Genomic DNA, 144179 nt, shown 5'->3' with positions numbered 1-144179 from the left:
ATCAATATCAGGACAGAAGAAATGAGTGAATGAAAAATATGCAATAAATTAACAGCATATTAGGGGGTGATTAGGATGCAAAGGGGGATTTAAAAATCCATTCTTTCATTTCACAGCTTTCTCATAATGGCTATCTAAATGTGTGTTTTTTAGCTCTCTGGGGTGTGCTGCATGTGTTGATATATGAGATTTGAGAGCAGAGGGGACGATAAATAATGAATAACAACTTTAAAGGGGACATACCATGAAAATCTTACTTTTTCTGTGTTTAAGTGCTATAACCCAGGAAACATGAAAAAGGACAATCCAGTAACTTAGTTTTGGCAAGCCTTTCTCTGCAAGCATGTGAAAAAATGAGCTGTTCAGATTTCGCTTCCCTTGTGACGTAGGAAAGGGATCTTATTATAATATTACCGTCCCTTAATCTGCACGTTTCCACCCACGGTGCCACCATTTTGTTTTCGCAAGCGAAAACGGTGTACCAGTTCTAACGCCATGGCAAAAGTTTGAGCAAAGCACTGTTTCTATCATTGACTGCACAGACGAGCACTGAACACTATTTAGAGTCTCGTTAGCTTGAGTTGACCCTGGCAAGCTCTATTGCTAAAAAAGGAGCATTTATTCCTGAGTCTCTCCATCAGTGTCGACTCCGGTTTGAACAATGTAAGGCTGAACACCGTTACTGACAATCCTCATTTTGGCTGCGTGAGATTCTCCAGCTTTGTTGTTGTTGAGCAACCGAAGCACAAGCTGTTAAAGCTCCGCCCTCTTCTGGAAAGGGGGCCGGGAGCAGCAGCTCATTTGCATTTAAAGGGACACACACAAAAACAGCGTGTTTTTGCTCACACCCAAATGGGGCAAATTTGACAAGCTATAATAAATGATCTGTGGGGTATTTTGAGCTGAAACTTCACAGACACATTCTGGGGACACCAGAGACTTATATTACATCTTGTGAAAGGGTCATAATAGGTCCCCCTTTAATTTCAGTCAGTGTTCAGTCACACAAAGTTATTGTATGACTTCGGAATATGTGGAATATTGAAGTGCACATGTTGTTTTACTTATGTGGTGTTCCTTTTCTCTCTCTCTCTCCAGAGCCTGACTCACTGTCTACTACCCTGCTGGGAAAAGAAAAAACAGCATGAACCAGCATGAATTCCATTTTTGTCCAGGCTGGTTTATGCTGGTGGACCAGCGTAGTCATGATTTTGTCAAGCAAAAAAAAAAAAAAAAAAAAAAAAAAGGGAAGAGAAACTATGGGAGCAAAACATCTGTCCTACACAGTAAAATCGGCAGTGTTAATTAGGCAGTGTTACTCTACATTTACTCTTAAGGAGTTAACTTAACAACAAATAGTGAAAGATACCCTCTAGTGTTGGTGAAAATTATCAGTGTTAATTCTGCCTCGTTAACTTTACTCTGTTAAGCTCCGCCCCTCAAGCTAACGTCAAGGATTTGAACAGAAGTTTCTCGTCGTCGTTGCAACCGCCATTTTCTTTCACCTCGCACCAAAAGGTAAGCTCTTTTAAGTAACGTATTAAAACATCACTTTTGAATAAATGTGCTAATATTACAGCATAGGTTGTAATTTGATGAACTTTGTGTAATTTGGTAGGTTCAAACTCCGAATAGAACTTGCAACTTCGCAGTATGGTGGAGAATTTTATTTTCGTCAGAGTGTGGTAATGATAAATCTTAAATTATGTCAATGATCGTATTTAATTTGTATTTCTGTTGTAGTTAGCTTTATTTTCTGTTAATTTGTATATTGTTATTTATAAACGTCGAATTATCCAGCGTCACAGTGGAGCATTAACAGTTAGCTGCTAAGTTTTTCATTAACGTTAGACAGTAGAAATTGCAATGTTCGTATTCAAAGACTTACTTAAAAGTGATGACTATGCAAACCATTGCAACAATTTCAGTACCTAACCTTTTTCTACTGCCATGTGTGTAAAACTAGGTCACCTAACGTAAGGCCTACAGAACATGCTGGTTAAGGTGAAACTTGGGGATGCCCAGAAATTTGTTAAAATAACCGAGCTGAGCCGGAAGGAGTTTTTGTCTGCTGGTAAGGAAAAAAAAAAACTTTTTAACTTTTACTATTTTATTTTAGTTTTAAAAATTATATTTCCATTACTTTTTTGTTATTTGGTCATTTTATTTAAATATATATATATTCAGGGCTCGACAGTGCAAGCGTTTCAGTTGCATTTGTGACTGAAAATAGTTGTGTGCGAACTCTAAAATTTATTTTGGAGCACCTGTACGAATAAAAAAATCCCTGCGATCAGTTTTCTTGAATGTAATATCATAAAATGTCTTCAATACCTTAAATGGCATAACAAATGTCTTAATAGTCATTTTAAGGCTTCTTATATTTTGGGAATGGAAAGATAAGCCATAAATCGCGATACTGCCTAATGTGAATATTAAACTTCTAAAGGCTATTTGATTTCATTAAATAAATGTGAGCGCTGAACGTTTAAAAGCCTGAACGCGGCGCTGTTGTGCGTTCGACATGCTCGCGCAGCATTAATTCTTAATCAGTGACGCACATTTATGCCAAGCGATTGCTTATGAACAAATGCTGATCAATTATGACAATGTTCACGTCACAGTGTTTATATTGTAATATGTTGTATACGGTTGTAAGAATGCATATTTTATCTCCCTCTGAATTTGATTGAGCAGCCTGCAGTAATAAAGCATAAACATTTCAAAATAAGAGTCCCGGTGTATTTCATGCTTGTTTATAAATAAAAGTTAGGCAGTTTGTCCAGTTTCCACGCGGTTATTATGTGGAACGATATGAGGGTGAGTAATTAACGACAGAATTTTCATTTTTGTGTGAACTAACCCTTTACGTTTCATTAACCTGATGTACCAAACTAAAACTGAAATAAAAATTAACAAAAACTAATAAATGACAAAAACAACAAAATTATTAAAACTTCTATCTAAAATTAAAATGAAAGCTTCAAAGCAGAAATAGTTAGTTTTACCCCTAAAGTTTCTAAATGCAACTGAGAAGCACAGGTGCTCCTAGGGGAAAAAAGTAAGCGTCAAGCCCTGTATATACTGTCACTGGTAACTCTGAACATCAGAGCAAATGCAAAAAGTAACTGATCAACATTTTAATATGTAATGCCTTTTCTCATTAATTTGCATATCTTTTTCCAGCTTTTTTAAAGTTCGGTGTCCCAACTGTACCCGAGAATGTGATGGTTGTTGATGAATCAGGGACGGAGGTGGATGATGATGTTTTTGAGGATGTAGTTAAAGATCCATCAGTTGGCGTTCTCACCATAAAACATGGTGCAGGTTTGTATTTATTACATTACTTGCTAGAAATTTTCTTAGTGCTTATTTTTTAGTATTGTGAAGATTTTTTTCCACCCTTTATGGAACTAGACTTGGAATCTGCCTCTCCACATGCCTCCCCACAAGCCTCTCCTGTGCAGTTAAATCGGTCTTCATCTGTTGACTCCACTGATTCACAGGACACGGTGATTATTGAAGAAAGCTCTTCAAGTAAAAGAATGAGGCTAGATCATGAAGCTAAAAAGGTGAGCATCAAATTGTTATTTATTGGGGGAAAAAAAGATATAATTCATCAATCTTAAAAAAAAAAAAACATATTTAAACAAAAATTAAGGTAATTCTTTGTTCTTAAAATGCCATATTCATGCTTTGTTTTGTTTGTTAGTTATTTCTTTCTTTTTTTTTTTTTTTTAATTATGAAGTTGGTGGAATCCATTCTTGTCCAGAAACCTGGTGGGGAGCGTGTAATAAATGAATACAACCGAACTAAAACTTTGGGGGATGAAACGAGAAGGAAAATGGTGAACATCCTGGCAGCTGACATGACAGAAAAGAATGGGTAATCTGCATATAATTAACTGGTGTATATATGATCTCTCACTGTAGTTCTATCATCTTTTGCTTTTTGAACCTGGGCTAAAGATGGGTGGTTTTTTTTTTTTTTTTTTTTTTTTTTTTTTTAAATAATTATACAGTACATCACCACCACGGCAGGTTAAAGAAAAATACGCCAGAGGAATTGTGGCTTTGTTCCCTTACCTCAGTGACCCCTTCTCTAAAAATGGCTATGTAAGTATCACACTATTTTTGAATTTTATTTCTATGTTGACATGTCTTAAATGTTGATCACACACCCATAATACAGGTGGTGAATTTTGCTATTGATTTAACACTTTTTTTTTTTTTTTTTTTTTTTCTGTATTTTTGTTATTCAAGGAGCATTACTATGACGGTGAGAGTGGCACTGGGTACTTGGCATGGAGAATCAAAACTATACAGAGAGGCTTGGCTAAAGAACGACGAGCATCATTTGAAGGTACAAAATGAAATTCAGAAATCGTCTGTTTTATTTATTCTTTTTTTTCTTTTTCTTTTTTCTTTTTTTTTTTTTCTTCATAGCTCATTGTGCCATATTTCACAGCAGTTTTGTTGCTACTGAGTTGCCTTAAAGGGATAGTTTACCCAAAAATGAAAATTTGATGTTTATCTGCTTACCCCCAGGGCATCCAAGATGTAGGTGACTTTGTTTCTTCAGTAGAACACAAATGATGATTTTTAACTCCAACTGTTGCCGTCTGTCGCTCAAATAATGCATTGAAATGGTAACACAATCTGTAAGAGTCAAACACGACAGACAAATCCAAATTAAACCCTGCGGCTCGTGATGACACATTGATGTCCTAAGACGCGAAACGATTGGTATGTGCGAGAAACCGAACAGTATTTATATAATTTTTTTTTACCTCTAATACACCACTATGTCCAACTGTGTTCAGCATCCGGTTAGTGAGGTCAAAAGATGCGTTCCGATGACGGAAGTGATCTCTCGTGCTTTGCTTCAATGAGTGAGAGACATCACTTCTGCTGTCAGAGCGCGATCAGACCTCACTAAGCGAATGCTGAACGCAGTTGGACATAGTGGTGTTTTAGAGGTAAAAAATTATATAAATACTGTTCGGTTTCTTGCACAAACCGATCGTTTCGTGTCTTAGGACATCAATGTGTCGTCACAAGCCGCAGAGTTTAATTTGGATTTGTCAGTGCATGTTTGTTTGACTCTTATAGATCCCATTGACATGTATTATACGACTGACAGGCGGCAACGGTTGGAGTTAAAAATCATCATTTTTGTTCTACTGAAGAAACAAAGTCACCTACATCTTGGATGCCCTGGGGGTAAGCAGATAAACATCAAATTTTCATTTTTGGGTGAACTATCCCTTTAACTGTGGCATTTTATTTATAAAAAGATGAGCTTCCTTTTTTTTTTTTTTTAAAGTATTAACTCTATATGGCATTCTCTAAGCAGTTTTGAAGCTAGCAAGATGCTTTATTCATCAGGACAAGAATCATCTTCTGAGGGGATGTCTGGTGGACCAACTGTAAGACGGGAGTCAGAGTTTACTCCAGAGATTGTCTTGAGTGAAGATGAATGCAAGGAAGCAATTGCATTCATGAAACATTCTGCTGATGAGGACACAGTCAAGAAGAAGATGAAATTGACATTTGACTATCGCCGCAAATTGGTTCTGGACCCTATGCAGTCAAGCGATATATTGACAGTCTTTCCACGTTTCAAAGACGTTAAAGGCTTGGTAAAGTGTTTTATGATCATATTTTTAAGGATTTAAAAAAAAATGCATTGCTGTTGTCTAAAATAAGTTTGTTCAATGCTTGCAGGGGTTTATATTTAATAATGATTCCTTTTCTTAGATTGAGCAAGACTTTGTTCTGATGTTTGGAGAAGGAGTGTCAGGCAAGCTACTGGAGAAGTGGACGACTGCATTCAAGAAAAAAGTGATTCAGCAGTCCAGAAAGCTTCCAACCACCAGTGATGTAGAAGAACTCCTGCTAGCAGCTCAATTTCCTGATGACTCAGAAGAGGGTGTTAATTTTGGTAAGATGTTTCAGATTAATTTAATATTACTAATTTTAATAATGTTTGTGTAATATTTTAAGGAACATAAGGGGGAAATGTTTAGTTCCCAATAATTTTTTTCATATTATTTATTTAGTTTCAGTTTTCATTATTGACGTTTTCCTAACATATACTGTCTAAACAGTTTGGGACTCTGACTTCTCTTCTATACTACTGCTGTTGCATCTGATCCCACCTTCTGCCCAAGGCCGAAAGAGACCAGGAAAGGTGTCTGCCTCTCAAGCAGAGAAACATCTTGTTGTCTTTAAGAAGGTTTGTGTTTTTTTTTTTTTTTTTTTTTTTTTTTTTTTTTTCCGTTGTAAGTTTCTATTGTTTAACATATCAGTGATGGTTTTGTACAATTTGCTTTGTCTTCTCAGAGTGGAACAAACATTGAGGAGCATCTTCGAGACATCACTGCTAGTGCTCAGCCCTATCTCCTGGCCGTGGGACCTCAGAAGAATTCAGTTCACCAGTTCTTCATCGTTCTTGATCAGCATGCCATTCCATGCAAGTCAACTTCTTCTCTTGGTGCCTTTGACGAACTGTTTAAGGCACACTTTGTGTTTGGCACATCTTACAATACTATGCTACACAACATGTACACTTTCATTCAGACCACTGTGTACAACATAGATGTTGGCAAAGTGAAAGAGAGTCCTCGTGTTGCTGAGGTCAGAGCAAGGCTGCTTAGCTAGGTCCCTTAAGATTTTCTGTCCTCATGAAGTGTTTTGTTTGTCAGGCTGAGTTAAATGGTTCAAAAATACTTCTTAGGCACTTCAGATTAGTTCATGGTTTAGTTCCTGGAAAGAATCTTCACCTTAAGTGCATAGAGTCAGGTTGTGGTTCTGTGTTTGGTACTTTTTCAGGTTTTCGGAAACATCTGCACACAAAACATGCTGATCAAAATGTCAGTGAGCAGAATTTTGACACCATTGATAGCCAGGAGACTGCCAAGGCAGATGGACAAAGTAATGCTGAAATACTTGATCAGATTGGCAGTGCCGGAGAGGTGGCCACAACATCTGAATTGTTAAAGTCAAATAAGAGCACTTTCGATATGTGTGCATCTGCTGTTGCACAACTAAAAGTTGCTGGTTTAAGTCAGTCTGCTATAAGTGGTTTTGTTTCATCTATGGAAGAAATGGTTTTTGAGATTCATAGTCAGGCCCAGGATGCAGCTTTGCTCTGTCTGTCTCCACAGGACACTGCTACTAAAAGAAAGATAGAAAATTCATTTCAAAACTTGGAAAATCCATTTACTATGTTAAATTCTGAAGCCAAACGAAAGAGACTCTTTACGGAAAAATGGGGAATTGTTGAACCAAGCGAAATAGTGCTTGGCACAAGATTTGACAGCAGGAGAAATAAAACCACAGGTTTGTTTGATCAAGTTGTTGTAACTGATAAATTTGCTTATATTCCCATTTTAGAAACACTAAAGGCAATTTTACAAAATCCGCTACTTACTGATTTGTTTAAACCCAGGCATGTTCCAAAGGAAGGCATTTATGTTGACTTAAGTGATGCGGCATATTTTAAAAGTAATCCCCTATTTTATACAGAAAATGATGCCTTACAAATTCAGTTATTTTATGACGATTTTGAGACCGCTAATCCTTTGGGATCCAAAAAAGGTATACACAAATTAGGTGCAATCTATTTTACATTAAGGAATTTCCCCCCAGTTTTTAACTCCTCATTGGTGAATATTCATTTATGTGCCCTCTTTCATGCACAGGATATTAGGCGCTATGGTTTTAATTCTATACTTGAGCCTCTAGTAAATGATTTGAAAGTACTTGAGATTGAAGGGGTTAAGAATCCAGTGTCTGGAAGTTGTATTAGGGGTACAGTTATTCAAGTCACTGGGGATAATCTTGGCTTGCACAGCTTGTTTGGGTTTCTTGAGTCATTTGGGGCTCGATATAGCTGTCGTTTCTGTCTTCTTGAGAAACATCATTTTCAGTCGGTGTTCTGTGAAGACAGCCCTGAGGTTGTATTAAGAACAGCTGAGATGCATGCTTTGCACTGTGAAACTTTAAAAACTGATTGTACACTACCTCATGTTTATGGTGTCAAACGTACATGTTTGTTGAATTCACTCAAGTATTTCAACACAGCCAACAATTTCGCTGTGGATATAATGCACGACATTCTAGAAGGAGTTGCTCAGCTAGAGGTAAAACTTGTTCTGCAGTACATTCAGCATAATTTTCTGAGCACTGATGATCTTGCTGGTAGGGTACATGCTTTTGACTATGGTTACAATCAGCAGAGGAACCGTCCTCCAATGGTCAAATTGTTTGATGGAAGCAACGATTTGGGTTTAAATGCCATCCAATCTTGGTGCTTGTTGCGCAACATGCCCCTATTATTTGGTGATTTAGTGCAAAGAGATGATAAACACTGGCATCTTCTGATTTTACTTTTGCAAATTGTTAATATCGTATTTTCACCAGTCTTAACAGAGGGCATGACCATTTATCTTAAACATTTAATAATTGAACATCACCAGCTATTCAAAAACTTGTTTCCTGAAAGAAGTCTTTTGCCAAAGCATCATATAATGATCCATTACCCACAGTGTATAAGAAAAATTGGACCAATTCTGCACATGTGGTGTATGCGTTATGAAGCTAAACATAAATTTTTTAAAACACAATTAAAAAGTTTCAAAAACATCACCAAAACACTAGCCAAAAAGCACCAATTTTGTACTTCGATGCACTGGGAGTCTTTTAGCCAGTACAGATTGTCTTTTGGCCCAGGGAAGATGGTAGAACTCGGTGAACTTAAAGGTGGCCAAGAAATTGCTTCCAAATTAGGAGTGGTAATGTCAGATGTTGTCTATTCTGTAAAGTGGCTCAAACACCATGGCACAGAGTATCGCCCTGACTTTATTATCTGTACAGAAGTAGCATGTGAGATGCCAGTGTTTTGTAAGATCAAGACTATTGCTGTGAAAGATGAAAATGTGCTGTTGTGTGGAACACTGATGGAAACTGTATGTTTTGATGACCATTACTATGCTTTTACAGTCAGACTGCATCCAAACAGAGTTTTTAAGGTAGTGAATGTTAATGAGCTGTGTTATTTCAAACCATTTGATCTTCAGATGAAATATGGTACAACAGATTCTGCACTGCATGTAGTGCCATATTGCCATTTAATGCAGACATGATGTATTTTTGTGTATTTGAATGTTTCCTGAGCCTGACTCTTGTTTTAATAAATGTTTTAAATGTGACATTGTTAATGTTGTTTTCTTTGTTTTGAAAACATGTTTTAAGAGTTCATTTGACATTGTAGAAGAGTAATTGTTTTACTGTACTTGGACTACAAAGAGAAATACTGACACTTATTAACCTGTTGCAACACCAAATGGGTTTTAAAAATTTTACTCTGAGAGAATTTTTCAATATTAAAGTTGTAAATAAACTCTACATTAGTGAAATATTAACACCAAATAAGAGTTAATTTCCCCTTAGTGTTAAACTGAGGTAACACTGTTCAGTGTCAACCAGTGTTAAATTTTTACTCAAAATAGAGTTAATTTTACTCTGAAAATTTAACACTATGACAAGAGTAAATTAAATATTAACACCTAATAAGAGTTAATTTCCCCTTAGTGTTAAATCATAGTAACACCAAACAGAGTTAATTTCCCCTTAGTGTTAAACTGAGATAACACTGTTCAGTGTTGACCAGTGTTAAATTGTTACTCAAAATAGAGTTAATTTTACTCTGAAAATTTAACACTATGACAAGAGTAAATTAATCACCAATTCTGAGTGGGACCAAATACACTCGGACCCAGTGTTAAATTTAACTCTTAAAGAGTTAATTTAACACTGCAAAATTTACTGTGTAGTGTTTGACAGAAGAAAGAAAATAAAGCATTTTTGAATGTCATGAAGGTAAGTAAATATTTTGCCAAACTGCAAGTTCAATAGAAAATTCACCTACACACCTGCTAGTTATTAATCTCTTGACTTCCCCAATGCAAACAAACCTCATGGAAATTGCTTTAATCCTTAGTCAGGCTCACACAGGTGATTGCATCTCTGCGGTGCTGCTGGAGGCTTGTGTCTTAAGAGACCTGCCTTTGATTACATGTAAACAGCTCCTCATCAGTCTGCAGTACATGAGCCCTCTTGACTCCTCGGAGCTCACGCTCACCACTGGTGGGCTTTTATTCACATGTTGCTAGGATACACAACTTTCAGATGAATTACAATCATTGCGGAGCATGTGCCATTCTTAAAATCTGCCCTATAAAAACACACAATGGACAAAATATTTAAAGTATAGATGCATTTTTAAAATGCTATCAAAGTTTTGGGAGGTTTAATGTAAATCAATAGCAAAACTATTCATTATTAATTTATATACAGTCGTTATAACATTATAAACATTAATATCACTAATCTGTCCATTTATATAAGCTTTTCTGAGTGTTTTCCACAGATTGCGCAGCTTCAAAATTTATGCTTTTGAGTCAATCATAAAATTTGTCCTCTAGGGTCATGTTAAGTCATATAAAATGGCATAAATATTAGCATACAAACTCTGATACATATATTTTCAAAAGCAATTTATTCCTGTGATCAAAGCTGAATTTTCAGCATCATTACTCCAGTCTTCAGTGTCACATGATCCTTCAGAAATCATTCTAATATGATGATTTGCTGCTCAAGAAATATTTCTAATTATCATCAGTGTTAAAAACAGTTGTGCTGCTTCATATTTTTGTGGAAACTGATACATTATTTTCAGGATTATTTGATGAATAGAAGATGTCTTTATTTTAAATAACATTATAAATGTATTTACTGACACTTTTGATCTATTAATGCATCCTAGCTGAATAAAAGTATTAATTTAAAGCAAAAATGGTAGGGTGTATTGGACATGACAAAATCCTTTAAACTGAAAAAGTATTGTAGGGAATGTAGCTCTCTGGTGCATGAATTATTTACATCAAAACAAAAACATAATTGCTCCCCATCTTTTTCCCCACAATGAAAGATGTATTTTGACAATGGTACACATTTCTCCATCGACAGAGAATAACAGTAAATATTTCTGAGGTTAAAGCATCACACTATTTTCATCAGCCATGTTGAATCATGTTCTTATAAATAATGAACAAACACAAAGACATATAAAGAGGGCAGACATATTGTATTATGAGTACAAGTCAAAGGTTGTGATGGTGAGGATCTGACTTTTAAGATCTGTCAACCAGCATCAGAATATTTTATAAAGTATTTTATAAAACCTGAACACGTTAGAGGACTGTAAGCTCTGAATGAAATGTGTTGAGATTGTGTTTTGAAATGTGTTTGTTCTGCTGTATTGTTTGATCAAATATTTCTGTGTGCAGTTTCAGATAGCAAAATAAAATAATAATATCGTTCACCGCATATCCCAGTGCCAGATACATGCCGTGACTGAACAAAGAGACACTTGAGAATCATGGGAAGAGAAATAAGAGTTTATGATTCCACTAAATAAATAAAACTGGGCAGGGACCACTGTAGAAAGACTGGATTCATAGTAGATACTGAAGGCACATATCACAGCCAGAAAACATAGTTTTCTAACAAAAATACATCTAGGACATGTACTTTCCCCCTGCACCTTAAAAGTGTTAATGTTTCTTAACAGTCTCTTTTCATCTACATGTGTTGAGAATCAATGATATCCAAGTACTTTGCTTCAATGATCTTCGGCAACAAGTAGTTCCTGCAAAGAAAACATGTTACCACCTCATATAATGTTATGGTGAAAAAAAAACAAAAACAAATTTTTCTGTTGAAACACATGCAGCATGCCTTTTACCTCAAAATATCACCAAGTGTGCAGTGTCTGTCTAGATGTTACACACACGAATATATTAAAGGGGAGCTATTATGCAATATTATACTGAGGACATCGTCTCATCGTCTTAAGTACGTTTGCACCAATCATTTTGTGGCTGTGACTGTTAAAAATTCCTAGTTAAAAATTGCCCATAAACGCCCTTTCTGACATTTTTGGTGCATGAGATTGTCCTGTTTTGTTGTTGTTGGTATCCCAGAGCATGAGCTCTTGAAGCTCCGCCCATTTCTAAAAATGGGGCCGGGAGCAGCAGCTCATTTGCATTTAAAGGGACACACTCAAAATGGTGCGTTTTTTCTCACACCCAGAAAGTGGCCATTTTAACATGCTACAATAAATGATCTATTTTGAGCTGAAACTTCACAGACACTCTGGGGACACTAGAGACTTATATTACATCTTGTAAAAAAAAGGGGCATAATAGGTCCCCTTTAAACAGCAGGCATGATCACTCAAACCTCTGATATAAAGGATATGGCATACCTTATTGGGATGAGCATGATCATGACTAAAGGGAAGATCATCTTCATGTAGGGCAGAGGGTACATCCCAAACGCACACAGGATGATCAGCTGAACAATCTGCAGGCCTGTGAAATAATGCACCTTCCTCTGCGGCACTCTGCGGATGTAGTGAGTGGGTGGATACGACGTCTTGGGAACAGAGATTGAGATTAGTATGAGAATGATCAGTGACAGATTTGTATTATTTATTTTTAATATTAGTCAACATATGATTTAATACACATTTTATGATCTAACTAGGCATGATTTCCAGCAAAAAGCTATTTGTCTGTCCATGCTGAACACAAAACTGCTGCACGGCGCGACACAAACACAAACAAAAAAATATCTGATGTTATGAGGAATAGAATTTTAAACCAATGAGATTTAACCGTGGCCAGTGTTTGATGCCTGATGCGTCTTGTTAGGATAAAAAAAATACATCACAAAATACATCACATATCTGTTGGTAATGGCATTTCATGTTGACTTTAAATGTGTAAATCTACCACATGGTAGAATGGCCTTGGACTCAAAAACAACCTAGGATGTATACCCTTCACAAACAGTCCCTCACTACACTAGCTGTATAGTGATAGATATTGATTTTCACTGTGGTTGTACATTTCAAAGGCAGCACTATTAAATTATGCAATAAATGAAGTATCATTGATAATACTGAGTGATCTAGAGACTTGGATTGAGATCAGCTTGTGTTTGATACTCAAAGGAACCTGTATGGTTTTAAATAAACTAAGTCACTGGGGCGTGTTTTGCTTGTATTATGTGTATTTATTGACATAATTAACTTGACCTGTACTGGATGGTGCTCTTAATAGATAGATTACATGTAGATGAGTGTAATCTAACAGTGAATTTAGCTGACAAAGTCAATATAGTGGAATAAAAACAACACCTAGGGCCCTATCATACACCCGGCGCAATGCGACGGCAGGTGCAACGCAAGTGTTTTTTGCTAGTTTCAGCCTGACACAGTTATCATTTTCACGTCCAGCATCATGTTGTTTAAATAGCAAATGCACTCGCGCCCATCTGTTCACTCATGGGTGTGCTGGTCTGAAAACGAGGTGTGTTCAGGTGCATTGTTGGCGTGTTGCTATTTTGAGGAACTGAAAACGACTGCGCCATTGACCAACTGAAACCTGCTCTAAAGTCAATGGCGCGGTATTTATTTGTTGTTATTTAAAGGGTGTGTTAGTAATATGCACCTATAGGCAGGTGCACAACACACACACAGGGACACGCAGCAGCACACAAACATGGCAAATATTAAAAATAAAAGGATTACAATGTAAAAGATTATTATTGTGTACATAAAGATAAAAATGCCTACTTGTCATAATGGATAGTCATTGCATGTATCAGAATTACCTATTTGCAGTAATGACGAACGAAATTGGCTAATTATTTGATCAATCATGACAATACACACACGTATTTAAACTGACTCATCAGGTTGAGGGTGTCTATATTCCGCCATGTAAACAGTGAATCCGCCATGGTGCGAGCGCACCTGGTTTTTAAAGGGAATGGGAGATGAGACTCTGATTGGTTTATTGCACGTTACGCCCAAAACACACCCATGACTCATTAAGAGACTAGGTACAACCCTTTTGGACACCGACCATTTTTTCTGTCGTTAAACTAGCAAAAGTGCATTCTGACATTTGGAAGAATGTTTGTAACCAAGTAGATCTCGCCCCCCATTGACTACCATAGTATTTTTTTTCCTACTATGGTAGTCAATGGGGGGCAAGATCTGCTTGGTATATCTTTATCGTTATCTTTATAGTTATCATTCTTGGTGTGAACGTGGCGTAAGGCTCTCACTTGTTCTTTAAGCAGAAGGGCCATTCGGTCACACATCTGGTTTCCATCAATAGACGTAAGAGCGATGTACAGGAAGAGGCCGTAGAGAACAGGTTTCGGTATCCACTGCAGAGGCACTGGCAGCAAAAACACTGACAAACCAATTAGGATGTTTGCAGCCAGAGATGTAAGTCGTGTCTCCTTCACGCTGACTATCCTGCAGGTACACACACAAGTCTTGTTAATCACACTCGCTAACTCGTATGCCTCATGCATGTTTAAACATCATCTGCGAGTATCGTGTTCTCTAAGTGTGTTTGTAGGTGGTTGCTATCACGTTTCATAGAGGTGGCCCCCCTCCACTCGCTGTTCCACCCGCGCCAGCTGACGCACATGCAGCGTGGAGTGTGGGAAAGCCGCGTGCATCCATGGTAACCCCAGCACCGACATCAGGATGTTGATAAACCCAGAGAGCATCAGGTCCCAGTGGTACGCCGTTCCCTTTAGCAGTCTGAAACACAAGCACGCACACCAAAAGAGATCATATGCCGCCTCTCAGCGCCCCACGACTGTCTACACTCAACTGACACTGTGAATGATGGCTCACTGATCTTGGGGGAAAAAAGTAAACCAATGGAATGCTAGCAAACTGAGAAGAATGAAAACAAACTTTCAATGTTTTACTGAGAGAGACAAATATGACACTACTGATGGAAATGTTTTGATTTTCTGGATGAATACCTGTTCTCTGGGGCATTGGTGAGGGACACCACAATATTCTGGTCAATGAAGATAAGCAAGGCGAGGAGAAAGCCAAGACCGCATGCACTTAATACGTTCATCCCTGTCAGCTGATTAAAAGGCGCCACTTTGAATACAGTTCCATTCTGGTAGTTGAATACTGGAACTGTGAATCAACATATTGGAAGAATCAAATGGATAGTTCACCAAACTAATGATCATTACTCTCTCTTTACAATAGCTCACAAAACACATTCAAACCTGTCACCTCAAAATACATTATGAATGGTTTGATGTCAATGGTAGCTGATCATGATGTCCTGCTGCGACATGTCTTGAGGTGTCAGGTTTGAATCAAAGACTGTATAATACCCAAGACAGGAATGAATGGGAGAAAACGCAACATCTAACATGGCGGCTGCAGTAATGGAAGTCCCGCCTTTTAAATAAAAGAGCCAATTGCCAATTGGTCAAGTCATTGCGTCACTGCAGCAACTGTTTTGACGTTTCATTGGTCAGACCAACTTGAAATATACCCATTTTAGCTATCTTTAGCTAAGAAAAAACAGTTATAAGACAGTTCATGTATTGTAAATTTGTTGCTGTTTTAAAATAGGTTATTTAAATGCAAGTATAGCCAATCTGATCACACAGGAAAACATAAATATTTTATGAGGTGGCCATTTTGTATGATGTGAAACGTATGAAAATGTGCAATTCGTACCAATTCATATGAACTAGCCACCAATTCGCCAAACTTATAATAATTACTAATTGCCATGAGATTTTTGTTATGGCAAGCAGTTTTTGAGATTTCATTACTTAATTCAAGTACATAGGAGATTGTCTTGCATGCCCAAAATAGCTGCCTGGGAGGCGTTACAAATATGGCCGCCAAGTGAACTGACTTTGAGACTTTGTTTGGATGTGCGGAATAGATTTGAGAGCTATAGTTTAGGGTATGATTATCAATAAATGATTTAATTTTCAAACAATGTCTTCAAAAGTCTACTAAAATAGCACATTTGTCATATGAACTACTTTTATGTTGTTCATTTTTGGAACTTGACGGCCCCAATTTCCATTGAATTTTCTGGTAAATAGTTCCTTATTATCCAGGTTTGATGACAAAATGTCATGTTTAGTTGAATATTTAAGTTCTGATGGGTTGCAAAATTAATCGTAATTGATTTTTCGATTTTGGTTTCCAACGAATATGAAAACAATATAGTTTTTCTTATTGTATTGCTGACTGTTTATTGTCTTCTTTAACTGTTTTGAGGACCTTTACTTACATTAGTTAATCTAGTTTTAGTTTTTGCTGAAGTATCAATAATTGCAACATTTCAAATTACTCATATCATAAAATAAGTCTTTGATCATATCACCCACCAATAATCGTGTTAAATAATCAGGATTTTAATATTGACCAAAATAATCATGATTATGATTTTTGCTATTATCAAGCAGCCCTATTACATTCAGCATTATTACAGGATGAAATTACACTTAACCTGGAGTCTAATACCGATAATGATGATATAAGCAAAAAATGTTCACAACATGATCATTTGTAGGTGATTGTTTTGACATGAAGGCTCACGCTGAATGTCAGTGAAGAGGTAGGAGCCCACAAAGGAGAAGATGACCACAGAGATCGGCAATGCACAGTCTGACACCACCTCCCTGACTTTAGCATGCAGGAATGGGCTGGAAAGAAACCAGAAATTAGAAAATGCAAAAACACTCACATCAGCAACTTTTTTGTGAATATAAGTATTTTTTTTTTTTTTTAAATCAAGTAGGTTAGAACAGATGACCAAGCATTAGCTGCTAATGATGATTACAGTTAACCATCCTATAATTACCTTCTCTTGATGAGGAACAGGACATAGCCCAGCCACAATGTTCCCAGCATGAGCAGTAGGCAGAGAATAGGGCGCTCCCTGGTGCACAGAACCAGTGTTGCAGGCAGTGAGACGCCTCCATTCTCTGTTCCGTTCACTGTCTGATGAAGCATTACACCCAGACGACGCAGATCCTCTGTGCTTCCATTGACTAGTATAAGGCCATGATAATATTTATGAAATACTGAGAGAAAATAGAGATATAGTGGTAAGCAATAGAACTGAGTGAATTAATACATTTTTTTTCTAATTCAGATCTTAAAGGGGTCATGAACTGTGCTGTTTTATTGTTTTATAATGTTTCCTGGGGTGCACTTATAATGTTAGAATGCATTTTACATCAAAAAATTGTCATAATTTAAAAATAAAAGGCATTTTTCCTACCCTGATTTTAGCTCTCTGATTTGAACGCTCTGTTTTAAGGGGCGTGTCTGCTGTGAGACTTCAGTGTAAACGCCCACTGCTGTGATTGGCTGATATCTTTCCATTTGAAATAGCTAAGTAAACTCGATGTAACTAAGAGATCTGTTGAATAAAACAGGAGTTTTGGTGCGAGTCCAGAACTCAGTCACTGATAAACTCGCGCTGTTTGATTGACAGCTTCAGCGATTGCAAAGGGAGCGTTCTTTAATTGCTTTCTATATATAACTTAATCACTGTTTAAATAATTTATTTTCATCCTACTAGAGTTGTCCGACTTTCGGTACCAGTCGGTACTGAAATGATAAAAATGTGATGCTTTGAGCACTGTTGAGCAGATTTGTAAACACTTCTGATTTGCCTTTGTGTTCATGTGCTCATCAGATATGTCTGTGATTGGCTACAATGATCAATGCACTGGAAGTGTTTGAATTTGAAAGTGTTTTGAAAGCAGGCATCTATCAGCGGATAGACGTCTGCTTTCAAACGCTCCAGTGTGTAACTGTGTAAGAGTTCGGTGAAGAGCGTCACCAAAGAGTATAGAACCCAAGAGGCGAAACTCTGATGCTTTTTGGGTAACAGCCACTAGGTGGCGCTTCGGTAGCGCGGCAGCCATTTTGGGGTGAAAATGCCAACTGGACAACAGAATCCATCACATCTTATGCACCCAAAATCAGCGAATCTCATAGCCAAATCAGAAGCACAATAGAAAATTTCTCAAATTAAGTCATCAGTAAATTTTATGACACCTACAGTAAAGTTGTGTTGTCTTATATATATTTTATGTTATCAGTTGTGGAATCCAACCATTACACATATGAGGTAACGTAGTTAGCCTACTTTATTGAGTATTTCCATTTTATGCAACTTTACATATTTACTATTAATAGAAAATTAATAAATTAATAATTAATAAAATTAAGATCATCATGTTTGTAGCGTGATCACAGGGGATTAAAATGTACAATATATATTTCAGACCTAGTGGAGTAATAGCTAATAGTAAATTACTCCACTAGGTCTGAAATACATATTGTACGTTTTAATCCCCTGGATCACCCTACAAACATGATGATCTTATAGAACATGATGCATTGCTATGTCTGTTATCCCATAATTCCCGTTTTTTTTGTTTACATAGTCTTGCTTTAACGGACATTAATATAAGACAACACTGTTGACTGGTGCATTAGTGCAGACACACTTTCATTATGCTGCAGTTTTTTTGGTATAGCGGTATTTCAAAGAAATTTAAAAATAATAGGAATATAGGAAAATTAGTTTTTTAAAAGTTGAAAAAAGGGTAACTTTTTTAAAACTATTGATGGTGTTTAAGATAATATTATGTATTTGTAAGAGAGGTTCACTGTCATTCTACAAGGTCGAGTAGAAATGATATATATCCTTGTAGGTTTAAGAGTAAAATGGGAAAAAAATCGTTTTTATTTACTAGCTCTGTTGCTTGGAATAAATTACCAAGGTGTATCCAAGAGGTACAAGTTGAGAGTATTTTTAGGAAGGAAGTTAAAAAATGGTTGTTTTATCATTGATGTTTGAAGTTTGTGTTTGTTGAGTTTCTGAACGTGATGTGAATTGCACTCCATTAATGATTTGTTCGTCCATTCTTTAAGATACCGAGGACCACAATGGAAATAAGCCGAAGGCTTTTTTTGTGTATTTTATCCTCGACAGTTTTGAAATGTGTATGAACTAGTCTTTTTTCTGACTTTTTTGTATTATGTTTTAAATTTTGTCAAATAAAACAAACAAACACTGCAAAAACTGTCAAGCTGTTATATATTTATTGTCCAACATTCCCAATTTTCTTGATGCATGTCCTTAATTTAATTTCATATGTTGGTATTAATTCAGTGTTTATAATGCTACTTGAACTTTAAAGAATTTTAACCCAAACTGACTGGGTTTCTAGAAAGCAAAGGTTTTGTGAAAGAAAGTCGAAGACTTAAACACAAAGTCTGTAAAATAAACTGTTAAAAGGATTTGATGATCACTAGTGATTGTATGTTATTCTGTGTTGTCATCATTCAGGTTGGATTTCAGCTTTAACATACTTTTTTTTTTAAACAAAGCAGCTGATATTGCCATAGAAACTAGTGGACTGCCGACTCGCTTTCACCCCAAAATGGCGGAAGCGTAGGGCTGCTGCTGGGCGCCGGTGTTGCAATGGAACGTTCTATTGGCGTCACTGATGACTATTTACAATGTTTTTGAAGCATTGATAATTGAAGCCAATCACAGACATATCAGATGAGTGCATGAACACAATTAAGCATGAGGGAAACAATGACAGAATGTTCATTTTTGGGTGAATTATCGCTTTAAAGCATACCACATGTAAATAATAATTTTCTGAAAATACATAGACACTGTTATTCTCTCCCAACCTCACTGCCTTCCCTGTTAAATCTTCATTAGTGATTTATGTCTGAGATATTACAAGCCACGACACTGCTCTGGTCTGAATAGTTCCAGCAACGTTCAGAGCTCTGAACTTACTGTTTATGGTGCCTTTCAAAGCGTCGCCCACAAAGGCAATGGAGATGAACAAAGCGATCACTTCTTCTGTGGAACTGAGAGGACACACAGGACAGAGTGAACAACTGATCTTCCCTTTTATCAAAACAACCGAGCACAAATCAAGACATAACAAGTAAATCGAGGCACGCCACGAACAGAGATTACCACACACGACAGGAGAGCACAGATTTATGATGTTTATGCAACAGAAAGAGGCCATAGCAGAAGTGTCTGAGTTATATCAGAATGTAGCGTCTGCCTGAAGAGATTTTATACATCAGTGAAAGAAAACTACTGTTACATTATCTTAAGAAAATGAGCGAGATGCTTGTTTGTGTAAAATTCTCCACCACAATCCTAGGTGTTTGCCAGTGTTGCTACAGTGTTATGGGTGATTACTAGCTGGTTGGTACTAGCATTGTTCTCTCTATAATATTCTGAATTTGATATCACGATATGGCTTCTGACCCTCAGTCTATGGGACTTTCCCCTTCTGCCACGCTAAAAAAAGTAAATCTGATTGCTTACTAAGGCCTGTTTACATCTGCTATTAAGATGTGTTTTGGTCAATTGGTTCACAAGTAGACGAGGGAGACACATTCACAGCCTAAGAACAAGCACCACTCTTCAGCACAGTGGTTACCACAAAATTCAAAAGCATTCCAGAAAAGAAGATATTTTGAGAATCTCTTCTAAATGTCCAACATAACTGAATGTTAAACACGTAAAACATGTCTTTCCTTTACTGAAAAACACATGAAATAACACTTACTCTCCCAATGCAGTCCCCTGCAAAGCAAGTTATGTTAACAAAAATATTCATGTAGTCTCAACACAAATGGATTAAGTAAACTTCAGTTTTAAATATATTAGATGGATTAAACACAATGAAATTAAGTTGCGACAAAATGTTGTTGCATTAGCTCACTTTAATGTGTGTACTTCTCAGGTTGGAAAATTATGGAAGCTTATTTCCGCCACTGAATAAAAACTAAAAAAGTTTTTTTTAAAAATACTTTTTTCTCAGAATTGTGATATAAACTCGAAATTGCGAGATATAAACAAGCAATTGCGAGAAATAAAGTCAGAATTGCAAGATATAAACACAATTGCAAGTTAAAAAGTCATAATTGCAAGATATAAACAAGGAATTGAGAAAAAGTCATAATTGCAAAATATAAACAAAGAATTGTGAGAAATCAAGTCAAAATTGCAAAATATAAACACAATTGTGTTTATATTTTATATTCAAAAGTCAAAATTGCGAGATATAAACAATTGCGAGAAATAAAGTCAAAATTGCGAGAAATAAAGTCAAAATTGCGAGATATAAACACAATTGTGAGATATAAAGTCAAAATTGCGAGATATAAACAAAGAATTGTGAGAAATAAAGTCAGAATTGTGAGATATAAATACAATTGCGAGATATAAAGTCAAAATTGCGAGATATAAACAATTGCGAGAAATAAAGTCAAAATTGCGAGAAATAAAGTCAAAATTGCGAGATATAAACAAAGAATTGTGAGAAATAAAGTCAGAATTGTGAGATATAAACACAATTGCGAGATATAAAGTCAAAATTGCGAGATATAAACAATTGCGAGATATAAAGTCAAAATTGCGAGATATAAAGTCAAAATTGCGAGATATAAACACAATTGTGAGATATAAAGTCAAAATTGCGAGATATAAACAAAGAATTGTGAGAAATAAAGTCAGAATTGTGAGATATAAACACAATTGTGAGAAATAAAGTCAAAATTGTGAGATATAAACAATTGCGAGAAATAAAGTCAAAATTGCAAAAATAAAGTCAAAATTGCGAGATATAAACAAAGAATTGTAAGAAATAAAGTCAGAATTGTGAGAAATAAAGTGAGAATTGTGAGATATAAAGTCAGAGTTGCGAGATATAAACACAGTTGCAAGTTATAAAGTCGAAATTGCGAGATATAAACGCAATTGCAAGTTATAAAGTCAGAATTGCAAGATATAAACTTGCAATTCTAAAAAAATAAGTCAGAATTGTGAGATAATAAGTTGCAATTATCTTTTAGATTGTTTTATTCTGTGACAGAAACAAGCTTCTATAGAAAGTACAGAATTCAGTATAATTTTTTTTTTTTTTTTTTTTTTTAAATCACATCACTGGTAGATATACACATGGTACTTCTCCACTGACCGTTTAAAGAGCTTCATAAACAGGCTGACATTGAAGATGCCTCCCAGTATGAGGAACAAACTGTTCCAAAGGCCAATGCAGGCATAAAATGCAGGGAAATCGAGGTCATAGTCATCACAGATGCCTCTGATCACTGCAGTACACAAACAAAAGAGAGAAAACAACTGTATAGTGCTCTGAGAGAGACTGTGCAGTTAACCTTCATTTCTTTACAAGAGAGATTCAGTACCGCTGATGAAGATGGCTAGAGGTGCTGTGGTGAGAGGGATGACCAGCGGAGACCCAGCACAAAGAGAGTAAATCACTCCTCCAATGCTCTGACCAATTATAGTCTTCTGTACATCTGCAGAAAGTCAAATAAACCATCAGGAACACATGAACACAAAACTGGAACTCCTTTCTGGTCAAGCTGGATTTGGAACATGGTAGCTGGTGTGACCAAGATGGTCTACCACTGAAGTCCAGCTGGCAAATAATGACCATAAATGGCTTAGTCATAGACTTTTGACTACAGACCTATCTCTCCTCGCGTGCTCTCGTCATTCAGAGAGCCAAACGCAATGGCTGGCAGCAGGATAGCGATGTAGAGGAAGATGGCCGTGGTGGTGTACTTCAGCAAAGATCTGTTAGAGCCCAGAATACCTGGATAGAAACCACACAGCAGCAAACACCTCAGCCTGAGCAAGAGAGAGTTCTGTTATTTTTAGTAAAAGTGAAGTCAAGCACGGCCTTGGGGAAAAATGAGACTCGCCATCTGTGAAGTCGGACAGGTACAATGGAAGCCTGCGGCACAGGTCTTCATAAATACCACGACCTGCTCTGAGGAAATCTTTTACCTGGGTACAATAGGAGATTTGGAGGAGAAACATTATGTTGATTAATGTTTTTTTTAATAAATAAACATTTAACAGAACTATGCAATGAAATAAAAAATAAAGGTAATTGCGACTTTGTATTTCACAATTCAGATTTTTTTCTCAGAATCGCAAGATATAAATTTACAATTGCGAGTTATAAAGTGAGAATTGCGAGATATGAAGTCAGAATTGTGAGTTATAAAGTTATAAAGTCAGAATTGAGATATAAAGTATCAAATATAAAGTATGACTTTATAACTCGCAATTCTGACTTTATATCTCGCAATTCTGACTTTATAACTTGCAATTCTGACTTTATTTCTCGCAATTCTGACTTTATAACTTGCAATTCTGACTTTATATCTCGCAATTCTGACTATAAATCGCAATTCTGACTTTATATCACACAATTCTGACTTTATAACTTGCAATTCTGACTTTATAACTCGCAATTCTGACTTTATATCACACAATTCTGACTTTATAACTCGCAATTCTGACTATAACTCGCAATTCTGACTTTATATTTCACAATTCTGACTTTATATCTCGCAATTCTGACTTTATAACTCACAATTCTGACTATAACTCGCAATTCTGACTTTATATCACACAATTCTGACTTTATAACTTGCAATTCTGACTTTATAACTCGCAATTCTGACTTTATATCACACAATTCTGACTTTATAACTCGCAATTCTGACTATAACTCGCAATTCTGACTTTATATTTCACAATTCTGACTTTATATCTCGCAATTCTGACTTTATAACTCACAATTCTGACTATAACTCGCAATTCTGACTTTATATTTCACAATTCTGACTTTATATCTCGCAATTCTGACTTTATAACTCACAATTCTGACTATAACTCGCAATTCTGACTTTATATTTCACAATTCTGACTTTATAACTCACAATTCTGACTATAACTCGCAATTCTGACTTTATATCTCGCAATTCTGACTATAACCCGCAATTCTGACTTTATATCACACAATTCTGACTTTATAACTCGCAATTCTGACTGTATAATTCATAATTGAGAGTTTAAATCTCACAATTCTGACTTTAGTTAAAATGTTTTTTTTAGTTAAAATAGTTTTTACTCTAATGAACTGAATAACAGTTAAACAGATTATTTCAAGAACTGTCATATCTCTGAGGTGGAACAGACAGAAATCACCACTATAAAGGTAAACATTTAACATGTCTAACATGTCTAATAGCTCCCACTGCAAAAAACACTGGATTTGTGTCCCTAATGCTTTTCACCAAAGTGGACCACATTCAATGAATATTCGTTAATATTTTCTGTGCTATAGTTATTAATCACTTGGACGAGTCTCAGAAAAGCTCTTCAAATGAATCTGCAGTGCGGCTGTTGGACGATAGGGTGTTTTGAGGTTGGTGGAGGGACACACATACACCCATCAGTGTGGAGAAGTTTTTATGTGGTCAAGGTTCAGCATAATCTGAAGGTGGACTGTACATGTGGGGAACGCACTTAATGACCCACAGAGAAAACTGAACATCAAGTTAACAGGCAGACTGAGCAGATAATTGGTTGGTGGAGCCATTTACATGCCCTGAGCCTCTCTCGGCTTCAGACCTTGAGTGGTTTGTTGCTGTGTGGGTCGGTCTGTTCCTCCACCGAGGGTTTCTGGATGACAGTGGAGAGCCACTGCCTTTGAATCACCAGCTCCTGCTTGAAGTCCTCCTGGGTCTTAGTTTCCAGGAGTTTCTGCCTAAACGAGATGTCTGAGAACAAGGTGGCAAATGTGCGACCCAGCTCTATGGCAGTCTTTGTACTTTTCTGCACAGTAAGAAAGAGGAAAAATAAAAGGAAACTTAAATAGCATATCATCTGAGATGAGAGAAGTAACACTACAGATGTAAAAAAAAAAAAGACTCCAAGTGTAAAAATGAACACGGCTGCAAATTAGTAGACATGTTTGGAGGTTATGACTGGAAGGTGAAAGGAATGGCTTACTGTTCGAGGCGGTGCCAGGATGAGGATAACATAGCGGACTTCACAGCAGTTTACACCCCAGTTCTGCGGCCGCTCCAGACGGGTAATGCAAACACAGCGTCTCTGAAGACTCTTCACGTTACAGCTGAATAAAGAAGGCCACACACTGTACATTAGCCATATATTTAAAGTGCCCCCTATTATGCTTTTTTTGGATATTACCTTTCATGCAGTGTGTAATATCTGACCAATCAGAGCAGAGTAGACCAATCACAAAGTACGTAAATGTATTAATACTGCAACATATAATAGGCTAGGCTAAAAATATAACACTGAAAAAGATATTAGATATTTACAGTATGCTTTAGAAATAAAGTGCTACATACAGCACACAGAGCCAGGACTGCTGGTAGCGAACTCCAGTGGCTGTCGCCGTCACACCCTGAATGGTCTCGGTCAAAAGGTGAACTTGAAAAGACACAGAAAGAGAAAGAAACTGTAAAACCCATTCCCTGTTGTTAAGGACAGCGGGTCTTCCATTAACCACATTCTCAGAGGGGTTGCCCTGGATTTCTGGATTGCTAGACTAGATGACCTGTGGCACGTGGGGCGAGGAGCCCGCTGCTCACCATTGGCATCCTGTCCTCCGGCATCTGTGAACAGAGCACTCATGACCTCCTCCGCATTGCAGCTGCCCTGCCCGTCCGTGGCCACATGGTCCAGCATTCTGCGCAGTACTTCATCCAGGGAGGCCGCCTTCTCGTCCAGCAGGATGCTGACCTGAGCCAAGAACCCATCCAGATCCCGGTGAGCTCTCACCTCCTCCTGAAAATTCATCAGCTTCACATACTGAAAGAAGATAGAGCAGTTTAAGGTTGTTTGGCAATGAAGCCACAAATTATCCTTTAGATTCATTTCTTTTTTTTAATCAATCAGTTAAACCAGTTAACAAAGCATTTGCATTATGCATTTGGCAATGCTTTTATTCAAAGACATGACATTGAAGCACAGCAGTGCATTTTGGTAACGCTTTATAATAAGATCTCATTTGCTAACATTACTTAATGTATTAACTAATATCAACTAACAACGAGCAATACATTTGCTACAGTGTTAATTAATCTTTGTTAATAAAAGTGCATGTCCATGTAAGCTCACAGTGCATTAATATTAACAAATGCAACTTTTGATTTTAATAATGAATTAGTAAATGTTGAAATTAACTAAGATTAATAAATGCTGTAGAAGTGCAGTTCATGATAACTAATGTTAACTAATGAAACATTATTGTAAAGTGTTACCTGCATTTGTATGTTTGTAACATTACTAAATAGTTATCTTAGTTTAATTACTAATGAGTGATTCTGAATCAGTGAATCAAATAAATCGTTTTGAATAAAAACGAAGCAATTAACTGAAATAAATTACACATTCTCAATGCTTTTGTTTGTGGCTTTCATGCAAAGCTATAAATATGTGCAGATCTGGGTGTTAGTGAACAGTATTACAACATTATATATTATAGTAATGTAAAAAAAAAAAGTTTTAAAATGATGATTAATTTTAAAATAATTATTTTTCATATCATTTTCATATCAATCATTTTTTTCCACCAAGACTGCATTTTTTGTTGTTGATGTTGTTAAAAAATACAGTAAAAACAGTAAAATTGAGAAATATTTTATAATTTAAAATAATGGTTTTTTGGGATGCACTGATATGAAAATTTTGGCCGATACCGATAACCGATAATTCTTTATATTTGAAAGCTGCTAACTGATATATTGGCCTAAAAATCTAAATCAAAATTTTTATATAATTTTTAAGAGCCTGATTATAAAAACAAAAGTCTCACCATTAAAATCTATGTCCCAAGCACACAATTATAATGTTCTCATTATAATATTATGTAGCCTATATGACAAACTTGAGCTGCACATGTTGCACTTAACTGTATTTTCCTTCCATTTAACTGTATCATATTTCAAGCAATTCAAAATCAGAATGGCGGATAGTGCACATCTGAAGTGTCTCAGCTGAAGGAAATCCATCCATTATTTATCGGCTTTAATATATCGGCCATATGTTCTTATCGTGTTGATAACGATAACATTAAAAATGAACAAATATCGGCCAGTAACGATATGGTAGCCGATATATCGTGCATCCCTAATGGTTTTCTAATAGTATTCCTGTAATCAAAGCTAGGGATGCAGCGATATGAACATTTTGGCCGATACGATAGCCGATAATTCTCTCTATTTGAAAGCCGATAACCGATATATTGGCCGATAAATCTAAATCAAAGTTTTTATATAATTTTTGAGAGCCTGATAACAAAAACAAAAGTCTCACCATTAAAAGCCATGTCCCAAACACACAATTATAATAATGTTATATTATATCATTATAATATTATGTAGCCTATATGACAGATTTGCGCTGCACATGTTGTACTTACAGTAACTGTATTTTCCTTTTTGAAGTGATTTCAATCATATTTCAAGCAATTCAAAACCATCATGGTGGATAGTGCTAATCTGAAGTGTCTCAGCTGAAGGAAATCCATCCAATATTTATCGGCTTTAATATACCGGCCAAATTTTCTTATCGAGCCGATAACGATAACATTAAAAATTAACATATATCGCCGATATCGATATTATGGCCCATATATCATGCATCCATAATGGTTTTCTAATGGTATTCCTGTGATCAAAGCTAGAGATGCACCGATATGAACATTTTGGTCGATACTGAGAACTGATAATTCTTTATATTTGAAAGCCGATAACCGACATATGGGCCGATAAATTTAAATCAAAATTTTTATATAATTTTTCTGATTAAGCCTGATTAAGCCTGACAAAAGTCTAACCATTGAAGTGTCTCAGGTGAAGGAAATAATCCATTATTTATCGGCTTTAATATATCAGCCAAATTTTCTTATCTGGCCAATAACAATAACATTAAAAATGAACATATATCGGCTGATACCGATATGGTGGCCAATATATCGTGCATCCCTAATCAAAGCTGAATTTTCAGCATCATTACTCCAGTCTTCAGTGTCACATGATCCTTCAGAAATCATTCTAATATGCTGATTTGGATTAATTATTCCAAAATTTTGAAATTAGTGCACATTTAGTGAATTCCACCAATTTAGATCATAAAAAAGAGAAAAATGCTCTTATGTGCTTCAAATTGAGCTGTGAGACTTTCTAGTCATAAACATCAATTAAACAACAGATTTAAATTATAAAACAGCTTTAGTAAGAATGGCTTACTCTTCTTGATGTATGTAGAAGGCCAAATCCTGAAACATCAGTATCTATTCATAGGTAGAAAGGAGAGGAGAAGGGAAAAAATGATAAATTGTTAAAACCCTTGTGCTGTTACATGGATGTATGAGTTTGAAGGACAGACCACTGAGCCAGGCCTCCCAGAAGACATGTTTTCCTTCATTATCTTGAATCCTCTGTATTATGTCTCCTTGGTTATAAATAGTCAAAGAGTCTCCAAGTCTGCAGAAGTGCATTGTGGTCCCTGAACCCTGACACCGCAGTCACTTAGGAATGAGACCTGGCACAGCCTGCTTCCCCAATGCCGCAAACACATCAGCCAAAACATGAAAACAATACTGATTGTTTTTAAGGCGGAAAGTGAACACAGAGAATTTTTGATGGGTGTTCACAATGTGGAGGAGGTAGAGCTGCTGCTGACGGCTGATACTACTGGGATCCGTCTATACCTCAGGCTACAATCACAATGATTTTTTGAGATTTTTGAAGTAGTCTCAAAGAGAATCTCATCTAACCCACCCACACACCCAAGAACATCATATCTGAACCGCACCACACAGATCTAAACAAACGCTCAGATGCATCACACGCTCTGACCTGAGATGGTCGTCTGAATGGGCGTCTCATAGTGACTGCTGTCTGTCGGGATCGCGAGTGTGTCTTGTTTCCTCTGGCTCTCTTCTCTGCAGTCCTCTGTTTCGGCATCTCGCAGCTCTGAGACATCAACATGTCACAATAGAGCTCCTTAAGTAGGCCTTTTCTTAGCTTTAAGATGATTATTATAATCTCATTTCCCTGCCTAACTCAGTCTGACGTGACCTTTTACATGAAATATAGCACAATGAATTTTGTATAGAGGCTGAGGTGTTCACTTCCTGTTCAATGAATCATGCTCATTTTCATCTCAAGCATAGAGATATTTATTTAACGCTATTTATGGTATGTGACTGCAGATCCATCGCCCTCAAAAATATATGCACCATCTGTTAAAGCTACAGAATACTAATAAAAACCTGCCCAAAACCAGGCACACGGAGCAATATAACCATAGCCGCCCCAATAAATACCTTCTTTGCATGGAAGAGTATAATCATGACATGAGGTAAACTACATGATATTCTGAGGGATAAACCGAGTTTGTGCAGGCTGCAGCTGTTTGTTTTATAGTTGGGGTGATACGCTGTGAAGTCTGTTTACTCACAGTCTCTGGTTTTGATGGTATTTACTCAATGTGATATGGTGAATTTGAGCAGGTTGTTTTTTATATATAATTTTGCTTATATGATCAAGACATGCTCTTACAGTATTTAACACATCAGACCGCCCCAATCTCACCTTCAGCCCTCCTCAACCTGTTTTGTACACCACACTTAATTTGAAAAAGATGCAGAGGAACGGATAAAGATTTATAATGTTTAGTTCTCACCCGTCCCTTGGAAGAGGTGGCCATTTCTTATCTGCCCAGATGGAGTGTCTGTGGAGGAAAGAGATCTCAATTGAGCTTTCATCTTCATTCAAGATGGATGGATGGATGGATGGGTTGATGGGTGGATGGATGGATGGATGGATGGATGGATGGATGGATGGATGGGTGGGTGGATGGATAAATGGGTGGGTGGATGGATGGATGGATGGATGGATTAATGGGTGGGTGGATGGATGGATAAATGGGTGAATGGATGGGTGAATGGATGGATGGATGGATGGATGGATGCATAGATGGATGGATGGATGGATGGATGGATGGATTAATGGGTGGGTGGATGGATGGATAAATGGGTGAATGGATGGATGGATGGATGGATGGATGGATGGATGGCTGAATGGATGGATGGATGGATGGATGGACGGATGGGTGAATGGATGGATAGGTGGATGGGTGAATGGATGGATGGTGGATGGATGGATGGATGGATGGATTGATGGGTGGATGGATAGATGGATTGATGGGTGGGTGGATGGATAAATGTGTGGATGGATGGATGGATGGATAAAAGTATATGTCCAGGTCATACTTTTCCCCAAAATCAAGGGAGATTTTTTTTTTTTTTTTTTGCCTAAACAAAATTAAAGTCAGCATGAAACAGAAATTACGAATGTCTTTCTTTCTAATTGTGATGCGTATGCAAGTGAAACAGCTTCTCCAACAAGAAAAAATGTAGGGTGGGGCTTGATTTTGTCCATTTGGGAAGTGATTGGATCATTGTCATTTGCTAATTGCTCATGTGAGTTTGCAGCAGATAGCAAATTAAAGACTAAAGATTACAAAAAGACATGATTTTTTAAAAATAATGACATACGCAAATGAATCATTTACAATGAACTGCAATATTCCATAAAAAATAAGAATTCTTAATTTTAATTTGATGGTGACTAAGCCTATTTATAAAATATAATACTTTTTTGCACTGTGACTTTTATTTATAACAATTAAGCACCCCCAGTCCCCAGTTCTCATTACATTATTGCATAAATCTGTAATTTAAAAATTAAAATCTGTGGCATGGACTCCACTAGACCCCTGAAGGTGTGCTGTGGTATCTGTAGATGTTAGCAGCAGATCCTTTGAGTCCTGTAAGTTGTGAGGTGGAGCCTCCATGGATCGGACTTGTTTGTTCAGCACATCCCACAGATGCTCGATTGGATTGAGATCTGGGGAATTTGGAGGCCAAGTCAACACCTCAAACTCATTGTTGTGCTCCTCAAACCATTCCTGAACCATTATTGCTTTGTGGCAGGGCGCATTATCCTGCTGAAAGAGGCCACAGCCACCAGGGAATACCGTTTCCACGAAAGGGTGTACATGGTCTGCAACAACGCTTAGGTAGGTGGTATGTGTCAAAGTAACATCCACATGGATGGAAGGACCCAAGGTTTCCCAGCAGAACATTGCCCAAAGCATCACACTGCCTCCACCGGCTTGCCTTCTTCCCATAGTTCATCCAACCATGAGCCTTGGCTGCCCATGACCCTGTCGCCGGTTCACCACTGTTCCCTCCTTGGACCACTTTTGATAGATACTGACCACTGCAGACCGGGAACACCCCACAAGAGCTGCAGTTTTGAGATGCTCTGACCCAGTCATCTAACCCTCACAATTAGGCCCTTGTCAAACTCGCTCAATATATATTGCGTTATTTTCTGTGGCTGCAGAGTGCAGATGCTGTGGATAGAGCTTAAGTTGTGTTGAACACAGAACATTGCTTTAAGGGATCTATTAAGGGCTCTCAGAAATGGTTTTGTCACGGACAGTGTGTACGTCCAGCCATTACAGGACTCGTGTGGCCTGAGGGCTGATGGGGTCCTGAAGTAAGAATAGAAATGACAGTCTTTCCTCTAATCCCAAATGTCACATGACCAGACTGTACAGCAAACCAATCCACCAGGGAGGAATTTCCATTCTCAGACACACTCTCAAAAGATTTTGCAGTAGACATAATTATTTATTTATTATTTAGCAAGCGTTTCCGTAGGAACAAATGATATTTTCTCACGAAGATATAACTGAATCAATTTGTCCAAGCCAGCAGGGTTGCAAGAGCAGCGATCTGCCCTAAGGCTCAAAACGCTACAGTGTTTTGAGGACCATATACTGTTGTAACAAAGCAAGTTGTCTGCTAAATTAAAGATGGCGGGATGATGGTGGAGCTGCGGTCATTGGAGATAGCAACACGATGTGCTAAAAATATCCCTGATATTATTTTTGCACAGAAAATTACCTCTTTATCCCATCCACCCTGAAGAAAATACGTGGCCCTAAGCCTTCCATGCATGACGCTATCAGGGCTGGTGTAAATTGGATGAATTTCAAAGATGGGAAATTTCCATTAAATCCCAGTCTCTTTGATGGGCTGGAATAAGTGTGTGCAGCTGAGGTTAGGGTGAGAGTCAGGATCCTGAATTTATAATAGTGACTCATGACTCACTCTATTGCCCCTCTTCAGTGCCATAATAAGGCTCATTTACAACTTTTCATTTATTGATCAAATACTGACTCTAGAAGCAGTTGCATTGAATTTTCCCTTGGAACACTAATGGACAGACTGTGACAGCCTGTCTGTAAACAACAAACACAGACAAGTGATTAAAACACTGAAAAGTCCCAGTGATGTTGATATCAGCACACAATGCCGAGCAGCTAATCAAATTCGACTCCATCTCCGACAAATCTGATATGTTTTCATTGCCCTCATGTAAAGCATGTAATCATATTTTGCTGACAATGCTACACAAATTCCCTCTCAATGGACTGCTTGTTGTGATCTGTTCTCTGCTGCTTGCCTCACTAGACTTCCTGTTACCAGGCTCGCTGACTTCCTGTTGCTGACTTTGCTGTCCTGTGGTGTTGACAGGAATAATATTTCCATGAAAAGGTCTGTACCTTTTGAAGGAACTACAGTAAATTGGCACTGACCCTAAAACAGTTGTTTTAGTTCTCTCTGAGACCTGTTGACACGGAGTTCCTTAAAAGGTTCACCCAAAAATGAAAAAATTAATTCAGTTCAGATGCAAAAACTTCTAAGTCCGTCTGACATGTTTTCTTTTAAATAAGCATTTTTTTTTTAATCACCTATGATTAGGTTCAGTAATTTCTCTTTAATGGCAATGAAAAGTTATTAGTCCCTTATTTTTTAAAAACGTCACTTTAGTCAATTCAGTGGTATTTAACAAATTTGACTGTCTTTTGCTGCAAACCCAGCTAAATCCATGTGTGCTTTTTTGTAATAATAATTGGGGCTTTTGCACCATGTTGTTCTAGGAACTTAGTTATATAAAACTAACCACCAGGGTGGTTCCCCGAGAACTAATGGTCCCCTAGGGCCATTTTCCTGGTTACATTCGCACCGGCAGTAGGAACTCTGAAGTGACGTAAACTGCGCTTGTTGGTGTGACTTTTATTTTGACGATGCTCGCATTCTGCGTCTTCATTAGTTTACCATCTGTCTAATATGTTATTATACAAAGAAATTAGACAGTATATGAAAAAGTATTAGTTTTTGCCGTGAGGTTGATGCTCAATGTCGCTAGCTGAGCAGAAATACGTAATCATGTTTCGCTTGGTCCGCTCAAAGTCGCACTGGATTTTCTCATAGCGTAAGGTTGAGAGGTCCATCTATCAATGTTTTGCATGTTTGTAGAGTTAGTTCGTGAAGTTAATATATAGGCTGTGTACATAGCTTTTTAAAAATGGCGGGTGTTGGTGTTTTGCGTTCGTTCGACCAATCAGCGTACACTTACGTCACTGGTAGTTCCTTTTGGGCTGGGTTAGACCTTTTACACTCTGAAGTAGTCGCGATTCGCCTCTAACAGCGTGACATGCTCTAAACACCTCTTAAGCACGCAGAATAATGTAAGTGGATATTTTTGTAGTAATCTCATCTTTGAATGATTCCAAAATCATGGCATCCGTAATTGCGATTAGAAATCTGATTAATTGTGCAGCCCTGGATGAACGTATACTATATGTGCGGAGAGCATTCGCTCAATATAGTTATCTCATTTTTGGCAGAGGTGGCGTTTAGCGGCATTTGCACCTGAACTCTTCAAATTTATTCACATATTCATCAACTCAGACATCAGTTGTGGTAAACGGAAGCTCAAGCACGCTTGCTTGACGTGCGACAACCAATGAGGTTCTTTCTCGTGTGTTACGCAGTCAATGGAGGGACAGAAATCTCTCAGATTTCATTAAAATATCTTCATTTGCGTTTTGAAAATGAATTAAAAGGGGTTTGGAGCGACATGAGGGTGAGTAAATGATGACAGAATTTTCATTTTTGGGTGAACTAACCCTTTAAGGACGGATCGGATGGACATACTGAAAACATTGAATCATATAATATTGGTGATTCTTCAGTGAAGGGAACTTATCATTATTATTATTTACATTTATTCATTTTAAATCATTCAATTTTGTTACATCTCTTTAATTACCTTTCTTGAACTTTTAAGAGTTTTGATGTTTCAGAATTTCTCTATTTTTTTTAAGCTTGTCCCATTCACCACCATCAGCTTTTAATGATTATAATTAGATTGTATCCCTGGTGTCTGCCATGACAAAGAGTTGTCAAACGTGATTTTTTTCAATCATCAGGAGACAATGAGGCTTGATGTGAGAGGGATATTTGACTATTTTTAAAATGTATTAATTCAGTATGTGTTGAGTGATTTCAATGCAGTCATGTTTATCTAGCACAGACAGATTCATTATATTTACATCTGAAAAAATATTTCATTACCAGCCGAATCCTGACTCATTCTTACACCAGTTTTCACCTAATATTGCACTGCAATGAACTGAATATTATAAGTAACATGACTCTGAAAATGTGGATAATCCTCTTAGAGAGAGAGATAAAAGATCATTTTTCATTTGACATTTTTAGAGTCTGATTAAAACTGAAAAAAATGCATATCTACTGTACCATACTCAGAGTTGATTAACACATACTGCAATAGAAAACATTCACAGTCCTTCAAAATTGGCAACATTAAAAAAAAGAAAGAAAAGTATTTCTCTTGCCTTGTAATCTTCCAGTCTAAGCAAATACAACCAGAACAAATGATTCTGTAAGGAGGAGACAAACTAATTCATAAGTAACTCTCTGTCCACTTACAGGTCTCCATCCCCACTGACTGAGTTGACAAAACACAGCTGAACTTACCGGATGGCACAAAATTAAGCACTTCCTTGCTTTCCATCATTTTCCTCAGAAGTATAGCCGATTAACCCATCATGGTTTCAAATAAAAAGTCTACTGTCTGCTTCACAACTCAACTTTTACACCTCAGCAATCACTTCAGTATACACTTACTTCAGTGCACATGAGACAGGGCGGGTTTGCTCTGCCTCTGGGTCCCTGTGCCACTGACACTAGACAAAACTGAAACGGACACATGATTTCTCATTAATGCCATTACTACAAACATGCTGCAATGTTGTGTTATGCTACATAATTTATATATATATATATATATATATATCTATGAGAGAGAGAGTAGCTTATATAATGGAAATGTGTTATTTAAGCACATTACATCTGCTCACAATTAACCAGAAATGTTCACACAACCTAAGAAATTTACTCCAAATTGAGCCCTGCACTGGGTCTGCCTGGAGAATATTTAAAACGTCTGACTATTAACTAACTTTCATGAATTAAACAATTTTCTTTCCACCAAGAAGACTTACATTTGAGAGCTGATATGAATTTGAATTAATGCAGGATAAGTGGTCGCAAGGTGGAAGGATAATTAAAATTTGCAGTCGAGATCATGCTACCAGTCCATTGAGAAATTAACCCGGCATCACATCCGTAATAACGCTAATATGCTCAATTTGGCAAATTTACACAAAGCACCCCCTTGAATATCTGAAGAATATCCTTTAATAACAAACACAATGAGCAATAATGACTGCAGAGTGAGAAATGCACTTGGAGTAATAAATACTGCAAAGTTTTAGCTTACTAAATTGTGCATACATATTGACATGGCCGGACAAAAACATATGATAAACTAGCAAAAGAAAATTTTGTTTTGACTGACCATCAACAAAAGGACTGAATTGAGGGCTTTATTTCATAAACTAAAGTCAATGCATTTTACACCTTTTCTGAACGTAATAAAAGAACAAATAAATAAATCCTTGATGTTCACCCCACCCTCATTCGTGTGCTTTTCCATTGAATTCCTTTAGAATAATGTAATCATTCATGGCATACCTGCTAATTATTTTTGTAGAGGTTAGATGCCTTGTAAACCTTTATTTTCCCGTCTAAACTTATATCAAAGAGGTGCTTTCACAAAACACCTCTGGCGCTCTGTTAAATGTTTGTGAGTTAAATGTTAGTAAGCAGATTGAATGCCACTAAAATTATGCCAGAAAAACATGCAGCATGGTAGTAAAAGTTGTTGGTGGGCGTATTAATTATACAGACCTCAGGTATGAAGCGTCAGTGAGTTATGCCTCTGGCTGCTGCTAGGGGGCAACATGCAGCAGGAGAAGCTTTGTGGACAGAATTCATAAACTTGACTCAACCAACAATTTAGTATGGTTATATGAGTAAAGTAACAGGTTTCACAGACATACACAGATGCGTGTGTACTGGATCCTTTCCTTAGAAAATAAACAGTTTATTCTCAATACAAAAAAAGATACTAAAGCTGTCACTGGGGTGGCACCCTTTCAAAAGGTACTAAAATGTATACTACAGGCACAAATGTGTATCTTTAATGTACTAATATGCAATCTTTAGGGGTAAATAAGGTACAAAGGTGTAACATTTAAAGTATTAAATGTAAAAGAATTTTGTGGTGGAAATGATCATAATTTTGTGAGTAAAATTATTGACTCTTTTTCATTGCAAGCAATTGATTTATAATAATTATAGTTTGATTAGAATTGAAGCAAAATAAAAAATAAAAAAGCCCTTGTTGGCAGAAGCTATTTAAACTAATTCTGTCTATCATCAGGGTCTCATATTGTAACATAGACACATTTATGTTTTGTAATTTTTAAGTAATTGTTAATTAATTAAAAAGTAAAAATTTTTACCAAAATCAAGCTCACATGAAGTTACTAAGTTTTTGACCAGTGAATATCGTGTTTTTTTCCGTCAATAGAATGGCTGCATCTGAGGCTGTTAGTTTTCATCAACTTACAGGTTATAAAGTTTATTTTTGTAGGTGTGGATGCTCAGTTTTTCTGTCATTTTGCCAAAACCTCATTTTATAAAAAGATGAAGTGCTTCGCACAAGACAGTACTGGCTATGACTCGACGACAAATGCCAGACTAAGACACTCTTCTCCGCTCCTCAAATACATAAAGCATTTGTCTTTATATATAGTGTTTCTTAAATAAAGAAAACGCTGTACTTTTTCAAAGAACTAGATCTTTATTTACCTTTGCATGGCAGACAAGCACAGACGCTCCGCGACTGCGACTCTTCACTGGCGATAGAGGCGGGGCGGAGTTAGGTTTGACTGACAGTTTCAGGAGCCAATAGAGTTACGAGGTTTAGTCACAAGCTCTTTTTATTGGTTAAATATTTGCAAAACCCACAGACAGACATAAAGGGTGACCAATAGTAATGATTTATAGAAAATAAAAATCTGACAGCGATGACATTTTAAATTGTATTAATTTATAAAGTAATTGTCTTAGAGTCTTAGCATTAAAGTGAAATAATAATAACATAAATGTATTATTTCTCCTCATTGTAATTTCCTGTTCGGTGTGATGACATTTAATGTCTCTAACAACCTCTGTAGTCCCATTTAGCTACGTTAGCTACTTGTTAGCAACCAACTTTTACAAGACAAGTAGAAGCTTTCAAAATAATCACAAGGGGGTATTATTACTGATGTGTGTAAAAATATCGGTTTATGACAGACCTTATTTCAGGCATTTAACCAAAAACCCATTTTAAAAACCCATTCTGATGGAACCAGAAGTGATAAAACGCTAACTCGTTTCCGTGGACTTTATATGTTGTTTTATAATGTATGTACTACAATACACTGAAGTGCAAATAGTAAGCTTTCTGCCACTATTTGCACAAAGTATAAAAAGCATCTAAATAATGTTTACAAAGAAAATACTGCTATTAGCGTAAATAGCATTTAACATGATGTTTAGCATTCATTCATTTCATTTCAAGCTGCTTCTCAACTACACTGTAGTCTCCTTGGTCAACAAAACAACTTATTATGTCTGTAATTTGTGAAAAAAAAAAAAAAAAAAAAATATATATATATATATATATATATATATATATATATATATATATATATAATTAATTTGCATGTGAATAAATATTGAAATTGTTTAGGATAATTTTACAGTTCTTCAGATCACTGTTTTAACATGAATTATACTTTAGCATTAATTTGGATTCTTAATAAAATGGCTTAAGACTCTCAAAATCTGTTTCTGTGAAAAGTTTCCATGACCCTCTTTGTGTGACCTTGATACAACAAAATAATGTTGAAAATGTTGAAATCTGTTAGTCATGATGACAAACAACCCCTGGGACATCAACCAGAAGTTAAAGAATCACCTATTACAGTGTTTCAGATTGTAGACGAGTGTTTTCATCTGTTTTAGTGAATGTCAACAGTGCCCTCTGCTGTTGTACCTCGAAGTGACTTATTAAGCCAGTCTGATTATAATTTACAGCAGTGGATCCACAGCACTGCACATTTTGTATATATATCTTCATAACACACCTGATTCACATCATCAGCTTATATAATCATCTACATTTATTGAACTTCTTTGGCGTAAAGTTCCTCTAAAAAAATCAGTGTTTCATAGCTCAAAATGATCAAGGACATAAACAAAGCAGTGGGGAATATACAATAAGGCCTTGCGCTTGAATAATTAAATTACTGTATGTGTGTTTGGTCAAAGTATGGGAACTTAATGGCCACATTCCTTTAGTATTACTGATGTTGTTTTAAACACTTGTAACACTTGTTGTAAACACTTGTTTTGTTACTATTTGTCTCTTTTGTGAATTTGGACATTTCTGTTTGGAAAAAAATTAATAAAGCATCAGCTGCATTAAGTGAGATTTATAAGTATGTTTATATTTTAGCTGGAGACCATCATAATTTACTTAATTTAACCCTGTACAAGTAGAAACTACAGTATTTCAATCATAAATGTTAAGTACCTAATTAAAAGTTAAACTTATTGTTAGCTTAATGTTTAAGTTAACTCTTTATGAATACCTCATTAGGTGATTAATTTGATGCTTTTTGAGAAAATATTAAGTTGAGGGAATGGATTTACTAAAAATAAATTCAGCTTATTAGTGTTCATGATGCCGGCAGATAAACTATGATGACTCGCTGTGTAAAAGATCAGTTAATGCATGTATTATTCTAATCGAAGCCAAGATGAATATTAGAATGAATAATTTTTAAGAATAGTTGACTGAGAATAAAGAAGCACAGATAAAGCTCATCTTACATACACTGCAGTCAACCATTAGAAATGAGCAGAGACATGAACACTGTTTTATCATTTATTCACCAGGCCTGAAAAACGTGCCAAGCAATACTAAGACCACCAGAACAAACCCTCACACTTTATATTAGGTGTCTTTAACTACTATGTACACTCTAAAAAAATGCTGGGTTAAAAACAACCCAAGCTGGGTTAAATGTTTACCCAACCTGCTGGGTAGTTTTATTTAACTCAACTATTGTTTAAAAATGACTGTATGTCTGGCTTAAAATGAACCCAAAAAATGTTGGAAATTAAAAATCAGACACATAATTACTAGAGGCAACAATAATAATCAAAAGGTGAACATTTATTAATAAGCAATTTAATAAATGTTTATTATTTAGGCAGTGGGTTGTTTTAACCCAGCAGGTTGGGCAAACATTTACTCCATCCGCTGGGTTAAAACAACCCAATCACTGGGTTTGTCCATTTTCAACCCAACTTGGGTTGTTTTCAACCCAGCATTTTTTTTTTTTTAGAGCATACTTGCATAAAATAATAATTGTTAGGTAGCCTACAAAGTACTTATTGTACTCATGTTGTATTGTAAAACACTTGATATTGAGGTGGGATACGGGTAAAGGGTAGAGGAAGGGTCGACAGTTTAATTACAGAAATTAATTACAGAAGTAATTGCATGCAGTTATTTTTTTTTTTAATAAAAGTACCATGTAAAATCATTAAATGCATTGTATCAAATGATTAATTTAAATGTTAGTACATAGTAGTTAAAGACACATTTAGTTAGACATTTCTCATTTAGTTCCTCGTGTTTTCTTCAGTTTTGTTGGTTATCATCTTTGATTTGCTGTGTGATTGATGTAAATATCTCTCCTGTGATTCTGCTGCGCGTTTTCATTCTTTATTAAAGACTATTTATGATATTGCCTTCTTTATGTGTGTTGCTTACCACAACAGATGATATTATTATAAAATGTACATTCATTTTTTATTAAACAGTTTTGCTCATTTTTACTCTATATTGCAAAAAGTAGAACAGGCTGTACTTTATTTATCCCCAATTGGAGGAGAAATTGCAAGAAAAAAACCCACATACACCTGTACTGTGACATACAGTAAGCTTCACTTTGACAACCTTTAGAAACTGTTTTGTACAAAACAGCTATCAGCAAACACCTTTAAAAAGTTGAAGAGTTTGTGTCTCCTACCTGCTGTAAAACTGCTCACTATGACTTCTGCCATTCCAGCTCTAGTGAAAACTGAAGAGGATCTGAATCCGTCAGTCAGTCATGGACCTACAGGTTAACAGACAATCTTAAATACTTAGCTACAGTGTCACATTAGTTAACATTTTAACAGATGAGAGCCATGCCGTCCTTTTATTATAATCTAATTTACATTTTACTCTGTGCAACATGAACATTTAATCTGTGCAATAGTAGATCTAAACTTACAACTATAAATATAGTCGCCACATGATATAGCAGTTACAGTCTAAAAAATGCTGGGTTAAAAACAACCCAAGTTGGGTTGAAAGTGGACAAACCCAGCGATTGGGTTGTTTTGATCCAACGGTTGGGTTAAATGTTTGCCCAATGTGCTGGGTAGTTTTCTATTGTTTAAAAATTACTATATGGCTCAGTTAAAATGAACCCAAAATAAGTTGGAAATTAAAAATCAGACACATAATTACTAGAGGCAACAATAATAATCAAAAGGTGAACATTTATTAATAAGCAATTTAATAAATGCTTATTGTTTAATTATTATTCATTAAACTTATTAATAATTGTTAATTTCCAACATTCTTTGGGTTCATTTTAAGCAAGCCATACGGTAATTTTTATACAATAGTTGAGTTAAATAAAACTACCCAGCAGGTTGGTCAAACATTTAACCCAACCGCTGGGTTAAAACAACCCAATTGCTGAGTTTGTCTATTTTCAACCCAACTTGGGGCAGTCATTAACACTGTATTTAGGACTTTTCAAATTTAATAGACAATTTTGAATTAAGAAAAAAATGTTATTAGCATTAAATTAATGTCAGCATGAAATGGAAGTTTTGTCTTTTCTTACCTGATCTCATGTGAGTGACAGGTTGTCCCGCCCTCAACACCAGTAAACACGTCATCAGAGAAATTAAAGATTACAAGTGCATATGAATTAAAAAAATAATAATGTGCAGGATAAATTATTTATAATAAATATTGCAATATTTCATAAAAACAACAATTTTTAAAGTTAATCTTTAAGTGCATGGAAAGCATAATTGAAAAAAAATGAACAGTTTTTCAGAATGTCTTTGGTTTCTCTCTTCTGCTTTAATGCCAGAAGCACAAGAGCTGCATGAACTCCATAAGTGTGTGTAAAACCTGATTATCTTCCTCTCCAGCATGATTTGAAAAAGATGCAAAGAGGAGCTTGTGCTTCAATGAGAGTAAAAACATCTGGCCATTTGTTCAAAGGGGTTGATCAGTGCCACAAATATATCTTGATTAGTGACAAATAGTAGCCAAACAGTAGAGCATGGCATTAGCAATGGCAAAGTCATAGGCTTGATTCCCAGGGAAAGCAAAAAACGATTAAAATGTGTACATTTACATTGCCGTGAATGCAATGTAAGTTAGATAAAAGCATCTGAATGTATAAATATTAATGTATCATTTCTACAACCATTCTGCCGCTCAGGGCCCCTCTGGTCTTCTGGTGGGTGACCCATAAGGGCCAGTGGTTGACAGAAAGTGCTGTACTGTTGAACATCAGCTGCTTTGTAGTATTTTTAGGTCTGTCATCCCCTCATTCTGCCGATGCTACACATCCCAGCCCAGTGTACCGTGTATATAACAGTCCAACACTTCAGAAGAGAACACAACAGCACAGCCATCATTACACAAACTCAGAAGTACTGGACACAAGGTATGTAGGTTTGAGCATTGCATTTACATTTTACTCCTTTTTTCAATGTATTGAATTTTTGTGTTTACTTACTTTTTTGCAAAGTGACTTGTTTTGTGTTTCATAACTGTTACCACTTAAATTTAAATGAAAAGCTTATAATAAGTTATTTAAAGGAAGTTTCCATTGTAATTTTAATTTAAACCCACCCTGAGAAATATTCACTGTAAAATGTGCAGCAACTAGCTCCAACCACTCTAATATCATTAATATCAAAATCATCAGAATTCATCAACCATCTGTATTTCTCTTCGAAGTTTCACCTCATGCTTCGGGTTTAGTTGCATTAAAGAACACGGATGGTAGGGTGACTTTGACTTCTGAACTCTGCTTTAAATGTGCATGACTCTCTTTCTCTGATTCCTAGAAACAAATAATTATGTATGCTCAGAAATACGTTCTCTTCAATATTAGATTTTTTGCTAGTAGTAGCTAAAATCAATTTATGTCACTTTAAATACATGAAAGATATACTATTCTGGGTGCACGCTATACCGAGATCTCTTTCGCTAGTCCAGTAATTGCCATACCTGTAAGGAGTGCATTTATTCATTACACACTAAGTGAGATGGAGCTATCAAAGTGCCTTCAAAAAGACGTGATTACCACAGTGCTGTGAGTGGAGTGTAATTGCACACATGTCTGAGAGCATCTGAGTGGTATATATGTAGGGACAAGAACATGGGTTTGTCACAATAGGGATTAGGGATTTCTTCTATGTGCCATTCACTCTAAGGCTTTTTTTGTAATTACACTGGATATAATTTATATATATATATATAAAATTATATCCAGTGTAATTATATCCAAGTCACTAAGTGTCACAAGATGACATCATACTGGCGAGTCCACTGATCTATATTAATATAAATATAGATCAGCGGGCGAGTCACGGAATCTAGATAAGGTTTGTCTAAGAATTTGCTAGATTTGTCCCTAGGCTTTTGAAAAAAGTCTCAAAAGGGGCAGGGAACTTGTCAAAATCTGTACTTGTACTTCATCTTTTCTTCAGTGATTCTGCTTGTTAACAGCAGGTGTTCATCACTAATGCTCAATCATCCCTTAATTAATCGCTTAATCGCTTAATCTCTTAATCTCATTAACTTTAACTCTGCTTCAGTGTTACTTTAACACTATTTATAGAGGGACCACATGTACTCTGAGCAGAGTTGATTTAACTCTGGGGATTTTGCTTTTTAAAAATGACAATTAAAACAACTTTACAGTTCAAATTGTAACAGTTGTAAACCCGTTAACATGTTTTTTTTTGTTGTTGTTGTTGTTATTGTACTATTTCCCATGAGGGGGCAACAAGGAGCTATACTCTCAGGTATAAAATGAGTGTAAAGAGTAGAAGAAGTCAGATTTGTAATGGAGGGAGTAAGCATGGCTTATGGCTCCAAACAATCATTGGTCCTGATTGGGAAACCGTGAGTTTTATGCTCAATCGGAAAAGGACTCCACATTCTGTGGGATTTATCCTTTTATTTGTATGTCTGTTATTTTTGACCTATGTTAGAAAGATGACATTAAAGTGGGATTAGAGGCTATGAGTTGATTCAACTGCAGTGGATCCTTAAACCGGATTTTGCCACTTGGGAATTAAGAGACTTTCTACTTGGCGTGGACTGATATTGACACTAAGGAGTACAGGTTGCACTGGGAAACTTTTGGATGGCGTTCTTGGACATTGGTTTTCATGGATATTGATTCATATGCTGTGGTGAAGGAACATTTATTGTTATTAACATCTTATGTTAACATTTTATCTCTACACTGCTGGTTATTGATTGGTGAAAAATGTATGTTTTTTGTATTGGGTATAAAAGTGTTTGAAAGATAAAATGACATTTATTATTGTTTGGGTTTATTGATCACAGGTTTTTTTTTGTCAATGCTTGCTAAGTTAACAGCATAAGTTATTTTCTGTTGTGCATTAAACAAAGTCTAGTTAGTAGTTCCCTCCCTTAAAAACAGATATATAATTAATACTTTTGTGGGATCAAAGTAACGGTTATAAAATAATATGAATTGATATGAAATGACAACAACAAAAAGTTTTATAAAATGATAAACTTTAAACCTCACATTTCAGCTTGATAAATGATTATATATAATTAGTCTGAACAAAAACGAGCTGAATGAAAATCCAAATTCACTCTCTGACAGTAAGTGCCACTTACGGAATAGTAGAAATACAGTGGTTACCATGGTACCCCTATACACAAAACAGCACTGCGCTTACAGAGTGGTGCAGGTATGACATCAGAACCCGCCGCTGGCTCCTTCAAGATTTTCCTGTGGGCTTTTATAATGGGGTTTTTCAATTTATAAGTAAAATAAAGCCTGTGGTAAACATAACTTGATGATGCTTCTATAATGATATGTTCTATAATGTACCCAAGAGCCCTCTATTATATTCTTTAGATATGGTTCAGTCAATCTTTCAGTGTACGCTTATTTGATTTATTTTCCCCCTTGTCATCATCCACCAGGTGAAAGTAGTAAGTCTAATTGCTTAGAAAAGTAAAAGCTCACCTCTGCTCAACAAGCCTCACAGTTTCTATCATCATTCATGTCTGGAGTACAAGAGCACAAACAGTGAAGGACGTGAAGTAAAGAGGTTACTGGCATCCTACACGTGTCTGGTGTTGAAAGGCTTTAATCACCTCTACACTGACACTAGTGACCTTCACAGCTACAAAATGAACAACAGCAACTCCGAGGCATCAGGGGAGGCCCCTGTTTACACTCTGACCTCACTGCCGACCCTGGGACATGAGCAACAAAACAAACACGATTGCAAGGAAGCTGCGAAGACGACTCAATCCAAACAAGAACGGACTAAAGATATCCCAAAGGAAGATGCTGTCTATGTAGTCCTGCATAAAGAGTGGAAGTTAAAGATTGGTGGGTCATCAATCACTGATGGCAAAACAGGTAGAATGACAGTAGGACCTCAATCGGTCAATGCAAAAGAGCCAATCAAGAGCTCTGTGTTTGAAAAATGGGAAATGATGGATAGAGATGAACAGAGGTCACTGGCTAAACGCCAACTGTCTGAGGAAAGTAAAAAAAACTGTACTCATAGATTAATGAAGAGCACAGTGATGAAAGAGGAAGAGTCAAGGAAGACGTTAACCACTGCCTCAGGAAAACTAATATTAAATGGGCCCAGGTCCAGAAGAAAACTTCAAAAGGACCTAATACTGAACTCTGAGGTCTACCGCAAGGTTGACACACATGTAATCAACACTGGAAGAGAGGTGAGAGAGATCAGATGTCTTTTGGGATTAGTGAGTAGTTTGATATGCGTTTATTTGGATTTGTAATTTGCAGCTCAGAATCAAGCGGATCTTTTCGGTGCAAGCAATCACCCAGACAATCACAGAGGGGGCAATCGGTGATTTAGACAAACTGCGTGCCATCTGGATCTGGCTTTGCCACAACATTGGTCAGTATGAGTCTTTCTCTCATACGCACATACTCAAGGGTGTTTTCCACATCTGCTCGCAACAGTTTGCTTTTTTTGATTGATTTAATTGTCTACACTCTAAAAAAAATGTTGGATTGAAAATGCACAAACACAGCAATTGTGTACCATTAGCTGATGTATGAATAAACTAAATCTGAATGGTTAGTGGCATAAGTTAAATGGAAAACTAGGCAAACATTTGCTCCGATAACACTAAGTTATTGTTATGAGATACTGTTTTGTCTGTTACCTGTAGAGTATGATGTGGAGGGATATCTGGGCCTCACTGAGAAGGTTTGCTCACCTGAGCTGGTCGTTTTGACTGGACGAGGTGTGTGCTCTGGTTACTCCAGCGTCTGTTTACAGATGTGCAGGTAAGCAATTTAGAAATATATAAATAGATGGGGGTATATACAGTACTAATGTGACATTCTACACTTAAAAAGTTATGAATGTTATTGTGTTAGATAACAAATTATCAAACCAAATATCCGATAAAAACCACTTAAAACTCATTACAAAAATGGCTCAAGAAAAAAAAAAAGTTCTGAGAAAAACTCCAGCATCATTTGATTGCTACGGAGCCCCTAAAGTGACATTTTTAATATTTCAAGACTTTAGCATATGCACGAGAAGGTTTTCGCACATGCATGTGAAACTGTCATTGTGATGCTTGTAAGGTTTATGTTTTCTCCATTTATGCGCTAAAATGTTGTTTTGCATTCATGGATTGTATTGATTGAAGATGTTAGACCAGCTAGAGTAATTAGCTATCTGTTCAGAATCTATGCCAGCATTAAACAGATATCAATCCATTAGAGAAGACATAGGCTATATTAAATTATATATATGAGAGAAGAAAATCTCTATAAAGTATGAAAACAGATGTAAAATTTTGTTGGGTACTGGCTTACACAGGAGTTAAAGGATGAAATAGCAGATCAGTTGGTAAAAGAATCAACGATATTGAGATTAAAGTTCTATTTTAAAAAAGAAATTAGATCAATAATTAAACAAAATATTCAAAAAGAGTGGCAGTGGTAATGACCAATACCCCTAAAGAAGAAGAAAATATTTTTGCTAAATAAAATTGTGACACAGGTGTCCAGTGTAGAGGTTTCAGTCTAATACACACATTGAAAACTACACGTTTTGCACGCAGTCTGTACTGCATTAACAGAATTTTAATGACATGGTCGTCTAACCTCACTATCTGTTCAGGGAAGCTGGTATTGAGTGCAGAGAGGTGTCGGGTCATGGTAAAGGCATTGGTTACCGGCAGGGTCAGAGTTACCAGAACACTAAATCCAGCCACATGTGGAATGCAGTGTTTCTGGACGGACACTGGTACTTACTTGATGCCTGCTGGGGTGCTGGAAGAGTAGACCTGGACAACAGAGCATTCATAAAGAGGTGAGACTGGATTTCTATACTGTATATAATATATATTAATTTCAGATGTACAGTTATATACACATCGCTGCATGCGATGATCATGACAATCACATTCTGCATGTCTACAATGCAAATGCAATTTCAGATATGAAGAGTTTTACTTCCTCACGAACCCTGAGAACTTCATTAACTCTCACTATCCTGATGAGGAGGAGTGGCAGCTCTTGGAGAGCCCCATTGAGCTTGAAGAGTTTGAGAAGAGGGTGCTGAAAACTTCTGAGTTCTACAGGCTGAACTTAACCCTCATTCACCCAAAACACTTCCTGATAGTTACAGGTAACTCATTTTGCATTACTCAAATCAACAAATAAGTTTAAAACACACACGACAAGTTCTTAGAAAGGAACTCTTTGTATTTATGTTGGTTTTATACAACTTTCGAGAAATGTTTATTGGCTAAATGACACAGAGATGTGTCAACAACAACAACAATAGCGGACTACATGCTTGTGTTTGTGCTGCAGAAGCTACGGAGCCTATTAGCTTTACTAAAGTTAGTTTTATGCACATGCTCCAAGTCTTCTTCTCTGTTTTTAGTGTATCTCTGTGGCAGAATTACAGCGCCACATACTGGTCTGGCATATATACTACATCGTTTTGAGTCGGTTTCAGTGGTTTCGTGTGTACGCAGATATTTCTTGAGACAAGGCCGTTTACACTGAAGAATGAGGGGGGAAAAAAGATCGGATAGGGAAAGCTCTGGCTTTGTGTGGATGTGGCCTTAGGCTTTTTAATGTTTAATTTAATGACTAAATTAATTAATTAAATTATGTATATTATAAATAATATTAAATATTAATATTATAAATAATATTAATTTTTAAACAAATATCAAGAGATAAAAATTCATAAATATCATTCAGATTTTTTGCCCAACCACACAACATTTTATAACATTTCCTTGACATAAAAATGTCAGGGGTCTTCTCTGATGTCATTTTATTTTATTTATTTATTTTGCATTTTGGTTGTGCTGCAGGACTTTGGCAGTTTTGTATTTTTTTCCTAACAAACAATAATAATGATTGTGCCAGACTGCCAAACAAAAATTTATTTAAAAAAAAAAAAAAATGAATTCCTTTAACAGGATAGTTCACCCACAAATGAAAATTATCCCATGATTTACTGACCCTCAAACCATCCTAGGTGTTTATGACTTTCTTCTTTTTGTCAAACACAATTGGAGTTACATTAAAAAAATATCCTGCCTCTTCCAAGCTTTATAATGGGAGTGAATAGTAACCAAGATTTTGAACCCCAGGGGGTTAATAAAAGCCTTCTGATGCATTTTTTGTTTGAAAAATATCCATGTTTATAACTTTATAAACTATGATAACTGGCTTCCGGTAACCGCCATACACGAGTCTAGTTCCGGCGGAAGAGTGACCTCTGACCCGACTCAAGACAAACACGGAAGTGCAGAGGATAGAGCAAAACAAAACACCAGTCATAAATTAGAAGTCTAAAATGATCATTTCTGAAGAGAAATGTTGGAGGAGCTTGAGTTTGTTGCCCAGCCCTATTTGTTTGAACCACGAGAGGCGTCATACACCAGAACGGACGTTACCAGAAGCTAGTGATTATAGTCTATAAAGTTATAAATATGGATATTTTTCTTACAAAAACTCATCTCTTCGCTTCAGAAGGCCTTTATTAACCCCCTGGAGTCGTATGGATTACTATTCACACCCATTATAAAGTTTGTAAGAGCCCGAATTTTTTTAATGTAACTCCAATTGTGTTTGGCTGAAAGAAGAAAGTCATATACACCTAAGACGGCTTGAAGGTGAGTAAATTATGGCATAATTTCCATTTTTGGGTGAACTATCCCTTTAATGATGCTTTTTTCTTCATTATGGTTTTAGGACATTACTTTATGCACCAAAAAAATGTCAAAATCGATTTTAATTCAGAAACTAAAAACATGCTCATCATAAAAGAGGTGTATGTTTGATTTGCCTCTGTAGTGTATTCTTGAATAATCTACTAGATGAGTTTCATGTCATTGATTAATCAATTGATGCACTGCTGTGAGTAACTGACACCTTTACCATTTAAATGCCACAGAGAACGGCGAGGCGACGGTATTGATGAGTTTCCCTCAGCCTGTCGATTTCACCTATCAGATTTCCCAGCCTAGCGGCAATGAACTACAACAGCTGAGCAACTCCATCGGCCTCCTCACAAGCACCCAGCACAGCATGGAGCTCCGCCTCATGCCCCCAAAGTCTGGCACATATGAGGTCAGGGTTTTTGCTCGACCTGGAAACACTTCTAAAGCATTCAGCTGGGTTTGTTCCTTCCAGTTGGAATGTCCAACACCCAAAACCTCAGAAGAGCTGCCCGAGAATCCCTACGTGTCCTGGTGCCTGCAACCAGACGCAATGAGTTTAGGACTCAAGCCTTGTGAATATGGGAATGATATAATTTTTATAAAGTCTGGATGCTTTAAGTTAGTTTTAAAGACTACTAGACCACTTATGATGTTGTGTGAATTGAGCCATAAGGACCTGGACAAGACTTTAGCTGAGAAATGCTTGGCCATTCAGACTGAGCCAGATCAACTCACATGTAATGTCCTCTGCCCGTACCGTGGTTACTACCGTCTATCGGTGTTTGTACGGGACTGGGCGAATGCAGCAGACAACTTCCAAAATGCAGGAAACTTTCTTCTTTGCTGCACAGGTGGTCCTGTCAACCTGAATGAGCTTTTTCCGTGTGGTCTCAGCAGTTCTTGTGGTCCTGGTATCAGAGCTTTGGAGGCCGGCCTCTCCAGGTTCAGCCATACAGAAGCTCTGGTTTATACACAGCAAGGAAAATGCAACATCACCTTCCAAAACCCTCAAGATCTAGACCTCCATGCTGTTCTAACTAAAGAACAGTGCAATCAACCAGCAAGTCTTCTTTCAAACCACGTCCTCTTCACTCACAATGGGAGCAAAGTCACAATCAGCATTGCCCTTCCTGAGTATGGAGTCTACAAGCTTGGTCTCTATGGAAAAACGTCCTTCAAGCAAGAATTCACCTTGCTGTGTGAATACATCCTGAAGAACACCTCAGCGAATAAGTGGCATCCATTCCCATGCACGTACAAAGCCTGGAAGAGGGGCAGTGTGCTGTTTGAACCTCGTACAGGGCTGTTAGAGGCCTTGTCCTGGGTGAAATTTCGTGTACGTGTCCCAAAGGCCCAAAAAGTGAGTGTGCAAGGAGATCAGAGGGTGGATCTCCAGCTCAGTAAGAGCAGGGTTTGGGAAGGGACTGTGTTTACAGGCAGAGGGCCACTGCTTAAACTTGCTGCCAGCCAAAGCGAGACCTCCAATGAGATGGTGATCATAATGTCCTTCAATGTGCTAGAGTCAGAACTCAGAACATAAGATATGACAAAGTTCTACAACTCACATGAAATAATCCCGAAAGACACTTTTGGGACACCTCTTTGTTGTAACCAGGGCCTAAAATTAACACTCGCCAAATGCGAGTAAAAATCGTTGTTGACGAGTATATGAAAAGTCAATCACCAGTTGGGCGGTAACATTTTTTATGAGTTCTAACATTGCAATGCTGTGAGAACATGAACGTGCACACTCTAAAAAACACTTGTTGCTTTATGTTGCTTTGCATGAAATTAAACGATATAAAGAATAACGGCAAATTTTAGATAAAATAAAACATACACAAACCTGTTACCGAAGACATGCACCAATTTAACGGAGCTGCAATGCTCTCTCCTGAAGAGGGCGCAAAAAGTCTGCGATAAATAACTCAACCCCTGGGTTGTTACGTCTGACCCAGGAGCTGGGTAACACAGAAACTACCCAAACACTGGGTTATGACGTCTGACCCAAGAGCTGGGTGACAAAAAATTACCCAAACGCTGGGTTGTTACGTCTGACCCAGGATCTGGATAACACAAAAACTACCCAAACGCTGGGTTGTTACGTCTGACCCAGGATCTGGGAAACACAAAAACTACCCAAACGCTGGATTGTTACGTCTGACCCAGGATCTGGATAACACAAAAACTACCCAAACGCTGGGTTGTTACGTCTGACCCAGGATCTGGGAAACACAAAAACTACCCAAACGCTGGATTGTTACGTCTGACCCAGGATCTGGGTAACACAAAAACTACCCAAACGCTGGGTTGTTACGTCTGACCCAGGATCTGGTAACACAAAAACTACCCAAACGCTGGGTTGTTACGTCTGACCCAGGATCTGGATAACAAAAAATTACCCAAACGCTGGGTTGTTACGTCTGACCCAGGATCTGGATAACAAAAAATTACCCAAATGCTGGGTTGTTACATCTGACCCAGGATCTGGGTAACACAAAAACTACCCAAACGCTGGGTTGTTACGTCCGACCCAGGATCTGGATAACACAAAAACTACCCAAACGCTGGGTTGTTACGTCTGACCCAGGATCTGGATAACAAAAAATTACCCAAATGCTGGGTTGTTACATCTGACCCAGGATCTGGGTAACACAAAAACTACCCAAACGCTGGGTTGTTACGTCTGACCCAGGATCTGGGAAACACAAAAACTACCCAAACGCTGGATTGTTACGTCTGACCCAGGATATGGGTAACACAAAAACTACCCAAACACTGGGTTATTATGTCTGATCCAGGATCTGGTAACACAAAAACTATCCAAACACTGGGTTGTTACATCTGACCCAGGATCTGGGTAACACAAAAACTACCCAAATACTGGGTTGTTACATCTGACCCAGGATCTGGTAACACAAAAACTACCCAAACACTGGGTTATTATGTCTGACCCAGGATCTGGTAACACAAAAACTACCCAAACACTGGGTTATTATGTCTGATCCAGGATCTGGTAACACAAAAACTATCCAAACACTGGGTTGTTACGTCTGACCCAGGATCTGGGTAACACAAAAACTACCCAAACACTGGGTTATTATGTCTGATCCAGGATCTGGTAACACAAAAACTATCCAAACACTGGGTTGTTACGTCTGACCCAGGATCTGGGTAACACAAAAACTACCCAAACACTGGGTTATTATGTCTGACCCAGGATCTGGTAACACAAAAACTATCCAAACACTGGGTTGTTACGTCTGACCCAGGATCTGGGTAACACAAAAACTACCCAAACACTGGAAAAATAACCCCCAAAAAATGACCCAAAAGGCTCAACCCAGGACTTGGGTAGAAAAAATAACCCAAGATTTTTTAGAGTGAATGACACTCGGAACAGTTGACAGGCCAGTGCTGCATCATCACGAAAATGTAAGTCTTTCCCATTTAAATAATCAAACGCAAGAAGACGTGAAAGGGAACTCAATTTCTTTCCCAGAAAGCCGTATCTCAGACAGCATGCGGATACTGAATTGATCTCTCTTTCACGTCTTCTTGCGCTTAAACAGACAAATTCACACAAAATTGTCAAAAAATGCCCGTCTTGGGGAGTATCCTAGTTAACATAGTCGGTTATGGCTTAAGTGAACATAAACTGTTGATACAGAAACACATGTGTTTCAGTATATTGGATCCGTGCATCTCTTAAAGTGACAGCAGCCTAATAAATCTGCTGCAGTCATTAATGTTAATCAAACAACAAAAGACGAAATCACTCACTGCTCTTGACTGAATAACTTTTGTAACTTTAATAAGGATTAATTTATGTTTCATTTATATAGTGATACAGTGATATACAATGACATCTGATTAATTACACTATAGCTGCAGGAAAATTACGTCAACTCAACCTCGTTCAAGGCTGTTGAACTTAGAAGACATAGTAAATGAATGTCAACTGAGACCTGTTACTGGTGTAACTATAGCGAGAATCACAAAGCTAATGTGACTTTTCTTCATGCACTCTTCCTAAGAACAGTACTACATCCCACATTAATGAAACACTTGAACTAACGCACCTCATGCACTAAGCTGAGAGTCTGAAGCACTAAGTTTAGAGTAGGTGTGATTAGTTTGATATGGCAGACAATAACTCTATGGAAAGTTGATTTGCACCATTTAGACTGTCAGTTACTGAAACTGAGAGCCCTCCATGCACAAATGTGACTCTGAGAAGCTGGGCATTTTCCACTGGCGGAACAGCAAATGCGTTATGATATTGGTTTCAATTTAATGGCTATAAGTGTTACTCATACTTTAATGTATAAAATATCTACTTTATTACTTATGAGATATTTTTTTAATTTAGGTTCCCAGAACAAAAAAACAAATCTACAAATGCATGAAAGCGAATGATTGACAGGATTTTGTGAGTAGAGATGCTGGATGAGAGGTGAGCCAAGAGGGGCTGTTTTAATGTTATCCATGCAAAACACACAGTTTGGCTCTTTCGTTTGCTGCCAGCAGGCAATGATAAAGAAAATCACTGATCAAAGTAACATCGCTGTTGTTTGTGCTGTTTCCGTACATCCATAGCTGGAAAAAGAAAATCTGTCTTGCAACTCCTTTTCAAGAGTTAAACAACGTCGCAAAGATTTGTGTTATATGTTCTTTTACTAATTTTAGGTGATTCTGGCTCAACTCCATCATAAAAAAATATATATATATTGACACAATTTTACATACATTATATGCAAATAAATATATTTTTGTCCACGTATGCTGTCTCAACACTGATTTTCTCTCTGAAAATAAGAAGAGGGATCTAAAAACAACTGTTTAAAACACATTGCATAACGAATAAAGCATATCAGTATAAACAATACTGTCCCATCCTATTGGCGAAACTCAGTTTGAAATCACGTTCCCCACACAGAGAAATTCTGCATGTGCAGTGCTTAAAACAACACTGTTCATTCAGCACAGAATTTGTTTGTACAAATATGTGTACCTTTACATCCCTAATATAACTCAAAACCCAGAAACTTTGCTGCAGTTCTGAGGATGACTGCCCCCGGCTTCAATCCAGACAGAAAATGTGTGGTCAACAGTTGCAGGAAGGGCAGCACAGGAAGGAAATTGAAAAGCTGAAACCCGAGAGGTCATTTATCTCCCTCTACACCTCTGTGATCCAGACTATCAAATGATATGAGAATGTAATCCCTCCTGAGACCCGGACGGGCTGTTTATTTCTCAGTCTGCTTCACTACATTGAATTAAAAGCACCAGATTTAAACCTCAAGACTAAAAACATGATATAACTCATGCAAAACTAATTCAAGCAAATAACTCAAACCGTTATTGCCTCGTATGCTGAGTTTGCCATTTCATGAAAAAAAAAAAAAAAAATCACATCAAAAAGAAAAATCACATGGTCACAGGGACTTTGGAAAAGGTCATCAATGTATAAACAAAAGGCAGGTTCACACTGTCAGCTCTAGAACAGAGATTACACTAACATCGTCACACTTTACCATTATCAGTTACTGACTCACTATCAGACCTCCATAATCAGTCTGCAGGGGAATTTATGAAACCCACCAGCCATGAATATTAAACCTAACAGCTACTAGAAACTTTGATTTATATCGGAACAAGCTACGAAATTTGGAAGGACCGCCTGAAAACCTGGAAAGTTACAATCTGAATTGACAAATAATTATTGGTAGATGATTATCAAGTCAGTTTCAATCAATCAATCAACCTATCAATCTATCTATCTATCTATCTATCTATCTATCTATCTATCTATGTTCGGGACGAATACATGTTCTGTTACCCACCCACCCATCCATCATCCATCCATCTATCCATCCATCCATCCATCCATCCATCTATGTTCGGGACGAATACATGTACCGCTATCCACCCATCCAATATCCATCCATCCATCCATCCATCCATCTATCTATCTATCTATCTATCTATCTATCTATCTATGTTCGGGACAAATACATACCGTTATCTATCTATCTATCTATCTATGTTCGGGATGAATACATGTACCGTTATCCACCCACCCAACATCCATCCATCCATCCATCTATCTATCTATCTATCTATCTATCTATCTATCTATCTATCTATCCATCCATCCTTCCATCCATCCATCCATCCATCCATCCATGTTCAGGACGAATACATGTACCGTTACCCACCCAACATCCATCCATCCTTCTATCCATCCATCCATCCTTCTATCCATCCATCTATCTATCTATTTATCTATGTTCAGGACAAATACATGTACCATTACCCAACATCCATCCATCCATCCATCCATCCATCCATCCATCCATCCATCTATCTATCTATCTATCTATCTATCTATCTATCTATCTATCTATCTATCTATCTATCTATCTATCTATCTATCTATCTATCTATCTATCTATCCCTTTCAGGATCATGTAAGACACCACACTGCAAAATAAATAAATTGTTTTCTCAAATGTATCAGAATTAGGTGAGTTTTTTCCTATTTAAAATAAGAAAAATACCTGCCAAAAGCATAAGTAAAGTAAACTTGTTATCCTTTTTAATTGAGTTTATTTTTCCTTCCCGACTGGCAGATATTTTTTCTTGTTTTAAACCACTCACTTAATTTTGATAAATATTTCAGAAAACAAAATATGTCATTTTGCTTCTCAAGTAAATGTATATTGATTTAAGACTGTTTAGATATTTGTTTTGGAAAACAAGATGAAAATAACTTTTTGCAGTGCAGCTGACTGCACAACATCCTCATCATACGATCTATGATGTATTTGAGGAATAATAATATATTATCGACTATAGGATTGTTCATAAAGTATTATTTCCCTTCACCTTTTTAACCATTTTTTGTGATGTTTGGGATTCATTGCAGAGAAGCAACAAAGTAAACTTCAAATGACGAAAGAAGTGAACAACAGCTCTAGGACTTGGCTTTGTTTCATTATCATTAACCTAACGGCGAGGACTGATTAGAACCGTGAGGTTTGCCAATAGTGCCTCTCTGCTGGCTGCTTAATCTGACCTACAGTACAAGATGTCCTGTGCCAAACACTGACCTGCCACAAGTGGCCTGATTGGAATATTGTTCATAAACAATTTTAAATGTCACTCTGTGCGGACTCACTCAGTATGGGAACACATACACTGCTTGACATATGTTGATATTGTGGATGGAATGTGACCAATTCATTAAAAAAAATCAAATTAAAAAGACATTAATTATAAGTGCCGACACTCACAAAAACATAATGTGATGACTGTTACGTTCAGGCTGCAGGTCGAGATGTACTGATATCAAATAAATAGCAGGTTTGACATTACCCTTTACTAAAAGCAAAATGTTTTGTTGCTCAGTTGCAGAGGAGCAAAGGCACTCTTATTATCATTCATTTGGATCTAATGTAGTCCAGCTGAGCTGCAAGGACTAACACTCAGAGGTTAATTCTGAAAGATGGGCCAATACCAACGCTTCCTGCTCAAACTTCATATCCAGAACTGATGCTGCTCTTACGTGCTATCAGAATTATCGTAAACCATAAACACCCTTTCTGACATTTTTGGTGCATGAGATTGTCCTGTTTTGTTGTTGCCGGTATGCCGGAGCATGAGTTCTTGAAGCTCCGCCCTCTTCTGGAAAGGGGGCTGGAAGCAAAAGCTCATTTGCATTTAAAGGGACACACTCTGTTACACATGTGTTGTCTTTCTCTACTGTTTACATTCACTTAAGCCATAACTGACTAGGATACTCGCCGAGGCAGACATTTATTGACATAATTTTGTGTGAATTTGTCCATTCAAGTGCAAAAAGATGTAAAGGAGAACTCAATTCAGGATTCGTGTGCAGTCTGAGACGCGGATTTCTGGGCATGCACTTCGGATGAGTAATGAATTGAGTTCCCTTTCACATCTTCTTGCGCTTGAACATTAAAATTCACAAGGCTTAAACTTTCGTGATGTGTGACAACTGTCTCGAGTGTCATTCATGTTCACGCTCATCCTGAAGTTTACTTTATTTCTTAGAAATGTCAGATATAAACTCAGAATTTTGGGGGGGGGAAAAGTCAGAATTGTGAAATATAAATTCAGAATAAAAAAAAAGCTTTAAAAAAGAATTTTGCGATTGCAATTTTATATCTGAGAAATAAAGTCATAATTAAAAGTTACAATTGTGAGTTACAAAGTCCGAATTGCAAGATATAAACTGACAATTGAGAGAAAAAATTAAAATTAAAACTGAAACTATAGATCCAAGTATTAATAAATACTATAATAGTATATAAATTATACTAAAATACTGCTTTGAAAAAAAGAAAAAAAATCAGAAAAAATAATTTTTTTTTACAATTTTTTAAAAAACTTGACAAGTACAAGTACAGTATATTGACATTTGATATGAATTCTAGTAGGAAGTTGAGCAGTAACATTTTAAAATGAAATGATAAAAATTCAAATACTGAAATTATCAAATTCAAATACTGAAAAAGGTATTATTTACGACTGCAGCCTTTAGAAACCCAAGAAACTCCTCAAGCATCACTGATTTTCATATAATCATATGTTGCAATCAAAAAAACATACCATCACCTGAGGAACACACACACACACAGAGAATCTCAAAACCCATGACCAGAAAGCAAATCAAATAACTCCCATTGAATTGAAGAGAGCTGTATTGACATGCAGCACTAACCATGTAATAAACTGGAGAGGCTAAAGTGGTTGTTGAACGTGAATATAATTGGCTAGCACAAAAATCTCATTGTGCAATATCTGCAGTTAAAATTACAGTGCAAATAACCCTAAAAGAAATGTCAAAAACATATGCGATGTGTCTGCTGGGCAGCAGGGGGCAGTAACTCAATAAGCCAGAGGAGCTTGCAAGTGTCTTTGCACTTTGAGAAGCATAAACTTTCCGGTTTTCTGTTTATAAGACGCCTGCCAAATGCACTTTCCTTTGCTTGTTATTTAGGAGAATCATCATGAGAAGCACATACGCTCCTGCTTCCCTCATCATCACCTTGTTTATTTATTTAGCAAATGAAAGCCCGAGCACCTCAGCGTTAGCATGCTGGACAGTGTCCATATTCAGCCTGGCTGGAAAAATTGACATATGCACAGTTTAGAAATAAAAACGCTTCACGGTACTTCTAAAAGTAATTGCGTAGAGAGCATCTAGATTGCACCGTAATGGCTTGAGAAGGCTCTGTACTGTTACCTCCGTGGGTCTTACAGGACTTAAGAATACTTATTAGCACCTTAATGACTAATCTGTGCCTGATTGTGTTTGAAGCACCGGTCTGATTGCATTTGGACAAGGTCTGATTGCTGCCCACTGCAAAAGGTGTGCATTAAGTTCACTATTATGTTGGGCGAAAGAGGAGTGATGCTGAAATATTTATCTAACGGCTTCAGAGATCAGCATCTGTGGAAATATTCAACAAACACAAGCAGATCAAATATGCGGGGTTGTGGTGCATTTTGTCCATGCAAAGGGCCAGTTGGTGGGGTTTCAAAATTTGTCAACAGAGAAGGATCTGCCTCATTGCAGGGAGGTCAAGCGAGTTTGCATCGCTCATTATTTTTTCCTGACAGAAGTGCCTCTCGCTGTAAGCTGAGGGAAAGTTTGGAAGGAGGCGTGCGCTGGAATCCATCAGGCAAAGCCAGGCTTCTCTGAGTATATATGCCTGAGGCCTGACTGGATAGCCTGGACCGCATGTGATAGACAGCTCACTGACAGACATTCGGCCAGACCACATGCACTGGAGGAGGATAGCTATGCATTGTGAGTGAAAGAACTGTGATTGAATTCTTGAGATGACAGATCAAAATAAAAGGACAGGCAGAAAAAAGGCAAGAAATCAGCTGTATGGCACATAGGATATCTATATCGTCTTCTGCACTTTATTTAACACATGTTCCAGGCCTCAGACGGCACCTCACACAGTCTGTTCATTTATGGGTCAATGGCATGACACTCATTTTTGGTCCTATTTATTCATTTATTTTAAATTAAAAATTAAATGCAAAGTAAACTGAATACAGCTCTTTTAAGATAAGCATGATTTTAATGAAAAAAAGGTCAGGGCAAAATGTCTTAATGAACGCCTCATTAATAAAATTATCTGCGACCAACTTGCAGATCCTCATGACTGTGTTTCAAGGTCAATAAGTCTCAATATCAGATAGTTTGACATTTTTATGACAAGGTAAGGTTAGCTAAACAATTAGTTCACTTCAGAATTAAAATTTCCTGATAATTTACTCACCCCCATGTCATCCAAGATGTTTGTGTCTTTCTTTCTTCAGTCGAAAAGAAATGAAGGTTTTTGAGGAAAACATTCCAGGATTTTTCTCCGTATAGTGGACTTCACTGGGGTTCAACGGGTTGAAGGTTTCAGTGCAGCTTCAAAGAGCTCTACACGATCCCAGACGAGGAATAAGAGTCTTATCTAGAGAAACCATCTGTCATTTTCTAAAAAAAAATAAAATGATAAACTTTTTAACCACAAATGCTCATCTTGCACTGCTCTGTGATGCTCCACGCATTACGTAATCACGTTGGAAAGGTCACATGTGCAAGCAAACGTGCAAAGACTAAGTCAAACGACCTTTACAAAAAAAGGTAAAACAACGATGTCGGACGATTTTGAAGTTGGAGGAGAAAATGAGATGGTTTTTTGCCCTATCGCGGACTTTTGCATGACCTTTCCAACGTGATTACGTCGCTTTACTTTCATTTTGTGTTTATTTTATGATTAATAAAAAGTTGAACGTTCGCCGGTTCCCGCCTCCTCCTTCCCTTATCAACATACCTCCTTACAGTAGTCTTTCAAAAAGGCATCTGAAATAATAAACTGAGTGCAATGTAGTGTTGTCAAAAATATTGATTTTTTTGATGCACATCGATACTGAAATATCTGAAACACTTCCAAATACTCATTTTCTGCAGAATAGATACACGATACCAGCTGCTTTTTCTCTCTCTCTCATCTCTCCGACGATGAGCAACACACAAACCCGTCTCATTTCATTTGTTTCGGATGAATATTGTTGGTGTTACAGGGCTTGAATTTGGCATATTCCCACAGATTTTGTGTTCACACCCAAAGTGTGCGCACATAAAGCCGCCTCTCAGCACTAAACTGAATTATTTTTTCGCTGCTTATATTGCACTTCGAATCTCATAACAGAACAAAACCGATCGTCATTGAAATCTCGTAACAAATCAAAACCGGCTGTCTTTGACATCTTGTGAAAAGAACAAAGTAACAAAACCGACCGTCTTTGAAATCTCATGACAGAACAAAACTGTCACTGAAAACCAATTTTCAACAGATACACACAAAATAATGTCAAAATGCCAGTCTTGGTGAGTATTCACATAAACACAGTCAGTTATGTTTTAAGTAAACGTAAACAGTTGAGAAAGAAAATCTTTTCCCTTTCACGGCCATTAAAAGTGAAATAAATGTTCTAAATTAGCAGGCTATCTATGTGCAAATATGGCAGATTTCAGACTGCATACTTCTATTGGCTTGCAGAATGCTAACGGTTAGCCGGTCTTTTCAGAATGACCTGTCGCAATCATAATGTTTTCATCTGAAATTCAGACACATTAACATCAGTTATTCACATTAGAGAGATATCACAGAGTTAGACATGCAGCCAGAATCTTTTTAGAGACCAGAGTGCCGTCTGTATGCATTCAAAATAGACCGCCTTAATTGCCTGCTGAATTTTCTCTGAGCGATCTGAATAGTGCCGCTCATCTTGACTATCAATCTGTAGACGGTTTTAATCACAAAGGTTTCCTGCGTTTATTGGCTGCATAGGCCTCTTTCAGTTATCAAGAGCGCCGTTGACATCTCTCATCCCTGTTTGTCTGTTCAAGTCGGTGCCAGAGTGCGTTCCAATTAGCAGTTATATAATGAGAGAGAGGTACTTCAACACAATCGTCAAATAAAGCACTCTTCCTTCCTCTCGAAGGTGAGCAGAAACCATTTGTGCATTCGCTGCTTTGAAGAGCTGAAATATTCTTTACTCACCTTCTGTTTCTATTTGCTCCATGTATTGACCCATGTTACCTCATTTCAGCAGTTATTGAGCACAACGGCACATCTGACCTTGGGTTTGCTAAACTCCAGCAAACAGGTATTGTGTCGGAATAAGTTATAGCACAATCACTCCATATGAGGTGTTTATGAATGCCTTCAGTGCTTTCATATGATCTCAGGTATGGCTTTGAGTAATACAGGACGAAAAAAAAATAGATTAAGGAAAAGAATTTTGCTCTATAGCTATTTAATGATAAGGAGAAGAGGGTTTGTCATGCATCTACTTTAATGGCAATGAAACTCATTGAGAATACTGCTTTACAGTGGAAAGCCGTCGCTGATATATACTGTATAGCACACCAGCAAGCTAATAGATATTGTTCCTAAGAGCAGTGGAAATGTAGTGTTCGAGTATTTAATATCTAAGAGAAAGATCTTGTGCTGCTGGCCAATATACCTACAACTTCAATACAAAAGATTTAAGCAGTTGTTGTCTTTGTTCTAACACTGTGATGATGTACAAAAAGCTCAACCAGTCTACTTCCACCATGTCACATGACCATTATTGTTTGGTGCATAAAAATGGTTTGATTTCAGTGTTCAGGAACTTAGGCAAAGGGTTGTTCCCAAAAGACAATGGTCTTCATTTTATGCCAAAACCTCACTGGATTCTATCATTCTTTCACAACAAATTGGTGGTTTTGAAAGGAAATAAAGTGTGAAAATTGCAACAACATGTCAGCAACTGTGTTCATTCTAATGTCTGATCTGACATTATTGATTCATGTACAGTCAGATGATCTTTGTCTGTGTGTCAGTAAATCAAACCAGTGACTAAACGCTCAACTTCATGTTGTTTCTCTTTGTAGGATGAAAATAATCTGTTATTTAAACTGTGACTAAATTATAAACAGAAAGCGATCAAAGAACGCTCCCTTTACAATCGCTGGAGCTGTCAATCAAACAGAGCGAGTTTATCAGTGACTGAGTTCTGGACTTGCGCCGAAACTCTTGTTTTATTCAACGAATCTCTTAGTTACATCGTGTTTGCATTGTTAGTTACGATGAAAGCATTCGTTAGTGTGCAGAAATCGAGTTTCAATGACAAGATCATCTATGATTGGCTACATGTTCATCACTGCAACCTTTCATGCCACGATCTAAATATAATACCATAAATCTAAATCAATCAACACTAATCAACACTTAACACGATTAGTTAACCTTGAGAGCTGTAACAGTAAAAACATGCTAATACGTAGCTATTTCATGTGCAAAGATGTCAGCCAATCACAGCAGTGGGCGTTTACACTGAAGTCTCACAGCAGACACGCCCCTTAAAGCAGAGCGTTCAAATCAGAGGTAGGAAAAATGCCTTTTATTTCTAAATTATGACCATTTTTGATGTAAAAATCATACTAACATTATAAGTGCACCCCAGGAAACATTATAAAACAATAAAATAATGCAGTTCATGACCCCTTTAAACCTGTTAGTTGCATACATCTCAAATGTGTCTCTTGTGACTCCTTGTGATTTTGAGGGGAGGGTCTCTGATTTCGTGACTACATTAAGTACATCACTCACTATGTTACTGATGGTGATGAAGCTGAAAAAGTATACTTTATAAAATACATTTTTATCTTATTGCAAACTGTTTTAAGTCGTCACAATTATCACTTTTTACAATACAGATCATTTCAAAGCAGATGCACAGTACTATAATGCTTGAAAATCAATCATGAAACTATTTCCATTTCAGTTATATATTGTCATTATTCAGCTCAATTCAGTTCAATGTTGATTCAATTCAGTTATGAAACAAACTTAATTCAACTATAAAGCATCTCCACAGAAGACAATAGTGTCATTATTCAACTCAAGTCAGTTAAATGAAGATTTAACTCTGTTGAAGTTCATCAATTCTGAAACAAATTCAATTCAGCTATAAAGCAGCTAAAGAGATGACAATAGTGTCAATATCCAGCTCAAGTTCTGTTCTCATCCACTTTTAGTTAAGCTCCTCTTGGTTTCAAACAAGAGCTCTATGAAGTCTTGTGCATATACAATATAAGGGCAAATTTTTCAATCTGACGTTTTGTATCCGGCAAAGTACAGTGATTGATTCACAGGTATTTTGATGTTGCTGAGATGCATCAGGATTGATTAACTGTATTTGATTATCATTTACACTACAAATGCAACGTAGTCACTCTGAATGCGGTTCGATGAATCAGATCGCAAAATACCCAGGATGTTTAGCCTGTATTTAGTACTATCCACTTATGATCAGATTACTCAAAATGGATGTCAATAACAGGTCAGAATGGGGCCATTGAACGTTCTGAAGTATTTTTGTCTTTCTGTGAGTTTAAGCTACATGGAGCAGATGGTATATACACATTACGGTACATAACACTAATGCTGGTTGCTAGTTTTCCTGTTTTCCTCTCCAGATTTGGAACAGGGTTAAATGGGGTCAGCATGTTTTTCTTTTGCAGTGGATTGGCAGAGGGATGGCTGGGGCAGAAGTGCCTGAGGTCTCAGGTGGAAGGGCTGCTGGGCAGCAGGACACGGCTCCCCAGAGGAATACAGGACAAGAGACACGGGCCAGGACGATCCAGCTCATCTCCTTAACTCTTTAAAGTTCAGCAGAGTGGAAGCTTGTACAAACATCTCCAGTCACAGGCATGAGGTTGCACATGTACACACACAAAGAACAAATTTGCTTTTGCTGATGCACATGAGATGCTTTAGAAATGATACTCCATGGGGGCCCAATTTTTGGAAAAAGTAGATTGTTCCAGTATTCACAAAGAAGCAATGGAAGTGGCATTTCAAGTTTGTCTTGTGTTCTTATAGTTCCTATATAACTCAATCTCATATAGCTTTCCTGTAATTCGAACACTGAATAGTATAGATGATTTGTTTCTAATCCATTACAATAGTTTATCTCAGCCTGGCACACTGAATGGTCTTATTTGTACATCCACAGATGATTTCCTCTGCTGGGCTGGTGAAATATAAAAGTCTGTAAATGGGGGGGCCTCATTATGAGAAGTCATAACCCTTTTCAGAACCCTTTTAAAGATCCATCAATATTAATGTAGGGTGTAATTGTCTTTTTCTAACCAACAGAGATTGAAAGCAGCACACTTTTTCTTTGTATTTGCAATTTGTGGGGTTTTAATCACCAACTCCAAGAAAGCACATAAACACCTGGTGATTTCAAAAACTAGATAATTGAACGTGGGCACTTATATTGGGTTATGCCGTTACGCTTTTGAGCAAAAACTTTGTTTTACCCTAAAGACAAAAACCCCAGGAAAATCAAGTTGACATGCAGCATTACTTTGCTTTCAGCTTTGTCACAATGTTTACAGCAGTGAGAAAAAAATCAATCATAATTCCTTCTTCGCCAATGCTGGCTTTGGAAATAATGGAAGTTGTGTATATGAGTCACTCCTCTGAATGCAAACACACAACTGGGAAAAAGACAGACAACATCCATAGGAGACAGACAGATATACAGTGCAGACGCGTTTAGGATGCTGTTATAATTGCAAAAGGTTTTGAAACCCTGCCAGCACACCGCTCAATCGTTTTTATTGATCGTGTAGGGATTTATAATCATAGTTGAGGATGAACTTTGGGAAAAATGAGGACGCCACAGAGATTATTCGACTGCCAAGATTCAGCTTCTGTTAGTGCAGCAGGAATCTAGAAAAAAAAATAGGTCAGCTGAGAGCTGACATTTTTGAAAAAGTTATGAATATTGTGATATGTTTACCATCTAACAGAACAATCTTTTCAAATGCTCATGGCAGCGTCTCTTTTTCCAGCACAATCAAAATGAAATGTCAAACGTAAAATCTGACGTAAGAAAAAAAAGTAAATTCATAATAAAGGCAGACAAACTTCTACATAACCTGTCCTTTTACTGCTAGTTTAAAGAATTTTAGGGGATCAAGAGTGTAGCGTTGAAACCCTATTGTAAATGTTAAAATTTCCAAGGATCAGACTTGAAACTTTGAAGGCTGGTATTACTCACACCATCTACAACGTCAGCAAAGCTCGCCCCGATCGGCCTGAGGGGGGCGCTACAGCAGTGAAAAGTACGAAATCACTCAAAACACCTAAACCGTTAGGCGTAGGCAAAATGCATGCCTCGGATTCAACCGGATTTTTTGAAAAACCTACTTTTGCGAACTAGTCCTAAGTTTTTAGCCTGATCAGAACCAAACCAGTGCAGCAAGATTCTCTGGAGTCTGATTGTCAATAATTATCAAAAAAAGTTGAAATTTTGATTCACGGTCTCCAAGGGTCGCAAAAACGCTCAAAGTGGGCGGAGCCACTTTTACTAAAATGGCTATAACTTGTGAACAGAATGAGATATTTTCACCAAACTTGGCACACTTATGTAAGAGCTCATTCTATGGGTGCATGAAAAAAGACATATCGATTTGCCACTTGGTGGCGCTATAACATAGAAAAAAACTTTAAAATGGCTATAACTACACAACCCTAAGTCTGATTGCCTTAAAAATTGGCATGCGGTGTCTTTGTCCAAGGTGCCAAGACTGCCTTTGAGGACATTCACGTATCTTATAAAACATGGCCACGGTGGACAGTGAAGTTTGAGCAGCTATCAGACCAGTTTAATGGAGGCCGATCAGAACGAAACTCGGACTGGGACTGTTTGACTCACGGCCCTAGAGGCCTGTGAGAAATTTGAAAGAAAGCGGTCACCGGAGGCCGCCTTCATGTTTTTCACGTGCGTAAAGGATTGTATATCACGCGATTTTTCGTACACGCCAATGACATTCATACCACATGGTAGAACTCCTCATTCTGAGCAACTATGTTTCTACGACTGCCGCTGTCCATCGAATCATTCGTTAAACATTGGAGATTATTTCAAAAGCCAATTTTGGTCAAACTAGTCTGAGGTTTTTGGCTCAGCCTCAATAAAACCACTGCGGCACAATTCTCGGACTCTCTAGGTCAATAAGTATCAAAAATGTTGAACTTTGGCCTTTAGATAGCTATATCCTAAACAAAAACTCAGAACTTCGCATCATTAGGTGAGCATATGCTGCACATGATTCTACAGAAGCATGCAAACTTTTATGGAGATCAGCCCATAGGTGGGGCTATAACTGTTAAAAAGGTGTAAAAATGCTGTATTTCTATGGCAAATCCCATGAAATGACTGAAAATGGCCCTCTTCTTGCTTGATTTGCGTAGAACTTCTCAAAATTGGGAGTGCACATGCATCACATGATTCTAAAGAAGCATGGACACTTTTATGGACATAGGACAATAGGTGGCCCTAAAACTATTAAAAAGCTTTAAAAACCTGTATCCATTTCCTTAGTAAATTGCCTGTATTGGCTGTAAATGGTTTTCCATCTATAACCTAAGTGGTTAGATGCTTACTAAATAAAACATAACATCATTCATTGACAAAGCATTATGAAATTGTTTACTTACACTTTGTGATGTAGCTGCTGTCAGATCCAGTAAAGCTGACCGCTTCATCTACTGACTACAGATTTGCAGTAAAATGCTCTGAACAAACATGCGATCCGGTACGCCAAAAAATTAACCATTCACTTGTTCCTGATGCTGAAATTCTTCTTAAGTCTGTACAGAAACGCAAGTAAACGTTTTTTTCTGTTCTTCTTCTTTGTTCTTACTGCATTTGGCATCAGAATTGTTGCAATACTGCCACCTTCTGTTCAAAATTCAGTTTATTTTACAGTCGCTTGTCCAGTCCAGTTTTTTTTTTAGAAAATTAAATAGACATTTTCTATCTTGTTCGCTATCTGTACATTCTAGAACACATATAATATTGTTCTCTCTTCGTCCTAATTTCCGTAACTGAATCATCTTTTCTTGTCTTTCTTGAGTGAATTTCTCACATAAGAATATGTTCAACTGTCTCATATTCCTGACACTGAGTGCACAGACCTGTTGGGTGTTTTCCCATTATGTTAAGGTTGCTATGTCCCATTCCTAGCCTGCTTATTATAACTTGTTTTTTCAGATTTATTCCTTTATTTTTTAAAATACCTACTCTGCTTTGTATAAATGTTTCCCTTTTACTGCATTATCCCACTGTTGCTGCCATTTTTTATTTATTTCCCTCTATACTATGCTTTTTCCTCCTGATTTTGATAACTTAATATTGATTTTAACATTTTCTTTTTTGACTGCCTTTTTTTTTGTCAGTTTGTCTGCTCTTTCGTTGCCCTGGATACCCGAATGAGCCGGGACCCACATGAATGAGACATTTTTCCCTTATCTATCTATTCTTGAATAAGTAAACAAGATTTCATAGAGCACATCCTGATGGTTTCTGGCTGTGCCTGATTTAATGCTTGCAAGAGCAGCTATAGAATCACTGCAACACTGAAAAGTTATTATTGATAGTTTTGTTCGATCCACTCTTCTGCCTTCAATATGGCATATAATTAAACAGTATAAACGTAAAGAGTCAGACACTCTTTTGTTAAGGTCCACTTGGTAACTGGGCACAGTAACTCTCTAAATCTTTCAATCCATCTGAATATTGTCCTTGTATTTACAGTCCCTATATCTATAGTACTCATAGAAGTCTTGCTATTTTGTCTGTCACTAATTCCATATCAACGTTTGGATACTCTAGCACCTGAATTAGTTTAAAGGGCCATTTAACAGTTTATTCCCACATCCTTTGCCATTTGATCTCCTGTCCATCCAAAGCTTTCTCTATGCATCCTCTCCACACTTTTTTTTTAGGTGGTAGTCTCTATGCCCTCTCTAATTGGCTTTCAGCTGGTTTCGGCGTAGCACCAATGGCATTTCTCCAGCTTCCACCTGAATTGCACACACTGGTGTAGTTTCTATTGCTCCTATACAATTTCTTAAACCTCGAGCTCGCACAATATCTAGGTCTGCTAACGCAGATTTTGACGCTGAGCCATTTTTCTGTTTGCTTTTGCCCTGACTTGTTTTGTCAGCCATTAAGCGACTGAATGCCAGTAGGCCAATGGTGCGATGATGTAATATGATTAGTTGATGTCTTGCTTTACAGGCAGTCATATGCAAATATTTTTCCTGTGTGGCATTACAAATTACACAACATCCAATCAAGCCTTTTTTCAGAAGCACAGAGTTTCTGCTGAACTAGTATAGGGGAAAAAGCTGCTGGAGTTGTACAATGTCTGCTCCAAAGAGGCATTACAAGTGTTGTGTTTTGGGATGTACCAATGCACATAAGTGTCTCCATAGACTCCCGCCATCTGAGTCACTGAGGACATCATGGTTAAAATTAATTTTTGAAGGAAACGTCTGAAGGAAATTGTACGTTTGTGCCAATCATTTTACATCAGGCTGCTTCACAAATGTGCTGTTCAAAGCTGGATTTTCACAAAGGTTGATTCTGAAAGATGGGTCAATACCAATGCTTCGTGCTCAAACTTCATATCCAGAACTGATGCTGCCCTTACGTGCTATCAGAATTATCGTAAACAAGAGTTTCCTAGTTAAAAATTGGACATAAACTTCCTTTTCTGACATTTTTTGGTGCGTGAGATTGTCCTGTTTTGTTGTTGCCGGTATGCCGGAGCATGAGTTTTTGAAGCTTCGCCCTCTTCTGGAAAAGGGGGCCGGGAGCAGCAGCTCATTTGCATTTAAAGGGACACACACAAAAACGACATGTTTTTGCTCACACCCAAAAGTGGCAATTTTAACATGCTATAATAAATGATCTGTGGGATATTTTGACCTAGTACTTAAGTCTCTTAAGTCTGGGACACCAGAGACTTATTTTATGTTAACTTGTAAAATGGGGCATTATAGGTCCCCTTTAAGCTATAAAATTTGCAGGATGTTTTGATGGTGCAAATTCTCATATATGTTAAAAGATTAAGGGAAATTAGATTTCTCATGTAAGACGCTTTTACACACTCAGTTTCTATCTTTCAGTTTCTATCTTTCCAGGCCCTGTGATAAAGCCAGCTGCCTCACAAAAAGGGGCCCAACCATAAAATGTATGTTTCTAGTCACTAGCCTACTATCCAGTTTTGCTTGACTTAACTACAATTTATAGATTCTTCTCAAATTTAAATAGGAATCGGCATCAGCGGGGGATCTGTTCAGATCTTAAAGCTGATCCCTGCTCTGTGTGATGACACATTACAGCCTCGTGTTTCCACCATGATGAAATAGTAAATACCGTGAAATGGCTACAGACCATAATTTAGACAGGAGATGACAGAAGGTTGGACACCTTTGCCAGCCACTCACTCAGAAACCCCAAGTATTTTGACATCTTCACTGTGAGATGAATGAAACAGGTGCAGCCATGCTGGGTAAGTATCCACATTGCACTCTGTGAAGTAAAATTTGGATTTAAACGTTAAAGGATATGTGTTTTTTTAAGAGAATAAATGTCAGCAGTACAACCTGTCACCTTCTGTCATCACTGAGCCTATTTCTATTTAAAGCAGAGCGGAAAGGGTAAAACTCTGCAGCATGTAAGTATGTAAAATTGTATTTTACACATATCAAGTCACCTTTATTTACAGTATATAGTGCTTTATACAACACAGATTGACAGTGATTTAATGTGGTTGGTTGATTTGACTACATTGACACTATTTGATGAGAACTGAACTGAGCTGGGTTGCGTTTGGAAAGTTAGCTCGTTTATAAAAGCTGTGAAATGACATTAGACTCTCTGGTTTCTCAGGAGCCACACAAACATAATGTCATCGTGACAGGGTGTTTATTCAGAATAAAAAATAGCGTCCCAGATCTCTCACTGGATCACTATCTGGAACATGCTTGAATACTTCATTTCAACACATATTCAGATAAATGTACCCAACAATTACCTCTGATGGAGATGTCGGTAGCATATTGAGATGGATCGTTGCGTGATGATGTGGGTCTACTCTCAGGTGGATCAATGAATGATCTGGGATTGAAATGAAAGGATGAGGGCTAGAGAGGTGCTCGGCTATATTATAGCACTGTGCCCTTTCGGGATAGGGCCTCTGGCTCTTTTTTTAAATGAACTCCTTTTAACATGCCTCAGCAAATAGATTTAATTGATTTTCCTCTAGCACTGTGATTATATGGGCTTAGTGTAAATATTTTGCAACCAGTCCAAAATGCGACACAGTGTGTGCTTATTGCGCCGTCACAGCTGGTTTTTAAATGTCAGCTAAAGCAAATGACGGTTTCGCTGCTCTGAGTGAGCCACAAAACATAGAACATTTAAATATTGCACAATTAGTTACTTATCATAAATATAAGAAATATTTGAATTACTATGTGCACTTTTTAGACTGTGATGTGTACTTGTTTTACGTGTTTGTTACATGTAGACTACAAATAAGAATGAATGAGTGAAAAAAAAATGAATAAATGAAGACTAATTTCTAATGACCTGGAAAATGACCTAGAGAAAAAGGAAATTAAAAGAACATAAACCATCATTTTTGCTTGAATATGGGCCTTTTTATTTAAGAGATCCATATCTGTGTCTGGGATCTAATCAATAAAATGTGTTAAAAAGGATGGGAATGGAAAAGCAGCATTATAACTGGGCACAGGGCCAAAATGGGCTGCAGCATTTTTCCATGTGGGTCTGAGGATCTTGATATCCTGAGTAATTGGGTGACAGACCGTGATGAAAGCAGCTGACTGAGTGTCTGAGTTATTTCACTCAGAATTTGGTTCAGAACATCACTTTGCTTATCATTCCCAAATACATAGACCAAAACCAAAGAGACACTGACGTTGTAAAGGTAGGGTAGGTTATTTTTGGAGAGGCTAGCAATAGTGAGCTAGCTTTGAAAGCATTAGATCCCACACTTCCTTCAGAGTGTCTCCAAAGCCACGCCTCCTTCAAAACACATGAACGAGTACAGCAGGGAGCAAACAAAAGCATCTCAAAAAAAAGTCTCAAAAAAAAAAAAAAGTCTCAAAGCACATAGCATTACAATAATAATGAACATCAACAACTTAAAGAGCACTGACCTGTACCTGTACCACCAGACACCTGATGACGTGTGATGTCTGCGCGACCAGGATGCAGGGTTGCCAGATTTTCACAACAAAACCCGTTCCGGGAGATAAAATCCGCGTTTTTGGAAGGGTTCCCATTGTAAAATTCGCATTCCAGGGGCTAAATATCATGTTATTTGGGGGTGCTTCAACCCGTGGACATGAAAAACAACACGCGGCCAGGGTTGCCGGGTTTTCACAACAAAACCTGCCCAATTGCTACTCAAAACTAGCCCAATCGTGTTCTGGGGGGTAAAATCCACATTTTTGGCGGGGATTCCCTTGTAAAATTCGCATTCCAGGGACTAAATTTTATGTTATTTGGGGTTGCTTCAACCTTGTGGACATTAAAAACAACCCGCGGACATTAAAAACAACCCGCGGCCAGGGTTGCCAGGTTTTCACAACAAAACCCACACAATTGCTACTCAAAACTAGCCCAATTGCGTTCCGGGGGGTAAAATCCGTGTTTTGGCGGGGTTCCCCTTGTAAAATTCACATTCCAGGGGCTAAATATCATGTTATTTGGGGTCGCTTCAACCCGCAGACATGAAAAACAACCCGTGGCCAGGGTTGCCAGGTTTTAACAACAAAACCCACACAATTGCTACTCACAACTAGCCCAGTCGCGTTCCAGGAGGTAAAATCCACGTTTTGGCGAAGTTCCCATAGTAAAATTCGCATTCCAGGAGCTAAATATTATGTTATTTGGTGTTGCTTCAACCAGCGGACATTAAAAACAACCCACGGCCAGGGTTGCCAGGTTTTCACAACAAAACTAGCCCAGTCGCGTTCCAGGAGGTAAAATCCACGTTTTGGCGGAGTTCCCATAGTAAAATTTGCATTCCAGGAGCTAAATATTATGTTATTTGGTGTTGCTTCAACCCGCGGACATTAAAAACAACCCGCGGCCAGGGTTGCCAGGTTTTCACAACAAAACCTGCACAATTGTTACTTAAAACTAGCCCAATCACGTTCCGGGGCGTAAAATCCGCATTTTGGCGGGGTTCACCTTGTAAAAATTGCATTCCAGGGGCTAAATATCATGTTATTTGGGATCGCTTCAACCCACGGACATGAAAAACAACCCGCAGCAACAGTATTAAAGTAGCCCAATTCCGTGGGAAAACCATGGACTTGGCAACAGTGCCAGTCTGCATGGAGGTATGGGAATGCATTAGCTGACAGGCAGGTAGGACATCATATTATTTCATTCGCACCAAATGCAATGATTGGACGAACATTTTATGGTCATACGCCTTCCACAGATGATATAAATACATATAAACATATTTACAGCACTTAGTTATTGCTATCAGGATGTGAAGAGACTTTCAACCAGCATAACAAAAATTGTTTCTGGTGCAAATCTCCAACCCTGCCTTAATAGATGAAGAGAAACTATAGTTTGCCAGACTGCATCTCCAGCATTTATTTCAAACAGATTTATTTTTCGGTTATGCGTATTGAGCTAATAACACTTCTTTTATTGTTATTTTATCTATTATTTATTGTTAAAGAATAAATGTAAATATGTGTCTGATTTTTAATTTCCAACCTATTTTAGGTTCATTTTAAGTCAGCCATATAGTCATTTTTAAACAATAGTTGGGTTAAATAAAACTACCCAGCATGTTGGGCAAACATTTAACCCAACCTGCTGGGTTAAAACAACCCAATCACTGGGTTTGTCCATTTTCAACCCAACTTGGGTTGTTTTTAACCCAGCATTTTTTAGAGTGTACTCTTTTGTGGTACTTGTTGAAAAATTAATAGAGTTCTCCGAAATAATATCTTTGTGGAATTAATGGATTTAGCACGCTGAAGTTTTGACAAAATGTTCTTCCCTTCTCGAGATCCAAATAATCCCCCTGCCACAGTTTACTTGATTTACCTGGCCATAAACTATCTCTCTGTCGGACATGGAATCTCTATAGCTTCTCTTCTCGCTATGAATAACCGTTTCTCCACACATTTGGCCCCAAGCATGTTTTTGACAAAGACACACACCATGTGGAGTTTCACCTGAATAACTTTTCCACATTTTTGTGCCAGTTTGTTCAAGGTTTCAGAGTCACAAAGGAACAACAACAGGCTTTAAATGAACCAGCATCTTTTATTAGTGTCATATGATGAACCAAAGAATGTTCCATAATGAGATTCCCAGCCTTCCTTTAGAAATATTAAGGGCTTTCTTACCAGGGGCTGGAGCAGGACCCCTCAAACACCTCTCCTACCCCATTCCCACATCATCAACCCTCACATTCATGATCATAACCACCGGGACTCCTCATAAACACCATATTATACATAAAGGAGATCAGCTGTGGCGACACCAGAACAGTGTTGAGTCTCAGTATCTGAAGATTGTTTAGTTGAAGTAGCTTATGTTCCCAATAGCAAATTCTGCATTTGGTGTAGTGCTATAAGCTTTGGGAAGAGTATTGTTTACTTCCACCCAAAGGCATTACCATTCCATTATTGATTAGAAATAGCCTATGTCTTCTCTTCAGTCAAGTTGAACAGAATGATATTAAATCCCTGTTTTCCTCAAGGGGATCTCCAAATGGTTGAACTGATGCATGAGGAACTATAAAATGAAAGAAGAAAAAAGCTTCATTTCTCTCCTCTCCACATTTCATCAGGAATTGATTTCGGAGTGCTAGAAGGTAATTTGGGATTTAGAAACGTGTTGGATTTGGACCCCACAAAAATATGATTTTACACTGAAACTCTCAATGAACAGCACAGTTTCATATTGACTCTGTGTGACGCTATGTACATATGTACAGGTACGTTTTCCACTGGCTTTTGTGTTTCACTAACCACATTCATTTCTACAAAAGTGCCTTGCAAATTCAGATTCTGTTGGTTTTACTGGCGGTTCCACAAAAACAGAGAAAACACGATGACTTCAGTGTTGGAGAAATGAGGCCAGTATGGCCGGTTTCTTCAGCTCAGGAGCTGAGTATGTTCCAGTCTGTCCAAAATCATGGGCTCGTCAGAATAGATGTCTCAAAAGTCTTTAGTCAGTTTATTCATCACAGCTGAGCAGGATGCTAAGAAACATACAAATCCAGACAGGTAGCGACGCCGCGGCAAACGCTCGAGCGGAGTTCTGGTGTGTGTCGAAGGACGCGGTGGAGTCGGACCAAAGTCTCACCTTTGCAGAGTCCTGAAGAACAAGAAGAGAAAGAATTATCAGTTTATAATGGGAATTGCAATCAAGAAGTTTTTTTTGCGCAAACAAAGCACTCGTGTCTCTTCATAAAACTGAGTTTAAGCCACATGGCGTACTTTAATGATGTCTTTACTACCTTTCTGGACCTTGAAAGTGTTGGATCTCTATGGAGGGACAGAAACCTCTCAGATTTCATTAAAAATATCTTAATATGTGTTCTGAAGATGAACAAAAGTCTTACGGATGTGCAACAACACAAGGGTGAGTAATAAATCATTTTTGGGTGAACTAACCCTTTAAATCACAGCCGTTTGTAAACGGCACTAAGCCACCAACAGTTTAAAGATTCACTCATGTTTATGTTCATAATTTTTGACGCATAAGTCCTAGAAACAATATTCTTTTTTTCCTCTGATTCCATGGATCATGCTGATTCGAATGCACCCTATGACGTCATTTCCATCATGAAAAGTTTTCCGCCATTTTGAATTTTCCCAAAAATCTACTTTTTCGAACTCCTCCTAGAGCGTTTTGTACAATTTGCACAAAATTTGGTACGTAGCATCTACTCACACTCCAGGGAAAAAGTTATTAAAAGATTTTTGATCGACCAATCTGTTGGCATATAACGCGTCAAAAATACAGTAAAATTTGCTTTTTGTATCTTCGCAATGATTTCGTGTATTGACGCCAAACTTGGTATATGTCATTACAGGCATGACTTGGGGGTACATGCACAGTATCGTCACAGCGCCACCTACTGGTGCCGAGATAAGAAAAATGGCTACTTTTGCTTATAGCTTTTGAATTGGTCTCTTTAGATTCCAGCATTCTGAGTTGAACGATATCCAATTTTCTGTGGTCGGCCATTTTGGGCGTCAGCCATTTTGAATTTTGTCATAAAATGCTGTTTTATATCGCAATTTTTGTTTTATTTCAATTAGCCATGCAGCCGTGGTTTTACTGTAAGAGACTCCCCAGTTGCCATTTCGTGAGGGCTTAGAGCTCTAGAGAAATCAGCCCAATTTTGCAATCTCTCAAAATCACAGATAAAAATCCCTTTTTACTAAGTGAAGCCAGTTCCTTTGCAGCCACACTACAATCAAGGTAGTTATAAACCCATAACCAAACTGCTCCCCATCTCTAACCCTCACCTGTGTGGGTTTAGCTGGGCTCAGAACGTCCTGTTCAGTCTCCATGGTGACAAACACAGGAGTCGTCCGCCGTGGCCCTCTGTCCGTCACAGGGCTTAACCGCAGCAGTTGGGTGGGAGTGGGCGTGAAGTCCATTCCATTCCCAAACGTCAGGAGAGCGTTCCCTATTCATGCAACAGACAAGACGTCCACAGCTCTGAGTGAAACAGACATCATTTCCATTCGCAACTGCTTCTGTTATCAGACGCCTATTTGAATTCTAGGCCGAGAAGAGCTCGGCGCTTTCGGGCGCTCTGTATTCTGCTCAGGCCACACGGCTGCACCTGCCTCTCCACATCCTCTCATTAACTCACAGATGAGTGTCTTGACCAAACATCACTCTCATCCGCTCACATCGCTCACTCCGAGAGCTGCCATTTGGCTGTCTGAGGAGTTGCTTCATGTAAGAGATCTCTGTTTGAACAGGACTGAGCAGAAGATTGCGGCGGAGTCGACTGTATTGATGAATCACTATATATAATACATAAGGACCTTCAGAAACAGGACTGGAGAAGTGTGACTGAGAGGGGGCTGCATATCAATCAGAGATTCATTAATGCTTGCGGCTCCTGACATACATCAGAGCAAGCTCTTCACATTTTCAAGCGTCTCTGGCCTGTTCAACATCAGATGCCAGACTGCAACAGATGATCTAAAAACTGCATATTTATGAGTCTTTCTTCTATATGGGTACTGTGCATTCTTAGAAAACAAACACATTTCAGTAGTTCAATTTCAAATGTTTGGGGTCAGAAATTAATACTTTTATTCAGCAAGGACACATTAAATTTATCAAAAATGACGATTATTTTTGAAGATTATTCTTCTTCCACTCTTGAGTCTATGGCAGCCCATAGAACTGTATGGTAAAAAGTTATGAAATTTGGCACATAGATAGAGGACTGTCTGAAATGTTACCATAGCAAATTTGGAGCCTCTATCTCAGACCCTCTAGCGCCACCAACAGTTCAAAGATTCACTCATGTTTACGCTCATAACTTTTGACGTGTAAGTCTTAGAAACAAAATTCTTTTTTCCTCTGATTCCATGGCTCATGCTGATTCGAATGCATTTCCGTCATGAAAATTTTTCCGCCATTTTGAATTTTCTGAAAAAACTACTTTTTTGAACTCCTCCTAGAGCGTTTGTCTAATTTGCATGAAATTTGTTATGTAGTGTAACGGACGTAGGCTGGTAAGTGCTGTGCGTGTAAACCTCACTCCCCGATCTCAAGAGATGCTCTAGCGACTGACGCTAGAGGTTACAGCCTTCAACCTCCTTGTTAGAGTGTCCGACTCCCATGCGGACGGGCCCGGGTTCGTGTCCCGCTTGGAGTGGGCAGGTGCGAACTGGAGGGGCTACATAGCTAAAAGTTATTAAAAGATTTTTGATTGGCCAATCCGTTCACGTAATTTGACACAGAGCACACAAAAATGGATTTGATGCTGTATCTTTGCAATGATTTGGTATATGTCATTACAGGCATGACTTGGGGGTACATGCACAGTATCGTCACAGCGCCACCTACTGGTGCCGAGATAGGAAAAATGGCTATTTTTGCTTATAACTTTTGAATGCCTTGTCCTAATCGTGAGGATGGTCTCCTTAGATTCCTTGAGGCATGCAGAGTTGAACGATATCCAATTTTCTATGGTCTGCCATTTTGGGCGTCGGCCATTTTGAATTTTGTTGTAAAATGCTGTGTTGTACGAACGCATGAACGTATCGTTACGAAACTTGGTATGATTCATCAAGGCCAAGTTCTGAGAGGACCTGTAAAGTTTAGGTCAGCGCCCCCTAGTGGTCAAGAGATATAATGAAATTTATGAAAATGCATATGAATAATTCAACATATTGTCATTTAACTTACATTTGTTGGCTTATGCTGAGTCCTATTTGCCATAAATTTGCCATATTCTACCATACTTACTGTCCGCCATATTGAATTTTATTCAAAACCTACTTTTTTGAACTCCAAAATTTGTCCGATTTGTATGAAATTTGGTATGTAGCATCTACAGACACTCGTGACAAAAAGTTATTAAAAGATTTTTGATAGACACAACCGTTGTTTTATACTGCTTCAAGAAATTTGACTGCGAGCACGGCAAAATGGATATGCGATTGTATCTTTGAAAAGTTTTGTGTATTGACAGGAAACTTGATACATGTCATCACAGGCATGACTTGAAGGTGCATGCAGCGTTTCGTCATAGCGCCACCTACTGCTCAGAAGTTATAAACCATGTTAATATGTTATATGTGCTTTAACTGATGTAATTTAAACAGCTTTATCCTAACCTCATGATCACAGATGACCACAAATATTTACTTTTCTGCTCTTATTCGACTTGACCCCGTAATTGCTGCTTGCAGCTATATTTCACATTATCACTGTTTTTACTGTATTTTTGATCAAATAAATGCAGCCTTGGTGAGCAGAAGAAACTCATTAAAAACAGGAGTTTAAATGTTTTAATTTTCAAAAACATTAAAAAATTTTACTGACCCCAATTATACTTATATTTCTTTATATTTTCTAATACACATTACATGTCTCATATCTCAAGCTCTTACACTAACACCATTGGTAAACAAACACACATTTTGAAAAAAAAAAAAAAAAAATTATGATATGATAAAGTTTAATTAATATTTTAACAATGGATTGTCATATCTTAAGAATTAAAGGTGTTTGAAAAGTACAAAAAGAACCCTAAGATGAAAACATGTGACCTTCATATAAAGAAGAGAAGACAAAAGCCCATATATTATGTCAACATAGATTTCAAGAACATTACATTGGTATTAAGGGTGGGGTAAAGGCAAACCCTTCCCCCCCCAAGAATTATTATCTTTTTTATAATTATGATTATTAATTATTAGTATCTTTACAATTCTTATCATATTCCTACATGAATATACCCTTTTACTGAATGAATTCAGACCATAGGCAGACAATCTAAAAAAGTGACACTCTTCAAATGCTTTTCAAAAATGTCCTGGTTCTGCTTAAATGGAGAATCAGGACGCAAGTGATGAGAGACCGATGAGGGGGTTTCTGAAATGTTCTGTCGTTTGAGAGAGGCAGGCTGACTGTTTTTTGTGCAGTGGGTCTGAACACTAGGTTGATGTGACATACAGTATAACGGAGAACGTTTGACTAATGGAGCAGTGAATAGCAAGAGGAGGCTTGATACTGTTCTGTGCTGTTGTGAAGGACATCCAACTTTAATATAAACTTCTACTTTAAAGAATTAAAAAGTTTATGGACAGCTAAAAGTAATTTAAATGCATTTCCCCTCCTCGTCAACTTCCGTGGCCTTCATTTAAAAATCTGCACGTGTTGTTTTAATGCATGCAGTGTTTAAAATTCATTTATGAATTTAAGGTTCAGAAACTTTTGACTATGATAAATCTGTTGCACCACAATAGGGTTTAAAACAGAGCATGTGATCCTGCCCTGACATTACAATGTTGACTAACAATAACCATATCTCCTGCCAGACTACACATGCAACATCCTTTCACATACAGTATCAGATGTTCATGATATGACGGCTGACATAAATGATTTACAGAAGCAGCGTTGACTCACTTAGACAGACGTTGTCTGTGAAATAGTTCAGGAACTCGGTGCACTGGTCTCTCAGATTCCCGCTGGCTGAACACGAGCACCAGGGAGACACGTTGGATGTGGAGTTGTCCACGTAGTTTGGGGTGATTGAGCTGCCTGCAGTACCAAAAGGCCAGTGTGAGCATGGTGACTTAGTTGATTTCCATTAACATGGTCAGTACACAAAATAGCATATATACTGTATATCCATTTCCATAAACATAATGATTTTTATACTGTACAAACTGTATTTTCCATCCCCTAACCCTACCCTCAATCACAGCCTTCACAGAAATATTTCTGCATTTTTTCAAAAAAACATTTCACATTTCAAAAAAAAAAAAAAAAAAAAACATTTAGTATGATTTATTAGCTGTTGTGTTTTTGTTTGATGTATATATATATATATATATATATGTGTGTGTGTGTGTGTGTCTGTCTGTCTGAAAAATCAGCACATACAGTATATATATCAAATAATATTTTATATATTATATATATAAAATTATTATATTTATTGATTTTTACATATATACATAGTGTGTGTGTGTGTGTGTGTGTGTGTGTGTACATACAAATATGTATTTCATTTATATAAATTTTATAATTATTATTATATATATTGATGTTTTCATAAATATATATATATATATGAATGAAAAAATCAATACATACAGTGTATATATATATATATATATATATATATATATATATAGGTATTGTGTTGTTATTATTATTATTATATCATTTATGTAATATTATTTTTATACTATAAATAATTATATTATTTATATATATAATTATTATATATATAGATTTTTTCATGTGCGCGCGTGTGTGTGTGTGTGTGTGTGTGTGTGTGTGTGTGTGTGTGAAAAAATCAATACAGTTTATATATAAAATAATATGTATTATACATATATATATATTAATAGGTATTTATTTCTAAATCAAATTTCCTGTCAAAAGTATGTTTGTCGAATAAAACATTTCTGTTTGAAAAAGAGATTTATTTCAAGCAGATTCTGTTTGCTCAATATATATCAAATGATTGTGAAGCAGAACTAAACAAACAAAAAAGGTTTTATGTAACAAAAAGCCTCATAAAAAATATTGCTTTCAGTATGTTTTATTGGGAAGTGAAATCAATCTCTCCATGACTTTGAAAGTGCCTGGTTTTATAGTCTCTCATCACACAGACACACAGGTGTTTCTCTGATCTAGGGAAAAACAAAGGTATAACTCTCTAAATGAATTATATCAGCCTTGCTTCTGTTTTAATGGACATGAGAAAGAAACCACTATTATGAACATCCTTTACCATACCGGTTTGCAGAACAATTATCTAAAGCATGTTTAATCTACTTACCTATCAGTCCAGTGTAAGCAATAAGACATGCTGCGTAGTTTCCCTGCTTGCAGCCGGTGGCAGACTGCTCTTCTGGCTGGCAGTCGTACTGAAACTGGGCCAAACGAGACCTGAAGAACAAGCACAACTGTTATATGTATGGACAGCAGCCAAGTAGACAGAAGCGTCCTAATAAGTGTGTCATCCATACTGACATGAAGACAATCACCAACATGGTCTCAACTGGTTTCACTTCACTTAACATTTTAGATTTAACTGGCATCCCAAAACAGTACCAAAATTGTTTCACATACACAAATAAAAACAATTTGGGCATTATTATCCCTCACTTTTAGACTTTATATTTTGATTGTTAGATGATCCACACCTTTTCTCCATGACGCTGCCAGAAAAGACCTGCAACCAGCCAGTCGGTTTAAATGCCAACATCATGACTTTGATAAACAGTCATCATCATAATCATACCGTGCTGCTTCTCTTGACATCATTCAGTTAGTCAGTTAATCAGTTATTGGAAGAAAAAAATGAAAAAGCTATCTCACAGCCAAATATTATTTTCAAAGCTGAACTGTTTAGATCCTGTCTTTAATACCAATTAATCATCAACAGATGGTTTTCATTCTGTTATTTATAGTGCTAGATGCAGAACCTGATTTCATCAAGTGCAACATGTTCCTGGAACAACATCTTTGTTGATCCTGGAACAACATTCCAAACAACCAATCAGATTTGAGGGACAAGTTTACCGTTTACGTCAAGTTTAGGCTTACAACCAGGGTAGGGTGCTTCTACATCAGCTATTCTCCCATAATTTCCCTCTGATTTTAGGGATAACTTATGAATAGGGTTAGCTTTAGGGGTAGGGATATGGTTAGGATTAAATTTTCGGACAGTAATGTTGTTCTGGGATCAACAAAATATTCGTCTAACTCAGGACGTGCACTGATGTATACAATCTGAGGAGCTAGAATAATATGTCTTAATATGCCAGTAAAGTCTTGATGAAGGGCCTGAATCTGACTTCTTCTACGCTGCAATGCTCAATGTTTAATGCACAATCATGGGGTTTTATCTGGCACAGTTTTACCAGCCTGATTTCTAAAACATTTCAGGGTCTCATAGCTTTAATTTGTCTGTCCAATGCCCATTCATACAGACACGGATTACGAGGAATGTGAAGAAAAGCTCTTTTCTTATCAGCAGTAATACGTGAGTACTCTCTTTTCTCTAAACAGCTATAGAAATCCAAGGCTTTCTTTAGTGCATGCAAGGTGAGTTTTTTAATGGCTGTCCAAACCCACAGAGAGGAGAGGCCTCCGAAACTGACCTGCAAACATAGTCGGCCTTACAGATTCTCATCTGGGAGAGGCAGCTGGGTTTCTCTTCTCCCTCGTAGGAGCAGCTGGGCACGATGGTCTGTCGCCGTCTCTCCGAACAGGCCATGTCGCTGCAAGGGCAGAAGAGCAGTTCGTGGGTGTACTCCGGAGGCACCCGGTCGAAGAACCGCCGCAAGGCCTTGTTGCACCTCGATTGGTTACACAAACCCGACTTGGTGGATGGCTTGATGCATGTTGACACATACTCTGTCCGCAGTTTCTGACACACATCGTCGATGTTGCAAGCTTTGGCCGCATCCAGGCAGCGGTTCACTGTTGACATACCGACCTCTGAATCTGTGGAGGATTAAAAAGTTTCTCAGATCCAATCTTTAGAACATTCTGCTCTGTTTGTGTAGCCAATATCTAGTTAGTCTCAACCTCATTGGATTAACCAAAATTGGTTTTCTGTACAGCCAGTCAAGGAGAATAAATAGTCTTTGCCAGATTTTTATCACTGTGCTATGATTAATTTCATATAGACTTGCTCCTAAGCACTACATAAAACAAAATTAACTTGGGTTGGCTGTTTTATGTGTCAGTCAGAGAGTCTCAACCTGTCTAAATTGGCGGTTCTTAGCCAGAATAGGCTGCGATGTGGACCAGACTTTATGCCGTCAAAGGTTCAAAAGTCTGAAGTCAAAGGTAGTGTTATAGTTAGGGCCATAGCTAGGGTATCCGGGGATAGGTTGTAGCTGTGGGCCCTCCTTAATTGAAATTGTGTTCTGGTAGGGGAGGATGAACCCCCTTGGTTGAAATCGCATTCTAGTTATGTTGGGGAAATCACTGGGGAGCCCCAGAAAGCTGAATCATCACCCTTCTAGCGATGGCCCTGGTTGTAGGCGAGACCAGAGTCCAGGCCGAGACCTGAGTATGTTGAGTCACCTGAACCTAGACCAGAAGAGGGTCAAGTCCAAGGCAAGACAGAGACCTGAAGAGGGTCTGAATGATTCAGACCGTGTAATTATGGAATTGGTCTCAAATCTGAATCAAGACTAAAGGCCCGTTCATAACCATAAAGCTAACTATAACGATAACTATATTTCCATCCACACCAATGAACGATAACGGTCATTTTTTTATAAGCTCACGCGCTGCGGTTTCAAAACGTGCACAACGTGTTTTTGCTGTTCTTGTTGCATTTACACGCTTTAACCAGCAGATGTCCTCAGCATGCTATGTTTCGAGTGAATAGCTAGTGTAATCGAGCTAATCTAATTGAACAAAGTCAAAAAAGTGGAATAAAAACAACACCTAGTCTTTTTCACTCCAACTTCAAAGGAAGCAAGACAATGTTGTCGAAACTAGCGCTGGATACCTGAGGTAATTTTATTTTACACTGTTTGCTAGCCTGATCTCATCGTTAATACTTCTCACCATTTATACTGAGGGTATGACCGATTGGTTTTCCATATATCCATTTTTTTTGAAGTATCCTTGAAAAGACTTGTCAAACAGTTGTGGCTTTTTCTGAACTTCGGTGATTAACTTTTCCACAATGTCGTCTGCCATTTTAAATGCACGAGCCCTTAAATTAATGGATTCTGATTGGCTGTCAGTGTTTTATCGTTCAACAGCTGGAAAAAAAATCGTTCTGAAAGTGATCCCAAATATATTGTTTCTCTATATCGTTATCGTTGTAGTCGTGGTGTGGACTCTGCTATTCTTTTATATTTAGAACGATTTTTAGAACTATATCTTTATCGTTGTCTTTATAGTTATCGTTCTTGATGTGAACGGGCCTTAATTGCTTAGTCTGAGTTTGATTGCTCCCCCCACCTCCTGCTCCCAGTAGATTGTGTTCACACGGTATATTTGGGTCCAAACCACGGTGTGTTTCTAGGGCCTAATGGTTAGAGAATCAGACTTGTAAACCAAAGGTTGCAGGTTTGAGTCTTAGTCCCGGCGGGAAACGTAGGTGGTGGCAGCGCTCTCGTCCACTCTCATTACCCACAACTGAGGTGCCCTTGAGCAAGACCCCGGGCACCGCAACAAAAACGTCTGCCCACTGCTCCGGGTGTGTGTTCAATACTCGTTGTGTGTGTGGGTGTGCACTTGGATAGGTGAAATGCAGAGCACAAATTCAGAGTATGGGACACCATACTTGGCCACATGCCATGTCACTTTCACTTTCATCAAAGTGGCAGCTGTTTACCCCTGTTGCTGTAATGACAAAGCAGGAGAAGGCAAAAAGTTGCTTGCCTCACTTTGTTTGGTTTTTGCATGCTTGGTTTTGTTCCAAAAGCATCTGCACAGAACAGCACTAATATGGTGCAAATGTACTACAAAAGCACGGAGGAGTCTGTTTCTCCTGGAGACGAGCAGAAATAAGATTCTCTCTGCTTGCAGTGCGTCAGTCACGCTTGACAGGAACGTGAGCGAGAACACCCACAAACACACAGTTTTACCCAATCACATGTCATCAATAGCGGTTCACTTCTGCAATTTAGTATGATTGTGTTACATCAGCAGCTACCCGTACCAGAGTTCACATGAAGAACCACCTTTCTGAGGTGGACTCGGGAGTTTGGAAAACACTTTTCAACCGGGGTGTGCACCAAAAGTGCTAGTGTGAAAGCACTCAACGTCCAAATGCTCCCAAGTCCATGATAAGACCAAGGTCATGAAAATATTGTCTTGGAGATTAGTCCCATCTCATCCGGTCACAAGTATTACAACACAGGTCAAAGGTTTGGCTACATAATAGGTGTGTAATGGTACAAGTATTAGTCCCGAACCGTCACGGTCAGACGAGGAATACAGTCAGTTAAAGGCGATCCACACTCCAATCCAGAAGGGGGCATGCACGGTAATGCAACGCTGTTTGCTAACTGCCACAACAGAAAAAAGAGCAGAAGAAGAGATGATCCAGAACAGCTTACGATGGCACAGAAGAGCTTGCTAGTAGCCTATACGCTGAGTTTCGATTAATTTTTGTGACGTGCTCCACAAACTTCACAGAAAGGAAACCGGGATGGCGGAAAGCATATTCTGTATGTTTTCTTATTTTACAAAAGCACAATGTTTTGTTTTTATTTTGAGTGTACGTAAACCCTTTACAGTTTCGACTGACGTCTTGCTCTTATCTGTATGACCATAAATGACGCAGTATTTTAAGTTGTTTCCGCTGTTATAATGAGACAAAATCACTTGGCATTGTCTTGATTTGTGTCATGGAAGTCTCACCACTACAGTCCAGTGATGGTGAGATTTCCACGAAACAAATTTTTCTCCTTCTCGCTCATCCTTCTGTGATTTCTTGAAAAAGCGTACTATTGAATTGTGTGCATCCGCCATTGTCACCGCATGTTAATGAACTCTCACTCGCAAAGAAAACTAATCTCTGCACAAGATTTATTTTTCATCATTCTATTTATTTTGTACTTTTTTAACACACAGATGCTTTTCAGTTTTGTAGCTGATTGCGACCAAATACCTTTTGTTTTTTAACAGCCCTACAAAAAAGTTAGTGCTTAATACACTAAAGGAGACTGTACTGTACTACCTCTAAAGGCTGCTAGGTGGAACAAACTGTAACTGTCTGTTCAAAATTAAATGAAAAGAAACCTAGCACTGGGAAGTTATCGAACCGTGACCCCAAAACTGAAGTACGTACCGAACCGTGACTTCTGTGTACCATTACACTCCTACATAATATTCAGTATATCTACATATGTTGCCATAATACTGAATTAATTGTCAGGACGAAGGAAATACGACAAGAGGAAGAAAAGGAGATATAACCTGCATTTTACGCTCATGTCCGTCGCGACATTTTGACTCATGAGGTGTATCAGACAGCATAAGCATCACTATAGAGTAGAGATGAGCAGCCATTTTCAATTCACATGGTGTTGTGGGACTGACAATGGAGAGGAGCAAATGGTGAAAGCGTCAAAAAAAGTCAGAAACTTTGTATTTAAATGAGAAGTGAAAAATATGGGCCGACAGCCAATCTCTTTGAGGCTTTTTGCTGTTCAGCCTACAAACACCTAAATGGATTTGAGTCGGACACATCAAAACATCAGACTTCAATGTTTTTTGCAGCACCTTTTGTTCTTTTCAAGACCAATTTTGGCAGTCTTCTGTTGCTATTTGGTTTTATGGAGATTTAAAAGTTCTTGATGTTGCATTAGGTTCATTAGATCAGTGTTTTTTGGGTCTTTTTGTTTTTTATATTTCTACTTCTATGTTACTTTTTTTTTTCAGTTTTAGTTTTAGTAACACTGCCTAGGCTGTAAAACTACAACAGAACTTACTTTTTAGTTTACTTAACAGCATTTTTGGCATTTTAACATTTTTAAAGTAATATTTTGAGAATAAAGCTGTAACATTGCGAGAATTACGTTTTGAGAATAAAATGTTTCAAAAAGAGTCGAAATTATGAGAATAAAGATGTAGTATTAAAAATGACTTATAATGCTAAGACTTTCTCCTCAAAATCTTACTCTTTTAATCTCTTAATAATGATAAGGCTTCATCTGTAAAACTTTTTTTTTTGTTTAACAAAGTGCTAAAACATCTGCTTTGGTTGTAACTGAAAACTTTATTTTTAAGATTGTAGGGTTACTAGATGTTCTGTGACTATCACATGTGGGATGAATTCATTCATGAATTCAATGCAGGGGTAATGTAGAAGTTCAGACAACTCCGACTACTCTGATGCACAACTCATTACGACCAAAGGAAATGCCTCTTGATGTGAAAGGAGATGGAACAAATTAAAAGCAATGCTGCGGAAACATCTTTCCACGAAATAATTTTAGCATTCTGATCAACATCATCAAACAGAATGGTCTGGATCATGATGTTAATGCCAAAGCACAGTAAACAACTACGGCTAAGGTCAGTAAAACCTGAGGAAATGAAAATAAGCAGCTCAGTCAGGCTCTCGAAACCTCTCTCTATTTCATTGCGATTAATAATCACAGAAGAGCGAAGAATGTCTGTCTACATCATTCACATAGCAGCTTTGTTGATTCTTACAGAGATGATGAAAAATCCAGTCCAGACACAAAGCTTCAATAAACAAACTGAGACTCGATGACTAATTTCCATAGGACAGCTGAACAAAAACACGGGTATAACTAAAGATGACAGTGAAAAGTTTCAGAGCAGCGCTAATACAGAACGACTGAGACTCCCACGCCGGAGACACATTTGCACTGCTAATACACATGCTATTAAGATGTTCTGGACACCGTGACATTTGAAGTGAAGATTATTGTACTAGGGTCCCGGTGTGTTAGTGTGTGTGCCTTTTGTTAAATAAGTCTATTTCTAAGCCCTGAACTCCATTCTAGTCAGTCACAATACAAAGAGGCTTAGTACAAAGAAGACACATACAGTACATTGAAATGAAATGTTTGAAATATTCATGATTACATGACTGCAATAAGTTTTTCTTCCCTCACATGTACGTCAAGTTGTTACAAATGCTGTTTCTTTTACTTTCTTTTTCACAAACGCTCATTCTTTTTTCATTAAAGAGCATTTTCATATTTGTATGGAAGATTGTTTCCGCCACTGAATAAAAAAGGTAATTGCAACTTTTTATCTCACAATTATTACTTTTTTCCTAAGAATTGCTTGATATAAACTCGCAATTGTGAGCTATAAAGTCAGAATTGAGTCAGTCTTTTTTTCCTCAGAATTGGACTTTATAACTCGCAATTGTGAGTTTATATCTCACAACTGCGAGAAAAAAGTCAGAATTGTGAGTTCATATTTCGCAATTCTGACTTTATAACTCGCAATTGCGACTATATCACACAAATCGTTTATATCACGCAATTCTGAGAAAAAAAGTAAAAATTGTGAGATATAAATTCACAACTGCGAGAAAAAGTCTGACTTTATAACTCACAATTGCGACTATATCACGCAATTCGTTTATATCACGCAATTCTGAGAAAAAAAGTACAAATTGTGAGATATAAATTTGCAATTTCGAGAAAAAAATCAGAATTGTACGTTTATATTTCGCAATTCTGACTTTATAACTCGCAATTGCAACTTTATATCACACAATTCGTTTATATCACGCAATTCTGAGAAAAAAGTAAAAATTGTGAGATATAAATTCACAATTGCGAGAAAAAAGTCAGAATTGTAAGTTTATATTTCGTAATTCTGACTTTATAACTTGCAACTGCGACTTTATATCACGCAATTCTGAGAAAAAAGTAAAAATTGTGAGATATAAACTCGCAATTGCGAGAAAAAAGTCAGAATTGTTTATATTTCACAATTCTGACTTTATAACTTGCAATTGCGACTATATATCACACAATTCGTTTATATCTCACAATTCTGAGGAAAAAAGTCAGAATTGCAAAATAAAAACTCGCAACTGCGAGAAAAAAGTCAGAATTGTTTATATTTCACAATTCTGACTTTATAACTCACAAATGCGACTATATCATGCAATTCTGAGAAAAAAAGTCAAAATTGTGAGGTATAAACTCACAATTCTGACTTTTCCTCGCAATTGTGAGTTTATACCTCACAATTTTGACTTTATATCATGCAATTCTGACTTTATAACACGCAATTGCAGGTTTATATAATGTAATTCTGAGAAATAAATTCAGAATTGTGAGAAAAAAGTCTCAATTATCTTACTTATTTTTAATTCAGTGGCGGAAACAAGCTTCCATATATTTGAGTGTATCTTTGTTATATAAATTTAGCATTACCAGGTTGTACAGTAGGTTGCCATATTGTATTAAACAGATCTTACCTGCGGTGATGGAGGCCAGACGGACAAAGTCATAGCCTTTCTGCACTGCTTCATATGGATAGTTCTCTACCAGGTTAAGCCCTGCAAGAACAAACATCTTGTTTCAGAAATGAAATAGTATATGAAATGTTTTACACACAACAATATATTTTATGGGACCATGTGGAGTCCAGCAATACTGTTAGTGTACGTGTTTTTCACCATTTTTTACAATGTCCTAACCAGGTGTGACATGATGGCAGATGTTGTTAGAACTATCCCACAATTCAACACTACACCAATCAAAAGTAGCTGTGTATTCTGACAAGACTAAAACTTTCTATAACAAATATGTAAACTTGAAATACTTCATTATATCACAGTAGATGTTTTGTCAGTGCCTGATTTTTAAAGGGCTCTTGAAAGTGTGAAATAGGCTTATATTTTTACCTTCTACATACCAGTGAGATTTAACTGTGGGCTAGACGAGGCAAGAAATGCATCAAGAAACCAAGCAACCAAAAAAATGTCCTGTTACGTTTGGTTAGAACATCAACTTTGATTAAATTTTTAAGAGATTTTATCGCTTGACGCTTTATTGTGCTGCGCCTGGCTAGGACATTGTGTTTCATGTACATTTTCCATCCTGTCGTTGACAGCTTTAAGAAATTCAACATGTAAATGACGGGATTTTTGACTGGATAACAGCTGCATACCAGTGCAGTTCACACTTCATCAGGGCAGGTCACGTTACTCGATGCTGAATATGTGTTGATATGCAGTCATATGTTATTTTGTTCATGCTTATGATGTCTTTACCACGACAGTTATACAAAAGTTTGGAAACATTACTATTTTTAATGTTTTTGAAAGAAGTTTCTTATGCTTATCAAGCCTGCATCTATTTGATCAAAAAACAGTAATATTGTGTAATATTATTACAATTTAAAATAATGGTTTTCTATTTTAATATACTTTAAAATATAATTTATTTCTGTGATCAAAGCTGATCGCCATTACTCCAATCAGTGTTATATGATCCTTCAGAAATCATTCTAATATTCTGATTTATTATCAATGCTTTTAAAACAAGTAAACAAAGTAAACCTTACCATGTATTTATATACATATATACAAATTGAAACTGAATTAGTGACTTTCTCAAGGGTGGCCTCAAGACAATTAGATATTGTTGTGTTACTCGCCATGCATTCCAGATTGGTGTAGACTCCAATATATGCTGAGACAGTTTTTCTCTTTCTTCATGCCTCGTCTGCACTGGCAGCCATGCAGAGGGCTGGACAACAGGGCGGAGACGGCGTTTGCACACTGACTGCGGGCACCGGGGCCGAGTTTCATGCTGCCGTTACCGGCAACGCACTGGCGAAGGGTCCGAAGGCGCGGGCTGCAGGTCTCGTCACTGGAACAGGTGTCTCCTGCTATAAGACAGTCTCTCCCCGCAGAAAGCAGTCCCTGCAAAGCTAAAGGGCATGAGAAATTTACCATCAGTGTTTTGCCAGATCTGGATGTACTTTACTGATATCATTAGGAGAGCAAACAACCAACATTGGAATATCTATCTTCTCAAGTTTAAGTGGCTGGTATAGTAAGTGGTTCTGCAGCATCAGAAACAGTGGCCACCAGACAAAAACATCTCCATTTCCACACAATACGCCAATCAAATAACCATAAGGTTTCACAGGCTACCCTCAAACACATGCACTTCATTAGATACAGTCACATCCCATCTGCTGTTCAGATGTAATTATTCATTTTTACTAACTACAGCCTGCTGATCCAAGTCTTGTACTCTGTCTGTTTATGCTTTTGTTTACTACTACTGTAAACCCTACTGAATTCTGTATATCAACACTCTAAAACGTAATAACCCAGCGTTTGGGTAGTTTTTGTGTTACCCAGATCCTTGGTCAGATGTAATAACCCAGGGGTTATTTGTTGCGGGCTTCTTCTTCAGGAGAGAGCAGTGCAGCTCCGTCAAATTGGTGCATGTCTTTGGTAAAATACAGGTTTGTGTACGTTTTATTTTATCAAAAAAATCATTATTGTCCTGTATATCATTTAATTTTATGCAAAGCAACATACAGGGGCGCGATGTGAGTCGCCTAAACGAGTGTCGCGTTGGTCTTTTCGCGCGATGGAAATGCCTGATGCCTTGCATAACATTTTATGATTTTATTCAAAAAGATACAGAATATAAATACTTAGGATGTTAAATATGTTCTCAGAATTGTACACTGATTATTTATGGACAGGTTATGGAGTCAGTCACAGCATTTTTTCAGGCTACGAGTGAAACGCAGGCGGCAGAAACGGCGGTAAAACATCAGTTCCCCCGCCGAACGCGAGTCATCTCCGGCACGAGATCCAGCGCCGTTACGGTGGAAACAGGACAACAGAGACTGGTCGATTACACTCGAATTACTTCTAAATGTTTAATTTTTACTTCTAATATTTGTTAAACAAGCTTAAATGTAGGCAATATGTATTAAAAACTATATAAAATATGATCGAAAATATAGGAATTATCATGCAAACCAGTAGTTGTGTGGAGTATTTAAAAAAGTTTATAGGATTTAAGTTAATCTGTAAACATTAATTCATGTATGAAGTAAAAAAAAAAAAAAGCTAATATTATAGTAAAAATTAATTGACCCATTATGCTGGGTAAAATTAACCCAACATGTGTTCTGTCCTATATTTACCAGCGCTTGGGTTGAAAACAACCCAAATTTGGCCGATACATTAAAATCGATAAATAATGGATTATTTCCTTCAGCTGAGACACTTCAGATGCGCATGATGGTTTTGAATTGCTTGAAATATGATTGAAATCACTTCAAAAAGTACAACATGAGCAGCGCAAGTCTATCATATATCCTACATAAAATTATAATGAGAAGAACAGTATAATTGTGTGCTTGGGACTTTAATGGTGAGACTTTTGTTTTATAACCAGGCGCTCAAATATTATATAAAAATTTTGATTTAGATTTATCAGTCAATATATCGGTTATCGGCTTTCAAATATAAAGAATTATCGGTTATAGCCAAAATGTTCATATCAGTGCATCCCTATAAAAAGAACTCAATGAGAGGCGGCTTTATGTGGGCGTGAGCACAAAATCTGCGGGAATGAGTACAATTTGCCTGTAAAGTTTGGAAAATGTCTGACAAACATGTGATTGTAATATTTTGGAGGATAAATATTCAAAATCTTTTAGGAACGCATGGAAGATATTTTAGCCAATCTCCGACATCATATTTTGCATGAGCAAACACATTTTCTTTTATTCTATACATCATACATTAATTGGGAAAATCAAAATGACTCAAATGATGATTTGAGGTTAGTAACACGATAAGCTTCTAATCCTGGAGATGTCACTTGGCATTGCTTAGAGAGTCAGAATGAATGCATTTACATAAAATAAAAGATGTGACACATTTCCTGAAATGACGGATACATAAAATACACTACAGGTTGCAACACCATCTGTTAATCCGCTGATTAAATTGCATGAGAAAAGTGCTCTGAACTAAATTCAAACAAAATGAGAAAATACATTATTTCAACATCTAAAAGATTTATGCATGTGCTCGAGTTTTGAACTAATGACAACGTCAAATAAGAGGTAAAATTGCAACCACATTTTTGGACCGGAAAGCAAAATTAACAGCTGTTGAAAGCATCATTGCATGACTTTGACATGGCTTTTCATCCATCGGTGTGCTTGTCGGTGATAGCCTGATGTTTTTTGGGAATAGCAGAACCTGTGGGCTGATATTTTGTACCCAAAACACTCAAAGGCTCTCTGACAGATGCAACCATATGCAGAGAGTTTTGTGGAGGCAGGGAAGGCGATGTATCATGACTACAGACATGAGAATAAATCAACATGACAGCGGGCAAAATGAGACTTTCTATATCTTATTGGAGCATTGTTCAACATTAGTGCCTGAGCTGGATTAGGGAGGGAATAGTCTGATAAAAAACCAGCCGAGCCACAGTTTGATCAAACCAAACACAACCAGACAATTCATTATGTCAATTAAACAATCCCGTTCTCTGCTTCCACCAGGCTAGGACGCATGTTAATGAGGGACTCTACTTTCTTAACTTTAGCTCCTGATGCATGTGTAATTTATTCCTTTTCTTTGTTTATTTGAGGTTTACGTTAACGACTGGAAATTGTGGCCATGAGGGAGACGTGTTTGAACTAATTCATATGGGAGTGACGTAAACAGCTGAAGAACTGGCCCTTGAGACTGGCTTCTGTAACGTGTGATGATCATTTCTGCTCTAATGACTAGAACTGCACGACGTGATGAATGTCATATTTTTTCCTCATTACACAAAATCTGACACTCATTAACACCAAGATTAGTATCTATAGTTACACAGTGAGTGTAGAGGGCTGTATAATTGTTTACGGTTCTTCTTCAAATGACGCAGTTTGTTTGAGATCCTCTGTAAAATCCACATTTTAGTTCACTATATAGTTGGCTGTTAAAATAAATGCTATAACAATACAACAATGTAAACCACACAGAGTCATATTTGTCTTATTCTGATTATGTATGCATCATATTCATATTCTAAACTGATGAGCATTAGAATAAAAGTGCTTAATTAAGACTGTTATTACTGGGTTTTGTAACAGTGTTATTTTTGTTTTTGTTTTGTTTTATTATACACTCTAAAAATGCTGGGTTAAAAACAACCCAAGTTGGGTTGAAAATGGACAAACCCAGCGGTTGGGTTAAATGTTTGCACAACGTGCTGGGTAGTTTTATTTAACCCAACTATTGTTTAAAAATTACTATATGGCTGACTTAAAATGAACCCAAAGTATGTTGGAAATTAACATTTATTAATATGTTTAATAAATTAACATTCATTAATACATTTCATGAATAATAATTAAACCATAGACATTTATTAAATTGCTTATTCACCTTTTGATGTAAATATAATATATTAAATATAGAAAAATAGTATTATATATATTTATATATATTACTATATTTATTATATATAATATTATATATGTTAAATTATATATATATATATTATTTATAACATTTTATTATTTTTAGTTTTCATTAATTTATTTTTATTTCTGTTTTAGTTTAGATTTAGATTTTTTTTTTTTTTAATTATTTTAGTGCTTCAACAAACTTATTTCAGTTCATTGCCAAGAGACCATTTTCTATTTTTCAATTTTTCATTTAGTTTTAACTTGTCAACTAATATTTATATTTTATTTTATTTCAGCTTTAATTCAATTAGCAGAAGGGCTTTAAGAGTTTTAGTTTCAGTTAACAATAATAACCCTGATTTTTATTTAAAAAATTTAATATTTTTGGAGCAAGGAAGAGATTAAATTAACTATTATTTTAGCACAAATAAGTAAAGAAAACAATTATAAAAATAGTAAAAACATTAATGCAAGTAACATAAATTCTGTAATAAGAAGCTTTAAATTAAAAATAAATAAAAAACAGTAAAACTTAACACAAAATTAACAATTCATGTTCCCTATAACTATAAACCACAAATTTAGTAAGAAAGAATTTCCTACCATCACAGCAATACAAGCATGAATTATTGCATGTTAAAAACCAAATGCAAACGATGTTTTAGCAAATTGTGCAGTCAGCACAGCTTAATTTGGGAGCTTTTCTCAGAAAATATTGATATATGCGATAGATTTTGCATACAATTTTTTTTTAATTAAGTCGATTTGTGAATATGAAACTAAAATCACACGCTAAATGTGCCTGTGCAACAGTGTGCATGTGTTCTTCCGCACAATATGCACAAAGATACATAACATGACAAAGAGAAAGAATTGAAATAAAAATTCTCCCACTTGAATTAGTAATAGTAGCAGTTCAGTCTCACTCTTACAGTTCCAACACATTTTTGTGCAGAAGAATGAATATAAGTGATAAACAGGATCCGCACATTTCTAATTTTAAACACCTTTATCACAACTGCTGGCAACACAACTTAACTCATCCTGAACCTGAAACCCTATGTGTTCAAATAAAGAAATAAAATATAAAATTTCAACAAAGATGTTTTCTGAAGAAACTATTATGTTGTGTGTATTATGGAATAAAGGCTGTGTTTCACTCAATATTTGTCCTTCACACTCTTGCAGTCCTGCAGGCCACGCAGTATTTCCAATATTTTCTCTGTCTGCCGGGTTCCAGTGAATGCCTATTCATGCAATCTCTTTTCAGATGCTCAGTTGGAAAGGCGTTTTGCTTCGGTAGGCGAGTGGAGAGAGATGTGTGAAGGTGAAAATGTCTCGTTAGCTGCCAAGTCGCAATAATCTAATAATATGCGTTAGCTAACGTGACATTTTGTCTTGAAATAAATGTTGAATTCTTGAATTCTGACAGTATTGAACATTACTCAAGTTTGAATACATTCAAATGCGAATTGAGATTTGAGAGCTACGCCCAGAGGGCAAGATTTTCAGAATACCTCCATACCTAACAGTCAATAATTTTAACCGTTAAAACTTTGATGACATATTTAAAGTTTTTCCTGTGAAAAAAATCTTCATGCCTTAGAAAAGCTTGAATGTAATTCGACACCCTTGCTTCATTTAGTATACGCGGAACCATGAATATGCAAATTAGTTCCGCCTCCACTCACTCACACCACGGCGGGTCTTTAAATACAGATGCAGGTAATTCAGCCAATCAAAAACACCCATCACGTTCTACAGTCACTTCTCTTTTAGTTCATATTTGTCATTCACAGCACATCAAAGCTTACGGACTTTCAACCAGCAAATCATAGCTTTTTGCTTCTCTTTTTTTGTACACATGCACACACACACTAACAAACACACAATCTCTTTCAGGCGGCTGGTGCCCTGTCCATTGTGGAAAGTGAGAAGCAAAATTGCACAGCAGGAGTTCTATTGATCTAAAAATGATAACCTGTTGTTCGAAAGAGACACTTAAGTGCGCCTGTGATTGCAAAGATGAATGGTACAATTCTACAGTCTGTGTCCACCTCAATCCTGATGATTATTGTCTTAAATCCGCAAGGGCTCATTGACCAATATCTGATCCAATCCGACAAGTCTGATTTCACAGCACAAACTATTAATCCGATTCAAAGACTATAACATTCACTATTTTCACTTACTCGAATGACTTCTTTAAAGGTTACATGCGTAATTCAGGGATTCAGTCCATTAAAGGGGACCTATTTTGCAAAATTAACTTTTACTTGGTGTTTAAACGTAAATGTGTGTCGGCGGTGTAGGGTTATAATGATAAAAATCCACCTACTCCTCTTGTTTTAATCCCCATAAATCATAAGCAGCGTCTCAGAACAAGCCGTTTGCAGATTCTAGCGGTGACATCACAAATGCTTAGGCCCCGCCCATGACTGCTGACAGACTCTGCATCATTAGCATAGCTCCTCCCCTGAGCCATGTTTATCTCCTCGCCAGAGCATTTAACAGCAGTATGTATTCTTATTAAAGCTACTAAAGTTATTCAGTCAAGAACAGTGAGTGATTTTCTGTTTTTCTTTTGTTGTTTGATTCATATTAACAGCAGATACAGCAGTAGGTACTGTATATTACGCTGCTGTCACTTTAATACACAGATCTAATATACACATGTGATTTCTTTCCCTGCTGTTTACGTTCTCAGACATAACCGACTGTGTTTAAGTGAACTTTGTGTGTTTTTGACATAACCTTGTGTGTATTTGACAGTTTAAGTGCAATGAGACGTGTAAGAGAACTTAGTTTAATACTCACACGACACGTCGTATGACAGACAGCTTTCTGTGCGCGTGCTTCAGATGTGTGCACTCAGAAAACCATATATCAGAAGTTTAGACTGATATGGCTGTAAAACACATGCAGATAATAAACTTTCATGATGATGATGAACTGCAATGTCACGTGAGCGTGACCGCGATAGAGATGATAATCAAAAACAAACAGATGATTTCGTTTTTGGCAGAGTATCTGAGGCACGAGCTGTACAGGCTCCTCCCTCTTCTGGAAAAGGGGGCGGGGAGCAGCAGCTCATTTGCATTTAAAGACACATGCACAAAAACAGCATGTTTTTCCTTCCACTCATTTACAACATGGTATAATAAATGATCTGTGGGGTATTTTGAGCTGAAACTTCACAGACACATTCTGGGGACACCAGAGACTTATATTACATCTTGTAAAAAGGGGCATTATAGGTCCCCTTTAAGCTTTGTGGGCATTCATGAGGTTTCATATGGAAATCATCTTGCACCAATGTTTCCAGCAGGCAACAAAAACACAGCATGAGCAGTCATGATTCTTATAACCTAGTTCCTTTTAATGAGTCAGGTTCAGAAAATCATTGTTTGTGATTTAGCAGTTCAGAACCATTACTGAGTTCACACACAAAAATAAATCACTATGAATCAGCAAATGACTTGATTGGTCTAATACAGATATTCTAAGTCATCAAAAATCTTCACCAATGGAAAATATCTTTAAATAAAGAGCTAGTTGTCTGCAGTACTGGAGAGAATGAGACCAAAGTGTTTTTGGAAGAGCAAACTACATTGGGAAAACTGCATGAGAGTTCTTTACCAGAGGTCATACGTTCAGTGTTAATGTGGTCAGGTGCTGACAGAGACACTCGAGAGAAGATTTCGCCAGCACACAACCGTTATGCTCTCTTTATTCTGACCTTTACGCATTCAAATGCATGTACATATTTCCATTTAGCAAAACTAGGCTATTTGTCATAACAAGCCTGTCAAGCCTGATAGCACACAATAGAAATGAGTGCAATAATTTAGAATATCCATTTTCATTTCAATATTTGTTCTATAATTTAGTGCTTTTTAAATTGTCTTCCTGCTGTGGACAAACAAGTTGAATGAAGGTTTTCAATGTAAAAAATTATATATTAAACCTTTTTGGCACACAATAGAGAATACAAAAACACATTTAGTAGGCCTGTTTGTTTTTCACTGAATTTACTGGTAAGAAATTTGACTGTTTGGTAAAGATCCACCAGGCAGCTACGCTTCATCCACAGCATGTCAGATAGGCACATGTGATTGAGTCAGACCATGTCATCAGAATCTCACTTCAGCCAAGAACATAAAGTTGGCAACCCTTGTTGGCAACTAAAAATGAACCAGAAATTGTTACTGTTTAGATATTTTAGGCGGTGGACAGGGGTCAGCATGGGCACCGACTGGTCTGCAGATATGCAGCCTCATATGTGCGTATTCCGACACCTTTCTATCAGAAACAGCATTAACTTCTTGAGCAGTTTGAGCTACAGTAGCTCTTCTGTTGGATCGGACCACACGGGTCAGCCTTCGCTGAGTCTTGGCCACCCATGACTCTGTCACCGGTTCACCACTGTTACTTCCTTGGAGCACTTTTGATAGATACTGACCACTGCAGACCGGGAACACCCCACAAGAGCTGCAGTTTTGGAGATGCTCTGACCCAGTCGTCTAGCCACCACAATTTGGTCCTTGTCAAACTCTCTCAAATCCTTACGCTTGCCCATTTCTCCTGCTTCTAACACATCAACTTTGAGGACAAAATGTTCACTTGCTGCCTAATATATCCCACCCACTAACAGGAGCCGTGATGAAGAGATCATCAGTGTTATTCACTTCATCTGTCAGTGGTCATAATGTTATGCCTGATTGGTGTAAATGTGCATATTTACAACATAAATTTGAAAAAAAAATTCAAAAATATTAATAGTTGTTGTTTAGCATATAAGGTCCTATTGTTAAGTTGAGTCAACTGTAGGGAAAAATCTCACTTTGTTGCTTTGTAATTCATGTTAACCCTTTTTCCCGACATTAACAGAATTTTTCGTCATTTATGACACAGCGCTTCCCTGCCATTGACGGAATTTTCCGGCAATCCATGTTTTCATGTTCAAATTTAATGATAATGTTACTGAATGTACTGAATGTAACGAGTAAGATCAGCATGAGTTTGAAAATCACATTTCATTGGTTCAGACTCATGTCATTCGAGAATTCGCTATGAATATTCACAAAGTTGGAATGCTGCGCTTTACAACAATAACAAACTTTGGTATTGAGGGGATGCGGGGAAGCTGAGAGGAAGCACCAAAAAATGGCATTTTTTTCATGGTCAAAGGAAAGGTAGTCCTCTCAGAAAACGTACAAATAAAGATACTTTTAGATGTTTAATTGCTATTTGGAGCATTGGGATCGCTAGACGAGGGCTTAATGAACTCATTTTTGTGAAAACCTCAAATTCGACTTGTTTTGCCAGTAGATTAATATTAACCCATGCACAATCCAACTCATTTTGCCAGCACGGGTCATATATATTTGCAGATGACTGTACTATATACCAAATGTAATGCTGAAAATAATGCTGTATGAACCATTTACTGTATGTTAAAAAATCTACAGAGAGCTTTAGAAATTTAAGTCCGGAAAAGTATGGAATTTTGAAATGGAAAATGTTGTTATAAATTAGGAAAGTGACATTTTATCCCCTCAAATTCAGCCACCTTTTAATCATGACTGTCTTATCTTGATTATACTGTATGTAGGAATACTCTCCAAGTAAAAAGAACTTATTAAATATGAAACTTTTTTAGTATATTGAACAGCAGATAAAACATCTCTTATTTTCAGTCCTAAAGCTGCGTTGCAGAGGAAGACGAGGACATATTTCCCCTGGAACTGACTTGTGGAAATTGCTTCTCTATCAAAACATTGTACAAGTAAATCTGTCTTTGCCCTGGGCTGTATCTGTGGTACACAAAAATATGCGTTGCATATAGATTGGAACGGTTGTGATTCCTACAACTTTTAAACACCTTAAAATGTTTTGCTGTCTCAATTTTCTAAGAGCAATTCATTTCCCTTTGATGTCAGTAAGTGGTTTTTGTGCCCAGTTGAGTAATTGTGTCGGTGCTGGTTTCTGCTAGTGCGTGGCATCTTGTCTTTTCGGCATGTTAATATTTAAATCCCTCAAACTTTTGATTGGCTGCTCTAAATTTAATATCATCTCTTTCGGTGTTGTGTGTAATGAATGTTTTTGTATGAGAATCAAATTCTCTTTTTGATTCTGTGTGCGTGACGTAAAGGTCAGGGATGTGCGGCGAGGCCGTCATTAGCCAGTACTATATTTGAGCTGTGAATTCGCCCTCATTCAACATTCATGCTGTCTTTAAGTTTTAACGAACATTCATCGTGCCTCAGGCTGCCACGTGTGTAAAATGTATCATTTGCATGACGCTGACAGTTGGCAAACAGGTTAATTATGTAGGCTCGCCATCTCCAACTTATGTTCTTCATGGTCAGGGTTGCTTAAAGGGTTAGTTCACACAAAAATAAAAATTCTGTCATTAATTACTCACCCTCATGTTGTTCCACACCCATAAGACCTTTGTTCATATTCAGAACACAAATTAAGATATTTTTGATAAAATCCGATGGCTCAGTGAGGCCTGCATTGAGAGCAAAATAATTAGGTCCAGAAAGACAAATTTTAAACAGTTCATGTGACTACAGTGGTTCAACCTTAATGTTATGAAGCGACGAGAATACTTTTTGTGCACCAAAAAAACTAAATAACGACAATATCTAGTGATGGACGATTTCAAAACACTGCTTCATGAAGCTTTACGAATCTTTTGTTTCGAATCAGTGGTTCGGAGCGTGTATCAAACTGCCAAAGTCACGTAATTTAAGTGAACGAGGCTTTGTTACGTTGTAAGTGTTTCGAAACGTTTCGAAATTTCAGTGGGTCACTGGGGTGACTTTGGCAGTTTGATACACGATTCAAACCACTGATTCGAAACAAAAGATTCGTAAAGCTTCATGAAGCAGTGTTTTGAAATCGTCCATCACTAGATATTGTTGAATAAAGTTGTTATTTTGGGTTTTTTGGTGCACAATAAGTATTCATAACATTAAGGTTGAACCACTGTAGTCACATGAACTGTTTTAAATATGTCTTTCTGGACCTTGAAAGTGTTAATTATCTTGCTGTCTATGCAGGCCTCACTGAGCCATCGGATTTCATCAAAAATATCTTAATTTGTGTTCTGAAGATGAACGAAGGTCTTACGGGTGTGGAACGACATCAGGGCGAGTAATTAATGACAGAATTTTCATTTTTGGGTGAACTAACCCTTTAACTATATAAACATATTAAAATGAAGTTGATATATAAAACAAATATAATTTTTTTATAAAAAAATAAAAACTAACATAAAATTAATATATTGCAGATCCTAATGCTCAAACAAACAGGGCTGTTGTTAAAATACCTGTTGTTAAAAGTGTTAAAATACCTCCTCCCATCTTAGTTTAATATGAAGAAAAAGTAAACACTGGCATTAAAGGATTAGCTCACTTCTGAATGAAAATTTCCTGTTAATTTACTCACCCCCATGTCATCCAAGATGTTCATGTCTTTCTTTCTTCAGTCGAAAAGAAATTAAGGTTTTTGAGGAAAACATTCCAGGATTTTTCTCCATATAGTGGACTTCACTGGGGTTCAACAGGTTGAAGGTCCAAATGTCAGTTTCAGTGCAGCTTCAAAGAGCTCTACATGATCCCAGACGAGGAATAAGAGTCTTATCTAGAGAAACCATCAGTCATTTTCTAAAAAAAACATAACAATTATATACTTTTTAACCACAAATGCTCGTCTTGCATGACCACATGACCTTTCCAACGTGATTACGTAATGCGTGGAGCATCACAGAGCAGTGCAAGATGAGCATTTGTGGTTAAAAAGTTTTTTTTTTAGAAAATGACTGAGGGTTTCTCTAGATAAGACTTTTATTCCTCATCTGGGATCATGTAGAGCTCTTTGAAGCTGCACTGAAACTGACATTTGGACCTGTTGAACCCCAGTGAAGTCCACTATATGGAGAAAAATCCTGGAATGTTTTCCTCAAAAAACTTCATTTCTTTCCGACTGAAGAATGAAAGACATACACATCTTGGATGACATGAGGGTGAGTAAATTAACAGGAAATTTCATTCAGAAGTGAACTAATCCTTTAATAAAATATTGCTCAGGTCTGCGTTTCCCAAAAGCATCGTGAGCTAAGCTGATCGTAGAAACCATTGGTGGCAACGATTCTACAATCTACTTTTGGGAAACGCAGCTCTGAGCAATATTTTGTTAATGCCTGTGTTTACTTTTTCTTCATATTAACCTGAGATGGGAGGAGGTGTTTTAACATTGACAAAAATGACACACATCACCTCAGTCATATAAAACACTTCTCTCTGTTTGATTGTAAATAAAATGACAGTCGCATTTGTAGAACAACATCGTTTTCTTTCCTCACAGGGAGCATCTGTGAAGGTATAAAGGGGCTCGGTTGGAGCCACCCTAACAGAGTCCATTAACTTTCATTTCCACTGTCATCCATTCTAAAGTGGGTCGTTAGTTTGGTGCATCTGGGTAACTGATCGGCTAATCTGTCTTTGATTTATGTGCGAGGAGAAGTGAGGACTTAGCGGAGAGCTCTGAAGGAATTGATTACTGACATGGTTAATTGGCTAAACCCACTGGTACACTGAGACGGGCTTATTGGAAATGTCAAATCAAGCACTTCATTTGCATTCATGATGTATGGTGTCTATTCTGGCTTCTGCCAATGCAGCATTAGCAGACACACTTTGCGCTGGAGAGAGGCTGTGGTTTCAAAATACAGTTGAAATCTCGGAACGGACCATCTGTCTTTTCACTACCGCAGCTCTGAACGTTTATGGACACTTGATCGCAGTGTTAGCTCTTTGCATGCTCACTTAAAATACCAAACATTTGGATAGATGAAGGAGAAGTAATTTTTCACACCATTATTTAACACTCTATATTAATTAATGCAACATATCGAAAGAAAGAAAAGAGACTGCTTCATGTGTTTGTTTTTTTTATCAGCATTTGAAAGTGGATAAGTTCATTACATTAACATTAGGTAGTTTTGATTTAAATGCTGTTTAAAGGGTTAGTTCACCCAAAATCTGTCATTAATTACTCACCCTCATGTTGTTCCACACCTGTAAGACCTTCGTTCATCTTCAGAACACAAATTAAGATATTTTTGATGAAATCCGATGGCTCAGTGAGGCTTTCATTGACAGCAATAACACTCCCTTTTTCAATGCCCAGAAAGCTACTAAAAACATATTTAAAACAGTTCATGTGACTACAGTGGTTTGACTTTAATGTTATGAATACTTTTTGTGCACCAAAAAACAAAATAACGACTTTATTCAACAATATCTAGTGATGGGCGATTTCAAAACACTGCTTCATGAAGCTTTACGAATCTTTTGTTTCGAATCAGTGGTTCGGAGAGTGTATCAAACTGCCAAAGTCACGTGAACTACTGAAGTTTCAAAACACTTATGTCGTAACGAAGCCTCGTTTACTGAAATCATGTGATTTTGGTGCTCTGAACCACTGATTCGAAACAAATGATTTGTAAAGTTTTGAAGCTTCATGAAGCAGTGTTTTGAAATCACCCATCACTAGATATTGTGGAATAAAAATGTTTTGTTTTTTTCGGGGCACAAAAAGTATTCTTGTCGAATTATAATATTAAGGTTGAACCACTGTAGTCACATGAACTGTTTTAAATCCATCGGATTTCATCAAAAATATCTTCATTTGTGTTCTGAAGATGAACGAAGGTCTTACGGGTGTGGAACAGCATGAGGGTGAGTAATTAATGACAGAATTTTCATTTTTGGGTGAACTAACCCTTTAATGTTTGATAATCGCAGTATTTCAGCGATAATCGCCCGTGTTTTTATCCAGAGATTCTGTACTCTTTCAGAAGATGCGTAATAGCGCCCCTACCATATAACAGTTCATTAATGTTAATCAAGCAATTGTGGAATCATGGGAAAAAAAGTTTTCCTATAGTATATCTGTCAACATTGGGATTTGAAAATAAGGGAAATTTCCAGGACGAAAATTGATGAATTTTTAAATTAAATGAAATTATATTAATAAGGTAAAAAAATATATATATTATTTTTATTATTAAAATATATTATGTAGGCATTAACTCATTTTAATGTGTTTTACAGCCAGGTGTTTTAATAATTTGTGATTTATTTATAGAAAGATTAAAAATATGGGAGAAATACGGAAAAATATTTAAACAGAATGATAGTGGGATAGGATGGTAAAATACAGAAGAATCCTGGGAAAAATGGGAGGGTTGACAGGTATGTCCTATAGATATGAGTTTTGACTTGGTTTGTGCCAAATTTTGTGGTATTACCAGGGATTTTAAGGTTTGATTGCTAGGTGATTTTGTTTTGGAAACTTCAGAAAACTTTAACTAGATTTTTCTCAAAATTGACTTTGCCAACTTCAAACAGGTGCAGCTCAGTCATTTGTTGTCGAATTCCAACAAATCATACATTGTTTTGAAGGTTTTTTTCATAGAGAATGTGAAAATAATAACTCGTTTTTGAAAATTTGCTCATTGCAACTCATTTTGCCAGCACGGGTCACATATTTTTATTTTCTCTGGGTTTTTTCATTGGTTTTCTCAAAAGTGATAACATGCGATTACATGATGAGAAGAAACCTAAAACACTTTAAAACGTGTGTATATTCACCTCTGACACATCAGTTTGATACTATAATTGTTGGTTTGATGTTGAATGATTTAGATGGTTTGCTCCTTTACCTCCTTTACCTGTCGCTGGTTTGATACACATTCGATTTGTGAAGTTCAAAAGATACTCGCTTATGGTTAAAGACAAAGAGCTTTGCGTAATGAAAATTTTTGCGCTTTGAATTTATTCCAATGTGTTCGACAATCACTAAAGGATCACTAAACCTTTGCCATAAAACATTCTGCTTGTATGATAAATTTATTTTTATAAATTATTAATTTTGTATTTTAGGAAACTGGATAGGGGCAATAGTCTGGAAACACAAATATTTTTACATACTTATCCAGACCTGGAAATTACATTTCCAAACTGCGTAAGAACCCTGTAACAAATGTTCAAGCAAATAATCTGTGAAAACCCATAATTAAAGGTGCAATATTATTCACAGTCGACTGTTTGCTCCTAACGCTGCATATAATGTCTGGTCTTGCCTCATTCAGCAAAGGTTCCTCTGTTCAGGAGTTTCCTATAAACACAGAAAAAAAATTACCTATCTCTCGAGTAACACAGAAGAGAAGCCACTCACATTTTATCACCAAAAATGAGATAAAATGCATCAGACACAAGCGGAATGGAAAATACATTAAGGCCACCTAATGTCTTCTAACGGTCCACATAAAATAGACCTTGAATCTTGTAAATGCCGTTATAATATAACGTTGATAGCTCTGGAAAGCCAACGCTGATCAGCATGTCTGATGCATTGAACACGGTGGCCTTCCTTTAATCATGTATTTTGTCAGTAGTAGATGCCTATTTCCCATGGTTCACTTCCACCAACAAAACACTGGCTGGTGATTTATCTGCAGATATCACATAAGGCATGTCACTCTCGTAATCTCACACAAAGGCATAGAAGCATGCAGTTCCCTACAGAAACGTGAAATCACCTGCTGCAAAAACATTTACGCCTTCCTATTTCCTCAGATACCTGATCGCTGCTTTTAGATCAGATAAGTTTCATTGCGCCTGATTGAGGATTTGTCACTGCATGTTTATGAATGTGTTGCTCCAAAAGCTATAGAGAGCAACAGCGACTGCTCTTGGGTTCTGGAAGAATTTTTCTCTAAAAAAAAAAAAACGCCAACCAACCAGCTTTAAGATGAATCTCACAATGCAGACTTTGTTTTAAAACAAAAAAGTGTGATATTGCGTTTATACAACAGTTCAATGGCACAACTGTGTAAATAAATAAGAACAACAATGGAGTGTCTTTATAAACCCTCTTTTGTGCAGAACTACTTCTTTCCGCCACGGATTCAATCTCAAGTTGACAGTTTAACAGTTGAGCCCAAGCCTCCGTTACTAATTCTAAAACATCACTTTAAAACTAGTAACGAAGGAACGTTGAGTCGCTTCTTTGAAGCTCTTTGTATTATGAGAGAGAGATCGACTAAACGAGTGTATTACCTGAATCTGTTACAGCATTCATTCTTCAGGTCGATGTCCATAATATTATATCCATTATAAAAAATCAGTTTGAATGCCCGCTGAGGAAAGCGATATCTTTATCCTTTTAAAAGTGAAGGGGATTTCCAACAGCGCTAAAACAACTTCCTTGTTCTGACTCACTCATAAACAGAGTCTTTGCCTCCATCTAATGGCGTAATAATGTAACTTTCACTGATGCTATTGATGGACCCTTTTTCAACACCAATACGGCATATTTATATAAAATAATATTTGTTGAACAACAATATTTAAATAAACAACAATAGCCATTATATAAGACATAAACACAAGCAAACTATTTAGTCAAACATACAAAAGTAGCGCTCTAGTACATGATTTAAGTTAAACATAGCCTAAATATTAAGTTATGAAATTTAATTTTCCCCTTAACCCAAATCATTTTGCTCTGGAACAAGTAAAAGATTAATAAGACCAAAGATTGCCCGTTTGATATACCCCAAATTGATTATATTTTAACCACTATCTACATAAGAGCCAGCGTCAAATACCCGAAGCACTGGCTGAGATGAAGCTGTTCTCGGCGGGTACTCGAGCACTGAACGGCCGCTGACGGCCTGGAGCTCACATCTGCGATTGCGTCAAAACAAATAGTAAAATAGGCACTATGATTAAATATGAGTCACATATTTCAGGTCTAAACAACTACATTCTCTCCTAAAAAACTCTTAAAACTACAGTTCGTGGTACAACAAGTGAAGTATTTGTAAAAAATATGGTGAATTTGCTCGGCCGCCATGACAATCGCTTCAAACGGAGTGAAACAAATGTAAGAGTGCTGTTATCACTAGAATATCGCACGGCTCTCATCCAATCAGATTCAAGAACCAGATATATTTATACCTGTTGTATAAATTCAGATATAAACAAAAGTTGGCTGAGCGTGTAGGAAATCCAACTCAATCACGTCATTCACAATGCCGATCTCTTGTGCTGAGGTTCTCGTTTCTCTGTTAAACATGACTTTTTCAGTTCAAATCACACTGATTCGTGGCTTAGAAACACATACTGAGGTCATGGTAGGACTGTATTGAAAGGTACATGCATCTCTCTATGGGAAAAGTTGAACAGGATTTTAAAATCTGAAACAGCACTGTAGTGCTCTATGGAGAGTTAACAATACAGACTATCAAAGTGAACTGTTTCAGTTCAGTTGAACCCTAAACCCCTACACTGCATGGAGGATGACTATCAAAAAACAAATATAAAATACATTGTAAAAGCTTGTAATTGGTCATGCTGGGAGTTATTTACAGGCTGTCGATGGGTTCACTTGCAGGACTAAGAGTTCACTTTATACAATTGCACCAACAGAGTTCCAGGCTGCTTGCCAAAAACTCGGGGAGCGTGCACCCGATCACACTTCAAAACAACACATTCTTATTTACTGACCGCAGAGAACATGAAAACAGCCTTGTGGAGGAGGAACCAATGAAGATGGCAATTAGTAACACACAATTGACTACCTCAGAAGGTGAAATGCAACATTCCAGCAATTTAGCCAAGGTGGGAGGTTGGATTCTGACAGTGAGTATTTATCCTTGTTGCAGGAAAGACAATGGGATGAAATGAGAAAGGGCAACACTTGATGGTTCTGTTTAAATTGGCAGGCTGCTCTGGTGCGTTAATGAAACATTGGCATCTGCACTTCCAGCATTGCTTGTGGCATGAATAGAGATAAATCCTCCTTAAACGAAACTTGGAAGTTAAAATTGATCATGAAATTTGGAATGAATAATAGAATAAACTCTTGTTACACATGCAGATTTCGTACTTAATCCATTCTGGTGTAATTGCCGCATGTACGCTATCTCACCGTCATTTTACTAGACTGACAAAAAGCCTCAGGATATATAAAACACAAGAGAGTGCAAATGCGGGGGTGCTTCTATTTGTTTTCAGAAGAGATTGCATACAGAGTGAGCGACTGTTTAATTTGAGCTGTTCTCCTGAGTTATAAAACAAGCATTAATTAAAAAAAAAAAGTCTAGTTAAAATCAGGTGTCGGCAGATTCTCATATGCACCGATAGCTTGTCAAGCCTCAACACCCCCCACAACAAAAGCCTTTTATCTGAAGACAGGGTGCGATGACATTACAGCAGCAACAGAACCTGTTGGTTCATAATGGTAGCAATTAACTTATCGGCATATTGTCCTTCACTGAGCGGAGAGCAAGAGCGTGACTCATCTCATTTTTTCTGTGTGGTTGAGAGACTAATGTCATTAAAAACACAGGGCCAGCATCAGTCCTTCTCTAATGACTGATTGTCAGGGTAAGAATTGAGCTCAGAACTCAGACTCTTTATCATGCAAATATACTCATGAGTAACCCGCACTCCGCTTATGAACAGGTCGGAGGTCATTAAAATGGACTAACTAGCCACAAAATGTAAATGTTAAATGTTTTCAAATGTACAATGCAAAAGCGTGCATGTTAAACTCTCATATTGTCACAATGGCTAGGTTTAAAAATAATCTAACTACATGGCCTTATTTTAAAAACAAAAATGAAGACATTAAAACACTTTTAAAACACACACAATTAAATATAGCCTAAATATAAAGTTCTGAAATGTAATTTTCCCCTTTACCGAAATCATTTTGCTCTGGAACAAGTAATAGATTAATAAGACCAAATATTGCCCGTTTGATATACCCCAAATGAATTATATTTTTAACCACTATCTACATAAGAGCCAGTGGCAAATCCCTGAAGAACTGGCTGAGATGAAGCTGTTCTCGGCGGGTACTCGAGCACTGAACGGCCGCTAATGGCTTGGAGCTCTGCGAAAGCATCAAAACAAATAGTAAAATTGGTGCTATGATTAAATATGAGTCACATATTTCAGGTCTAAACTACTACATTCTTGACTAAAATACTTATAAACTACAATTCGTGGTAAGTGTAGTATTTGTAAAAAAAAAAAAAAAAAAAAAAAAAAAAATATGGTGCCATTTTAAAAACAAAAATGAAGATATTAAAACACTTTTAAAACACACAATTTCTTGGGTGTTTTGGATGGCTATACAGCTGCTTTTGGGTGGTATTGCTATGCTGCTAGTTATGTTATGCTTTAAATTCTGTTATTTTTGTAAGTCTAAGGGATTATTAATCTTATTTTTCACGTATTTAAGGGGCCGTTTACACAACACTGTTTTCAACTAAAAACGGAAAACTTTTTATGCGTTTAGGCCATTCATTTAAAGGACAACGACGTTTTGGGGGCCTGAAAACAAACTTTTCAAAGCACAAAAATGCTAATTGACGTCATGCATACATGTTCAGTCTATAGTAATGTAGTGTTTCTTTACAAAGTGGCATCGCCATCTACTGGCCTGGCAGCTGAATACAGCATTTTTAGATGTGTTCGCGGACCTGAGGGAACGGGGATCATTTTGACAACGTTGTATATACGAGAAAAAAGCAAAGAAAAACGTATATATTTTTAGTACATTGTTGTCATGTAGGGGAGAGTGGGGTAAGATGAGCCAGTGGGTAAGTTGACCCACCCCCTATATCTTGGCAACCATATACTTTTATTGTCATGTGACCATATATTTTGGAATCACCCATCATTTCTGCCAGACTGTGAAAAGGAGAAGCACATTGGAGGAGTGGAAGTCGCTTATTTATTTTAAAAACTGTTTTCAAAGTAAAATTTTAGCATAACAGATGTAATTGTCCAGGTCTAAAAATATTTATGATGCATATTGGTGAACCATGCAAAACATTTAGCTAAATATTAGAATTGGTAATGTGGGGTAAATTGAGCCAGCATTTTAACTTACCCCACCATAAGGCACTGAATTTGTTAAATCTGAAGTATAAACTGGTGCCATTTCAATGTAATATTGTGCAACTAGTTTAGTTTATCTTTATTTTTGAGTTTATTTGACACCAAACCCTTCTCTGATATGAACCAGAAGATGTTTAATCATATATATCTTTCCACCTGTAGTACCTAATGGCCTAACATGGTCAACATTGCAGAAAAATGTCAAGAACCTTTTGACTAAAATGTTTATTAGTTTCAGTGACATTTATTCATTCTAATTTAGTTTTTATTTAATTTTACTGAACAAACCGTACGTTTTTAGGAAGATAGGCAACATATTGTTTCAGAAATGCAAACAATTAAAGATATTGAAATTTCAACTTCATTTGGTTGGTTTTATGTTGTTTATGTTGGCTTTAAGAAAAGAAATATGAATATTTGTAAATGGAAATTTGATTATTAAACTAATTTTTAAAAGAGGTACATTATCTTTAAAATTTCACATACCTGTAGGTGATTCAGATTCAGTTAGATGGTCAGTTTACACCCAGATGGTGCAACTTACCCACTGACTCGGATCAACTTACCCCTAACCTGGGGTAAATTGAGCCACAGGAACACTTTTTTTATAAAAAGCCATATTTTTAGAACCCTCATAGATGGAAATGATAGGAAATATCCTGAAATTACTATTTACTTCTGCCTCATTTTACCTTATCTTGAGGACAACATAAGCAAAAATGGCTCATTTTACCCCACTCTCCCCTAAACATACCCTTAGTCAGTTCACTTAGAAAATAAACAGAACATCTCCCCTATTTATTTCAAGTCTGTAGAACAAACACTGCAGGATGAGTTACATTGTTCAAATCCCAAAGCCTAATTCTGAGCTATCCAAATAATGATGTTTGCCTTAGCAAATACCTCTAATTAAGCATGATTCATTATCATAAATGAGTATTTTTCCTTTAAGGAAACATTTGTATAATTGGTTGCCTCATATGACGGTCTCAGCCTGTTTGTCTTTTGAATTTTTTTCTATTCATCAACAATCCATATCTTTATTAATTAAAAACATATTTGTCCACCCAATGCAGCGTCCATCAGGTGTCATATGTTTAGTCACTGCCATTTGTAGGGACTTTTCAGAAGTGTGTGTAACAACTCACTGTTACAGTGAAAAGCTCAAAGCTTAAAATAATTACATCATTCACAAGTTATGACCTTTAAAAAAACATGAATTCAAACAATAATGACTCAATAAAAAATTATAAATGCAAAAAATTTATCAGCAAATGTATTAATTGATTTGAGGCTAGCATGAGTTGCAGACTGCTGTACAGTGGGTACGGAAAGTATTCAGACCCCCTTAAATTTTTCACTTTTTGTTATATTGCAGCCATTTGCTAAAATCATTTAAGTTAATTTTTTTTCCTCATTAATGTACACACAGCACCCCATATTGACAGAAAAACACAGAATTGTTGACATTTTTGCAGATTTATTAAAAAAGAAAAACTAAAATATCACATGGTCCTAAGTATTCAGACCCTTTGCTGTGACACTCATATATTTAACTCAGGTGCTGTCCATTTCTTCTGATCATCCTTGAGATGGTTCTACACCTTCATTTGAGTCCAGCTGTGTTTGATTATACTGATTGGTCTTGATTAGGAAAGCCACAGACCTGTCTATACAAGACCTTACAGCTCACAGTGCATGTCAGAGCAAATGAGAATCATGAGGTCAAAGGAACTGCCTGAAGAGCTCAGAGACAGAATTGTGGCAAGGTACAGATCTGGCCAAGGTTACAAAAAAATTTCTGCTGCACTTAAGCTTCCTAAGAGCACAGTGGCCTCCATAATCCTTAAATGGAAGACATTTGGGACGACCAGAACCCTTCCTAGAGCTGGCCGTCCGGCCAAACTGAGCTATCGGGGGAGAAGAGCCTTGGTGAGAGAGGTAAAAAAGAACCCAAAAATCACTGTGGCTGAGCTCCAGAGATGCAGTCGGGAGATGGGAGAAAGTTGTAGAAAGTCAACCATCACTACATCCCTCCACCAGTCGGGGCTTTATGGCAGAGTGGCCCAACGGAAGCCTCTCCTCAGTGCAAGACACATGAAAGCCTGCATGGAGTTTGCTAAGATGGTGAGAAATAAGATTCTCTGGTCTGATGAGACCAAGATAGAACTTTTTGGCCTTAATTCTAAGCGGTATGTGTGGAGAAAACCAGGCACTGCTCATCACCTGTCCAATACAGTCCCAACAGTGAAGCATGGTGGTGGCAGCATCATGCTGTGGGGGTGTTTTTCAGCTGCAGGGACAGGACGACTGGTTGCAATCGAGGGAAAGATGAATGCGGCCAAGTACAGGGATATCCTGGACGAAAACCTTCTCCAGAGTGCTCAGGACCTCAGACTGGGCCGAAGGTTTACCTTCCAACAAGACAATGACCCTAAGCACACGGCTAAAATAACGAAGGAGTGGCTTCACAACAACTCCGTGACTGTTCTTGAATGGCCCAGCCAGAGCCCTGACTTAAACCCAATTGAGCATCTCTGGAGAGACCTAAAAATGGCTGTCCACCAATGTTTATCATCCAACCTGACAGAACTGGAGAGGATCTGCAAGGAGGAATGGCAGAGGATCCCCAAATCCAGGTGTGAAAAACTTGTTGCATCTTTCCCAAAAAGACTCATGGCTGTATTAGATCAAAAGGGTGCTTCTACTAAATACTAAGCAAAGGGTCTGAATACTTAGGACCATGTGATATTTCAGTTTTTCTTTTTTAATAAATCTGCAAAAATGTCAACAATTCTGTGTTTTTCTGTCAATATGGGGTGCTGTGTGTACATTAATGAGGAAAAAAAATGAACTTAAATGATTTTAGCAAATGGCTGCAATATAACAAAGAGTGAAAAATTTAAGGGGGTCTGAATACTTTCCGTACCCACTGTATGTAATCCACATCCCCTTTCCCTAAAAATAGAGCATCAGGATGACCGCATACGAATGAGATGTACTAAGAATTAGACTTGCACATCTTAATTAGATTATTTTTCCAAACATGAAATTATTCAGGTCTTGGAAAATGGTGTTTACATGCTGATTTCTTGCTGTCTGATTATTCAAAAATTCCAGCTGTCTAATTATTGCGGTCTGTTTACACTGCGATGATGAGCTCAATGTTTAATCATATGACCCCTGATGCATGTCCGTTTTCTACAATTAACCCTTGCTTGCTGTTCCATTTTCACCTCTGAATCATCACGAGCAGAGCTCAGAGAAAGAGCTGGCATGTTTCATAATGCAGCTGCTGGGAATGTGAAGCACTTCTGAACAGACATCACAATCATCACGAGCTCTCTGTCACTGAAGGCAACTTCTGCAGAAGATGACAGGTCCATGTGTATGGCAAGTGTTCCATCAGTGAGAAAGATTGGTGCTCTTTCTAATGAGACTCTCAGAGGTCTGTCACAAATTGATCTTTGTCAACCTCCGCTCTGTTCAGCAGGCTGCATAAAACATCCAGAAAGATTGCAAATCACAAGCAGAAAACTGTCTTGCAGTTAATAGTATTATGGTTGTTTATTAGACGCTGCATAATGTGCTGAGAGTTGATCTACACCTGGACCAGAGGCAGAAAAGAAAGGATAGTACACCTAAAAATTAACAAAATAATAAACCTGTCATTATTTACTCGCCTCCATGTTGTTCTAAATTTTTCTGTAGACCACAAAATAGACATTTCTGAAGAATTTTATGCAGCTCTTGCAAATCAAGATTATATATGAATGAAATTTTTAGAGCTTCAAAGCACATGGTCGCTATAAATTGTATGGTAAGACCGATTTATATTAAATTATAAAATACTTGTTTGATACAACATTAAGGTTAGTTAACCTTTCATGCAAATTATTGCTTTAATTTTATTTATTATGAAACAGTATTCGACCCTGGAGTTTATTTTAAGGGGCATTTAATTTATAAAAGCATTTTTTTCTAACCATAAGAAAACACTGTAAATAATGTGAAATACTTAAGTTTATTTAATTGACCATATGCACGGAACGTTCTTAAGAACTTCCGCAATAATATAAGCCAGCTGGGTGGAAAACTTCCGGTGAAATGTCACTTATTGGTGTGTCGGTATCTTCAATGCCCTGAGGTAGCTTTAACAGCATCAACTGTGTAATACTTAGTTTATAATCAGAATACAGTCATTTAAATAGTCAGGCCTAGCGTTAATTTAGTTATTCAAACGTAAGACGACATAAAAAAACACGTGTTTTAGTGTTCCTCCTCGATAAAATTTAATTCAACCATCAGTTTTCATACTTTCATGTGAAAAAAAGCATCAACACACTGTAAATTAAAGATTTATTGTGCACTTTAGTGTCACAGTTACCAGCTGGAGTGCCCGTGATTACCACCAGAGGGCACTCCACCCCAGACTGTTGTCACCCCATCAAAGACTACATTACCCATAATCCTTGCCCGGACTCATTGTTTTCAGCTGTGTCTGATTAGCCTGTTTAGCTCACCTATATATGTCTGGTTCATTCTGTCATTTACAAGGAAGGATTATGGGTAATGTAGTCCTTGATGGAGTGACAACAGTCTGGGGTGGCCCTCTGGTGGTAATCACAGGCACTACAGCTGGTAACTGTGACATTTAGTTAGATTCATTGAATAAAATGTGAGTTTTCACAAGTGATTCTGTGATTATAAAGGGAGAGAGCGGTGCTCACTTTCTATCATTCATTAACAAGAAAAGTTATTGTTTTTCATGAGATTTTGTGAGTACTTCATACTTCAACATGACAAAATGTATTTTTAAACCTAGTGATCTTATAATGTTTAATATTTATTCAAAAGTGAAATGCCTAATATATGCGCAAATAAATGGTCCTCTGCCGCCATCTGATGGTTATAGTGGTAATTAATGTCTTTTTTATTTTTAAATGAAAGTTTTCTGTCAAATGTTGGATCTTGAAATGTTCGGTTTTAGAAATGGAGACAATCTCAGAATGATCAACAAATAATGTTTGTGGTCATCACATTAAAAATAACATTTGAAGCGATGGAAAACTGTTGCGTGTGCATGTCATTTCTTATTCAAACATTCCCATTAGCTTCGTCTTTATTGCAATCAATAATACTGGTTTATTGGCAAATTAGGCAAGTGTGATAACTGCATTAAAATATAAATACAGCATTAAAAAGTCAACCATTGATGGTTTTGTGTTGACAGCTAACAGTTCACCGGAAATGCCCAAGCTGGCTTAATGAAAGCCAGGAAGTAACCGTGCATATGGTCAATTAGAACTCATTTTATGGGATAATATCTAGGCCTTGAACATAATTTTAAAGAATGGCCTATATTAAAAAAATGAAAATCTTTACAAGGCATTGTTTGGGGGCATTTTTATCATGTACTGAGATATTTTTACACCACTTTTAGCTAGACTATCCTGGCTAAAGGGAACGAAAGTAAAACACACATCCAAGACATACCGTATGTTGTTCTGTTTCACTGAAATCTGCCTCTCCTCTAGCCAACACTGCTGATACATGCATATTTATTTCTCTGATCTATAACAGAATCTTTTGAGTTTGCTCTTGGTGACAACCAATTGTAAAGAACCTAGATTGAAACAGATTACATCTATAAATAGAGCAGAAACAAGAGAATATGATGAACCAATCGCAGCTTCTATAAGGTCAGCCAATAGAGGGCATGGAGATGTTTCAGAGCGTGTTATCCGTCACACGCGTCTCCTGAGATTGCATGGCATTCCACAGGGCTTCGATTACACGCATTTCTCAGGTTTTATCACGACTCGCTGCATGCGAAAGAGCCAACAGCCATCAGACATCAAGAGAACTACATTCAGTGGCAACTTCAACACACATTAGTAAGCGGTGGGATGGTGTACACACTCTTATCGGAACAATTTTTTATCCGTTTAATTACCAACTTAATTTTCACTTGCTGAAAATACTGACTGTTGCAAGCTGTAATAAAACTAGATTAATGAGGCAATGTAGTAATCAATGCCGGGTCAGAAAGTAAGAGTAACTTTTTAATCATCTTCCCAAGGGAAAATTATGGTCAAGAATAATTTCCTGCTCCTGAAGTTAATAAAAAAAGAATGAAAGAGGGTGGAATGGAAAAGCTACTGAATTTTTTCTCACTGGATTTAAAAAATGAGTTAAAACGAGGGGCCCCTATAAAAGTTAAAAGCTGAAATATATAAGAAAATAAGAAATAAGCAGCACCCACAATGTATTTTTCGTATACACTTTGTACATGCAGTGAGAGTATATCAGCATAACACCACATATACATGGTGAGATAATGTTATTCTATGTAACAAGCCTTTCAGAGAAAAAAAATCTTATAAAAAAACAGTCGAATATTCTTCAGAAGTGACATCATGTCTAAATAGTGTCGCTTCATTACTTCTGACAACATTCTTGTAAAATTAAGAATGAAAATAATTCATGCTATCAGCATGCTAAAACATGTTAGCAACATGTTAAATTAAAGCAACATGCTAATTCATGCTAGCAACATGCTAGCAATGTGTTAAAACATGTTAACAACATGCTAATTCATGCCATCAGTGTGCTACAACATGCTAATTCATGCTAGCAACATGATAATTCATGCTATCAACCTGCTAAAACATATTAGCAGCATCCTAAAATGCTAGCAACATGTTAAATCATGTTAACATGTTAGTTCATGCTATCAACATAAAATAAGCAGCAACCACAATGTATTTTTCAGCGTGCTAAAACATGCTAACAACATGTTAAATCATGCAACCAACATGCTAATTCATGCAAGCAAAACGCTAATTCATGCTATCAAACTGCTAAAACATGCTAGCAATGTGCTTAAACATGTTAACAACATGCTAATTCATGCTATCAACATGCTAAAAACATCCTAAAATTCTAACAACATATTAAACACACAATGTATTTTTTGCAAACACTTTGTACATGCAGTGAGAGTATATCAGTACAATGCCAGATATATGCGGTGAGATAATGTTATTCTATGTAACGAGCCTTTCAAAGAAAAATAAATCTTATAACAAACAGTCAAATATTCTTCAGAAGTGACATCATGTCCAAATAGTGTCGCTTCATTACTTCTGACAACATTCTTGTAAAATTAAATTGGATAATTTGAAGGAAATGAGGGGATAAACAATCCAAGAGTATGTATGTTTTCCATTGGACAGATTTTCCATTGAATTCAGGCATGACTGTATAAATATGCAGTGATCAAGTGAGTTGATACATCCATTGTGCTCAGGAAATAGCTGTATCATTATGTTCAAAAGTGGCTTACTTTGCATGCACATGGTAAGTTGTTAGTTGTTAGCATTACAGCACATGTGTGGCACTCTTTTAAGGGTTAACATTTAAAGCACTCAGCCACGCTCATCAATGGGTTTTTAATTGTATTTCAGAAAGTTTAATTATGAAAAATGAAAGGATTCAAAGCACTTTGTTTGCCTTTTATGAAGGTTATAGTGAGACATCCAAATACAGCTATTCAAGCTAATTATAGAGTAGCATTGTGCCGATGTGAGAACGCAGTTTGTTTGGCATTGAAAAGTATGACAAGCTAAATGAACGGTGCTCAGACTGTCAGCAGGCACTTGAGAGCTCCCTCATTACTGGCTCTTCTTGCTTTTGTCTGATCTACACAAACTGACTGACTCGGGTCATCTGTAGGTCGCTATGTGTGATGTGCGTGTTTCACTGTAGGAAAGAGATTTTCAGATTGTTTTGCGATGGGCAAAGTGTGTCAAGACACATCTCCATCTGTGTCTTTCAGGTGTTCAGGGCATATGAACAACGTAACTATACAACCTATCTGTGTCTGTGCATTTCTTTGAACCTTTCGGGGCATTTCTGTTGTCAGTCAGTAGTAGTCAAAACCTAAATCTGTGCATTTACGCAGAGATAACCCCAGAAATTCACTCCGTATCACTAGAAGAGATCAGAAAGTTATGAAACTGAGGCCTGAAACTAATCAAACACACTCCTGTCCAGTCATATTCCTAAACCTGTGTGTGTGTGTGTGTGTGTGTGTGTGTGTGTGTATATCTAGGTGGTCAAAACTTCTGTACAGTAAGACATATAGAGTATTTAAGCTATAGCTATAGCTATAGCAAAGCTTAATGACTATCGTAGGACAACACGCTAAAACATGCAAACAACATGCTAATTGATGCTATCAATGTGCTAAAACATGCTAGCAACATCCTAATTCATGTTAGCAAAATGCTAAAATATGCTAGCAATGTGCTACAACATGCTAACAACATGCTAATTCATGCCAGCAACTTGCTTAAACATGCTAGCAATGTGTTAAAACATGCTAACAACATTGTAATTCATGTTATTAGAATACTAAAACATGTTAGCAACATCCTAAAAATGCTAGCAACATGTTAAATCATGTTAACAACATGTTAAAAATGATAATAACATGCTAATTCATGTTGAAAACATGTTAAAAAGTGTTAACAATGTGCTAAAACAAATGCTAATTAATGCCAGCAACGTGTTAAAACATGCTCACAATGTGACAAAACGTGTTAGCAACATGCTAATTCATGCTATTAACATGCTAGAAACATGCTAATTCATGCTATCAACATGTTAAAACATGCAAGCAACATGCTAAATCATGTTAGCAACATGTTACAAATGTTAATAATTTGGTAAGCCATGTTAGCAACATGCTAATTCATGTTAGCAAAATGCTAATTAATGCTAACAACATGCTAAAACATGCTAGAAAAGTGTTCAATCATGCTAGCAATATGCTAATTCATGTTAGCAAACTGTTAAAACATACTAATTCATATTAGTAATGTCTTTCTCTTTCTACTTCACTAAATTTAAAGCTTATAAAATTATATACGGCTTTGTCAAGCCAACATCAAAGTTCGTCTACAAACTTTTCAATCTAGGTATTATTTGTTGTATTTAGTGTGCATTTATGTGGTTATTTTTAATGTTGTCACCCAAATTGAGATATATACTGTTCTGATTTTAATACTAGCATTCTTTGAAGGAAACCATATAAATACCATGGTATATGAAAATGGAATACGGTCACTTCCATCACTCCACCATTGTACAGCCACAGTACTTTTTGAAATAGTATGTTTTCAGAAATAATTACTTTAACTATGGGAAGCTGCAGCATTAAAGCACTCCTTTATTGTTGAATAATGTAAATGTTCTTCATCTGTCTCTACTGGGCTTTAATTTATGGCTACTGTAATGATTTAAGAGTAGGTAATTTCATGGCGTCTCGTCATGAAGACCGGCAAGGCCATCTCATTTTTCTTTTGATGTCAAGAGATGGCGATGATCGGCCTTGCCGTGCTTATGGCTGTGTAAATCTGCTGCACACTGAGCATACGTGAGAATGTCATGTCATTTCATGCCATCAGTGAGGTACGACTCCCTCTGTGCATTATCCGGACAGAATTGTTCATTTTGTAGGGGTATACAAGGAAAAAATCAGTGATGTCTGATGTTTGAAAACAGGAAAAGTGCCAAAAGGACTCTGAGAAGAACACTTGAAGACATATAGGCTGAATGTAAATGAAACGCCACATAAGAGTGACCTCAAACCTTTTATTTCATCAGAATGCAGATATTTTTAGACCAAATTTTGCACCACTCATCATCGACTCTACACCTGCATCACAGTCTGTTTCATTCATCACCTGCATCCCTCCTATTCCCTAAAGATAGACTTGTTTCTTCTTTACATTTAAATGAACAACAAATGTATCAGTTTGTTAACTGAATTAATCCCAGTGAGTATTGGTTTAATCCTTCTTCCTTTATATAGTTTGGAAATCAAGCAGAGATTTAGGTGTTTTTCCAGGTTGTAGGTCAATGACACAGTGCTTTTATTTAGATCTATTAATTTATTCAAGATTTTTTTTTTTTTCAAAAATAAAACAATGTTTTTCATATTAAATACACTTCTTTTATGATGAGTTTTTCATTTCAATATTAACATTTCTTTTGATATTTTTTCCAGAAATGTTCTTTCCAGAAAAGTCAAAAATGTCAGGGTAATACAACTGTCCTGATATCATAATGGAGAAAAAAAGCCTCATTATAAGAATGAAAATATTGAAAAGAAAACCTTATTAAGTAGTTTGACATAATCTTTTATTAAAATAATTATTTCTATATAATTGCTTGACTGCTTATGTTTAAGGGATAGTTCATCCAAAAATGAAAATTCTGTCATCATTTACTCACCCGCAAGTTGTTCCAAACCTGTATGAATTTCTTTGTTCTGCTGAACACAACAGAACATAATATGAAGAATATGAGTACCAAACAGTTGACGGCACCCATTGACTTCCATAGTAGGAAAAAAATATTATGGAAGTCAATGGGTACCATCAACTGTCTGGTTACCAACATTCTTCAAAATATCTTATTTTGTGTTCAGCAGAAGAAAGAAACTCGTACAGTTTTGGAACAACTTGAAGGTGAGTAAATGATGACAGAATTTTCATTTCTGGGTGAACTATCCCTTTAAAGGGGACCTATAACGCCGTTTTTGTGTGTGTCCCTTTAAATGCAAATGAGCTGCTGCTCCCGGCCCCCTTTCCAGAAGAGGGCGGAGTTTTAACAGCTCGTGCTTCGGTCGCTCAACAACAACAAAGCTGGAGAATCTCACGCAGCCAAAATGACGAAAGTGTTCAGCCTTACATTGTTCAAACCGGAGTCGACACTGATGGAGAGACTCAGGAAGAAGTTACAACTTTTAGATGTTTCTGAATGGTTAGTGGATAAATTTATGTAGTTGCTGTGGAGTTGATTCAACTCATCGACTAGCATGTGACGTCATGTTAATCTTTTTTTGTTGAATTGACCCTCGTTTGTGAAGCAGTCTGGCGTAAAATGACGGCATGGCAACAACTATTCCTTTTCTCTAAAGAAGCCCAACATGGCCTCACCCCCTTTCTTCCTATCAGATAATTTTTAATGACAAAACTAGGTTATTTTAGGTTTTAAAATGTAGAAAACGGTCTCTGTATTGCCATATCGTATGAAACATTTTAAATGAGCTCTTACATCCTGCTAGAGTGTTTAAGACCTATTGCTCATCTCTTGATGATAAAATCCATTTCTGAATTAATGGAACATATGCAGTGAGTAGACATGGATGCTAAAAGATGTTGTTGTTATTTCAGACTCACAAAAATATGATTCACCTGCCAACTTTCACATTAGAGCCAGTAAAAGGACAGTTAGGTCCGGTATAGACTGACGCCCACAGAAAGTGCATTTCACTCTTGAAGAGAATGATGATTTCATTACATGGAAGTTTAGAGAGTATCTAACGCAGAGTGAAAATGATCCCACAGTCTTCTGGCAGTGTGATGGAAACATCGCACCATATGTTGACTCTTCACCCCAGCTGAACGTCTACTGAGATTCTCTGCCACTTCACATTTGGTGCCCACAGAGCATCTGTATCTCTCTGCCACAGCAGGTAATGTGCATTAGCAGGTGCATATGCTACTTTCCAAAATGCCTCTGTAACTCTTTGAAACATATGGCACTGGCATCACTCCTCTGCAACTACGTGTTATACTGGAGATAAAATTTTCACGCATTTCATATGCATTTCTCAGCCCAAGTCGACTGCCAATATGTCTCATCACCCCTCACCGCGCTGCGTGATAAGGCTGTCAAAGGATTAACAAACAAGACAAGTGCTCAGACTTGTGCAAAGTTACATTTATGTGTATGTTCCTTTATATTTTTCTGTTATGTGATAGAAGATGTTGATAGCAAGTGAATCTGAGAAACTTCATTAGCACATGAATAAGTATTCGCAGTATTTAACATTCATATTGTGATCTATTTTTGAGTGAAGTAATAATCATGCAGGGCAGGATTTGATTTTAACAAACTCAGGCTCATTGGAAAAAACGTGCCTGTGGCGGCATTTCTGCAAAATGATATTAAAAAAAACAAAAGCAAACGTGAGATAAAAAAACATTTGCTGAAGCAATCATGACATTTTAACTGCTTCTACAAGCTCTTTTATCGTGACTCGTGTTAAACTCTGGACTTATACCCAAAACTACACATTGCCAGTGTTGGGTGTAATGCATTACAAGTAACTTGCAATATGTAATTTACTACATATATGCATTACTAGAACTGCTAGTTCTGTGTGGCAATTACCGTACAGAACATAGATATACACTTGGGCCAGGATATGATTATAGTGTTTATATTGTTTCACGTTCATGTTGAGAAAAACAATAATATCCAGATGCTCGGGTGAGAAAATGTGCTCCGCTGACAGATGTTGCAGAGACACTAAGATAACAGTGTGCTAAGCAAAGTTTCTAACAGCACTTTCTGTTTTCTGTTCTTAAACTCGTCTCCCTCGATGAATATGTCTCGGAAGCATATGTCTGGAGATCATTTTGCTATCTGACAAGTTATCTTCTCACTCGGGGGTACAGCTGTGTTACCTGCAGTCGTGAATGCAGTGATGGACAGCTGTCTTTCCTCATTCGACTGGTGTTTGGATTTCATGTGCTTTCTCATTGTGCTGATATATTATAACTCAGTTTCTTTAACTCATTTGATCAAAAGTAATTCCATTTAGTAAGATCATTTTGATCTAAGTAATTACAAAGTTCGCGAGGCAGAAGAACGACATTGTGTGATCAAATACAACCAACTTGTTAACACGCTCCACAGTGCCACAAAGTGCATTTAGTTATAACTGTGAGCAGGGTTGCCAGGTTTTTACAACAAAACCCACCCATTTGCTACTCAAAACTAGCCCAATCGCGTTCCGGCGGGTAAAATATACGTTTTTGGTGGGGTTCCCCTTGTAAAATTCGCATTCCAGGGGCTAAATATCATGTTATTTGGGGTCGCTTCAACCCGCGGCCAGGGTTGCCAGGTTTTCACAACAAAACCCACCCAACTGCTATGCAAAACTAGCTCAATCGTGTTCTGGGGAGTAAAATCCGCATTTTTAGTGGGGTTCCCCTTGTAAAATTCGCATTCCAGGGGCTAAATATCATGTTATTTGGGGCTGCTTCAACCTGCGGACATGAAAAACAATCCGCAGCCAGGGTTGCCAGGTTTTCACAACAAAATCCACCCAATTGATACTCAAAGTTAGCCCCATCACATTTCAAGGGGGTCCCCCTGTAAAAGCTGCGTTCCGGGGGGTAAAATCCGCATTTTTGGTGGGGTTCCCCTTGTAAAATTCGCATTCCAGAGGCTAAATATCATGTTATTTGGGGCCGCTTCAACCTGCGGACATTAAAAAACAACCCGCGGCCAGGGTTGCCAGGTTCTCACAACAAAATCCGCACAATTGACAGTCAAAGCTAGCCCAATCACATTTCAGGGGGGTCCCTGAATATCATGTTATTTGGGGTCACTTCGACCCACGGACATGAAAAACAACCCGCGGCAACACTGTTAAAGTAGCCCAATTCAGTGAGAAAACCGAGTTTTTGGCCAGCAAAGCAACGTAGTAAAATTTGAAATAATTTCAAATAATAATTACAGATTGAATATTCGACTATTCGTGCACACCCCTAGTTTTTATTAATCAAAAATCTGCCCCTGTAATCCTAATTTGAAAGTTGTTGGTGTTTAATGCCACCAGTGTTCATCTCAGCTGGAAACTGAAGTGAATTGCTTGTATAGGTAGAGGCACCTTTTTCCAATGGGACTAGACTGATTCTTTTGAGAAGTGTTTTTGAACTCCCTCACATGGTCTTAATTACATCAGCAGAAAAGTTGTTTTAGAGTCGGCAAAAGTTGTGATACACTGATGATAGATTATGCAAAACTTTTTATTTTTAATGGAGGCTTAATTAGTTCACTTTTATGTTTCATCTAAGTATTGACTATCTCAGATGTTTCAGAGAAACATCAGTAAGAATATACAGCTACAAAAAAACTGGGATAGCTCAGATCATTTGGTTTTGGAAGAAGCTGATGTGAAAGGTTTATATAATTTCATATATTTAAAAAAAAATCAGACTTTTAAATACAAGCTTTGGGCAAATCTGAGCATAGTTCGTGACGTTAAGCTATTTTCTGAAACTCCAGAGGAGACAAATGTGCATTTACTCCATTAGCCCCCCATTTAATCTCATTACTGTCGAGGAAAAAGAACTGAGTTATTAGAAAGATCTCATTTGTGATTTTTATTTACACTTGGGACATCTATTAAGAAGCTTAGCAGGGGAAAATTTTATTTCAAACTGTCTTTAAGGTCAGCTGTATAGGGATGTGAGCAATGGCTCTAGTTTCATTTGACTGTTTAAGTTAAAGTTACGGCTAATTCCCATTGACTCTGGGTGAGAGAGTGCGTAAATAGGTCTAATGTGGAGTGAACACTCTCCAGAGGCTTTGGCTCTGAGCCACCAGTTATAAACTCTGTTCACACCAAACTGTCAAATGCTTACTGACATTCTCGTTCTCCAGCTAATTTAGCTTCAACAAGCCATGATACAAGGCAAGAGGTCTTGGGGTCTTCAGTGATGACAGATACAGAACTATTATGGACAAGAACAGCTATATTGAGACAGAAGTGGAGGAGATGCAATAATAGACTTTTCAGTGCTATGAATAAATAACTCCAAACGAATGAAACACAAGGCACAATGGCACCTGCCATCAATGAACGTGCAAATGTTATGTTGAGAAAATCTAATCATTTTTATAACTTTTATGACCTTGAGCTGAAGCTCTCTTAGAGTGAAAGACAATAAAATAGTTGATTAAATTGAAGTGTGATTTAGAAAATGAAGTATCATACCATAATAATGACTGAAGAATATTGTTGTGTACAGCGAGCGCAGCTAGACGGTATATTAATCATGACATTGCGGCCTTTTCCTGACTCGAGCAGATGTTGTAAATCCAGCAGCATCTCGGCGAGGCAGGTGCCCTCCAGCCGGTTTCTGTCTGCTGCTCTGGTAATGGTTTGTTTCCATTCCTGGAACATTGGACAATAAGCCTGCACGCACTTCCTTAGACCTTTATCATTGGCGTGATATGAGGTACTGTGACATTTCCATTGAACCCAAGATTAGGCTCAAATGTCTCGTTCTCGAAAAGCATCATGACCCCGTGTCCAAAGACCTATGAGTCAAACCGAAGAGAGATATATAGGGTTAAATATATTTAGTGTGTTATATATGTGCCTCTGGAGCTCTCTGAACTCATGATGCTTTTAGATATCGGATTTGCCTAGTCAATATCTGAGCAATTGAGATAAGAGCTCTCCAAGGATCGTTTTTCCTCCCCATTCATGGATGCATTGATTGAGTAATGCTTTAGATAACAGCTTACAGTTAAAGCTGTATTTCACAACTTTTCCCTCAATAAACTCCTAATTACTGCTTATTAATAGTTAATAAGGTAGTTGTTAAGTTTAGGTATTGGGTAGATTAATATGATCATGCAGAATAAGGCTGTCACGTAAGTTTTGGTTTTGTTTTCATGTTCATGTTTTCATGTCTTTTATTTTGTAGTTTTATTCTTGTTGCTTGTTTGTGCCATGCTTCCCTTGTTCCTCTTGTTCTCCCTTAGTCTATGTGTCATGTTCTCATTGGTTGGTTATGGTCATGTGTTTCTGAGTTCTGTTCTGTCATTGGTTCTCTTGTTCCTTGTGTCACTTCCCCATTGGTTGTCTTAGTCATGTTCTCTTAGTTCTTGTATTTAAAGTCATTGTCTTCCCCATGTTACTTTGTCGTGTATTGTTATTGTAACCCTGCTGTCGGTGAGTCTTATTGTCAAGGTCAAGTCTGTTCAAGTCAAGTCTGCTCATCAAGTCTGTTTATGTTCAAGTCTAATGGTTGCTTTGTTTGTTTGCTCACTTTACTTCAATAAACTGCACTTGGGTTCATCAAGCTCGCCTTCAGTCTGGACTAATCGTTACAAAGGCATTATAAGTACTAATAAACAGCCAATATCCTAGTAATATGCATGCTAATAAGCAACTAGTTAATAGTGAGAATTGGACTGTAAAATAAAGTGTTTCCAAATTCTGTCATCATTTGCACACCTCATGTCATTTCAAACCCATTTGAGTTTAGCATCTTAAATTCCTGCTGCTCTTTTCCATACAATAGTCCAATAGTACATTTTAAGTATTATTTATATGCATTGTCCCTGTCAGATAGACCTAAAATACATAAACAAACTCATATCATGAGCAGGGGGTTTTAAAGCTCCAAAAATTCCTTAAATGTAGTCCATATGACTATATTCCAATATTATGCTCTTTGCTTGAGAAACAGACTTAAATTTAAGATGCTATTCTGAAAATTTTGCAATTCTGCTGCAGGGCTAAAATGTCATTTGTACCAATGCCAAACCTATAGCATTCTTGACAGGCCAGGTTATATGCAGGGCTGGAAATGAGGGGACGCGTGGGAACAAATTTCAAGAGCTTCAAGTTCAGACTGGTTCAATGTTTTAGGGAAATGCATAGGATTTCTATCTTTTATTCACTCAATAGCCTACAAAAGTGATCCGAGTTCCACACAAAAACCTAGCACAATTTTATATATATATATATATATATATATATATATAATAAAAAAGCAGCACACTATAAAAAATGATTGTGAAAAAAGACTTAAAATGCTACAGTGAAAAACTGTTAATTGGTTAACAGAAAGTTTCCATATTATATACGGGGAATAACTGTAATAGATCGGTACATTGAATGTAATTTTACAGTAAAATACCGTTAAAAGATTAGCTCACTTTGAAATGAAAATTACCCCAAGCTTTACTCACCCTCAAGCCATCCTAGGTGTATAAGACTTTCTTCTTTCTGATGAACACAATCGCAGAAATATTAATAAATATCCTGATGCATCTAAGCTTTATAATGGCAGTGATGAGCTGAAGAAAGTGTCTCCAACCACATCTATCCATCATGAATATGTGCTCCACACGGCTCCGGAGGGTTAATAAAGGCCTTCTGAAGCGAAGCGATGCGTTTGTGTAAAAAAAATATCCATATTTAACAAGTTATGAAGTAAAATATCTAGCTTTCGCACGAGCTGCCTTCCGTATTAAACATACGCAGAAAGTGTAAAAATAAAGCTTACACCTTCCCCATTCAACTTACAGAAAAAGTGTAACTGACGTGACGCCAGTTTACACTTTCTTCATAACTTCAATACGGAAGGCAGCTCGTGCGGAAGCGAGATATTGTACTTCATAATTTGTTAAATATGTTTTGTTTTTTTTTTTACACTAATGCATCGCTTCGCTTCAGAAGGCCTTTATTAACCCCCGGAGCCGTGTGGAGCACATATTCATGATGGATGGATGTGGTTGGATGCACTTTCTTTAACTTATACTCATTGATCCCATTATAAAGCACGGATACGTCAGGATATTTATTAATATTTCTGCGATTATGTTCATCAGAAAGAAGAAAGTCAAATGCACCTTGGATGGCTTGAGGGTGAGTAAATCTTCGGGTAATTTTCATTTCAAAGTGAACTAATCCTTTAAATTTACCATTTTTAGAAGTGAAAAAGAACAAGTACTTGTCTAATATACAGTAAAAAAAATGTAAATTGACTCCCATAATTCCCTGCGTGACACTTTACATTTGATGTATTTCAGTTGAAATTACTATGTTTCTTAGTTTTTTCTAATCAGTTATGTAAATTAGGGTTTTATGTTACATCTGATGTTGTTAAATTAATGTTTATTGCATGTTTTAATGTCGTGTGTTACCATGATGGTGTTTAGTGTTTGTGTGAATGGCCTTCAATATATTAGTATTAATCTTCTCAGCTTTGATTCATCATGTGACTCTCATCACCACTGTGTTTGGTGGTTGTCAGTGTATTACAAAGATACAAAACAGATATTAGCTCTTCAATAGGATGGTAAATTAACATTATCTCAGTTAAATCAGTTAAGTTAAATCCGTAAAACCTAAAACGTTGCTAGCGTATTTTTACGGTAAATTTCTGGCAACCACAGCTGCCGTTTTTTTTTTTTTTGTCGTAAATTTACCAGATTTTTTTTTACAGTGCAGGATATTCTGCGTTTATGATCGACTTTCATAATTGGCCATGCAGGTCGCAGCCAATAGAAATGCTTCTTTAATAGTGTGTCTGACCACTTCAGGTAAAATTATTGGGATAAAGTTTTTTCAGCCAAAAATCTGAACAGAAACTGTTACTTTAACAAATGTGATAACAGAAAATTTGACATGGATAAAGCTGTGTTTACATTTCTGAAATGATCCAGGTTTATTAGACTGAATGCAAACTCTGATAATGACGTCCAGCCTAAAGCTACACTCTTAAAAATAAAGCTTTAAAAAAGGGTTTGATTTTTAAACATAGGACCATTTTTGATTCCCCAAAGAACCTTTCAGTGGTCATTTCTTAAAAGAACAACTTTTTAAAAAAAAAAAAAAGTAAGCCAATCATGAAATTCCCTATCCAATAAAAATGATTTGGCCCGTGGAAATTCGCCAAACAATGGTTAAACGTGACACACCTTTAACTGAGGTGAAGTGTCTTGCTCAAATGCACACTGGTGATGGACTCTCTTGTGTTTGAACCTTCCAGTTATCAGATCATTAACCACTGTGCCACAGCACTCCAGATTGATTACTTCATTACATTTCCAATTTAAAATTAGCCAATTTAAAACCAAAATTTTCACATGACGTTAGAAACTACATCATGTGCCATAGCCCAGCTGTGCAGTAGAACTGTGTTGTACCTGCACTTTCAGATAAGCTAGTGTAAACATCTGAGTGGCCTGTTATTAATTAAATGCCTATAGGTATTGAACCTGAATTTATGCCTATGAAAGTAAGTGATTAAAAGGAAAATAATGCATTCACAGTGTGTGAGTACTGTATAAGAGCTGTTCAGCATGAGGAGCTCATTCATTCTGGCTGTCATAAACGCTGTGTTGCGACTACAATGAGATCAGACAACCGCATCCATCACTGTTCTACCACTGACGTCCTCATAGTTCCTCACCCTCTATCCAGCTCACTTACTCTCACTCTCTCTCTCTCTCTCTCTCTCTCTCTCTCTCTCTCTGTTGACAGAGTTTGTTCAATGGCCCTTCCTTTTTGAATGCACACAGCCTTCTTTGGCATGCACAATTTGCATGGGTAAATAAATCAAAAAAACGTGAAGGCTTCTACATTTTGTCTTGCATAGAAGTTGAACTGTGATGAAAGTAAAATTTAAAAAATGAGCTAATATCCACAGGTAAGAAATATTTTGTTTTAGAACGATGGTTGACAACCAGGATAAGCATTTGCCAAGAAGTGAAAATGAAAAATGAAACGAGAGGAATATTGTGTTTTTATGATTATAATATGACTGTGTGTGTATATATATATATATATATATATATATATATATATATATACATATTTTCATTATTTGTTATCACATTTTTTCTTTTGTCAAATCAACTTCAATAAATAATGTGGTTCAGACAACATATTTTGAGTTTCTGTTAATTAAATCAATCGTCTTCATTGTATTAACTTAAATATTTAATTTCAATGAACTCAAAATATTAAGGCAACCAGGTAACTAAAAATGATTTTTTACTATATATATATATATATATATATTTGACATTATATATAATACCAAATATTTAAAAAAAATTAATATTTATTTGAGTATGTTTGTATTATTATTGTTGTTGTTATAATTGATTGTAATATTTTTATAAATTGCATTTGTTTTATTTTTATTACAATTTTATTTTAATATTTCTTTAATAAATGTTGAAGTCACAGTAACAATAATATTCGCCTAGTAGCAAATGCTGGTAAAACAGGCATTGGTGAGTAAATAACAAATCACATGATTCAGTTATAAATTATTAATTATAAAATAATTATACAAATAAAAGACTGAATTATAAATTAGAAATCTGGCCCTCGCTGATGTACGTGACATATGAGATTCAAATCAAAGGCATCCGAATCAAGACATCTGTCACCAAGTTTATCTAATGCTTAAAAAAATCCTATGAGGCATGTGGAATATTCCTGACATTAATTCACCAAGGTGAAAATATGAGGAAAAAATTAAAATGTATCAGACATCACAATGCAAACAAAACCTGATTTGTGCTTCAGTGTGTCATGAAAGCAAATGGATCCTCAGTCCTGTGTCTCCCGCTCAGCGGTGAAACACTCTGCTTTTTCCTCTCAATACGAAATGATTGGGTGTTTTTTCTCAATACAATATTACAAATAAAGCACCTACTGAGATGCCATTAAAATGGCCTTTCATGTTAAAAATACTGTCAATGCCAAAAATTTGAATGTGCTGAAGTTTGTGTTGGAGTCAGTGCGGGAGACGGTCTCCAGGGAAGCCCAGAAGACAACAGCTCTTCATGAGAAAAACTAAAAGGCAAGAATCAGTCAACGGATCTAACCCACTGTGACAGACAAACACACACCAAACTGAGAAAGAAAAAAAACATGTAAGAAAGACCTTCAGACTCTGAAGCCCCCTTACCGAAAAATCAACTGGCTCTTGTTGAGAAAATGACCTGACATCTAATTCAAGAGATTATTTCCCCCAGGATCCAGTCAAAGACGGAAGCTCCACTTCCTGGTCAATGGCTGACAAAAGAAAGGACTCACAGGAGGTTTCATTGCAGGTAATATATATATATATATATATATATAGACAAATAAGATTTTTACAAGTGTAAAAAAACATAATGGAGATATAATTAATTTTGAAGTTTTATTAAGTGTTAACAATGAGATTATGTGGTTTTTATAATCAATTAACACTGTCATTTTTTACAAGATGGACAAAATTTGTCACCAAAATAGTCATTAAGCTTAACCAAAATTTCAGTTTTACCGAATGACACTTTTGGTTATACCGAATGACGATATTTTCAAACAATGCTAACAGGCTGATATCTAGCTAGCAAAAGGACAATCAAACATTTTATATTTAGTACAAGTTTTTAAAATATTACAACATTTTCCATGTTTTATAGCGGTTGTACCGAATGACCTGATGTTTCGGGACATGCGTATGATCAAGTGAAAACATGAATTTTTCAAATAGTTAAGAGAGAGTTAGTTACTTTGCTTCATGACCATGTGGTTCTTTGTAGGTGTCTAAATGATGTCACATCCTGTCACATGATATTGATCGCATGACTCGACTCGAATGATCCCTTTATATTGATTACTCCGAATGACATTCTTTCTCATAACAAAGCAACGACTTCTACACATAATTTTAACACCATTTTGCACTATGTTGATATATGATGTTAGAAAATCATGCCAGAATAAAAAAATATATACAATTATTACATTTTAAGATATTTTAATCACAAATGAAATGGCTGTATTGGCCTTTGGACGGTTAAACTGAATAACCTTTTGACATAAGGTCACACATCAGAAAACATATTTTTCCAAGACGAAAGATTCCCACCACTGTGGCCATCCGTAAAAAATACATACTTCGTAGCAGCAGTTGGAACTAAGCAGAAACCCAAAAATCCCGCTGAGGCTCTTAAGAAAATACATAAGCCCCCCCAGTGTTCGCCTTACTATCAGGCTTCAGCACAGACTCTGGCTACGGTTGTTTGTTCACCTTAAACTGGCACTTACACTGTCAAACAGCTAAAGCCCTCTATTTGAAGTTGTGTTACAGAGAAGCCGGATACGTTTACATGCAGTGCAATATTCAGACTGCTGGCCTTTTTGTATCTGAGCTGTTTGTGTACTACAGTTCCAGTTTCTATTTCATTTCTTTCACATTTGCATTTACATGGAGGAACAGACCACATCCTGCACTATTACTGACACCAAAGATGCTCTATCAGATACTCTGATTGCTGTATGTGCCATAAAACGCTAGAGAAACTAGGATAGAATGTCGAGATGGACGCAGGATGGCCCTTTTTTTTCCCAAAGGCCTTAATAATAATAAAAAACGAAGATATGACATCCAAAGTTTGTAAGGTAGTACAACTAGATCTCTTTCATTGAATCCAAAATGTTTTAATTATATTTTGCAGCATATAAAGGTATTTTAAAGATTTTGAAGTGTCAAAAGGTCATTCGGTTTAACCGTCCAAAGGCCAGTACAGCCATTTCATTTGTGATTAAAATATCTTAAAATGAAATAAATGTATATATTTTTTTTATTCTGGCATGATTTTATAACATCATATATCAACATAGTGCAAAATGGTGTTAAAATTATGTGTAGAAGTCGTTGCTTTTTTATGAGAAAGAATGTCCGAAAAAATTAATTTCACTGATGTCATTCGGAGTAACCAATATAAAGGGACCATTTTGGATCAAGTCATGTGATCAATATCATGTGACATCATTCAGACACCTGAAAAGGATCACATGATCGTGAAGCAAAGTAACTAACTCTCTCTTAACTATTTGAAAAATTCATGTTTTCATATGCACTCAAACATCAGGTCATTTGGTACAACCGCTATAAACATGGAAAATGTTGTAATATTTTAAAAACTTGTACTAAATATGAAATGTTTGATTGTCCTTTTGCTAGCTAGCTAGATATCAGCCTGTTAGCATTGTTTGAAAATATCGTCATTCGGTATAACCAAAAGTGTCATTTGGTAAAACCAAAATTTTGGTAAAACCGAATGACTTTTTTGGTGACAAATTTTGTCCATCTTGAAAAAAAATGACAAAAGCAGTGTTAATTGATTATAAAAACCACATAATGTCATTGTTAACACTTAATAAAACTTCAAAATTAATTATATCTCCATTATGTTCTCCATTATGCATTTAAAAAAAAGATAACGGTACAAGACTGTGTACTTAACGGCTTTATTGAGGGAAAAACAACTACAGGAACTTTTGATTCAAAATTACAAGGTCTTTTTTTAAACATATGCATAGATGAATCGTTCAGTAACATGCACTTAAAAATACATTAGGTGAATTTTCATTTCATCCTGACGTTAAAGCGTGTTCGCACACTGGTAATGGATTGTACTAATAGTCAGCATGGTAAAACACTGTTAATTCATCTCATTTAAAACACTACCACCACAGCCATCAAAACTGTGCCTTTGTACAAATTCACCTCCTTTAAATTGAAAGACACTGACAGGCATCAAATCGCCCGCTGTGATCAATGTTCCCGTTATTATGCACAATCCACAGGTTTATTTGTGAGGTGTTGCTGAGAGATTTTTGTTTATGACTTGCTGTTTATTGCTCGCTCCCGGGCGTCTGTCAGAACACAGCAGTCAGATGAATGCTTCAATAAATAGTTTCAGCACAAAAGATCTCAACAAACAGTCGGATGTTTTGAACTTGATGTTTCACACTCACAATATTTTTTTTTATCTAATTATGAACTTTTAAACAAGGGAGTAAAGAGAGCTTTGTGGCTCCAAGTGCTCAGGTTACACCGAGGCACATCATTCTAGTTTCATGACGATATTTTTGTGCAATAAAAGGTTATACATATTTAATCTATTTATGTGTTGAATATAATATTAGGTTCCTTATTAAAGGCCTTTACATCCATATCTTCTCTACTCAATTTATCCTCTAAAGGCTCACATGGGAGCATTGGAGGCTGTCCCAGTATATCTCAGAAGTGAACATGGATTTTTAATTTAACGATTTTCATACAGTTAAATTTTTGATAGTACTCTGGTCTCTTAGCATTTAAAAACTAATGAATGGAACAGAACATGTGGGTCTTGAGATGCGTATGAACTATTTTGATCACGGAAAGTCATAAAGTCGGCATGAAACTGAAGTTGCGATAGTCTTTTCTTCCTATTGTGTCGTATATATCCGAGTGAAACGGCTTCTCCAACAAGAAAAAATCTAGGGCGGGACTTGATTTTGTCTGTGGGGAATTGATTAGATGGTTGTGGTTTGCTATTGGTGGATCTCATGTGAGTGACAGGTTGCCCCGCCCTCGCGCCAGTAAACAGTCATCAGAGAAGAGATGCCGCTGCAAGATGGAGAGAAAGTTATTTTCATGAAAGATTACAAGTAGGATTACAATTTTTCTGGAGTAGTCAAAATAAAACCCACCACCATTAAAAAGTCAGTTATAGTTTGTGCCGACTTAACTGATTCGATGTTTACTACTCTTTCATGTCAAAGTACATGTCTACATGTCAATTTTGGCTTGTGAAAATTGTTTAAATGGCCTAAATTATGGCAGCCCATGCAAACGTAGTCTTCGTATATATCCGCCAGGAGAGCACTCTATCTTGTCAATCTCTCTATGCCAGGGAACCTGTCAACAATCACTCAACTAATGAGCCTCTGTTTGGCCCTCAGAGGACACCGTAGTCATCTAACCCTGGAGCCATCTCCTGAATTTCTTAACAGGACTGGTGGGGAAAGTGATCTAACCTTTTATTCCAAGCAAATATCCCACTACACACAGTGTTTCAGGCTGTGGGCTAATTTCCATTCCACTGCTCAGCAACCATTTTAAATGACCTGCCACTAAGATTAATCCTAACCAGGGAACCTTACAGTTCTCAACTGTGCCTCCATCTGACTCCTTATATTATGTACTGTTTGGAGCTATTACAGTTTAATATTGTAGGCAGATGATAATGTGAAGAATTGAACAATGTCAGCATGAAAGGTCAAAATCATCAAAGTGACTGACGTTAGATGAATGGCAGAGTGGCCGCTTAACTGCGGGGTCTAGAGAATCTATAATTAAACATAAGAACCGTTTTAAAGGTTTGAGTATAAGAGCAGAATAGAGGTGGCAGTATAGGTAGCCCACGTTACAACCCATTCTGACTTTTAACACCCCGCTGTCTGCCAGAGCAAATGATACGCTGGCACTCAGTTAAATCTGAAAGCCGCCCCTGCTGCTTAAAGACTAAAAATGTGTTCGGCCCAGAAATTGAAAAAGCATTATGAAAACGAATGATTCATTCGGATCAAGTCCAATAAGTACCTCAATCAATCGGCTATCACAATGAATGAGGAGAGCCTGACAACGAAAGAGCTTGATCGATTATTATGAGATGAGATATGTAATAGCGGCACATAATGCTGTTGATCGTATGGATGCTAAATGGTTTAAGGTCGTTGTAAATGCACACTTATTAGAAGGGCCACTCATTATACACAGAGTACGCAGTTTGCATAGGGGCTCAAAAAAAAAAAATCTTTCATTCAAACATAAACATAAATATGGTAAACAGTAAGAACATGGAAGAACATGTTTGTTGTCGTAGGTTGTTATCTTAGTCTGCGGGTTGAAGCAAAATTCACCCCGAAACATGATTTTTTTACCAGGGAAGTCCATTTAAAAGCCAAGTATTCACAAGTATAGTCTGTTTTTATTACCACAAAAAACTATCTGATTACTCGATTAACCCTTAAACGCATACCTTGTGTCTTTAGTGACTGGGGACATCATTCACTACCCTCCTTCTCATTCATTCAAGTTAGACATCAACCTTCTTAGTATTCCTCATTTAATTCATTATAAAGAATATAACAAGAAAAAAATAATAAAATTATAAAACAATGCCTGTTTTCCCATTCATTTTATGTCTTTGATGAGGTTTTCAGGCCACCAAAACGTTGTTGTCGTGTAAATGAACGGCCAAACGCATAAAAAGTTTTCCATTTTTAGTTGAAAACGGTGTCGTGTAAACAGCTCCTAAATAAACACAGTTCAGCTTTATTCCACAAGGTGGCAATGTCTGATACACAATGATGAAGTGACGTTTCACTCATAGTTACTGCAGGCAGAAAAGAAAAGAATAGGAATAAAGAAAAACTTGAAATGGCTCAGCAAACTACTGAACGCAATCAGATATTATTGTTACTGTCACTGGATCTGGTGGAGAAGCTGTCAGCAATCAAAATATTGATTTTGAAGACGATAGTTTTGAGAATATGTTTGAGATCGCGAATAAGAGCCAGAGGCTGAATGTAGGAAATGAGCTCTGATGAGGACAGTAAAGCATCTGCTCAAACTGAACCCTTCCAAGCTCCAAAAAGCTAACAAAATATGCTTTATTTTATTCTTCTGTAATCATTACTCTAATATCAGGAAAGTTTATATCATCACATCAGGTAGAATATAGATCCGGGTCACTAAAGACCCGAATATGTAATAATGATTGGCAAAACATTCATGCGTTTAAGGGTTAATCGTCGAATTAATCGACAGACTACTCGATTACCAAAATAATCTATAGTTTTTATTTAATATGTGTAAAATTATAGTTTGTATTTTAAGCTACAATTGTAAATAATTACAATTTATTAAAGTTCTGTTCTGGCTCCTAATGTAGTGTGTGTTTTTTTTTTTTTTTTTTTTTTTTTTAACTTCTATAACATTTGGAGGAGATGGCAGGGAGAGGCACAACAATACAATTCTGCTTCGGGCATTCATTTGGCCAGCAGCGGCCCTGGCTGTGATATATACTCTTTCAGCAGAGAGATATATGTCTGTATGGCTTATTACTCTGTACAACCAGTAAAAATTGTTATCCACTCTATGAATAATGTGACAAGGGACATTAGTATTGATTCTGGTCATATTGCCTTTTTAACAACATTTTAACATAGATCTATATTATGTATATCAATAAATCCCAAAGCCATCAATAGCTTTTTACAGTTTCTGCAGACAGGTCTTTCCCATGTGAAAGCTAGGGTGTTTGGGATGTTGGTTGGGTGTCAGGAGTCTAAACTAGTCTCTAGATTTGACTCTGGTCCCTCTTCTTCAATGCAAGTCTAGGATTTTTTGCAACCATTTCTGCAAAATGATATCACGTTGCTTCTTGCACGTTTCACGACACTTTCAAAGTGAAAAGTTCAGTGGTGCTAAAAGTGCATTCAGGTTTATTAGAAACAGATGAACATGAATCTGGCAAGGTTTTATTACATTGGTTGTTGTATGTATTGCAGCAGTTCGGAAATGAAATGTCTGGCGAGTGGCACTAAAAGGTTAATAGTGTTTACAAAAGCAAATGTGAGGTAAAAAACATTTGCTGAAGCAACCATGACATTTTAGCTGCTTCTACAAGTCTTTGAGCTCTTTTATCATGACTCGTGTTTCACAGGACTCGTACCCGGCACTACACATCGCAAATGCAGTGTTGTACCAGGTGAGATACCGAGCAAGTTTACTGCGTCAGAAAAGTCATACATATGGAGCTATGTGATGCAAATTTCAAAAAGTATTACTTTACATCATGCACAACAGTAAGTGTTTTAATGTCAAGGAACCATGCAAAAATAAGTCTTTATTAAAGGAACACTCCCATAGAGTTAAACAGTTGAGTTTTACCGTTTTCGATCCATTCAGCCGATCTCCGGGTCTGGCGGAACCACTTTTAGCATAGCTTAGCATAGTTCATTGAATCTGATTAGACCATTAGCATCTCGCTTAAAAATGACCAAAGAGTTTCGATATTTTTCCTATTTAAAACTTGACTCTTCTGTAGTTACATCGTGTAATAAGATCGATGGAAAATGAAAAGTTGCGGTCTTAGTACACGATGTAAAAATGTGGTCATTTTTAAGTGAGATGCTAACGGTCTAATCAGATTCAATGAACTATGCTAAGCTATGCTAAAAGTGGTTGCGCCAGACCCGGAGATCGGCTGAATGGATTCGAAAACGGTAAAACTCAACTGTTTAACTCTAGGGGAGTAGGAAAATGAGCCTATTTTCAAATAAAAGTGGAGTGTTCCTTTAATCAATAGCTAAACTGCCTCTGTAATCATAATTTGTGCATAAAAGTCGGAATAAAAGTTGATAGTGTTTTACTGCCTCTAGTGTTCATTTCAGCTGGAAATTGCATTGAATTGTAGGTAGAGGCACGTTTTTTTCCCACCTGTTTTATTATCCATCAGGCGTAATTCTCATTACCAAGAAAAGTAATAGCATTCGTCTCCTCAACAAGCCTCACAATTCATTCATATCTGCAGCACAAATGGTACGGGGTGAGTGACGTGGGTTAAGGGTTTGTTCAAAGTCAACTTCACCTAATTACTCATTTTCAGAGACATTGCATGTGAGGGTTATCTATGGATTCACCAGAGAAACTGAACCATTAATATTCAGAGCAATTTCCTAAGAGTTCAACTACTCAACATTAATGACAATGAACTCATGAATGTGTTTCCTTTGAGATATTGTTCAATAAAATAAAATGAACAATAGAGAGACCTACACTGTGCAAGTTCTGTGCAGTTTGCAGCATTAGCCTGCAACACTGAATGGCCTACACATTTGTCATGTAGATAAAATCAATAATAAAATGATAAAATCAACACATACCATGCTCTACCATCACTGCCTCAACGTTGTTATCACACAACAGCTGTATTACCGTATTCCATTAGACGTCACACATTAACCCTGCAGCCGGCTGGGGATTCACTTCAGATTTCTGAAGTCCAGCTGTTCTGCATTCTAATCAGTAAGGAAATGTTCAGGCATATAGTTTGATAGTTTAGTTTGCAAACATTTCAGACCAACCATGGCCTGGTAAGGTTGTTAAGCGATGGTATATGCTTTTAGACGCCACTAGTCACTATGTTTTCAACTTTAAAAAATCATTTAAAATTAAATTTCCATAAAGTACAGTACTACACCACTTTTTTTAATCCCCATAAATCATAAGCAGTGTCTCAGAACAAGCCAGCTTTCTAGAAATGTGACATCACAAAGGCTTAGGCCCCGCCCATGACTGCTGACAGACTCTGCCCTATTAGCATAGCTCCTCCCCTGAGCCATGTTTATCTCCTCGCCAGAGCATTTAACAGCAGCATGTATTCTTATTAAAGCTACTAAAGTTATTCAGTCAAGAGCAGTGAGTGATTTTCTGTTTGTTCTTTTGTTCAGATACAGCAGTAGGTACTGTATATTACGCTGCTGTCACTTTAATACACAGATCTAATATACACATGCAATTTCTTTCTCTGCTGTTTACGTTCACAGACATAACTGACTGTGTTTATGTGAACTTTGTGTGTTTTTGACATAATCTTGTGTGCATTTGACAGTTTAAGTGCAATAAGACTTGAAAGAGAACTTAGTTTAATACTCAAGAGACGTGTCGTCTGACAGTCAGCTTTCTGTGTGCGCTCAGAAAACCATATATCAGAAGTTTAGACTGACATGGCTTTAAAACATATTCAGATAGTAAACTTTCATGATGATGAAGAACTGCAATGTCACATGAGCGTGACCGCGATAGAGATGATAATCAAAACCAAACAGATATTTTAGTTTTTGGCAGAGTATCTGAGGTACGAGCTATAAAGGCTCCGCCCTCTTCTGGATAGGAGGCGGGGAGCAGCTGCTCATTTGCATTTAAAGACACATGCACAAAAACAGCATGTTTTTCCTTCCACTCAAAAATGGCATTTACAACATGATCTGTGGGGTATTTTGAGCTGAAACTTCACAGACACATTCTGGGGACACCAGAGACTTACATCTTCTGAAAAGGGGCATTATAGGTCCCCTTTTAAACATCCCAGTAACCTTTCCATTGCACAACAGATTCTTTATAGGTGGCCTTTAAATTATTAAGTTCTTCAACTGATCTTTTAAGAACTGTTCACTAAAAGGGTCTTTAGGGACCACAAAATGGTTCCTCCAAGGCATTGTTTAAGCCTAAAAGTTTAGGCAAGCCACTTTATTAAGAGTCATATTACTGTGAGTGCAGATTATGCGCATGGCGTCAGAGGCACTGTCGAGCGTAACAGTCAGAAACACTGAGTCGGCTGCTGGAGAGAGGCTGATCTTCAAGCTGTCGGCTACAATTCTACAGTTTGATTATGGCTTTAAACTGCATATTTCAGTAAGCCTGAGCTATAAAGTATAATGCTCTGAAAAGCTGGACCATAAATGATCAATTGCAGTGTAGATCCATGTCAATACTGATAATGACATTATTCTGTTAACAACAAGGTCAGAATTAGCATATGTCAGTCATGGCCTGAGCTAATGGACATTGATAGAGTTCCTAATTTACAAGCTCTCTGAGCATGAATCGATCTTTACCTTGGCTAATCGCTGACAAACTGCCTGCCTTTCACTTCACTTGAGTGACAGTGGAATTACCTACGGAACTGAAGCTAAGTTCTCTATTCACAAGTTCACATAATGTATATGTAGGGTTTGAAAAAGGTAGAAAGGTTGATGTTTAAAATATACGGAGTCAGATATGGGACGTGACTCAAGCTCATTGGACATAACTTTGGAGAATAAGAAAGAATCTGGGATGGAGGATGGATGCTGGATAAATAGAGCGTAACAGTTGGCTTCCAGAAGTAAAAATTCCATGTTTTAAAAATAAATTTCATTGAATATCCTATTGCATTTTGGCATCTCAGATTATAGTAAAGTAAATAAGTTGTGATCACCATTTCATGACTTTTTACATTTTATTTTTAAATTTAAATTTTTTTAAAAAAGTCCCATATATATGTGAGTTTTTCGCAATATTATTAAAAATAATAATTAATGAATATTAGTACAAGTTGTTAATTATATTGTATCATAATTTATGATTCAGTTACATCATTCATAAAGATGAGCAGTAAAAGATGTTACATAAACAGAATTGTCTTCAAATACGTTTAGGTTTTGAATCAAAAGTTATTCGGAGCTGGTTGGTTTGGTTCAAGGTTTAGAATTCTTTACAATTATCTAAAATGCATATATAGTGAAAATGGCTGCATATAAAAGAAAGTTTCTTAGAAGAAAAAGTTCTATTTAGAACCTTAAAGTGTTCTTTCAGGCACTTCATATACTGTATAGAACCGTTTAGGGGTTCCCTTCATGAGATCATTTTATGAATTTAGTTGTAATTAATTAATTTTGTTTTAATTCATTTTTAATTTTAAGAAATAAACAGCTTGTAAACGTGTCATTGATGAATAAGGTTTTTAAAAGTATAAAAAAAACATAATGGAGATATAATTAATTCTGAAGTTTTATTAAGTGTTAACAATGAGATTATGTGGTTTTTATAATCAATTAACACTGCTTTTGTCATTTTTTACAAGATGGACAAAATTTGTCACCAAAAAAGTCATTCGGTTTAACCAAAATTTTGGTTTTACCGAATGACGATATTTTCAAACAATGCTAACAGGGACAATCAAACATTTTATATTTAGTACAAGTTTTTAAAATATTACATAATTTTCCATGTTTTATAGCGGTCGTACCGAATGACCTGATGTTTCGGGACATGCGTATGAGCAAGTTTGAATTTTTCAGATAGTTAAGAGAGAGTTAGTTACTTTGCTTCATGACCATGTGGTCCTTTGCAGGTGTCTGAATGATGTCACATCCTGTCACATGATATTGACCACATGACTTAAAATTGGTTACTCCGAATGACATCAATGAAATTCATTTTTCTGGACATTCTTTCTCATAACAAAGCAACGACTTTTACACATAATTTTAATACCATTTTGCACTATGTTGATATATGATGTTATAAAATTATGTTAGAATAAAAAATATACACTTTTTTTTTCATTTTAAGATATTTTAAATCACAAATGAAATGGCTGTATTGGCCTTTGGACGGTTAAACCGAATGACCACTTAAAAATCTTTAAAATACCTTTATATGTAGCAAAATATAATTAAAACCATTTGGATTCAATAGAAAAGATCTAGTTGTACTACCTTACATACTTTGGATGTCATATCTTTGTTTTTTATTATTATTATTAAGGCCTTTGGACAAAAAAATTACCCCGTCACGTCATTGACCCAAACATACTTTATGTTTAAAAATGGGAATAACCCATTAAACATGAAAGTATATGAAATCAAAGACATTTCTTTATAGAATCTATGGCATAAAGGATCCATCTACATAGAAGTGGATTTTTTTTTAATTGGTGGGATGATTTTAACACTATTTCTAAATATTTTTTGTGGAACTTAAGTGATCATTTACTTTATTTCTGTTGTTTCGGGTAATTCAACAACAGCTTGGCATGTTTTACTGTTCTAGAGACTGACTCTGTTCAGTTTACAGAGGACTATTGAATAATTGATAACAGACAAACCAGAAGGTGAAGATAAAATAAATGCACAAATAAATTAGCTAATAGAAAAACATATTTAAAAAAAAAAAAAAAAAAAAATATTACATGCTATGCTCTCATATGAACTCTTATATAATCAGCAATCCAGTACAGTCAGAAAAAGACCCAATTTGGGATAAGGATAAGTTTTCACACTGCCATATTAATGCACAATAAAATTATGTTTCAAAGCTATGGTTATGTTTTATGTGGTTTCATCAGTGAATTCATTTTCAAAGCTTTCATCTGTGAATCCATTTTTCAAAACATGCAAATGCACTTGTTATAATGCCACACATACATCCTCTCATTCACACACACACACGCACACACACACACACACACACACAAAGACAGTCTACCTGAAAATCTAATTATATTAGCAGCAACACAGACATTCTTTGCACAAATCCAATCTGCTAAAACACACAGGCTATTCAATCAACTGAGGCTACAAATTTCAGATCACTGACAACACATGCATCTTTTATAAAGAAACAGACTTTACATGTCAATGTTCTTTTGGATGTGGCCCATGCAAAATAAGTGACCATATATATATATATAAAAGAAATGCACCGATATGAACATTTTGGCCGATACCGATAACCAATAATTCTTTATATTTGAAAGCCTATAACCGATATGTTGGCCAATAAATCTAAATCCAAATGTTTATATAATTTTTTTGAGCCTGATTACAAAAACAAAAGTCTCACCATTAAATCCATGTCCCAAACACACAATTATAATGTTCTCATTATAATATTATGTAGCTTATATGACAGACTTGTGCTGCACATATTGTACTTAACTGTGATTTCAATCATATTTCAAGCAATTCAAAACCATCATGGTGAACAGTGCACATCTGAAGTGTCTCAGCTGAAGGAAATAATCCATTATTTATCAGCCTTAATACATCGGCCAAATTTTCTTATTGGGCCGATAACAATAACATTAAAAATGAAAATAGATCAGACGATACCGATATGGTGGCCGGTATCATTTTATGACAACATAACATCTTTGTTCTCATCCATTTAACTACTTAATTCCTTAAATACAAAAGTGGTCTAAAAAGTGCAATGAACGTATTTGATTTTACTATGGCAGCAATTAAAAGTTTAACTTTAGTTGGTAGGAATATTTATCAGTCATATTATTAGGAGTAATGTTTGACTGTTAGAGCAAATGCCAAGAAGCAGTAACCTTTCACACCTGAGCAAATACATCATTAGCTGACTAATAACGCATAACATATGTATTCATAAATCCAAATGAGAGGAAAGCAGGTTATCGTGTTCACATTTACTCAGTTTAATTCATTCTCGTTAATCAATCAAAAGTCTACTGCTATGAAGCCGGTGCAAAACGATCGATCAATAGCCAATAATTAAAAATAAATAAATACAAGTAGCATTTTATCAGCTTTTCTGTGGCGGAACTTTGATGTCGGTAAGTCCAGAAGATAAAGCGCATGCAGCACATCACCTACCGGCAAAGCTGAGATGAAGCAGGTAGATTCCCATAAGATCCATTTCTGCGCGTGTCTGAAGAGAACTGGTTCGAAATGCCGCGAAACTGTCTCTTTTATATTCTGAGGTTACTGACAGAGGAAAGCCGTCCTGTTTTCATATCAATTCAGCGCGTTAAAGACTCTTAAAATGGTCAAAAATGAGAGTAACGTCCACTGAACATGCAGGGCAGCCGCGCGCGCCGCACCGCCAAGTGTCAAACTGTCAATCAAGACGTCAGATAAAGCTTGAAATGAAATTAAAGCGCTAATGAAAGTTCTCCATCTGCTCCATTATCTCGTATTGACATTTGTTCCCTCCGAGGGTTAGGACACGAGTGAATGAAGAGTCAGATTTCATTGAGTGAAGATCAAACTCTGAGCAGAGAGAGAGAGAGAGAGAGAGAGAGAGAGGCTCTATCTGAGCTGTGTCTCAATAGTGAGTAGCCTACATAAATGACACAAAATGAGTGTATATATTAGATGAGTGCCCAAAAATTATGTCTATAGATGTTCTGAACCACAGCCATTAGGTCAGAGAGGCTATCAAACAGTCCTGCTCTGACTTTGAACTGTGGATTTCAGTGCAAAAAAATGACGCAAATATTTGCTAAAAATGACAAATATGATGACAAATACTCTTCAAAGTAGCTCTTTTTCCCTCCCTGCCTTCTAGTACTACAGATGCATTAGCCTGCATGGTGAATGAGTTCAATGAGAGTCCCACACGCCGACTGAAAGCCAAAGGCAGTCACTATTGTGGTTACAGAAAACATTTCAGCATTCACTGCAGACTTTTAAAGGGTTAGTTCACCCAAATATGAAATTTCTGTCATTTATCACTCACCCTCATGTCGTTCCACACCCGTAAGACCTTCGTTCATCTTCGGAACACAAATTAAGATATTTTTCATAAAATCCGATGGCTCAGTGAGGCCTCCATTGACAGCAAGATAATTAACACTTTCAATGCCCTGAAAGGTACTAAAGACATATTTGTGACTACAGTGGTTCAACCTTAATGTTATGAAGCGAC

At 36.9% G+C, this 144179-nt stretch overlaps 4 protein-coding genes and 1 long non-coding RNA gene across 21 annotated transcripts; 2 read left to right on the top strand and 3 right to left on the bottom strand.

The window, feature by feature from the left end:
- The first annotated feature begins 636 nt into the window (after positions 1–636).
- On the top strand, positions 637–9215 carry LOC127494654 (uncharacterized). Of its 12 annotated transcripts, XM_051860693.1 has the most exons (11): positions 957–1518; positions 1619–1685; positions 1967–2074; positions 3187–3327; positions 3418–3572; positions 3750–3886; positions 4023–4116; positions 4264–4363; positions 5389–5642; positions 5761–5944; positions 6111–9215. In XM_051860693.1, exons 3-11 carry the CDS (start codon positions 1993–1995, stop codon positions 6599–6601), a joined length of 1638 nt encoding a protein of 545 aa, XP_051716653.1. In that variant the 5' UTR covers positions 957–1518; positions 1619–1685; positions 1967–1992; the 3' UTR covers positions 6602–9215. The 12 variants fall into 12 exon arrangements, with proteins under 12 accessions (XP_051716657.1, XP_051716645.1, XP_051716648.1 ...); XM_051860688.1 differs by having other exon boundaries at positions 881–2074; positions 6111–6238; positions 6346–9215; XM_051860686.1 differs by having other exon boundaries at positions 885–1518; positions 3750–4363; positions 6111–6238; positions 6346–9215.
- On the bottom strand, positions 3713–4894 carry LOC127494655 (uncharacterized). The gene is made up of 2 exons (XR_007924935.1): positions 4791–4894; positions 3713–4659 (listed from the first exon to the last, which is right to left on the bottom strand). It is a non-coding gene; the product is annotated as an uncharacterized LOC127494655 (long non-coding RNA).
- Positions 9216–11133: 1918 nt separating the features above from the next.
- On the bottom strand, positions 11134–45884 carry LOC127494545 (solute carrier family 4 member 11-like). 5 transcript variants are annotated; one of them, XM_051860526.1, is made up of 22 exons: positions 45776–45884; positions 41172–41203; positions 40302–40388; positions 29541–29588; positions 28712–28828; positions 28100–28143; positions 25439–25658; positions 25196–25277; positions 24831–24954; positions 24450–24653; positions 22727–22811; positions 22492–22617; positions 22205–22318; positions 21976–22108; positions 19770–19843; positions 16794–17016; positions 16529–16635; positions 14926–15091; positions 14522–14695; positions 14206–14401; positions 12335–12504; positions 11134–11716 (listed from the first exon to the last, which is right to left on the bottom strand). In XM_051860526.1, exons 3-22 carry the CDS (start codon positions 40333–40335, stop codon positions 11650–11652), a joined length of 2508 nt encoding a protein of 835 aa, XP_051716486.1. In that variant the 5' UTR covers positions 40336–40388; positions 41172–41203; positions 45776–45884; the 3' UTR covers positions 11134–11649. The 5 variants fall into 5 exon arrangements, with proteins under 5 accessions (XP_051716486.1, XP_051716489.1, XP_051716485.1 ...); XM_051860529.1 differs by lacking the exon at positions 28712–28828; XM_051860525.1 differs by lacking the exons at positions 40302–40388; positions 41172–41203; positions 45776–45884 and adding an exon at positions 34780–34969.
- On the top strand, positions 41950–59383 carry LOC127494547 (kyphoscoliosis peptidase-like). Of its 2 annotated transcripts, none has more exons than XM_051860531.1 (7): positions 41950–42011; positions 44546–45316; positions 45390–45504; positions 45782–45899; positions 46747–46938; positions 47066–47256; positions 59180–59383. In XM_051860531.1, the coding sequence occupies exons 2-7, from the start codon at positions 44756–44758 to the stop codon at positions 59191–59193; spliced, it is 1191 nt and encodes a 396-aa protein (XP_051716491.1). In that variant the 5' UTR covers positions 41950–42011; positions 44546–44755; the 3' UTR covers positions 59194–59383. The 2 variants fall into 2 exon arrangements, with proteins under 2 accessions (XP_051716491.1, XP_051716490.1); XM_051860530.1 differs by lacking the exon at positions 59180–59383 and adding an exon at positions 49048–53597.
- A 13699-nt stretch (positions 59384–73082) lies between these two features.
- Positions 73083–143507, bottom strand: gfra4b (GDNF family receptor alpha 4b). Its single transcript, XM_051860447.1, has 8 exons — positions 143126–143507; positions 89648–89923; positions 88464–88544; positions 81673–82018; positions 80346–80455; positions 78959–79093; positions 75322–75485; positions 73083–74161 (listed from the first exon to the last, which is right to left on the bottom strand). The coding sequence occupies exons 1-8, from the start codon at positions 143166–143168 to the stop codon at positions 74021–74023; spliced, it is 1296 nt and encodes a 431-aa protein (XP_051716407.1). The 5' UTR covers positions 143169–143507; the 3' UTR covers positions 73083–74020.
- Positions 143508–144179: the final 672 nt, after the last annotated feature.

Source organism: Ctenopharyngodon idella, chromosome 14 (assembly GCF_019924925.1).
Source record: "Ctenopharyngodon idella isolate HZGC_01 chromosome 14, HZGC01, whole genome shotgun sequence".
Lineage (NCBI taxonomy): Eukaryota > Metazoa > Chordata > Actinopteri > Cypriniformes > Xenocyprididae > Ctenopharyngodon > Ctenopharyngodon idella.
This window is presented reverse-complemented; position numbering and strand designations above follow the sequence as displayed.

Excerpts from the sequence above, each read along its gene's own strand:
- LOC127494547 (XM_051860530.1), top strand. The coding sequence starts at position 44,756 with ATGAACAACAGCAACTCCGAGGCATCAGGGGAGGCCCCTGTTTACACT. Across the intron at positions 45,900-46,746 it reads GTCTGTTTACAGATGTGCAG|GGAAGCTGGTATTGAGTGCA; the intron begins GTAAGCAATTTA and ends CTATCTGTTCAG. Across the intron at positions 46,939-47,065 it reads AACAGAGCATTCATAAAGAG|ATATGAAGAGTTTTACTTCC; the intron begins GTGAGACTGGAT and ends ATGCAATTTCAG.
- LOC127494545 (XM_051860525.1), bottom strand. The coding sequence starts at position 34,819 with ATGATGGAAAGCAAGGAAGTGCTTAATTTTGTGCCATCCG. Across the intron at positions 22,812-24,449 it reads ACAGCAACAAACCACTCAAG|GTAAAAGATTTCCTCAGAGC; the intron begins GTCTGAAGCCGA and ends TATTGTACCCAG. Across the intron at positions 19,844-21,975 it reads TTTATGAAGCTCTTTAAACG|TTCCACAGAAGAAGTGATCG; the intron begins GTCAGTGGAGAA and ends GTGTCCTCTCAG.
- LOC127494654 (XM_051860685.1), top strand. The coding sequence starts at position 6,687 with ATGAAGTGTTTTGTTTGTCAGGCTGAGTTAAATGGTTCAAAAATACTT.
- gfra4b (XM_051860447.1), bottom strand. The coding sequence starts at position 143,168 with ATGGATCTTATGGGAATCTACCTGCTTCATCTCAGCTTTGCCG. Across the intron at positions 89,924-143,125 it reads GCTTCATCTCAGCTTTGCCG|CTTTGCAGGGACTGCTTTCT; the intron begins GTAGGTGATGTG and ends CATGCCCTTTAG. Across the intron at positions 88,545-89,647 it reads ACACCAATCTGGAATGCATG|GGCTTAACCTGGTAGAGAAC; the intron begins GCGAGTAACACA and ends TTGTTCTTGCAG.